The 142423-nt window shown below is 41.3% G+C and overlaps 8 protein-coding genes across 16 annotated transcripts; 2 read left to right on the top strand and 6 right to left on the bottom strand.

The window, feature by feature from the left end:
* Positions 1 to 22208: 22208 nt before the first annotated feature.
* Positions 22209 to 47080, bottom strand: st3gal4 (ST3 beta-galactoside alpha-2,3-sialyltransferase 4). 2 transcript variants are annotated; one of them, XM_076144919.1, is made up of 11 exons: positions 46795 to 47080; positions 38760 to 38831; positions 35421 to 35499; positions 35016 to 35105; positions 33584 to 33681; positions 33084 to 33147; positions 32119 to 32214; positions 30167 to 30356; positions 29498 to 29635; positions 23691 to 23843; positions 22209 to 23312 (listed from the first exon to the last, which is right to left on the bottom strand). In XM_076144919.1, the coding sequence occupies exons 2-11, from the start codon at positions 38779 to 38781 to the stop codon at positions 23223 to 23225; spliced, it is 1020 nt and encodes a 339-aa protein (XP_076001034.1). In that variant the 5' UTR covers positions 38782 to 38831; positions 46795 to 47080; the 3' UTR covers positions 22209 to 23222. The 2 variants fall into 2 exon arrangements, with proteins under 2 accessions (XP_076001034.1, XP_076001042.1); XM_076144927.1 differs by lacking the exons at positions 29498 to 29635; positions 46795 to 47080 and having other exon boundaries at positions 38760 to 39094.
* A 3475-nt stretch (positions 47081 to 50555) lies between these two features.
* On the bottom strand, positions 50556 to 53019 carry tirap (toll-interleukin 1 receptor (TIR) domain containing adaptor protein). Its single transcript, XM_076144907.1, has 3 exons — positions 52826 to 53019; positions 51977 to 52546; positions 50556 to 51785 (listed from the first exon to the last, which is right to left on the bottom strand). The coding sequence occupies exons 1-3, from the start codon at positions 52914 to 52916 to the stop codon at positions 51718 to 51720; spliced, it is 729 nt and encodes a 242-aa protein (XP_076001022.1). The 5' UTR covers positions 52917 to 53019; the 3' UTR covers positions 50556 to 51717.
* Positions 53020 to 54456: 1437 nt separating this feature from the next.
* Positions 54457 to 60024, top strand: srpra (SRP receptor subunit alpha). Its single transcript, XM_076144844.1, has 15 exons — positions 54457 to 54555; positions 54654 to 54791; positions 55091 to 55174; positions 55268 to 55431; positions 55598 to 55758; positions 55917 to 56088; positions 56198 to 56354; positions 56470 to 56633; positions 56736 to 56857; positions 56965 to 57051; positions 57208 to 57380; positions 57587 to 57800; positions 57926 to 58089; positions 58497 to 58595; positions 58691 to 60024. The coding sequence occupies exons 2-15, from the start codon at positions 54669 to 54671 to the stop codon at positions 58817 to 58819; spliced, it is 2013 nt and encodes a 670-aa protein (XP_076000959.1). The 5' UTR covers positions 54457 to 54555; positions 54654 to 54668; the 3' UTR covers positions 58820 to 60024.
* A 346-nt stretch (positions 60025 to 60370) lies between these two features.
* fam118b (family with sequence similarity 118 member B) lies at positions 60371 to 67226 on the bottom strand. 5 transcript variants are annotated; one of them, XM_076144856.1, is made up of 8 exons: positions 66720 to 67226; positions 66093 to 66182; positions 65593 to 65845; positions 62873 to 63100; positions 62179 to 62307; positions 61729 to 62026; positions 61273 to 61329; positions 60371 to 60993 (listed from the first exon to the last, which is right to left on the bottom strand). In XM_076144856.1, the coding sequence occupies exons 2-8, from the start codon at positions 66173 to 66175 to the stop codon at positions 60980 to 60982; spliced, it is 1062 nt and encodes a 353-aa protein (XP_076000971.1). In that variant the 5' UTR covers positions 66176 to 66182; positions 66720 to 67226; the 3' UTR covers positions 60371 to 60979. The 5 variants fall into 5 exon arrangements, with proteins under 5 accessions (XP_076000971.1, XP_076000990.1, XP_076000981.1 ...); XM_076144875.1 differs by having other exon boundaries at positions 66992 to 67226; XM_076144866.1 differs by having other exon boundaries at positions 66998 to 67226.
* A 1479-nt stretch (positions 67227 to 68705) lies between these two features.
* On the bottom strand, positions 68706 to 77111 carry ilvbl (ilvB (bacterial acetolactate synthase)-like). The gene is made up of 14 exons (XM_076144833.1): positions 76674 to 77111; positions 76055 to 76256; positions 74770 to 74897; positions 74349 to 74599; positions 73174 to 73273; positions 72871 to 72968; positions 72521 to 72657; positions 72049 to 72183; positions 71721 to 71835; positions 71465 to 71634; positions 71130 to 71200; positions 70938 to 71009; positions 70288 to 70393; positions 68706 to 69931 (listed from the first exon to the last, which is right to left on the bottom strand). Exons 1-14 carry the CDS (start codon positions 76776 to 76778, stop codon positions 69753 to 69755), a joined length of 1869 nt encoding a protein of 622 aa, XP_076000948.1. The 5' UTR covers positions 76779 to 77111; the 3' UTR covers positions 68706 to 69752.
* Positions 77112 to 77618: 507 nt separating this feature from the next.
* LOC142994129 (beta-galactosidase-1-like protein 2) lies at positions 77619 to 87445 on the bottom strand. Of its 2 annotated transcripts, none has more exons than XM_076144811.1 (20): positions 87355 to 87445; positions 85048 to 85181; positions 84664 to 84836; positions 84445 to 84513; positions 84277 to 84372; positions 84093 to 84201; positions 83877 to 83969; positions 83635 to 83716; positions 83341 to 83405; positions 82328 to 82412; positions 82047 to 82184; positions 81843 to 81923; positions 81608 to 81714; positions 81123 to 81269; positions 80862 to 80933; positions 79565 to 79643; positions 79080 to 79167; positions 78773 to 78884; positions 78290 to 78406; positions 77619 to 78166 (listed from the first exon to the last, which is right to left on the bottom strand). In XM_076144811.1, the coding sequence occupies exons 3-20, from the start codon at positions 84825 to 84827 to the stop codon at positions 78056 to 78058; spliced, it is 1815 nt and encodes a 604-aa protein (XP_076000926.1). In that variant the 5' UTR covers positions 84828 to 84836; positions 85048 to 85181; positions 87355 to 87445; the 3' UTR covers positions 77619 to 78055. The 2 variants fall into 2 exon arrangements, with proteins under 2 accessions (XP_076000926.1, XP_076000934.1); XM_076144819.1 differs by having other exon boundaries at positions 85048 to 85164; positions 87355 to 87441.
* LOC142994115 (beta-galactosidase-1-like protein 2) lies at positions 86050 to 106572 on the top strand. Of its 3 annotated transcripts, XR_012961340.1 has the most exons (20): positions 86050 to 86386; positions 87347 to 87532; positions 87710 to 87778; positions 88180 to 88275; positions 89158 to 89266; positions 89830 to 89922; positions 90115 to 90196; positions 90912 to 90976; positions 91323 to 91407; positions 93252 to 93395; positions 94282 to 94362; positions 96116 to 96222; positions 98408 to 98554; positions 99390 to 99461; positions 99733 to 99811; positions 99942 to 100029; positions 101819 to 101933; positions 103895 to 104011; positions 104360 to 105989; positions 106039 to 106572. XR_012961340.1 is itself a non-coding variant. In XM_076144791.1 (19 exons), exons 1-19 carry the CDS (start codon positions 86283 to 86285, stop codon positions 104444 to 104446), a joined length of 1926 nt encoding a protein of 641 aa, XP_076000906.1. In that variant the 5' UTR covers positions 86050 to 86282; the 3' UTR covers positions 104447 to 106572. The 3 variants fall into 3 exon arrangements, 1 of the variants encoding a protein (XP_076000906.1); XR_012961341.1 differs by having other exon boundaries at positions 101819 to 101941; positions 104360 to 106572; XM_076144791.1 differs by having other exon boundaries at positions 104360 to 106572.
* A 2744-nt stretch (positions 106573 to 109316) lies between these two features.
* Positions 109317 to 119115, bottom strand: b3gat1a (beta-1,3-glucuronyltransferase 1 (glucuronosyltransferase P) a). The gene is made up of 4 exons (XM_076143459.1): positions 118985 to 119115; positions 115335 to 115846; positions 111108 to 111404; positions 109317 to 109403 (listed from the first exon to the last, which is right to left on the bottom strand). Exons 1-4 carry the CDS (start codon positions 119094 to 119096, stop codon positions 109317 to 109319), a joined length of 1008 nt encoding a protein of 335 aa, XP_075999574.1. The 5' UTR covers positions 119097 to 119115.
* Positions 119116 to 142423: the final 23308 nt, after the last annotated feature.

Genomic DNA, 142423 nt, shown 5'->3' with positions numbered 1-142423 from the left:
AATAGTATTGATTCTCAGGGTCACACTTTTATTGCTTACCATTATTAGCATACATTGATGCATTCGCGATTTGTGAAAACGACCATCAAGGCAGATGGTTAAAATGTATGTCACTTCCAGGTAGCTCAATGGATTCATATGTAGTGTGTGCTTCTCAGGTATGGGTCCTTTTTACATTTGAAACCACACCTCAGATCTCTGTCGCGCACTCAATGCCTCCTAATCAAGCAAAAACGCCTTGATAACAATATCATGATGGCTCTCAGAAGATGTTGAATAATGTTCAATGAATAATTCATTCTACTGGTAGGCCATTTAGTAACACTCTGATAACAATCAATTTTGTGCCTCTTGGAATACCTTTCTTTCGGATTGACACTTGTTCAGTCGGTGTATCAAGACAATCTGAACTGCAGAATGTTTTACTGAGGAATGACACATTCTGTCACCCTCCTGAAACTGCTGGACAGTCAGCATTAACCCCTGGCCTTCCTGCCTTTATCAGGCAGTGAACACAATGAACGAGCAAAATCATATCACTGAGTTCAATCATCCTCTAAAACCAAAATGTTTAGGTAAAAAGCTGTAAGGATCTCTATGAACAAATACAGAAAATGGAATAGAGACAAACACCAGAGAGTAGAATTTGTTTTGTAGTCCTGCTTGACTGTATGTACATGTTTGAAATTGAGGGCACCGAGCCATGGTCTTGGTGTATGTGTTTGTGTGTGTGTGTGTGTGTGTGTGTGTGTGTGTGTGTGTGTGTGTGTGTGTGTGTGTGTGTGTGTGTGTCTGTGAGTGTGTCTGTGAGTGTGTGTATGGGTGGGTGGGTGAGTGTGTGTGTATGCCTCTGTGTGTGTGCCAGTCTGTGCATGACTGCCAGAGTCTGTGCATGTATTTGTGTGAGGACTCAGCTGTAAAAAGTCTTTAATTAGGATTGGATGTCTCTTAGTATTCTGGGTATTGTCAGTTGTTACACAAGCAGACCCCCTATGGGACAAGCTCTCCTAAATTAGAAATAGAGAACTGCTTTTCATCAAGATTTATTCAACCATTTCTTTTATTCATCAAAGAGCAAAGGCCTCATATATCCTCCTCTGATATATTGTGCATCTTGTGGCCATTCAACTGGAAATTTTTTAAATTACTCTGCAATCAAAGACAGTGTTTTACAGTTAATTGCCTCAGTCTTGGTGTTCCATCGAGGTGGCATTCAGAATGATGACAAAGAAACAAGGGTATTATATGATTTTGCATTTCACAATGGTAATGCTTTGACAGCCCTGATGGCTCTTGTTAATGTCATTCTTAAGCCACACATATCCCCTCTGGGTGTATGTTATGAGAAAAGGCATTGACAGCCATCTGGAGTTTGACAGGATCATCAGGAAAATGACCTGCAACTTGATGAATTGCGAGACCTTGACAGCACTGTGTGACACTTCATTTGATATTCCAGGCTTTACTTACTATAGAAATTATTACTTGTTTAAGTAAAGCTAATTTGACTTGGATGTTTCAATCCCTGTGGCAAATTAGCACTCTTGATATTAGCAGTGGTGCAAGGGAGGGTAGGTACATCGCTGGGACGTGCTGCAGGAGCGACCTCCCACCCCTCTTCTACAATAGACTGGTTGCGGATGTAGCGACACATCCAAAGTCTTCCTGGTCATCCTGTCACAGATTACTTGGGAGAGCTAGGGTGAGGACTCAAAAGCAGGCTGCACAAGAATAAAGTCTAGGTACAGTACTTTATGAAAATAAACTCAACCAAGGTAAGACAATGGGTAATACATAAATAATACAAGCAGATCTAATCAAGGGGCATAAAAAGTCCATAACTAAAAACAAATAAACAAGCAAACTATAATGTAAGACAGGGAGCACAAAGAAGTAATCCAAGTGATACCTCAAAAATAGGACAAAGTGTAATCCACAAACAAACAAAAACTCTTGGCAGATATCAAAAAGTTATTACAAAAATTACATGTTGATGAACAAATGAGGAATACAAGAACAGGTCAGGAATATAGCAAGGAAACAAGGAAAGGGTATGGAGCAGAACAAGAAACAGGGCACACATAGGGCGAATGCAAGATATAGGGACCACAACAAGACCTCACAACAAGGGGTAACACAAGAGAACAAGCCGAAATGATCATTTTCATTACTTGGTCTTTCTCATAGGCTCTCATAAGCCTCTACAACACTATCTTCCCATGGTACTGTCAATTCAACAACGTATGCCAGCTTGGCTGTGTGGATCATAGGACGATGTCTAGCCTTAGTGTTGTAGTCACGATGTCTGGGTGAAACACAAGTTTTTTTTCAGTTTTCCAATCCCGATCAGCCTGCAGAATCCTTGCATCTGCTCTGGAGGTTGGCCTGCTGATACAAATGGTGTGAAGTGAACATTTCCTGCCAATGTTTGTGGGAGAACATTTGTAGTGGTTCATTTCTGTTCCGAGGTTGATGCCAGCTGTCTCAGAACTTGTCTCTGCCGCCAAGTGTAACTTCCTCAAGTGAGGCTTGTAGTGCATTTTGTTATAATGTTCCTTAGTGATGTAGGTGTTTGACAATGGGAGCAAGTATTCCTCTGCATTTCGTTGCTTGTACCTGTGACATGAATGGAAGTGGGGTCTTCTCCCAACCACTGCTTTATGTTTTGGATGTAGGTCCTTGTCCAGGCAGCTTGGTCTGCAGTTCATGTATGTGTAAAACCCAGAGGTCCCGCCCTTAGCCCAAATCAAGGGTAACTAATGATGCGAGGGAGGCGTGGTTATGTCTCCGACTCAGTGATATTATTGTTATGCGTATTCTCGTTTATCTGACTCCATAAGATAAAAGTACTTATTGCTAGTGATAATTTGGTCTGTAATTGGTTGATTCTGAAAATAGATCACCAATTCTGTACTTAGAATAAAAAGTTTTAAGTTTCTAAATGCTGTTTTTTGCCGGAATTCAGGATTAATATGGCATTGAATATACATTCTTCCTACACAAAGGCTAGATTATTTGTTCAGACAGGGTGTACTTATATTGCTTTAGAATTACCACTGGCCAGGTTACAAGTAATTCTACGGCACGTATTGGAGCGGTTTGGATAATGTAAACTGATTGACGTAATATTCCCATTAACTCAGTGACACGATTGGATATACTTTACATGTGTGTTTAATCGGCTATCTACTTAGCAACTCAGGGGTTTAGCATGGTGTGATTTAAACTTCACCAAACAAGCATGGTTAAGTTAGACCCACAAAATACGTATAAGATTCATTCTTATTCTTCCCCCATGTTAGTCCTGCTCAGTCTGATTATCTCAATGATTAGGTTTGCATTAATTCAGAGATTGCCGTGCATTGGGCTCCCTTGAAATCCAAATTAACCAAAGGACCAAAATATAAGTCCTCTAGAAACTACTAAATAATCGCACAAAGGATAATCAGAAGTGAATCAACATTTAACAATTATTAATTAATTTAACATTTGAACGTTTCAAAGTCTAATAGTTTAACAAATATCACTAGTCACAAAACCTAGAATAACATGAATTCCCAATACAAGAAAGTTTTGATTCCATACCAGAATCAAAACACACCTTTAGTCTACTATACGTAACTGCATGCAGAATGCACGCAATGTACGCGGAATCTACTAGAATTGTCCATTGAATACAAAGTGGGCATGTTGTAAAATTACTATGCGTCTTGTGAAGTTATTGTCCATATTTCCCTGGCCCTGGTCTCCTGCAAGGTGTGACCAGACTCATTTCTCTCCTCCTGAGTGTATCTCAGATGTTTCCTTTGGTGTCCTAATAGCATATGTGTTACACAACAACAATAGCATACAATTTGCATCGATATGGTAAGCAGAAATCTAAGAAAGAAACCCCAGACACCGCGGCACCAGATAGCAGTCGCCCACATCGGGTCTGGCTTCCAAATGGTGGAGTGTTACCAGGCTTTTGTATTGGAAATCACGTAGCTCTCCTCCAACTGTACCCCCAATGGTGAAAAACTATCAGTTTTCTCGATCCTTTCTAAGAAACACAGACTGTCGAAGCCACTATCCTGATTATAAATGTAACATTTGTTTCAGCACTCATTGGGCTTGAGCTTCATCTTCAACCATGTGATTTTTCGATTTAGCTTTTTCTCAGTCTCTTGACAGTTAGCAGGGCGTTAGCATGTGTGCATGTCTGTTTGTTAATAAGCCATAATTTCAGCTGAGCTGTGAAGGGACGGCTGTGTTCGGTTCTCTAATGCATGCTGATAATGAATTCCATTTCTGTGATGCTTGACTGAGTAAATTAACTTTCTCTATCAGGAATAACACAATCTCCTTGTACTGAACCTCTTGGAACCTGGTTTGTATTTGTTCTCTGAGTAATACCTGTTTAAGTGGAGGTGGAGCAGTTTTATGTAAGCTTTTCAAAACAAGACAGAGATTTGCATGCTTAGGTTTTCTGAACTCAGAAGGTTGCACTTTAAAAAAAAAAGGGGGCAGTAGTGTGAGTCGTGAGTTGTCTGATCCGAAACTTCAGACCTATCAGAAAACGGATTAAACTGTGAAAAGCAGGAGAACTTCCTGGACTCCCGAAAAGGCCAGAAAATAAAGGAATCGGCAAGTTGAAAAGTTAATTTGAAAGAAGGTTGAAAAGAATTTTCCAGAGTGCCAAAAAACATGGGAAGAAATGAGAGAGAAATAGGGGATGACAGCTAGTCAAGAAGTTATGATATTATTATTGATGATGTGACTTGACCCATTTGAGTACATCAGAAGATAAATTAAAAGTTGACAATTAAACGATAAGTGCTTTGTGGTTAGCAGTATCAAGTGTTGTCCTTTGAAGGTCAAGGAATACAGCCCCAACAGTGCAGCCCTTGTCCCTTAGTCATTTTACTTCTTCTAAGAGAAAGCATTTGGCAGGCTCTGTAGAGTGATGAGCTCTGAGGCCAAATTACAAGGGAGGGAAGGAGAAGGGGCTGATTTTAAGTGGGCAACTACGTTTTCTGCTCCCTACTTCTCTGCCACTTTGGACACTAATGACAAGCTGCTGATGGGCCTGTAGTTTCACAGAACCTGAGGGTCCCCTGACTTAAAAACTTGTGACATGACCGCTGTTTTCCCACACCTTTGGAAATGCCCCATGCAAGACTGACAAGTTCATTATTTGCCAAATGGGAGGAGCAAGAAAATCATTTGGAGACTTAAGCATACTTGTGTCCTTAACATAAATGTCCTTTACTCCGGAAGTTTTGAGTGATTTTAAAATAGTTTCTATTTTATCCTCAGAGATATAACTTGAGTTTAAGGAGGACAGAGTGCCATCCACTGTAATAGGGCTTTCAGATGTATTGAGCAAGCACTGTGCAATCTCAGCAAAGGAGGATTCACTGAGGCCTTTGGCCAATTCCATTGACTCTTGTGACAGGTTTCCATCATGCTTTAACCGTAAAGACTTTCTCTGCCTATATTCATCAATTCCCATTAACTTCTTCTGTTTCCAGGCAAGTTTTTTTCTTCTTCTAGCTTCACGAATAATACTGAAAAAAATTAGCTTCAGCTTTCCTTAGTGACCCTGTTCGAAGGTGAGATCTATTTGAGTTTGTCATTTGCTTGTTTAGACTTTAGACTCATAAGGTTCCTGTCTTTCATTAGTTTATGAGTTCAGCCAAGATAAAGAGTACTTTTGAAAAATATTCCCCTTAACTCTTTCTGTGAATACTTCAACTATGCTCTTAATTTTATGAATAAATGTGCTGCTGTGTTCTACATTTACCCAAGGCAGTAACACAATCCAATTAGTTTATTGTATTGCAATTTTTCAAGACCGCTTACACAAAGCCGACAGCCCAGTGATGAAACTGAATATCTTTACTGTTCAGGTTTCAGGTTTATAATGAAAATTAGATCATTTGGTGTTATTGATGAAATTGCTAATCTAATTGGCCCATTAACCAATTGTGTTAAATCCAGTTTGTCAGTTATCTGTTGAAGGGCTCTCCTACTTGCCTTGTCTTCCCAGTTTATGTTAAAATTATTCTTCAAAATTACTTGTTTCTTTCCGTAAGATCACACTCTTTTCATAAATTTTCAACTTCACATAAAACCTATTGTTAGATTAAGGGTGGGCGGTACAGAACAAGAGGAAAGATGAAAGAGATACATTTACTGCAAGACATTTCAAGTCACAGTCCTATTGCAGGTTTATTTTATTACACTGGGTATTGTCCTTGATGTGACTAATCCCCCACCTTCTCTACCCTCAGATCTGCTCTTTGTAAAAAAAAAAAATAATAATAATAATAATAATAATCATATCCAGGTACATGTAGAGCAGCAGATGGTGACTTAGGGTGTGGGCATGTCTCTGACAAGCACAACAAATCTAATAACATGTCCCTCAGAGATGTAAAGGTTATTTCACAGCAGTGACCAGAATGATGCCAATTTAATTTTTTCTAAATTGAAAATCCTGTCTTGTGATCTTGTGAACATGGAGTCAATTTGGTCTCCAACACCAGAAGCACTACAGGCTGGTGATGAATGTGAGAAATGTTAACTGTGACACTTTGAGACATTGGATTAGAGTCAGGCTATAAAAATAGCTGAACTTTTTTGACTCAATTTGACCAATGCCGGACATTTTTACACCTTTATGACTATGTTAACACTATACTAGTGTTTTCCCACTTTCACTAACATTGCAAGGTGTCTTTGTTGACATTTTGGTTTATTTCTCAATACCAAGACATCTATGGGATAGCTGGAATATAAACAGGTGTAATTGAGCCTAGATCCATGTATTTGTATGCTAACATGGATCAGGAATGCAATATATGCAGTATGTTTCTGTACTCAATACATACAAATAATTCTTAGATGCCTTTTAATATAGTAATTTAGGACATAGGCAAACACTAATAATACTCATAATCTGTGTAGTCTTTGTATATATTTTTTTTGTAATATTTAGAATTGGGGATGTAAACAAGGATTGCAGACTTTCACGTCTCTTCAAAACTTGAGAATAAAAATAGATATAAAATGCTAACTACTTTGAACTGGGCATGCCTGGCAGTGTGATGGAATCAGAAAGTTAGAAATGTTGTCGAACAATCACCCCACGCCTCACTGATATGACAGGGGGGAAAGGGTTTTTTGACACGATCCAATTCTAGCACCGGCGTGTCGGATGAGGAACAATGCAGCTTTAACAACCCTCACACGATTCCCAAGGAGTTCACTGGCTCAAGGTGTGAATGACACTCAAAGGATAGATGCCAGTTTACTGCCCACCAATGATGTTGAATGGAAGAGGCTTCTTAAATGAGTGGTGATAGATCAGTCCAGTTGCCTCGATTTACTGCTAGGAGATATCCATTAACCTAAATCACTGAGAACATAACAGACATATACAGGAGCGACTGCTGTAGCGCGCTTTATATGCACTCACTACTGTCAGATTGCTGTAGTTCACTATGCACAGCATGACACTGACACTCCTCTCCTGTCTGTCTGTTACACTCTCTCCTGTGTCTCTTACTGTTTGACAGGTATGCATGGGGGTATGGCGAATTTCTTTTTGCTGTGAAAAATTTTCATAAATATCCCCATTTCCCTACGATAACACTCCATGCTTTTTTAAATGGAAAATTGCCTGTTGAATCCTGTCAGCCCAACTTGCAATTGTTAATGTTTAACTGTGTGAAGCCAATTTCATTCTGACTCTCTCCTCCAAACAGATCCCTCTAACAATAACAGCATGGATGAAACCAACACCTTATGGTAATATCAGTATTGACACTAGAGCCCATGAGCTCTAACTTTGTGACTCTTTTGACATGCTCCCTCCCCTAACTATGTCATTTAGCAATTTAAAATGATAGCGCTTCCGCATTTCTTATTCCAATTAATAGCCATAGCTGACAGCAAGACTTTGATTTAGGGCTATCAGAATTTTAAATGTCCCTGCAGTTGAGTTTTCATTAGCTCATGTTTTGATTAGGAATCCTCCAGCACACTACTGAGCTGATCCTAGGACTATTTTTGCCACTGCATTGCACAAGGGAGCCTTTTTAATATCACCAAATTTGCCTCCACTTCATCTTAAACCCCCACAACTAATTGTTAGTGGTTTGCTATCTTGAATTCACTTCAGCCCCTCCCCTTTCTGTGTACGTCCTGTTGTTACTGCCTTGAGCTGTCAATTATAGACAGACAGATTGTGCTGGTTTATTTTGAGACGCGCACAGAAGTGCAGAACAACTGGAATTGTGCGTTGTTGCCTATATCTTCTTCAACATTTATGATTTGCTGCCTCTAAATCAGTAGCCACATTCAATATAAAACATAGCTTGACCAGCCTAAATGAATCCTCTGCTACCTTTGACTGCAAATGCATTGGATGTTTAAATATGCCGACTCAAGATAATCACCTTTACATCTGAAAACGTGTTTGTTTTCTTGTCTGGAATATTTTTGCTGTATCCAAGTGTACAATATCAATTCATTTTTGCCTCCCGACATATCCATTTTTCACGGCCAAGAAACGCTTGGTCAGATTCACACACCAGCTATATCAAAAAAAAGATTGAGCAGAAAGGGTCAGTGGGGTAAAATGCATCACTGACCCTTTCTGCTCAATATATCTATTTTCTTTACGGCTGCAAGGTCACCAGAATGTAGTAAAACAAACAACACCATCACTATGCTACACAACTGAGGACGGACAGGGAACGGAGACAACTGGCAAGTGAAGAGCAAAAGGAGATGGTATGAACTCAACCACACAGAAAAGAGGAAAGCTTATCAGAACATGGTCATTACTGCAGGGGATGCTCCTTTCTTTCTTAATGAGCCAGGCTCTGAAACTGGTACTGTGTTACCGAACTACTAATGACTCCTCACACTCCTTCATGGGAACATACAGAGGTGCTGTGGAGAATACTAAGCTGTTTTTTTTCCTTTGGTTTTGCATTATACATAATATATGGATTCATGTAATGCATCAACATGTCATCAGAGTGTTCTGCAGGAGTTGTTTGCTGTGCTTGGAAGACATCGTTTGCAAATGACTTTGTTCTAAGGTGGAGTAAGCAACTATGTGTATGTCTTACTATTGGAAAAGCACATAAAGGAACATGCATACAATAACACAACATTGCAGTTCAGGCTACCATCTACCATACATTACAGAAATGTAGCGGATACATTTTTGACCTGACTGTATTCAATAAAGATGTTAAATCACGGTTCTGTGAAATATTTATGAGACTGGTTGTTAAATTTTGTAGCAGCTGAACCCATTAACTCTGAACTCTGGCTTTGGCATGAAGAAATGTAATTATAAATGGCCCAAATAGAATTTCATTGATCAACATTTATCTTGCACCTTGGACCACATCTGGTCCTCAAAGAAATTACACAAATAAAAATCTTAGCTGTATCAATACTCAACTGTACAAGAGCCTTTTTCCTTTCTGAAGTTGCAAAAGGTCTGACAGGGGTCCTCATGTGCTTGTGTGTGTGTGTGTGTGTGTGTGTGTGTGTGTGTGTGTGTGTGTGTGTGTGTGTGTGTGTGTGTGTGCACTTGTCTGTGTCCATGCTAATTGGGACAAGAACCAAGGGAGCAAGAATCTCCAGCTGCTCCTCCCTGCCTCTGTACCCTAGGGCAAACTCACTCCTCTGAGACCAACACATACACACAAAGAAAATATAAAAAAAGCGAGATGGTGTCACAGTGGAGCGAGAACAAGAGGTTAAAGCGGTAAAGTTAAGAAGAAAAGGGCTAAATGGGCGGCAAAAATGACATTTGCAGCTCCACATAGACCACTCACCGTGCTGTCACAATCTTATTGAGAAAACAGCCCCGGGATGCTACCATGCTGTATTGGTCTTGAATACCAAAGTGGCTCTGCACGCTTAACACGCTTGCAGTGATACATTTGAGCCATTTTGCATGTTAAGAGAGACGAGTGAAAATACACGTAGATGAATTGTAGCTAAATGTGCAATGGATTTTTTTTGTACACTCTTGATTTGCATAATCCCATGGCTCATCAATATGGGCAAACTTTCAGAACACTGAAAATAATGTTTATTTGAAAGCATTTTAAAAAGAAAGGTAATAATTAATCGTGCTCATGTGGATACCAAATATCTTAACATCTATTAAGATAAATTACCATCAACTCTCATGCGTTGTTGTGGTCATGCACATCTCAGGGGGCTGTGATATTATTAATCACAACAAAAAGTTGAAAACAAGCTGGGTTATCCTGTCACTAAAAATATATAAATATAAATATAAATGCCATTTTCTTTCCCCACCGGCACTCCTTGATGATGCTTGCAGATGGATGGCAACATGTGGTCAGGGAAGGCAAACAATACCAGGAAACCTGAAGCGTTGCTCCCTAAACGAGCCAGCACGTCTGTTGTGTGGCAGAATTTTGGCTTTAAACAAGAAGACCATTTATAAAACCCAGGTATTGTACAAAATGCATTGAGCGGACACAGCAAACATCCCAGTTATGTTCAGACAAAGCTGAAAGTGGAGGTTTTTTGGCATCCATAAGCGATTCCCCGATCAAGCAGCAGCCAACAACAAAGTCTGACACAAGCCAGACAGTTCACATCAGGAAAATCGAACCCAAACTAAAACCTCCGTGTTCACAGATGTTCCAATAACACAACAGGGAAAACTCGGCCCCGACCAGAATTTGTGAGCAGTAGGATCTAAATTAAAGTGAGTTTTAAATTCCTCCATTGTTGTCTGCAGCAGTTTCCTGCACCTCAGTCTTGACATGCAACAACACACAGCATACACAGGCAACAGTCCACATTATTTGTCTATCACTGTGGTTGACAGCATTGTTGTGACACTCCATTTGATTATTGATCATTGATAATGATGCTACATGAAGCACACCGTCATAAACAGCCAGCTACCAGCAGTGTCTGACTCCAAAACTACTTTAGTTAACAACATTGACACCACATTTATACATTACTAAATTATGCAGTTAAGACAAATATGAACCTGATGGACTTTAATGAAATCATCAGTACCAATGAAAAAATATTTTTAACTAAATTATTATGTTATTATACAAATCATCTTGTTCATCTTTGGCTCCGACAGGCATGAAGGCTGAATCTAAAAATGAAAAGTAAGCCTAAATGCAAGTTTCCGAATGTAATTTCAGGTAATCTACATATAACTACTGTGATAAGTTGTGTAAAGTGTGCAGCATGTCTGAATTTATGGTCTATAGATGTCATTATAGCATAAGCCATCATTGTGCAGCCTCAATAGGCACCGTGAATTAACATCATCTGCACACCTTTATCTTATGCTTTCTATGGGAAATCTATCTAACATCTGACACGGCAGAAAGTCTAAAACTACCCATAATAACCAAGAAAAACTATCAAAAATATTCATTACTGTGAGCAGACAAACTCCACATTATCCCTTCCAGTATCAAGAAGGGAATAAGACTTATCTGTCATCTGGATTTAATCTTGTAAATTCTACCCCACCTGAAATACATTTTGTACTTATTGAATATAAAATAAGTCTTGAAATATACTACACAGGGGGGAAAGGGGACTTAACGAATGAGATATGTCCACATTAGCCACACAACACAGTCATTCGGCACATTATTTGCCGCTGTCTACCACCAGGTCTATCTAAACACCGATTTGGAAACAATAAAACTGTGCTTGTTGGTGTCTTTGAATAATTGAATTAGTTTGTGTTGTCTCTAAGTGTTAGCCTTGTGACAGGCTGCTGATCTGTCCAGAAGGAACCCTGCTGCTTGCTAAATCGACGCTGGCATTGACTCCATTACCCCTCACAATCCTTCAGGGGAATGGATGCCTTGTGTTGCCACTGCCTGATTGGTGAAGTTGTTGATTAAAGGAGTGATTTGTCTTCAAAGTAACTTGTTACTGTGAGGTGAGAGTAAAGGGCCATTGTTTTTTGGGAGGGTATCATTTACATTGCAGATTATTTCAATATTATTAAGTTAATGATGCCCTCTGACACTTCTCTAAGCCACCAGGAGGTAAGGCGATGCTGACTTTAAAGTTTATTCAGTTTGGTCCCTTGAAGATGAGAGTAAGGCATACAGTATGCATTAAATCCCCTCCTTGGTCCTCTTAGGGGGATACAATCACCAAGCAGACTCCCATCAAGGTCCTTTTCATTGCCACAAGCATAGCAAATCAAGGTCCTGTCCCCCACCTGCTTACTTTAGCATTTATATCCCCACTGAATGGGATGAAATGCATGTAAGACTGTCAGATGTGGTGTCCTTTTGAATAATCCACACAGAGAAAGAAAGGAGGTATTTGGAGAAAAAATGGATTACCTGTCCAAGCAAGTATGTGTAGCCTCACTTCATCCAGCATATTGATGTTACCTTGTGGACTCTATTCACCCTATTTATGTTTGTTTCCCCATTTACTTCCTCCCTAAACATATAGATAATTGGTCAGTGTACAGAATAATGTTAAGAGAATTGAATACATTTGCACACTTACCCTCATTTTGAAGCTTGTAATGTCCTGAAACTATATCCAGACGCTATGGCCGAGCCGTGGTCCCGGCTAAGATTGGATATGACGTCAGCCATCTTAGACGAACAGCCCACATGTAAAGGGCCAGGGGTCAGGCCTTTCTGTGTCCAGTATATGGAACAAAGGACTGTTCCATCTTAATATGGCTTCGCGCATTGAATTTGTAAAAATGGGAATTATAAAACACATTTTAGCCTCCTGAAGCGTATTTACCACAAAGTGTCGGAAAATTACCACACTGTAACATAACAATAATTAACAATGCCTTCCATCGGCCTATATTGCTCAAATTTGGTACCAATTTAGACAAGAACATTTGGAACACAAATGCATTGTTTCTAGGGTGAAATATGACTCCTGGCGAAAGTTGTGGATATAAAAGTACATTTTCATGTCTGTTAATTAAAAAATGTTTGGGTGTTTACCCTTATTTCCATTTATCATGATCATACAACAATTGTAAGATTTGCTGTGTTTCTGTGATGTGTTTTCAAAGAGTTAGAAGCAAAAAAAAACAATACAAAAAATGCAGGAAAGCTATAACATTACACCTTTAGGGCATTAAGAGTAGAGCTTTGGAGCTTCACAAGCTAGTAGGCCTTGCAGGCATTTCTCTTGCTTTATATGAAACAGGTTTAAAAGGGGTTAAGTTCACAGAAGTGAGCAAATGGGACCAGTGGATGAGCTCCATTGCTTTTAATGACACTATCATTTATCATTGTCATTTAAGGGCTCAGAGAGGACAAAGTCTGTATCACTCCCAACCTAGCCTCAGATGGAAACACACTAAGTCACTTGCACAGCCACGGGTGTGCAAATGCCACCCAAAACCTCAGCTTGCACACACAAATATTGTTGGCACCCACTAATAATATTATGGGCAGTGCCTGATGGTTTCTTATTAATAGAAAATAAAATGTTTTGCCAGATAAATGATGACTCTTCTTGATTTAAAGTAACACGTGACAGTGAAAACGAATCAAATTTAAATAAGGTGCATGCGCATTTAGCTGAGGCAACAAATCATCGGCTAGTAAAGGGTACTCTGTCTGTGCCTGCTAGGATTAGGCTAAACTAAATTAAAATGGTGAAGCAGATCTCTCTCTAAAGTCACATATTGAAGAAAAGGACCAAAATGATGGGCCATGTGCCTCAGACGCCAAACCCAGAGCGCATCCACCGCGGGGCCATCAGCGGACGCTGCTAGTGCTGTTGGGCTTGGCGTTACAAGGCTATTGGCAGTAGATGAAACCCCTTGCGCCAAAACAAAGTTCCTTCGCAGTCACAGGAAAAAGGGTTATTTTGCCATATGTTATGGAGGCTCGAATACAGCATTAAACAGGACACGTGCATTTTGTCAACCCTGTCACCACTTTGCAACCAATGATTAGGTTGAGAGTTGAGATACCCTGTGGCATCTTGGACAGTTTTGTGACAAGCATGAAGCCGGTTTAGCACATATTGCTGCTGTGTCAAAGCCATCCTGCTGTGTGACAATGCTGCCTGCACACACAACACATGAAAAATGGTATCCATATGTTGTGATGTTGCTTTGTTACTCTTCACATTGGCCTATATTGCAGAGTGTGTGCAACACAAGGCTACTTATTTACTGTTGATAATAGTGCCATGGTTTTGTTGAGTTAAATCATGATAAAGTAACACTGGACATAGGTTTGGTCCATAGTAGTTGTTATTGATATAGGTCATGTTACTGGGCTTCACCTCTTACACACTGCGTTTCTGTGAGTATTGTTTCTGGTTACAGTGCAGTGGGAGGCTTGTTAATTGCGACTGTATGACAAAATGAACAATATAGGAAATGCTGTTATTGCGGTAAGATCAAACAAACAGCGTAGAGACGGCGTGACAGTGTGTCAGAATGTGCTGACAAGTGCCTTGTTAAAAGCACTCCTTTACTCCACTCAGAGTACTGGCATATGAATATCATTTAGACAGGAAAAAATAATTTGGAAGCATTATGAAACCATCCTCTCCTGCCTGTACTTTCACATACTTTTATATGGTTATTATTGCAGCAACTGTATTAGCAACCAGAGAGCGAGAGGAAGAGAGTTGACCTCTTGATAATGTGGGTGGGCATTAACACATAGAGAGGTGGTTGACAGGTAGAAAAGGCTTTAGATGACTCAAAAAAAGTCGATTGGATACAAAAAAAATGACAGCACACAATTATGTAAGTGCACATTACATTGCAAAAAACATAAGAGCAAAAGATGCCGAGCAATAAGCAGATTAGTCTAGAGTTTTCTTCATAGAAAAGTCAGAGACTGAGTGGTGGAAAGGAGAAAATTGCCTCAAGGAACAATATAAGCACGCATGCAGACTTTTATTTATCTGTATATAACCATAACAGCGTGATCATGCAGCCTGACACACTCCATCATCACTCCATTCAGAGATCAGGATTTACAGTCAACATGAGGTGAGGAGCGGTGGCGTGCCGAGAACAGAAACATACAGTGTTTCATAAAGAACAAGGAACATGAGGGAGCGTCTGTGTTGTGCCATGCTGGTGTCTCCATCGCAGTTAAATGTCAAATGTGAAAGAAAGCAGTTATTATTAAACAATGATAACCTGAACACGCAAATTTATAAGGATAATAAATACTGTTAATGTTTTCTGGAAACTCCTATAATAAGCAACAACACTGGCGACACACACTGAATAAGGGTTTTATGAATTGTGCAGCAACAGCATGATGCATGTTGCTCAACTCTCCCCGAATGTGAATTATGAATAGTGCACAGTACAAACAACATGTTTTAAGATGCAGAATGTCCTGGGATTTCTTAATAGAGAAACCAATTTACCTTTTACGTGTTTATCATGCATTTACTTCCTCTGTGCATCTCACACATCTCTCGTGTAAGATCTTATTGAATATAATGGAAGTGGAAAGTTGTTGATCATGTAATGTGTGAGACCTGGACAGGCAGTGATTTATTATGTCCTCTACAGCTGTCTGCTTTCATTCAGGGCAAGAGGGCTGCATGCAGTCAGAATAGCCTTATATCCTGACCAAAGAGAATTAGCATAACAACTCAAATGGCTGTTATCTCAACTTAAATGACAGAAATTATGAGAGAAAATCCCACAGTGCCACTAAGTTAAAGCTCTCATCAATTAATCTGTATGTTAGTGTTTAGAGAGGTTCTGTGGAAAGATTAAAATCAAAAAGTAAAGGCTTATCCAATAATACATTCATCTGTTCATTTAGCCATTCTGTTTTGCTTTGCCCTGAAGTTGTTTTAGGCCCACAAAATGCTTCACACCCCTTTGCTTTTGGTTTTAGGCAAATTTAGCACCCATTCCTATTCCAGCGGCGCATGTCATGCCTTAGCCAGCGATGAGGTCACCGAGGTCAGGACCTCTGTAATTATTTCAGAATAAAAAATTAAAATCAGCCATATAACTATAGAAAAAGTCAGGATTTGAAAACATCTCCTTTGGGTGTTTGTTTGGCAGCTGTGTGTATGTGTGTGTGAGTCGTGATTGAGCGCACTGGCCCAGTACTTCCGCTCTCCTCCACTGATGTGAAAATGACAGATATCAAGCAGCTCACGCTACCCAAGCGAGCTGGCAGATGATGTTCTGCATGTGGTCAAGTAAAAGGCAACCTAACATTACGTATCATAACGTTATTGTTAGGACACTTTCATGAACATTATCCTCAACAAAGCATCAACAAAGCCAAAATAATGTGGCAATAAATTTACTGCAAGTTAATTTATTGCCGGTTAGATATGACCTTTGCAATGTTCCCATTGATGCTATAGAAAGTTAATCCACAAATGTTCTATCGTAAAAATGGAGCAGGAGGAAACAAAACATGGCTCTCCCACACTGGCTCAGAGACAGCAGGTCTAATGAACAACTCACAGGACAGAAAGCTAATGCGTGTTTACTGGAAAATCAAACTGGACATGGAGAGAGTTCTCAGGCGGTGGGATGCATCTGGCCACAGGAGGCTCCAGCTAGAAAGGTGACACATGTTTAGAAGATTAGTAAACCAAGATTTCCCTGTTGCCTTTGCACTGACTGATGATCATAACTTGTGTGTGTCTGTATCTGTCTTTTTTTATGTCATTCCAGTGAAGAAGTGGAGTGAAAGGACACACATAGAGAATAACGGGTCAAGATAGATAATGGGTGTATGTATAGTGTGAGTAGTTAATGGGTTGTGGAGTTCATTGTACTACCTTAGTGTGTGACAAAATTTCCTTGTAAAACACGGGGCACTTTGTTGCCCTTTTCTAATTATGCTAAATATGAAATAAACATAACCTGACCTATGTGACACTGTACAATGGAGTAATAGACATGAAAAGCAGACATATTTTCCAACACACTGACAGAGTGGTACCCGTGTGAAACTCCACCCTTTATGTCTCCCTGCCACAACAGAAGTTGCCCTCAAGGTGTAGGGTGAGATTTATGACTTTAAGCTAATTATATATATATATATAAACAACTCAATGATGTGCAAATGGAACAGAAGCAAACCTTACACAAGCAAACACGCACCAAACAAAGACAGGGTCAAGGTGAAATACAACTGTTGCTGCATCCCACAGGTCATTCATCAAAGAGGCTACTGAAGTGAAGGGAATGAATCAATATGTTTATTTATATTAATATTGTATATTATATTTATACTATTCAATATATGTATTTACAGAGTTATGAAACTGGAAAAGCTAAAATCAATAGATCTTAATAAATGATTAACACTATTTATACAATATTGAAATTGTTGTTATATTTTGTGCGGAATGGCAATTTCATACTTCAGTGTTTACAAATATTGTATCCATGTTCTGGCATGGATGCGGACTGAAATCCACCCATTGGTGTATTTCCAAGTCATTCAATTCTTACTATGTGAAGTATTATTGATCCAAAACGTCTTAGTAATGACATTTGTTTAAATACTAATGTAACTCTGGTGATGATACAAACCAAAAAAACTCCATATTCTTATGGAGTTTGGACTATTATGTAAGTTAGCTCACAGTATGCATAAATAAATACAACAATTCAGCTGATGCAAAGTCTCTGTGGGTGTTTGTGAGGATGCAGTGATGGTGTTTTATACTTTACATCAGTTTGTCTGACCTTCATTGTGCAACAGATACATAGAGCTACTTAGCAAAACAAATTAAGACTCAGACTCGTCTCCAACAACATTGAAGCACGTACGAGACGGAGGCGTCCAGAGTTATTGGAGAGATTTATTGGATAGTGCACAAAATTGTGCATGATACACAGTGCACTGAAATGAGATTTCTTCAGTCCAAAGCTTTTTTGTAAGGAGAAATGGATGGAAATCATACAGAGAAATCCGGCGTCACATGGAGGCGCAAGAGTGAGGAAATTGGCTTTGTGACGGTAAAGCAGCAGAGGCAAAACTCACATTTGAGAAAAGCTGCTTTTTTTTCCCACCCTCCCTCTTCTTATTTCCTACTCGTGCTTGTGGTTCCCATGGTAGCCTTGTGTTTTGAGCACCTGACTCACGGCAGCTCTCTTGGCTGTGGGGGAGTTATCAGTGAGCCAAGGCAGATGCCCTCGCTCTAGGTAGCCTACTACAGCACATACCTCTTCTGCCTCTTCCCACACAAACTGTCCACTGGGCTCCATACACACACACATACACACACACACACACACACACACACACACACCACAGAGCCACACTGTATGTCTTCATTTTACAACAACGCTGAGGAGAGAAAGGGGAGGTCTTCATTAGTTGATGGTCTACCTGCCATCATCACGCTGTTCTCTCACTAGAGAGGGCAACCACCAGCAATTGCTTTTTCTTTTCTCCTTTTTGGCTTAAATGCTCGGAAAATCTTCAATTTCCTGGTCCCATTGATATAAACACTCTCCTCACAGTGTGCTTTATATTCATTTCTTACAGTCCATTCATTGTCTTTGCAGGGTTGAAAGGAGCTATAGCCTATCCCAGTGGGCACGGGGCGAGAGACAGGATACATTCTGCACATGTTGCCAGTGCATCACAGTGCTGAAGCAGACAGATAAATAAATTGTGAAGAATGGAGTCTTTCTCCTGCATCTGCAACCAAAAAAGTGTTTTCTAAACTTGTTTAAAATCATTGCTGTCATGCTCTTAGACAAGTCCCTAGAACAGCAATAAACAACAGCCAATGAAAACACGAGAGGAAGCAAAAGTGACAAAAACAGAACTCCTCCACATTCTGACTTTCTGTCCCTTTTTGTTCCTTTTTTCTGAACAGAATATCACAAACACGACTTGAACAGTGAGCAATGTCTACTCTTTGCTTCTTTATTGGCAAAATTACAGCACACGTCTTGCATGTTTTAAGATCGCACGTTCGCGTTTTTGAGAGTTTGCATGCCAGGTTTTGTGCCTCTCAGAGTAATTACGCACTCCTCTGCTCTCACTTCTTAAGTGTGTGCGCCACAATACTGTCAAGACATAAGATTACAGGAAAGGCTGTGTAAGCTGTGCTCAGTTTAGTGATTTGGGGATTTCTGCACTCATGTCTCCAAAGACGGAGGTGGGAGAAGCCAACAGGGGAGAGCATCCAAAACATAAAACTTCTGGCGGGATTTAAATTTTGAACATTGTGTCTGTCGTGACATCACTACCCACTGAGACGCCCTGCTGCGCCCTCATTTGTTTACACTGCAAAATGAAAAAACAAACATGTATGTAATGTGAGAGATAAATCACCTCCTTATGTAAAATCATCTTGGGATTCCTCAGAAAATCGTGACTCCCGAGTTGAGAACCAACACTTTGAAGCACGATGTTAGACTGGCAGGCACAGAGTGGCTGTGTAGAGAGCAGATGGTGTAATGAGATATAATAACAATCACACTGTCAGAGCTTCTGCATGAGATTGTACTTACACAGTGGCATAGTAATCATCATGGACCATGTATTTTTCTATCAAAATGGCTGCGTCGTAAAATCACAGGCGACGCATAAGGGGTCACGGTGTACCAGGGGTCTGCCTCAAAGTTCAAAGCTATGCATTCCAAATGAACCTTAATGTTTAGTGCCACTAGGGTCCACGCAGGTCACCAGAATGTACATATATGGACTTGTAGGGCTCAATAGGAGGGCACAGTGTGTGATCAGTGCCAAGGTTATTAGGTGTATTTGCACAGTGGCTACCCATGCATAAAATATAAACATCCAGTGTACCATAAAATGAACAGGAAAACACTGTACGGTGAGGCGCATGCCGGCTGTGCACGGCGCCACAGAACAATCTGAATACGGAGGTTGAAAGATGTTACTGTACAACACACACACACACATCCTCCAGAAAGTCTGACCTGAATTCCAGTTGTCGTATAAACAGCCCACAAATTCACCATACCCTGCTCAGTTATGTAACTCAGGGCTGTTGTGTAAGGGAAACACAGCTCATCAAGCGTGACGTGATGGAGCGCCTTCTTCATCACTTCCCTACGTTTAGGGGAAAACAAGCCCATGTCTGCCGGCCCTCTCATTTCATGTAATGATGCCTTATCTGCAACCGATAATAAAGTTAAGCTGGATGAAGTATGTGTAATGTGTGAGTGGAATGATACTTGCGTATGCATTTTTTTCTGTGAGCAAGGTGTGAAAGACAAAGGTTTCACAGACAATAACTCCTCAACACATAATGGATGGAAATGAAAGAGTCTGTAATGTTCTTGAAACATGCTTTGTGTGCTGACAGATTAGTTTTCAGTTGCATAGAAATCACTTAGCCCCAACAATCCACCAGTCCAGTGAAATGAAAATAGGCATGTGATTGTGATCTTTGCCTCAGTGGAAAGAATATGAACCCACACAACCATGAGTGAAATGCATTGTGGATAATCATAATCCACAAAGGATATGAGCCCCTACTGTTGAAGATACCCTGACTTCCCCTCTAGTGACACCGTGAGGTCACAAGTGACACTTGCGCAGGACTTTAGATTTATGAGAAGCTCTTGTGAGAAGATTTTCCATTAACCCTTTATACTCTGCCACTGGAGCCTAACCTGCTTCAATCTTGTTATACTGAATATATTCTGGCAGTCAATCAAAAATATTGTTTTGTTGTAGTTACTTTTAAATCCCAAACCTTCATTCTCTTTTGCAATAACTGTCACAGTTTTGCAAAAACTGTGATCAAAAAACCATAAGCTCAGACATACATTACATTACAAGATTTCCATTAAAGCCATTTTTGCAGCCATGGTCTCAACATTTTAGATCCAGAGCCAGGTGACAGCTGAAGAGAAGTCTGCGGAAAGGAGCCCTTCAACTGCCAGCCAACGATGATGTTCAATGGGAAGTTGTTTAGAGGGGAGTCTAACAGTGACATTCCCCTTGTTGTGGGTGCTGTTGCATGCTGTTAAACCGCAGCAGTTCCTTGAGTCTAGCGTGACCTTTGTGCTGCACTACAAGCCGTGCACACAGCTTTACTTCAAGTCTGCCCTCACATCAGGTGCCGCATGTAGTATCATCAGTGTCCTATGATGGCTCTAGTGGGTCTATCAACAATCAATGACTGCATGTCATAGAATGAAATCTTAAGCGTTCAGATGTATAATATTGATGATGCAAGCTTATGGATGATGGTTTCAATTTTGAGAGTGATTTAAAAATGTGATTATACAAATTTGGTCAGGGGCAGCCAATCCATTCAATTTGCCATGGATCACCTCGCTATCATTTTGGTGACCTCTTGGCCTTTCAGTTGGGTCAGACTATGAGCGACGCAACCACAACTACTACACAACATATTTAAAAATACACAGATCAGCCAGATGATTTAGATCATTTACCATTTAACTCAGCTGACATGGATTTTCCTCTTGCTTTCAGATCAAACTTCAATGTTTTTGCCCTGTTACAGCTAACCATAAAAATGTAAAATATTTTTACATTTTTAATAAATTTAACAATTCTGAGTCAGAGCATAATAAACATAAACAGTGCTTGTAGCTAGTGTAGTTAGTAGTGAAGCTATGGCCACGTCTTGTTTTTATAGCACTGTACCTTTGAGAGCACAAATGCCAAGTGTCATCATCATCTGAGCACCGTTGCAGCTTGTGTTATACCAGCATATGACTAAGCCTATGTTAAATGCCAAGGGCACAACCTCATTCATGTCAACACTAATAAGTGAGCCATGTGTACAGAAAGAAACCATCATTAACATGTGTCGCTCCAGGCAAATATATGTAAGCCATTCTCAATTATTAGCACTGTGCAACTTTCTGGTTTTCCAGATGTTCATACATGTGTTCTGTTGCATATGTCCGGGTCTTCTTTTGCTGTAACCATTAACCCAAGCAGCTAACTGGGCTGCTGCATGACTGCACCATGTGCAGTGCAGCACTCAGTATCAATAATGTTCTTGCCGGCTGTGTGAGCCCGCTGCCATCTACTGGTAAACACTCAAAGTCAAATCAACCAAAATGGCTCAATGCAGGTTCGCTGAAATCAATGTATGCACGTTTAAAAATGTCCTATTTCCCAATATAAAAGCCAGTTCAGTACTTCATGTGGGTCTCAACTCATGTTTAGTAAGGAGAAATCATTTTAAATGAATTTGGTTTTCATTTTTAATAGAAATTTCAAACTGTACAAAACACATTCAGTGGTACTGATTCACCAGTACTATTCTAAAATGAAAACAAGGCAAAATTCAATAAATTAAAAAAAATCAAAAGAAATGATTTAATCAAAATCCAGAAATATCCAAAATACATAAGAAAATGTGGTATTTCCAGTCCATTACATCAGGTTACATTTCACTGCAACTAAAATGTAAACTGCATGTCCTAAAAATTCCTCACAGATTCTGAGAACCTTTTTATTGAAAAGTAGTGACACATTAGATCTGAAAAGAAAAGACTGCTGATGCGACGAAACTGAAAATTCTTTTTAGTCATTGAGGATACTGCATAAAAAAATATTCAGGGACAATGCTCTCTGCTCTCTGGACACACACACACACACACACACACACACACACACACACACACACACTCAAGCATACTCAATTTACATTTATGGCTGTAGATCTGGAAATGTTGGTTCGTATAATAAGGAAATTATAACTATTTTACATCATGGCCCAAATAAATAACACCTCTTAAGTCCCATTTGGCCAACAAACCTCACCCTGCTTTTGTTGGTACTGGGTGTCACACAAAGATCACTGTGCATCACTTTGTAGCACTGAGTCGATACATGAATACTCTAATCTCCTCCTAATTAGCCTAGAGAGGGTTAAGAGTCAAAAGGTTCAAAAGGTTCAAAAAACGATTTTGCAAAAAGGTTGATCTGTATTGGAACATGATAGTCACCGCAAATTTAATTTCTGTTAGATCAACAGAATACAAGGTGTCAGAGGTGCTAAATCCTGCTCCGGATCTGGATCAGTGTCATCTCCTGCCTCAATCCAGAGTCCTCTTGGGCCACACAAGGCACATTCAATCTGATTTGGATCTGACAACTCACACCAATTCAAATCAGATTCGGTGTTAGATCAGGATTGGATTCAAAGAAAAGTGGGACATTGAGGAGGCTACCAGCTATGACCTTGTGCGTGTTTGCACGTCATGAATGTGGATGCAGGTAGAAAATGGCTCCTGAATCCTCCAGTTTTTTTAAGGCCTCAGCTTCATGGTTGAGGTCATGGTATGAATTCTGCAACAGAGAAAGACGTGCATCATTAGTGGAAGCTTGACAGATTGTTGCATGGTTAAGTCCAAAAGGCTTCATTGTGTTTAGAGTATGGATCCAATAAGTGAGCTCACTGTCCCTGGGGGGGGGTTTGTATCCCACTATTTGAAGTATTTGGTATCCTAACTCAGAACATCACATGCAGTGTTCACACTAGCAGAAACTTGCGGGTTAATAAGATATCCAACAAATTGAACAAATTGAACATCCGACTGAACTGATCAATCTGTAGCATCAGGTACAAGTTAGATATTCATTCAGATGTTCTGATCTTCAAATGTTATTTTCATTTATTTCACACCGAGTTGTATTCAGGATCACTCTGACCGATGTGCTACCCACCTTCATAGACTTCATAGTGTTGTATCCATAATAATGGATAGGTTGCTTGTGGTTCTTGGAGGTTGGGTATCCAAAACCAGCAATATGGACCACATCACAATAGTTGAGAGCCACAAACACAGCGAGGATGCCCGTGGTGGGATGAATCGGCAACTGAAACAAACAAAAGTCCATGACAGTCCACTTGAAGCATTTTGTCTGCTGGTGCTCCTCCATTCAAATATTTGTTCAAGGCTTTTAGTTTATTGAAGGTTACAGTTGAATGTGTCGCAATCACTGAAACCAGGCAGGAACCATGCAGCCCAAAATGTGTCCACTAGATGGTAATAGAGAGCAACAGAACCTCAATTTGTCATTCATCAGACAAATCACAAGCGCTTTCCTGAGCAAATCTGGTGTGAACCTAAATATATACGTTATCTGGCAAGATCTTCCAGATTCTAAGCTACTATGACAAAGCTCATTGATTTTCACTGGTGAAATTCGGCTATCTGACTCAGAAATAACTAAGCGTGCTGTCATACCCTGGATAATATTCAACAAATCTTAAAGCACCATGTCTTTTTTATCTCCAATCTTGCCTTAAAAATAGATTGAGATCATCTTTCTCTGTTCCAGTGTAGCTTCACTTGCTTGAAACTTGTGATCTGGCTCTTCTTGACAACTGTGCTGAAAATGAAAGGGAATTAGCTTATCCTGCTGTCATCTTTCTAACATGTAAAACTAATGTGGGACAAGGAGTAAACACATGCTTGCAATGTTGCAGGCTCTTAAGGTGCACTGAGATTTCTCTGTGTTTTTTGCTGTTTCCCTTATGACTCTGTTAATGATTATCCATGTTCACAGCAGCAGGGAGAAAGAGAATCATTTCCACATGACCTGGAGATAGAGCAGCGTCTCTCTTTCCATCCCTCTCCAAAATACTGCACATTTATCCAGCAACCTTTCAGTATCTCTGTCCTTTATCCGTTTCCATGCCATCATGACATGTCCTCTGCTTGACAGCTGCTAGAAGGGGAGGTTCTATTGTGCAGTATTCCAGCACTTCACATGCTGATGCTTCAAAGAGCCTCTTTTATTCCTGAATCTATTTGCTGTTATTTGTTACAAAGCCAGAGTCAACTGTCCATAGCTTCAGATGAAACAAAACTGCTTTCAATGTCTTAGACACTGTGCACAGACCTGGCAACTAAGCCCTTAGAAGAATCAAGCTGACAAAAAGAGGAGATTGCACTTTGCTTCTTTCTGTAACAGTGTTATATTTGATTACACTATATACTTGAGCTTGTTATGATCTGTGTGAACAGACAGGAAATCTTCATGTCTCAAATCACCTTAGTGTGTGGGCCTGGCTTCCTCTGCAGGAAATGTATGCATGTGTGATCTGGGTTTCAGTGGTGAGTCTTTCATACAAGTCAGTGGAATCTCAAAATGGATGTGAACTCTGCTGAATAGTAACAGACCATCTCAAGGTTTCACAAACATGCTTGTTCGTCTTTCCTCTCTAGAGCCTTCCACCAAAACAATGTGTTAATGCATTAAGCATGAACTTGTTTTATTATTGTCTTTTTTTTAAATTCACAAACTGATGAGCGCCTCTGGATGGGATGCAGCTGACATTCTGTGTCTATTTGCCTCATGTGGTCTCCAGCACACCAATGAACACCAGAGCTCTGAGGAGGCTTTGCACATACTTTGGATGACAGCCTGTGGAGCCTTAGCGAGAGAGAGGGGAGGGGGGGGCAGACCGGCTGCATATTGTCGCCACTGCAGGCCAGACTTGCAAGAGATCACCAAAAACATCAGTTTGGGGAACAGGGGTGTGTTGGTGTGTGTGAACATGAGAGTATTGTGTGTTTGTTCACGTGTGCTTAGAAAATAGACAGCAAGAGAAAAGAACGAAGACAGAAAAGTTGTGTAAGAGCTTGTGTGTGTGTGTGTGTGTGTGTGTGTGTGTGTGTGTGTGTGTGTGTGTGTGTGTGTGTGTGTGTGTGTGTGTGTGTGTGTGTGTGTGTGCGTGCGCGTGCGTGCGTGCGTGTGTTGGAGGGGGTACTTGTGTATTTGGCGGGCTGACTGGCAGGAGGCATTAGCTACACTCCCACCAGTCTGTCCCTTCTATTGTGTTCTTGGGCTCAGGGGAGGTGCTGGCATGATGGGGTGGTGGACGTCTGCCAAGATTGTGCATGTGGGGTGCAGAGTGAGTCTCTGAGATAACAAGGGAGCCGGGAGACTGGAGAGTAGCTACAATAGGGTTGCATAACTGTAGCAGCCAGAAAGTTACTATTGCTAAAAAAACAAGTGAAACCTAATTTATGTGTAATAATCTTAAATTAAGATATCCTCAAAGAACTTTGGGGTACTATAATGATAATGATGAAATGATGAAATTTACACTAACAAATGTAAAGCTCCAATAATCAACATTTGTTCACACAAAAGACCTCCAAAACAAGCAGACCAAATCACAGTCCTCATATATTATCATCTTACATTATTGTGCCAAATGTTATAAGCAAACAGTTGCTTGCTGCATATTCGGTAGAGACAGATCAACAAGTGCAACCCACAAGGATGTGTTTCGTTTACATAACTGCCTTGTTTTTGACTCCACCAACTACTGAGGAAAGTATTTGGATATTAGTTTGATACTTTTAAACTGAAATAAATTGTGCAGCTTTTTAATGACAGCTGCTTTCTACAGCTGGAAGCAAGACAGTGGAGAGCGTCTGAAACTTGGCCACCAGGAGCAACCCTTCCAAATGACATGCAGTCATTTGAGTCATTGATAGCATCAAAAATATTGATTACTGCAGCTTTAACTTCAAGCAGCATCTCCGGTCATCCCTGCAGCTTCCTCAATCTTCCTCCTGCAGCTGGCCTTTCCATACAGCGCGTGCAGATGGTGCAGAGCTCACGTGAGGCGAGCACGCTGATCGCCCGTGCGGTCCCTGCCTTACTGCCCTGCACCAGCCTCTTGTGTTTGCACTGTCCAAAAGGGGCTAACGCGCCCCTGCTGTCTCATGACACAGGGACACACAGAGACAATCGGCAACAAACATACAAGAAGTCCCGCATGGCTGATGGAACACAATGAGCCAATAAAAACATAATCGTACATGAGTAATAGCCAGAGTTGAATCTGAGGGTGTTTCGTAATCTAACATCTCTTCCGCCAAGAGGGAGAACAGATCCAATTTGTGAAACAAAAACAATCAATGGTACACAACTAAAAATGTCCTGAGTCATGGTTTCCCCAGTGCGCAACCCCCACTCTAAAGTCTGTCTCATGACTTATAGAGTTACAGTCCAACTTCTTTCTTTGTTTCTGCTGTGTTCTGTTGACATAATCTTCTCATTTGTTATCTATGTCTACATTCTTATTGATATATCTATTGATGACATCACAGCATGTACTGAAATTATAAACCGTTGCATCATGAAAACCCAACAAAGACACCAAGTAGACACCAACTGTCATTACGTTCAAAATTCCTGCTGCTGATTCCTATTCTGAAATGTATACAGTGTTTTGGCTCCGTTTCAAGAGCCAATTATTTCGAAGAGATTCACTACGCGGCCTGGAAAACATGAAGGGCTTATCTTGTAATGAGCTGCTGCAATACTGAGCAGAAGCTAATCTTAATCATGTTTCCCAGTAATTGGATCCACAAAACATGTATTGACCCAGCTACGATTCCAGAAAAGAGCTACTTACAGTAAATTGTTTATTACAAGGTTCAAGACTTCTCAATTGAAGAGCCGTGGCTAATCAGCGCGCGGCTTACCCAGCCTGGTTAACATTCATATGCGAGGCAGTAAAGGGCAGAAGGGAGAGAAGAAGGGATATGAGGAAGGGAACCAACAGGCATGGATCTGTTGTCACAAGATTCCCGTGGGAAAATCAGAGCTGAAGTCGTCTGGAAGAGCAGGAGAGAAGAACCACTGCCTTAGACATCCCCGGTGATTTCCGGGGAATTGAGGCTTGTTTAGGTTGTGCTGAATAAGGAGCTATCTATGCTGGAATAGCTATATTAAATGCAACACAAATCAATGGATCCGCTTGTAGATTGCTCAAAAGTACTTCAGATCATAATCAAACTACATTCAACCACTCAGGTCCCAGTTTTGTTTTGATGCTGTTCAGGGTTGCCATAATTTATTAATTATAAGTGACCAATCGATTAAACACCATTAAAGGTCAAAGATGAAGACGAGTCAGTGATATCGCAGAAGGCAAAGGGCGACATGGCTCAGGATGGTAGATCGGTTACTGGTTCGATTCCAGACTCTTCCTAGAGAGCCCTGTCGAAGTGTTATTGAGCAAGACCCTGAACCCTGAACTGCTGCTGGTGTGCAGGTTGGAGTCTTGCGTGGTGTGCTCCTTACATCAGTGTATGAATGGGTGAATGTGAGGTCATTGTAAAGCACTTTGGAGAAACGTGCTATATAAGTACAGCCCCTCTTAGGACGGGAAAAGGCCTAAGCACCCTACCTTGGCACTAATGCTTAGATTCTTCTTCTTTAAGATACATGATACAGAAAAAGGATCCATGCATTACATTCTCTCTCTCTCTCTCTCTCTCTCTCTCTCTCTCTCTCTCTCTCTCTCTCTCTCTCTCTCTCTCTCTCTCTCGCTCTCTCTCTGCATGTCCAAATAACAACCAATGAAAATATGAAGCATCATCACAGATCACATCCTTAAGTGACAACGCACCACTTACTGGCCGACGTCTACAAATGGCAAGTAAACTACTTGCACAAGAAGAGCAACCTGGTGTATGCAGTCCAGTGCAGGGAGGAGTGCACTCAGGGAAACAAACAACCACTAAACAAACACATGGCTCAACACGGGAGGGCCAGCTCCTCAGAACAACACTCAGCAGTTCACTTTCACTTTAAAGACAAGGGTCACTCCTTGAAGGACAACAACATACACATCCAGGATAGGGAAGACAGATGGTTTGAAAGAAGAGCAAAAAAGGGGCTATCTAAGTAAAGACAGAGAAACCAGCCTCTAACCCAACTAACGTAACAGCAGAAATGAGAACCCCTCGACTGCCACCCACACCTGGCGACAGGGGACTCCAATAACTCCAATCACTACAATAACAACAACCAGGGGGACTATCAGCAGTACGACCCTGATAATGACTGATCAGGTTAAATCCTTGACAGACACCAGTCTGTCAACGTCTTCAAGCCTTTACCAGCAAATCCAGTTGCCTAAGAATAACTTTGTTTGGATTACAGCATAAATCACTATCATTATGACAATATGTTCATTATTTGTACCTCACAACACCATGGCTTATATGTTGTTATCGTAAGGTATCATTTTAACTCATCGATCAATATCAATTTGGCCAAACACCATGATATATGTATTATTAGCTGGGTTTGGTCATTTGCAATTTTCTTGTCTCGCTTACTGTAAGCAAAAGACTCCGGTGTACACATATGCAGAATACATACTTCACTGATATCAGTTACTCGATTGATAATTTAAATATTCAGTAGATTCATTGATGATCAAAATCAATGACAGACATGGTGCAGATCCAACATTGATAACTTCACATGGCCAAACAAACCAAACAATGAGGGGAAACCTTAAGGGGCCGGGAACAAATGCTTCAAAAACGGTGTGAAAATCTCAATAGAACAGATGATGATGTTTAGGTAGTCTGTTTTACATTGTTCTGTTTCTTTATTGGTTATATTTAGGTTTAGGTTAATGTGTATCAGATAAAAACTTGGTCCAAAATGTGGTCCACCTGCAGCTCAGTGAATGAATGATAATCTCTCACCTGTTTACTTTTGGGGACGAAAGGGATGTGGAGCAGTCTGTCTGCTGTGTGTTGCAAAAAGTGGGGGTCCAGCACTCTGATTTTACTGACATCACCCAACCAGATTTGGGGAGGGGCCTTCCAAAAGCCTTTGCTCACCTGGGATACACATAGACAGACAGGCAGACCGACAGACAGACACACAAACAGACAGACGGACAAACAGACAGGGGCACGGAAAAACATGAAGAGACTGCCACTTTGGGTCAGCACACAACAGTTCGTTTACACAAACAGACGCATTCAACCTACGACACCCTCAATTCTAGTCTAAATCGAAGCCAAAATTAGAGGTTAATGACCCTGCAACTATTAGCACAAAGAGGCCGGAGATGCCGGGAGCTAGAGAGAGAGAAAGAGAGAGAGCGAGAGAGAGAGAGAGAGAGAGAGAGAGAGAGAGAGAGAGAGGGGGACAGGAGGGGGTGTTTTGGCTATGGAAACCACATTTAACTCTGAAGGATGCTGCTATCACTGAAGTTGAAACTTTTAACTTGTTAACTTAAGTTTGTTCCTGCTGTGGATGGAAAAGCTAAAAGGAGTGTGTGTGTTTGTGTGAGAAAGAAACGGAGAGGAAGAAAGTGGTGCATGTGTGAGTGTGTCTGTGTGTCTATGTATGTGTGTGTACTGTACCCTCTTCTCATTATAGAGGATCTCTTTGATCCATTGTAGATCTTGTTGTTTGAAAGGCACCAGGACCATGAGCGTGTCGGGGTCATTGTGCAGTTCCGGGTTGTGGGAGGCCGACTCGGGGTAGAAGAACCTCATGGTGGTCTTGTTCCCTACGTCCTCCTCATAGCCTCGAACTGGGGAGTCATTCATCCTGAGACCATAAGAAACAGTAAGCCCAAACAACACCTGATTGGTTTTTTTTCACACGTTTTGATTCACACCATTGTACACACACACACATACACGTACACCAGTAATATTGCAAAAATGTACTTGTGCTTGATCCACCTCGAAATATTGCAACATCCATCCTTTTTTAAAACAAACGCAAGCCAACAACAGACTGTTCCAGTAGGAAACTAGAACATTTAAAAGGATAGAAATGTGGATGATCTGTTCAGGTTCAGGCACAGGTAAAATAAACAGAGTACACAGCTGGTGTAAATTATTAGGTCTTCATAAAATACCAGCCAATATGAGACCAGATTCATACATCTTCACCAACTAAAGGCACGCTTTGCAGAAAAATATGTTCTATTGTCCCCACAGCAATTACATTCAGTACAAAATGTACCAAGGTTGCAACTGCAAGGCAAAGTTCTGATTTTTATTTTTTGGAGGGTGACATTATTCATTGATGCAGCTCACTCAATGATTCATAGAAATCTAGCTGTTGGTTCATCAATTTTGTATATCTTACATTTCTAATCTATATCCAGAGTCTAGGCTGAACAAGTTGCCTGTGACCTGTAGCATCCAGGAGGCCTGAGGAGTGTGTTTAACCACACAAACACTCAAGCCCAACCTAACATCCTTCTATCCTTTTCACATGTTGTCATTGTCCTGTCTATTATTTTTTCACATGTTTCCAAACCTGAACTACTGACTGACACTGTATCACTGTTCTTCATAGATGCTAGATAGTAACTTCCCATAGTGTTACTGATTCCTAAAGCAGTAGATCATTGAAGTGACCTGCACAGTAGCAGACCGCTTCATGAAACATAACACACAGCTATGTTTAAAATATATCATCTTGTCAGCATCATATTCAATTGAAGTCTTGTATAGTATTTTGTGTTTAGTCTGCAGGCTGGTGTCAGATGGAGAGAAAAAGCCTCATGCTGTAAATCCATCAGGTATCTTTTGCTTCGAATTCTCAATGTCAATAACCTCAATGTGCCTTGACAGAGAATGATTAGCTTCTGAGAAGAGAGGGAGAGATGTTAGGAGGGGGGAAAGGAAAAAAATGCATTGTGGCCCGGCCAAATTCTGTCTGTTTGAAAGAGGCTTATAAAAACTCTGAATGCATGTGTTCATTCCAAGACTGTAAAATCAGGTTTGCAGAGTGCCTGTGTCCCAGGGTAAACTAAATCCCCTTTCCCTTCTCAAGTGCCTGACTTGACCTAACAGCTTGTACACTCTATGTCAGGGTCAGATTCAGACAGTTGGATACCGTCCCTTATTATTAAATACGCAATTGAATGTTTCAGTTCAGTAAGATTCAAAGTCATAAAACTGGATTGCTTAAGACTTTTACGCAACTTGTGGATTTTGCACATTTGCCCACACTTAAGTTTTCATTTCTGTGTATGTGATGTAATAGTAATGACTGTAATAGTAATGAATGGATGTAAAGGCACAGGAAGGAAGGGAGGATGACTCAACTACAGAGCACAGTAAACGCGAATGATAACCGACACATTAACGAGCTGCTACATATTTAAAAGCCAGACTTCATGCTTCTTCCCCTGGTGTCAAGGCAAAAACAAACAACATCAAATCTGCAAAAGAAATCCAAATGTCCTGTTTTAGAGCTTTGCATTTGAAGAGAAAAAGCAAAAAGGGGTGTATGTGAGAGTTTTAGGATTCAACCCTGGCATGTTTAAGAGGTGATGTCATTTTGTACTTACCGAATGACCACATCATATTTGTTGATGACACTCCCCAAGGAACTGTTCTTAATACCGAAGCCATTTCCTATGACGACACAAGTTCTGCATTCAATGCTGAGGAGACACACACACACACACACACACACACATTAATGTGCATAGTAGCAGTTTTAAGCCCCTCTCTCTCTTTTTATCTATATTAGAAGTGTATGGGCCATGAATTGCTGTAGCAGTGCTTTCATGACTACACTGTGTACTTTGAAACTGATTTTGATTATTATTATATTTCGATCACTCATGTTATGGGCAATCCTATTAACAGATCCAAGGTTTGCTGTCATCTGAAAGGGCTCAACTCAGACATGACATCCTCATCTTACACTCAAAGAGCATCACACTGATGAGTTCTAGCTCTAGCTTCCAAGGTAACCATGCTTAACTTACTTAACAAATTGAGTCTGCAGGTTGTGCCAGACTGCATGGGTTTCTATTTTTTCTTTTTTGTTATCGTTTTCTTTGTGACCACTAAATAAATTAATTCGCTTTCATGCATTTTTTTCTGTAACTGATGGTATGGTTGCTGGGGTTGAGTTGGTTTTTTTCTCCCTCTCTGTTTACAAAAACAATCTCCAAAATGCTCACTGTCATGTCAACGACTTTCTTCAATAAGAAAGACAAAAAGAAAATGTGCCAGTTAGTCAAAAGGCAGATTTTCATAGTAATCCCTATAATTGTAAAAATTAAAATACAATTTACTTTGATCTAAAATGGAGCAAAGAGAACACTTGTTAAAATATGTGCATTAATTATTGTATCCATTCACACAGTGCCCCAACTTCTGATCTTTAGCCTATATTGAGGATAAAAGATAAAAATCAGAGGTTGGATGTGTTCATTCATAATAAAACAAGTTTGGTTTCAGCAATAAAAAGTTGACCTTCTGTGTCATATGTCAAGTTGGCTTAAGAGTGTTTTTTACTTACTTTTCAATGTTGGCTGGCACATCATAACGGGCAATACCAGCTAAAACCTTCAGTAGCAGCAGCTCTGTGAAGGAAAGAAGGAGACAGAATGCAGACAGAGGCTTAAGGTGAAAATGTCACATAAAACATAATACAACTGTAAAAAGTTTCACTCTAATTAACAGCAAGAAACACAGGACATCGGCATGCTCCACAAATTTTTGTCAATAGGCATTATTAGAGCCACAGTCTCTAGTGCTTGTCCTTGGCGAGGGTTTGTGTTCTGCCGTGATCGAAAGCACTATAATTTTCATTTTCATTATAATTTCATTTTCAGGTTTAATGGAACATTTCCACAGCTTTAAAATGGTTAGTAAAGCAGTAATTATGTTAGGATCCAGCACAAATCCAGCCTCGGGTAGGAGAACACTTTCATACAGCAGCTACAGTAAGAACAAGCAGGCTGTGACAGAAGTGCTGAGTAACGCAAACAGAAAGGGGATAATGCAGATCCAACATACCGCTGCCTTTAATGCCATAAGGTAATGCCAGCCTTGACAGACGCTCCCGCCAGAAGAAATCCTCCAGTTTCAGAAAGAGCTGCGTCTGTCTGCTAACGCTGCAAGGGAACATAATGACAACTTAATACTGTGCAACCCATTTAATTGTATCTATGCAGGGTATTACAGGATGGTTTAACGGCTGGGGGTGAGGGGAGGTGTAATGAATGAGGTGTAAGCCACAAGATGAAGAAAAATGTGTTGAATACTGAACTTCTGGCTACCAAACTAGACAAAGGACAATCTGATCTATTTCAGCCAGCCTGTAAGAGTTGGAACATAGAAAACTATTTGACTTTACCAAATGCTCTGTTAGGAAGGTAAACGAAAATGATTATGAGCAAACCAAATCAACTAAATGTTTAGATGATGTCATGTCTACAGATTCCCTTCATTAAATCTACTGTACTCATTCCTAGTGCTTAAGGAGGGAACAAAAACAATAACACTTACAGAGCCTGTGGAGTGAGACAAATGTGGCAGGTTGTACAGGAATGCTTATGAAAACACAGCCGTGTGTGCCCTACAGTCGCCTCTGTGTTGAATTTAAATGACTGCTTTAATGCTTTATGACCTACTGCCGTTGACAGTGAGTCTCTCAGACATTTACTGCCCCCATGTGCCAGCTAGCTCACTGAAGAGATCAGAATGAATCTCTTGGGGGGTTCTAATTACAGAAATGTCACTGTCTATGACATGGCAGGCCTCCTAGTGGCAGTGGTAATTAAGTAAGTGAGTGATCTGACTGATCAACAGACAACATCCCCTGAAAATGCAAATCACTTCCATCTTAAGGGGCCATTAGAGCTGAATATGTGGAAAGGACTATGAAGGTTTTAGAGTTGTTAAAAGGCGACTGGGGAAGGTCTGCTGGGTTGTAGAAATAAACAGTGACCTTTGGGAAGGTTGGGCCGAGCCACAGATGTAGACCATATCACCATTTTGCAACCAAGCACACAAAACCCCAACAGTAAATAGACAGCTGAATAAACTAAGAAGTGCAAGTGAAAAGAAATGTGGGCAGTTGAATAATGATTATTTAACAACGCAGAACCTGAGGAGGACAAACAAGCTATTGTCTGCGTCTTTACCAAAAGCAGCTTTTCAGAGCTGCTGGTGCTCAATATCAAGTCTCCCTCTCAAACATTTCACCAAGACTTTCCACTTGAACCGTCCTGTAATAGTGATTTAGGTGGAAAATCTTTCATTAGAAGTTCTGTTCTTTCTCACACAGAATATGCTGAATTGTCTTTATGACTGGGTAAGAGCAGCTCTCACTTCCAAGGAGGCTGGCACCTTATGTTCAAATAAAAATGTTGGCACGCCGCTCTCCCTAAATTTGCCATCCACTCCCTCATTTTGTTAAAAAAAACACAGACGTGCCATTACTCACTCAAAGTTAAGGCTCTCCCACTTCTTCTGGGTTAGCCAGCCGCCACACGACAGCTTGCTGCTGATGGGAGACTTGCTGGTGCCTCCAAAGCTGAAAGAAAGGCACACTGACAATCACCACAACTGGCACACATACTGCTGCTGACTTCTGAGAAAGGCAGTATGCCAAAGAAATTGGATGCAGAACTCTCAAAAAGTGCAAAGGATGGCATGTGTGAGAGCTACAATTGACCAGTTGTTCGCAGTTTGGACCACTGACTCATTACAATGATGAATGAATTAACATGGGTCGTCAAAATCTCGTGACTCAGCACTGCAGACCTCAGAAGGTTTCTTTTTTACCAGAAGTGGACATCTGTAAGGGAAGAAAGAAAGAAAGAAGGAGAAAGATAGAAAGAATATTTACCTCTGAGTGAAGCCATAGGAATAGTAAAATGTGGCAAAGCAGATGAAGAGGATAACTGGTAGAAGCCTGAGGCACCATGCTGAAAGAGGACAAGAACAATTCCTTCATCAATCATTGTTATATACAAAACATTGACACACTAACGTGACATTTCTGGTGGATGTGCAGTAAGAGAGGAAGAGGAGACTGAATAATGCCTGTTAATGGGTCATTTCAAATTGCCTTATATGCTCTATAAAGATAACAGCAGCAATCACGAGGTAACAATCCACCAATAGTTTTCAATGTGTACCTCAAAGAGCAAAAAAATATTTCTATTCACTTTTTATTTTTGATTTTAGTTATTTTTGGACTCTATATTATGTTATTGTGGTCAACTACGCTATTTAAAATGACAGTAAACTCCATCTTGAAATACCAGTCTCATTATAACTGCATATACTTTGAATTAGTTGAATAAGATTAGTTTGGGCTCGGGCTGAATGGAATTAGGGGAAATTCAGATAGAGCAGGATTCATGAGTGCTATATGCTTGGCTGCTCTCTGATTACCAAGTGAGTTCTGGAAAACCCCTTTTCAGTCGTGCAAAGCCAGAAATTGCTGCCATTACTTCATTAAATTATCATCAGGAATCTCATCTTTTCTATATTTTCCAAACCTTTCTCTGTCATTCCCAGTCATGTGCAGTGGGCAGGGTGGCTAAGCTTTCTGCCCTTTGGATCAGACAATATTACCAAAGTCAAAAAATAAGTGACACAGCCTTTTGAAACACAAAAGGTGGTTTACGCTCATATTGCAGCTTTGTGACTATAACTTTAAAAGGGAAATCCATGAATCTCACACATGAAATTCAGTTTATTGATCTTGGGTATCAATTTACTTTCTTTGGAACTGGTGCCAAAACATGACTTTTAAAACCAAACATCTGCTTTAAGGTTAAGCAAATGACGACATTAAAAGCAAAGAATTGCTTTTTTTATTGTACAAAGACAGAAATTGACTGATTATCAATTCAGCCTGAAGTCACATATCAGCATGACATCATCAAGAAATAAAGCAGTGAAGTCTTCCTAACCGAAATACATCCCCTTGTATTCTATCAATAAATAATCGGGGCCATAAAGTTCAGCAACAATAGTAGGGATATCACAACCTCTCTCTCTCTCTCTCTCTCTCTCTCTCTCTCTCTCTCTCTCTCTCTCTCTCTCTCTCTCTCTCTCTCTCTCTCTCTCTCTCTCCCCCCTCTTTCTGTATAACAATGATCCCCAAACTACCCTACAATGGTATGCAATTGAATGTCATGTAAAATGTTTGCTTCAATAAAAACAAATAGCATGAAAAGGGGTTTGTCTTCCTTTTAAACCAAAAAGGAAGACAAACGACAGAAACAGATCAAAGATTCCTTCTTCCCAAGATTGTACCGTTATATGCAACATCTGGAGTAAACACGACATCTAAAGGCTGAAACGTGTCCAAGGTTCAATGGCTGAAGATACTAGATTACATAAGACTATCTAAAAATGTTTTACAGATGCCTGCTGTACATACAGTTTGGCAGGGACACATATAGAGACTTGTGGAACACTCTCCGTTTCAAACTCTACTCCAGTTATTCTCAAACTGTGGTACCCGCGGGGGCCCGCGTACCACCGGTGGAAAATTGAAATGCGACTTAAAATAAATGTTTGCACACGGCACACTACTACCCCTTACCGATAGTGGCGCTGCGTGCAAATGTCAACTATTAGCTGACTATTACAGGCTAAACTTATCTGGGAAGGTGGTAAGCGGAGATAGGATGAAAAACGTATGAGCGGTCCAAATCCACTTAAGTCGTGGCTCCAGAGGGGAACTAAAAGGACGAAGTCTGCGGATCAGGAGAAGGATATTTTAAACAGCATGAACGACGGTGAACGGAGTGCGAACGTTAGCAGCAACATAAGTAGTGTGAAGTGTCCACAGCACCGGTAGCTGGCTGCAAAAAGCGAAAAACAATACGGAAAAATGCGGGACGGAGGACGAGCCAAAGCCACAGTGTGTGGTATGTGGTGATGATCTCAGCAATGAGTCCATGGAACCATCGCATCTCAAACGGCATCTTACAACAAAACACACAATGCTGAAAGACAAACCAGTGGAGTTTTTTGTACGCAAACGTGATGAACTGAGGCAGTCCAAATGCGCAATTCAGTTCAGTGGTGCACCTGTGGTTAAAGCGCAGGAGGCTTCTTATCGTGCCCTCTGTCCAACCTCCGCATAGCGAAAGCAGGTAAGCCCCACACAATTGTGTCAGCTGTGTCAGCTGTGTCAGCTGTCAGCGGTGAACAGCTGTGTTTACCATTAGCAAAAGAGATGGTACAGATTATGTGTGGCGAGAAGATCGACAGTTAAAGTTGGTGCCACTTTCAAATGACACAGTGTCGCGGAGAATAGGAGCCATGGCAGATGACGTTAGGAAGACACTGATTGAACGCATTAAGAATAGTCGCTATTATTCCATCGAACTGGACGAGACTACTGATGATGCAGGTTTTGCCTATTGACTTGTTTATGTCAGATATGAGCATGATGGTGCAGCCTAGGAGGACTTTCTGTTCTGTCAGGCCTAGAGTTATACAAAGTTGCCAAAATGCTGTGTGTTTGAAGTACAGTTGGTTGTGTTTTTGATTTATGTTCTCGTGTGTTTGTTTGTATGTATGCGTGTTTGTGAATGAAATGCAGTTGTTATTAATGTTCTCACATGCTGTGTGTGTGTGTGTGTGTGTGTGTGTGTGTGTGTGTGTGTGTGTGTGTGTGTGTGTGTGTGTGTGTGTGAGTGTGTGAGAGTGTGTGTGTGAGAGTGTGAGAGTGTGTGTGAGAGAACATGCTGTGGGTGTAAGAGGGACTGCCCCCTGCCCCATATAGGAGAGTTGTTCATATGAGAGTTCTAGTACCAATTTGTGGCCATGTGGCTGTGACTGACAAAGGTCAAATTAAATAATATTCTTAGTATTTTAACATCGGCCATAGTGGTGGTACTTGGAGAGCCAAATATTTTCTGAGGTGGTACCCGATGTAAAAAGTTTGAGAACCACTGCTCTACTCAATACAAGAAAAAGTCCTCATATTCTGCTGATTTTTTTAAAGCAAAAACTGAGTGACCGAGCTGTTACAGATTCCATTTGGACAGTAATCTTCCGTTCATTGCATGTGAAATAATACTATATCGCTGAAGAGAGAAAGTTCCCAGTCAAGTCATTCCACGCACTCCCAAAACAAATGAGAACAAAGGCTTAACCACATCCAATAGAAACATTTCATGCACAGATGTTCCTGACCACCCACAGCAGAAGAGCTTACTTTTAGCTGCCTTCTGGGACATCTTCACATGCTCCTTGGCCCTCTCATGTCTACACAGTGCATGGTGTTATCCTGGTGGGTATACAAGGAGAGACAACAAAGTATTAGCATCTCCCACTCATCATCACAGCCGAGCAAATGATGCGTACATATCGCTTACGATGCCATTTTTAGTATCCATACAATAACAATAATATAAACTTCTTTCTTTCTCTATATCTCCTCCTTCTGTATAAAAAACGATCTCCAAAATGCCCTATAACTGTATGAGCAATGTCATGTAAAATGTTTGCTTCAATAAAAACAAATCGCAAAAATATAAAAAATACTGATTAACGCACATTGTTCTTCAGTGTGGACATGCTGAGTTTACACACCCAGCCGAGTCGGGTGTGCAACACCCTCATCTAATGGTCTATGAGAATGAAGTAGAGAGTGCACAAGACAGTGTTGTTATAGGTTGTAAAGTAACACAACCGATCAGAGTCATGCAGCTTGATGGCTCCTCACAATAAATGCCATAGGAATGAAAGCGGTGAAAGTTTTGAACTCTAATGTCTGATGAACAACTATCATAAGTAGTAAAAAACTACTTTTTTGGCTTGAATTTTGTGCTGAATTCTTCAATGCTTGGAGTGTAATGGTTATAATACAAACACCCAATCCCCTGCCAGTCACAGAAATGTGTCATTTCAGAAATATAAAACTGATGGAAGTGTATGTGTTTCAGCTGGGTTGTTTGTTGGAGCTGTTCTTTTTTTTTTTTGCAATTTGTTTTGTATTGAAGCAGATATTGTACATGACATTGTGCATACAGGTGTAGGATATTTTGGAGATCATTTTTTATTTATATAGAAAGAGGGGAAAGAGGAGAAAGAGAGATAGAGAGAAGGGAGGAAGGTTGTGTTATCCCTACTATTGTTGTTGAACCTTATACATAGAATCTGAGGAAAAATACAAGTGGGCTGGAGTTGCAATGATGTCATAGGGTACATACAGAACTTATAGGATGATGTCAAACAGCAATGTAGGCTAGTACAAATGGCATCATAGGTTGTGACAGAGAGAGAGAGAGATAGGGGAGAAACAAACAGGAAAGGAAAGAACCAGAGAGATGGCGTCCCACCCCAAAACCCCGCAGTCATACAACACCACATTCACACACCCCTGTCTTGGACCGCCTGAAATGCAAAATAAAATGATAAAATAAAATGAAAAGGAACTGATCTGTGTTCTGGTATTCAGTCACTGGTCTGGAAATAGCCTGTAGATCTGCGAAATAGGAGAGGAAAGATTGCCATCTCTGATAGAATTTATCAGTGTGGTTCCTCATTGTGCATTTGAGTTTCTCGAGTCTTAAGAAAGTACATTGTATCCTTAAGCCATTGCGAAATAGAGGGAGGGGTGAGGGGCTGTTATATGTCACTATTCAAGCACACTGATAGGCGAGGAGAGGGAATACAATCCAGATACATCTTTTTTGTGGTCATATGAAACATAGTTGTAAAGCCAATCTAAGAATCAAAGGCAAAGTCATTCAGTCATGTTCAAGAAAGTATTTGTCTCTGTTGTTCACTTGTTCACACTTTTTGAGAGATATATCGTTTGGGGGAAATGGTTACGCCTATAACCACAACTGAAACCACATATGCAGACAGGAGTATGAATTCATTCAAAATGTATGAGGACTGTATGCGCACTGTCATGTCAAATGTTTGCTTCAATCAAAATAAATAGCAAAACTAAAAAACTAGGTCTGTTTTGGATGTAGTGCTGAATAAGCTGAGTGACAAACCCTTTTTTCTGATAGTGTGGCCCCCAGAATGTGATTGAACTGAGTTACCAGATCCACATGTCTGCCAGGGAAGTGAAGGCCAGCACCTCCTCACAGAGATCACAGCAGCACAATGGCTAACTGTGTGTGAGACAGTGTGTGGGGAGGAGTCCACACAGAAAGAAGAGAGAGGGTCAAGCTCTGAGTTGTGTGACCCTGGGAGGCAATGACGGTTGGCATGAAGGATCAACAAATCAAAGGCAAGCCTGGGCCCCGTCTGAGCTCAGATACCAGAACCAGAACCAACTGAGAGTCTTAAAAACGATGTGGCAAACAAGAGTTACTTCGGGGATGAAGAGAGAAATCCATGCAGGCCGCTTAAAGAGCTTAGTAACACACTGCAGTGATTAAAGATGAAATCATGCGGCTCTCATGAAGAAGCAGTAATTCCGGCAAAGGCTCTTCATGAGAAAACATTATTGACTCAACAGATCAACCTCCTTCTTGACCAAACTCACTCAGAAGGAATACAGCATAAACCGAAACCGAACACACCTATAGACACAGATATAGCTCAAACTAAATAAATGTATTACAAGATGATGAACCATGTACAGAGGTCACATATACACTCAAATGCTGTATATAAAAGGAAGACATCAGAGCGAGAAAAGGTGCAATATACAGTACATAGCACATTCAATTATTATTTATACAAAGACACAACGCAAGATGGGTTTTGAGATTGGATTATAAAAATTGCAATAGAAGAGAAATCCTTGTTGAGATGGGTGAAATATTCCAATGGGAATAGAAAAGGCATGATTGTAATTTGATTTTAAAAAGTCAGATGGTGGAGGTGGAAGACCAGCTGTGGAGGTGCGAAATGGAAAACAGTGCCAATCCAATTCCTCCATTAAAAGCAAATAGAGGAATCTTGAAATGAATTCCGTATTGGCTAATCCACCTATTTTGGCCACAGTTGCAGGGGAAGTATGGTCGACTCACACCTACAGAGAAAGACTCAAAAACAGAGAAGTGAGGAATGCGTGTCTAAAATCACTCACTACTGAGTGTGTTTAGCCCCAGCCAAGGCTAAATCAGAGATGACAAAGATGAATGAGTATGAAGAAGTGAGCACCAAGAATGTTAGGTAGGCTGCATATGGAGCCTGGAAGGAATCTGATTACTCTTTTTTTAGCTGGTGAAAATATTTTGCCATCCTCTGCTGGATCTCAGCAGGTGCCTGGACCCTACATTATTGTTGGTGAGCATCATTTTCAGAGGGTTCCTTGCTGACTGCAGTAATCTAAAACAACCAATCAGAGCTGTGGCTCATTTGCATACGATCTACTCCCCACAAAACTGCCCCTTATCAAAAATGACTGAGGGGCTGTGTGGATTATATGGGCTAAACACAACAAATATTAATGTTTTATCCTCTGATTAGTGATCTATTCTAAATTACTAGGTGGTTCTCAATTAATCATGAATCTTGGCCTCGTCAGATTTATTGTTAGAAGCGGGTCGATTGTAAACAAAGTAAAAGATCTTGTAGCTCAGTCATGACAGTAATCTCTCTCTCTCTCTTTCTCTCTCTGTTTAAATGTGTGTATTTTCATTAATCTCAACTACCTTCATGGTAAATACATACATTTGCAGTGTAACCCCCCCTCACTCCCACTGTTCAGCTGATCTGACCCAGAAACATTATTTCAAAAGGTCACATGTGCATCTGGCTCACAATAGAGGATCGACTCTAAAACACATAATCTCAGATTTTAATCCAGTCAGAAGGGCTTCATCTGGTGTCCATTTGTAACATTTGACCGATTTTATGGAGTCCATCTTTCATGCCATAATCCACCCTTTAGTTCTGCAAGAGCCTGCATGAAAAATGGCACCTTCAGGCTGCCGTAAGTGGGAGAAATTGATGGGAAATGCCGATTCTCTGTAATAGTATTCATGGTGAGGGAATCTTAGGTCTATGGACATGGCTTTTCTTCAGTATCCTGGGCCTCTTAGTCAACCACGACGACTGAGTTCAGGCTACTCATTTATTTTCCATAAAATATGCAAGACCTCATAGCCCATAAGGCCTCTTCTCTCTTTCATTCTAAGCACAGACACTGCTGTCTACATTTACATTTTAGTCATTATGTAACTAGAACGTACATATGAAATTTCCATATAACACAAGCAAGGATCTAGTCCAGAGAGAACAACAAGATTAAGTGCCAAGAAGCTAAATTCTAATCAAATGGATCGAACCGCTATAGGTTTGTGTGCACTCACTTGAACTAGATTGAGCTTTGTCTGCACCACTTTTTTACGGAATATTCTGAAAGAAAAGACTTCTTCCATGTGCATCTGATCCCAAACTCACAGTGCATCTTTAATTTGACCACAATTATTCCTGGATGCTCAAAAACCTGTAGTGAAGGTTTGCTGTCAGTGCGATGTCTGAAGCCAGGAGTAGGATGTACGTGCAGCAGGTAGACAATATTCTTAGAACGTGTGAATGGGTGCATTTGCTAACTTCACTTCAGCAAGACATTGTCAAAGCAACAAAGCAACAAAGCAACAGCATTTTCATGTTTTTGCCTACATATTGCTTATTATCATTAGTTGTTGTCATTGTTTCTACCTCTCTATGTATGAAATGCATGTGTCTTCAGTTTGCATCTTGAATAAAAATATCGACTCAGCATTTCACAACAGGAACTCCACTAAGTCTAAGTTAAAATAACTTTTCTTCTTCTTCTTCTTCTTGGGGAATTTGGGGAAGCGTTGCATAATGATAAGACACAAGAGTCCCTGCTCCTAAGACTATGTTGGCATTTGAAGAACAAGATGAAAAGAATTACATTTAGAGAGTTTTTTTAGAGTAAGGCTTTTTTTGACATTGATGTGGTATTACATTCAGTTTAATTTGTAATTTAGGTATAATTATATAATTACAACATGTACGTGTGTGTGTGTGCGCGCGTGTGCGTGTGCATGTGTGTTTACATCCACTTAAGTACACCCATACTCTTTGAAGGCTCAGTTTAACTTTCCTACTCACTACTTTAGACAGTATGGTCTTAATTAGTTGTTTGGAAGAGAAAGTCAGCTCAGTTGAGTTTTGTTAAATTGTTTAATTGTTTAATTGTTTAATTTCTCAGACTTCCCACATCAGCAGGCTGAACCAGCGTAGCATTTGATTGGCATTATGTTTCCTTTGCAACACTGGCACATAGGGAGTAAATCATGCAACAAAGCACCAGATTAAATGTGTCAAATAGCATCACACAACAATGTTCACTCATTCTTAAACGCTTGTTACTGGCAGGCTGTTTCCCCTAGAATATCTTTCCTGGTCCAGTGGTCAGCCTTGGACAGGTGCATGAAAATGTAATACTGAAATGGTCCATTTTATGTTAAATTGGTGGTTTAGCGGTCTGTCACTAACGAAAACTGAACTAAAAATAAATAATTATCATCATTATATCATGATGTCGCTTCCTCGGGGTCAGGGGAGGTTAGGGTGACGAGGGTGAAAGCACCTAAAGGGCACGAAAATAATCAGGTCTAGAAATATAATAATCTAAATAATATGGGAATAGATTACATAGTAAGGTTTGGGTGGTAGAAATAAGTAAGACTTTCCAAATACTACAATGTGTCAATAAGCTTTATGATGTTGTGATGAGGAGTTAGTGTAATAGGGGGAGTGATCTTTTTGATAAAGTAGTATTGAGTGTGTTTTCTGTGATTAATATGCATATGTTAAGATCAATATAACAAGAATACCAACGCATCTTAACATATTAATAAATAAATGGCAAACTACTGAGTCAGCATGATCTGGGCGATACAAAGCTTCTGCATCTTTCATGAAAAAAAGGGAAGAAACTCCACCCTAACACCCAATAACACAATGTTTTACTCCACCCAATGTGGAACAAATTTCATTTATTGTGAGTTGATCATGGGTTAAATATTACCTTGGAAGAAACTGGCAAAGATCAAAAAAATTGCCTATGTCGCAATGTTATGAAATCTTTTTTTCTTTTTTTCTGAATTCTTGAAATTAGTACCAGAATTCTGTAGGTTCTTCCCTGGATCAAGCCAAACACCCCTGATTTAGTTCAAATCTGGTTTGAGTAACCCTGCTAACAAACAAACACAAAAAATCAAAACAGATGTGGGTGAGAACACAACCTCCTTGGAAGCCTTGACTATACAGCCGTTTCCTTAAATGAACCCTTAACAGTCTCCTAATCTGTGTTTTCTTTGTGATTAAAAAAGTAACAATCCTAAAGTGATTCCTGTTTGGTTGAGATGTTGTATATGTATTGTAGAGGACATAAAATGAGGTTGGGAAGTGGAATATGCTTTGTATGTGTTGTGTTCTGTTGGGCTGCAATGCGTAACCAGATTAACAGTAAAATGTGTTTATGTGGCATGGAGAAACCGCAAAAGCACCAGTGATCATCTTGAAAGCACATGGACCTTCGTATTAGAAACCTGAGCACCACTGTATGAGGAAATGACACGTTTAGAGGGCCAGGCTCTGTTCAGCTCGCCAGTGATGTTACTGAAGTCTGAGTTCATCTGATTGATGGATGGCAGACTCTCTACAGCAGAGGGCAAATCATTCTGCCTCTTGGTTTGTGGAAATGTGCTCAACGCCACTAATTCCTTAAATATGCAACATCTGTGGTACAAAAAATCCCTCCCAATGTAGCTGCCTGCTACAATCAGTGGCTGAATCCAAATGACTGAAAGTAGTCATTCACTGCAATCCAATACAGTCCAGCCGCTGATTACAGGCAAAATAACAAATAAGCAGAGAAAGAACATGAATGTATTCAAGAATACCTGTAATTATCCCTGTAAATCATTACGTAAAAAGGCAAATCCAAAGTATATCTAATAGAATTTGCCTCTTGTGAGTGAGCAGATATAAAGATTATGTTGTCTAAAGGAGATAATGATGGATACTTTAATCTACAGGTCTGATGTCCAGCATATGCTGTTGTAATCCAACTGTGACGATCAATATGGCAGAAAGCCAGACACAAGGCGTCTCATCACATAAAAGCACTTTGTAGTGGAAAGTCACCACATTGAATTATGTCCTCATGTAACCTTTCCCATTCTCCTAATCCCTTAAAGCAGAGGTTCCTGTTCTGCTTCATGTTCTGAACCCTTAAATGGACTCCTGTTTGGTTAAGATTCTGATTCAGCAGACCCAATCTGAGGGGATTTTACAGGCCTTATTGGGAGATTTGTTCTCTCTTTTTGGGCTGTCTTCTTGTAAAATGAACATGTGGGTCTCATGAAGACATGCGGCCCTTCCTTTTCAAAACATGTGTACTGGAGTGTGACGATAACAGCCTAAAATGTAAATTCAGAGCACAGATGTATCAAGGAGGAGCACTTCATGGCAGAGTGACTCCTGCAGAGGGACTATCATGGTCTGTCAGCTGCTTTACTACAATGTGCTCAAACACTGAACTCCATTTATAAGGGAACATCTGTTTATAAAAACTCAGCAAATGTATGTAGCTGCAATAATAAGGGGCTGAGAGAAACTGAAAATATTGGTGTTCTAGCTTAGAGAATTTGTCATCTATATAGTAAATTGTCACTATGAACACAAAAGGTTATTAACAGAGACCGGTTGCAAAATAGACTAAATACACTGATCACAAAGAAAATCACAATTATCAGTGAATGGATCCCATAGTTCTCAGACATGTCTATCATGTCCCTCATTTTGGAGACAGGAGACGGACATGTCATGATCTGTCGCCAAAATTTTTAAAACCAGTTCATCTGCTAATATAAGGGAAACATTTAACAACTTAAATAATTTCTTATGGACAAAATATTGCAGCTTTCCTATTGTGTTCTCCATGTGTCATCTATTTTTTGACACCTTAATTAACTTTCTGTCTTGGTCCAGTCTGTAACTGTGACTGTCAACATGATGATGCTTTCTATTAGTTTTCTTAGTTTATCTGTTCAACTGGGAACATCCAAGAATTCCAACAAAAGGGTTAATGAAATCTTTTGAATCTCTCCCTCTATCTGTCAGTGTACTTCATATTAGTCATATTTACACAAATCCACACATCAAGAGTTAGACTCATTCAATTCCACACGTTTGAACAAATCATCCCAAAATCACGGCACAATACATCCTTCAAACGCACACACACTTTGATCTGATCAATGACTGGAAAGGTTTGTACACACACACACACTTACCAGCAGCTCTGCTTCCGTTATCTGAGTCCAAATCCGCAGGTCCTGCTGTAATGTTCTGTACAGGGGGATGTTGCAACCAAGTTCACGTTGCTTTTGATGGCTTTAAGATGATTCACTACACAAAAGGAGAAACAGGCGTGTGTCCGCCCCCACGTACAAACACTGATGTGATGGTGACAGTATCAAAGTTCATCTCCACCGAAACGATCCAGGAATGAGCAGCAGCAGGGTACACGCCGCGGTTTGTGACCCTCGGCGTGCAGACGGAGCTCCACGGGAACACTCGCTCTGTAACAACGCGTTCTCTTCTCTCCGCGGCTACGGCGCATGCGCGAAGGGAGCCGAATGGTGGTCGATGGATCCAAATTCCTGTTTGCAGACATGTAAGCAGATACTGATGTTGCTGGTGTGGAATGACGGAGGTGATCTAACTTTTCCGTGTCGAGTGTGCAGCGGCCGTAAATACGCGTGTCCTGTCCAAGACGGGAAACACATCTGGACATATTTTTCTATTGTATTTATTCTATAAATCCCTCAGTTGGACAGATAACAGTACAAGCTTGAGCGAATTCCTTAACAATCAGTCTCTAATTCCTTCATTATCTTCTTCATCTTAAGGATCTCAGTTTGGGATGTTTCTGAAAATGTGGCATTTAAGATCAGATAAGATAATCCTTTTTTTCGTCCCACAATGGTGAAATATACATTGTTACAGCAGCAAAGTGGATAGCGCAAACAAGAAAAGGCCTTAAAAAATAAGGGCCTGACACAGTACAAAAATACATGGATGAATTGTGCTGATAAGATAAGATCGATATTTACTCTTATACACTTTTATATCTTTCTTTTTATCTACTCTTTTGAGTACACATCTAAACATTTGCATTTATTGCATTACTTCCGTATTTCTAGCTGCACACACAGCTATAAACATCACTCCCCCTATTACACAGTTTTCCACAGCCTCTCTGTAAAACGTGTTGCCCATTGTTGCCCACATGTTTTATCCTCAATCCCTGCAGTTTTGTTTTGTCTACCTCTGTCTGCATCTGTGGGTTGTTATTTCTGGACACAGGGATTTGTCTGTTAGTAACATAACATATTTGTTCCTGAATTACTGTATATCCAAGGACTTCAGGCCCCTGTGTTAATCCAGCTCGATCCAGAACAGGATGTAATAGGATATAATATTATCATTATATTATATTATATATTATATATTATAATATATAATATATATTATTATAATATAATAATATTATTATGCATATATTAATATTTTGAGTGGAGCCTGAAGTATGCATCACTTTTACCAACTCATTCCAGTTCTGCTACTCAGTTACTGACACCAAGGAGGTTATGTTTTCTCTTGCACTGGCTTGTTGGTTTGTTTTTTTGGTTGGTTGGTTGGGTGTTTGAAGACCTACACAAAATATACAAGAAGGGTGCTGCATGGCCCAGGGAAGAGTTCTAGCCAACTTTGAAACACAAAGATGAAGACAGTGTCAGACGGCTTCCAGCCAACGAGTGGAGTGAGACAGAGGTCCCATCAGGTACATGTCAACATGGCCTCCTTTTGGAGTTGGGTGGAAAAAAGTGACGCCCTCCAACAGTGCCTCCAACAGGGGGCTGGTGGTGGAGATATGGTGTGCTTGTCGGTGAAGGAAGAGAAGGTGTGCAAGATAAGGGAAACTCATTTGTGGTTGCGAGCATACTGGATGGTTGATTGACACTTGGTCCGCTAATTGTGCACGCCAAGGAATAGAATGTCACAGCCTTTATCATGTGGCGGTCCACCAACAGTCTTTAAGTGCACAGGAAATCCCTGCTGAGGAGGGGGACGGCAGCTATCGCCGTAACAAAGTCCCAGTTGGAAAGCTGCCCACCGAAACACAGCTCCACGCATTGTATCCCATAAGTGTTGAAGGTGCTGCCATTGGCAGGTTCTGGGGTGGGGGGCCGTGCCCTTCAGTCAGCATGTCCACCCATGATGCAGGTAGGATGCTCCTCTGTGCCCCCATGTCACACAGAAAGCACCACCTGGCTGGGAGATGGCATCCTGGATGAACAGCAGCCTGCCGGTTCAGCCAACGCTCATGACAGCTACTGAGAACTGACCCCAGCATTTCCCGCTGAGACCGCAAAGGGAGCAGCACCTCTTGGCCTTACATCGACACTTTGCCTGGTAGAAGCACAGGCAGGTGGGTTGTTGGCGTTGATTTGCTGCTGCGGTGAAAATGACCGCTGTCTCCCCCTGGCTGCGATGAAGTGGCTTGGGATTGCGTAGAGCGCAGTAGAGCAGCATTGCTGTCCTGCCAGGAAAAAGTTATCAGCCTCCTCAGTCGACACCGACAGTCAGTGATGGTAGTGTTGGCTAGAGCAGCCTGTACCTGAGAAGGCAGCTGCATAAAAAAGCTCAATGTACAGACTGACAGTCTGGCTGGTGCCTTCCAAGTAGAGCGAGCATCTGCTCCATGAGCTCAGATAGCTTGGTATCACTAGGTCTCTGCAGTGAGAGGAGGCAGGCCTGCTCAGAATCAGACATTCCAAATGTCTGAACCATCAATGCACCATACTTCACCATACTTGTTCAAGGATGTTCACTCATCTGCTCTGCTGTTGAACTGCTATTACACATTTAAATAGTCACATCATTAAGCTTGTTTTGATTAAAGTCATTCCATTTTTCTTACTCATTTTACCTTTGAATTGCTTCATTTTATGTTGTGGGCTTTGATGGTTTGCCGACACCTGCACCATGTGAAATTCCTTGTACGTCTGTACTTTGGCGAATAAAGAAGAATTTAACTGAATGAATTGAATATTTTACCATATCCATGGTAATGTCTCTAATCACGAATGGGCCCATTCTTGCGTCTTCCAAAACTCTGGCACCTGAAGCAAACTGTGTGAGTGTGAGCGGTAATGGAGCGCACAAGCACAGATAATGAATACCTAAATGATTACCTATGCTCTATTAAAGGGAGCACATCAACGTTTACTGTGAACATGTGAGTGTAATATAACACCGGGTGTCCAGAAAACCCAACAGTTTATTCATTAACAACAAATTTTTGTGTAAATTGTGTCCTTATGTCCATGTATGGTCCACTACAAACCTCACAATATGTCTGAAGTAGTTGGACCTCCTCTGCTCATTTAATTAAACCAGCTGATGCTTCTGTGCAGGAAGCCAAAATTTTGCTCACCACAGACAGAAAAGTCCAGGTCAGTACCGCACCCACTTTAGACCACCATGCTGACTACAGCTCAGTGCCTGGTGATACTGTTGGTGGTCCAGAGCTCTCATCATCTACTGAACTGCACCACTCTGGTTTCTCTCCTTGCTGGCTTGCTGACACACTGCATGCCTGGTTGAGGGGCTTTCCAACACGGTCCATCTCTTTTGTCCAAATGCTAATATTGCTTTAGTAAAACACCTTGAAAATGTTTCACCCGGAGAGTAAAAATAGCAACATCTGTGACTCTGAAATGAACTGAATGAGTGTTTTGATCATTACAAGTGGAAGTTTATGTTAATTTCGACTAGTGCTTGTGTTGTATGTAGATGTGTCTTCCTCGGAAGTGAGAAAGAGCTACAAATATGTGTCTCCGTGTGTGTGTGTGTGTGTGTGAGTCATCTGTTTCTGCTGTTTGTTCTATTTGCATGCAGGCTTTATAAAGCAAACTGCGCCTTTCAGAGATTAGTCTAAATTTGTATGTTGCAATAGCCCGTGACACAAGAGATTATCAATGGTCTTTATTGGTGGACATTGAGGGGATTGGGGAGCTTTACTGGATATCAGAAATAAAGAATATTAGTGAAAGTCCTTGCTTGGATCACATAGTAATCACAAATCTTGATCCTGATATTCTACATTCAGAGGCCCAAATGTCAGACAATGCACTGCCAAGGACATTTTTAATCATAACTTAGAGAAAAAGTGATACTTAGAACAGTGTTGCAGTCAATTTTCAGCATGTTTACGTTCATTCCTTGCATGTCTCTACCAACTAGCTCAGCAAAATTTGATTCAAATCTAATCCTGTCCCTACCTTCCTTATGTTAATAGTTCAGGCAAGAGCCATCGCTATGTTCCCCTTTTGTTCTTAAAACAACATTCACTGTTACAAAAAAAAAAGTTAAGGAAGTTTAGGTAGATTGTAAATTATCATAGTTCCTCTATTAATGAGGCAGGCATGACTATACCACTGTCAGCCAGTGTGTGTGGTCTATCTCTCTCTCTCTAACTACTTGATTATGGCATCTTTCTGTAAGATGATGAAGGAAAAGTACACCATCTAGTGGCAGACACTACCTAGTTACAGTAAAGTGTTTCTTTTTTTTAAATAAATGTTTGTGATGTTATGGCGATCTGTATTGTAAACTCTGGGGACAGGCTGCAGTTGAACTGATCAGTGGCTGACAGACTGAGGCCATGAACACTTTCCTACAATACATATGTGCTCATTATCACTAACTGACATGTAACTAGGTCAGCACATATTTTACTTCTCTAGAACTGACCAGAAAAAATATACAGTGCAGCTTGGAATACAATAGTTCCTGTTCTATTTATGCATCAATACCCCACAGACACATTCAACATTCAATTAAGATATGTCTCAGTAACTTCAACACAATAACTTGCATTTACTTAATGACATCGGTGTTGCTAGTATGACGGGCTCATAGTTTGGACAGGATGACAGCATTCAACAGTTGCAAATCAGTTGCAATCATGGCTCTGGCAACGGAAAAAAGGGGAAGACAAGGGCGGAAAACAACTAAATAAAGAGGGAGACTTTGTCAAAGCTCTGTGACGCTTTCGTCTGTGTTCTCTGTCACTTGTAGTGAACTTGAGCTATAAGCAGAGTCACAATTTGACATCAGTTTGTTTACTTGTGAGCTGACTCCTTCATTTACTCCCTTGCTGGCGGTGTCGTGTTGCATTCAAGTGCCTTCTCCTTTTCAACTTGGTCTTCCAAATCTGAGGAAGAAAACAATAAATACAGATAGCTTGATCACTGTTTAGTTTTGAAATAATTTTGAATTCGTATGAGTATATGCATAGTATATAAATGAAAGCAGAGTTTGACAAATTTGCTCTAAATCTGTTGAGATCAGGCATGACAGTATGTGTGTGGATAAGGAACAAGGGGGGTCATTTCTGTTACTTACAATTCAGCACACTTTGGCTGACAAGAGTGTAACCATTAGTGTTTTTGTTCAGGTCGATATAGAAGATATACTTCAGCTCCAAAGGATATTCAGAAAAGGCCAGATTTTGAATCACAGGAATATTCCGACTGGACATAGGCTCTGACAGAGCCTGATGCATTATGTACTTGCACCAATTATCCTGTAGAAAGTTAGGCGTGATGAGCAGAGCTCTGCAATGACTGTCCTGAACAGCCTGGCACAATTCTGTGGCAATTGCCGATCCGGGACAGGCATCCCTGTGCGACAGAAAGCACCGAAGACTTTGGGGCGAGGACTCCAAGAAAGAGACCAGACGGACAGCCTCTTCAATATCTGTGTCCTCAGAGCTATGGCACACAAACACGTCATATTTTCTGCTCCATCGCATTGATGAGGTCAGAGCAGACTGTAGGGGGTTTGTGGTGGGTTTCAGTGCTGAAGGAAATGGTGACGGTGATCGCGCAAATGAAGTGGAAGGAGGGTTTCTGTGCTCAGGTTCTCCTTCATGTGGTGATGAGGATACTCTTTTAAAGTGTTTATGGAACCAACCTGAAACAAGAGGAAGATAAACTGAAAATATGGATTGAACACATGGATCATTACTCCAAATATTAAATGCTATGGATCCATGGACATTAGTGCCTATGTCATCATTTCAATCTGTGATGATCTCTGAAACATCAACAGAACAGAAGAACACAACAATGAATCTAACACATGAAACATAAGAAGTATCAGTAATATAGATCTCTTAAATAAATCAAGTTCAATCTTTAATAAGTAAGTCCCTCTGCTAATATATATATATAAGAAACCTTCTCGACTCACCGAGCATGTTGCTGACATCATTGTCATGCTGGTTTTCATGCCTCACCAAATGCCTCCCAGTCAATGCATATGCTCCCTTTTTTCTTTTCATAAAAAAACAGGAGTCGACAAAATCCGTGTTGAAAAAATGTCCTGTAATCCAACAACTGCGACTGAATGTGACAATTGTGAGATGAGAATTCGGTAAAGGGAGGTGCCGGACAAAAAGAGGAAGTTTCACTGTTTGATGAAAGTAAAGCTTCAGTGAGTCAGTTAGTCTTCAAATGCAAAGTTTCTCAAATGTCTTACACATACACTATGCAGTTAGTTAACCCTTTGTCCAAAGCAGTTTCAAATCAATATGCTCAATATGCTCAATACACTCAATATATCTGAGCTGCTGGTGACTTTTCAACACCGATGAGTTTGTACAATTGGTTTAACATCTCATCAGGTTGCGATACAGAACTAATAATGGGGTACAGTTGAGACCCTCAAAAGCTTATCAGTGCGTGCATGAAAATACAATACACTTACTATACTGTACTCTTCATTCATGTTATTTTTTTACTATTTGTTTTTATGGAAACATTTTACGTGACAGTGCGCATACAGTTATAGGACATTGTGGAGATCCTTTTTTTTATACAGTAAGAGGGGGAAAAGGAGAGAGAGATAGAGAGTATAGTAGTAGCATAATCAAGGATGGCTGTTCTGTTCTGTTCTGTTAAGACTCATTACTTGGACCTAATAACGATTATATGAGTATTATTAAACAACTCGACTCTCTAGTTATAAAAAAATCAAAGTCTGATATCTTGACTCGGAATTCACTTTCACCAGCCATATTAAAGCAATCATTTAAACACCCTTCTACCATCCTAAAAAGGATCAAGAGAAGCTTATCCATGCTTTTATTTCCAGTAGGTTAGACTACTGCAATGGTCTGTTGAGTTGATCTTCCCATAAAGTCAATTAAACTGCTGCTGCTGCAAAAATCTTTACGCATCTTGATCTTATATACAGAATAGATTGGAAAGTGCTGCTACTAGTTTATAAATCACTCAATGGTTTACGCCCTAGAGTACATCTCTGATATGCTTATAGAACATAGACTGAGTTGATCTATGGACTCAGGTCAGCTGGTACAGCCCAGAGTCCAAACTAAACACGGTGAAAGCAGCATTTAGTTTTTATGCTGTATGCAACTGGAACAAAATGCCAGAAGATCTTAGATGTGTAGCAATTTTTAAATCCAAGTTAAAAACACTTATCTTTTCATATGCTAATGATTGAGCTCTAAAATGTGCACTTTACTTCAAATGCACATTCTATTTTTATTGCTATTTTATGTATGTTGTCCCTTCAGTTAATTCTATAATAACAACAACGACAATAATAATAATAATAATAATAATAATAATAATAATAATAATAATAATAATAACCACATATTTTCTATGAATTGTAAATTGAATATACAATAAAAATTAATCAATATTTACGACATACTGGGGTGATGAATAGCAATTAGAAAGTGTGTAGAAGACTCTTGTTCAATGGGGGGCGGTAACGCTTTCAGTTGGATGGCAACCGCTTCAAATACAAGACAAAGAAGAAGAAGAGTAGGGAAAAAAAATGTTGAAACCAAACGTAACTTCCGGGTTCAGAATCTGACGTGTCTAAAACAGTTCTACGCTGGTAGTGGATTGTAGTCGTGGGAGATTTATTATCTATTTAAGTATTATCAGGTATGATTATGATCTTTGAAGGGCGTGGATTTACACTACACATGTATTTACCGAACGCTTCTAACGTTCTCCCCCTGGTTTGTGTCGTTTTTGTGTAGATACGTGGTGGCAAGATGCTGGATTTCTTCACCATCTTCAGCAAAGGGGGGATAGTGTTGTGGTGTTTTCAGGGAGCCGGGGTCACTGAATCCTTCACCGGGCCTGTCAACGCCTTGATCCGCTCCGTCATCTTTCAAGTGAGTGTCAACGGCCGGCCACACACAGCCCCATCACACACTCTTTTAGTGTTTATCTGTCATTCTCGCCGTGGGAGCTAAAAGAGCTAATGCTAACGCTAACGCTAGCAACGTGAGGCGATTGCGTAATGTAGTAAAAAAGCAAGTGTTGTGCGGCGTAAACGGCTTTAAGAATCGTAATATTAGGGGATTATAACCTGCGTTGTGATGCTATAAATGCTACAGAGATTTAAGACAGTGACATATTAGTGTAATAGCTCCCTTTGTCATTTAAACGTGTCGTTTTTGTGATATTTCAGGAACGAAGTGGGAACAATTCATTTAATCACGAAGCCCTGAGCCTCAAGTACAAACTGGACAATGAGTTTGAGTTGATTTTTGTGGTAAGTGTTTGATCAAGCAAACCTTGAGGCCACATTGAAGCCATAATTCATCTGTTCTCACCCACATGTTTTGGTTTCCCTGTTTGTTTACAGGTGGGTTTTCAAAAGATCTTGACGCTGACGTATGTGGACAAGTTCATAGATGATGTGCAGCTTCATTTCAGGGATCGTTATAAGAATGAGCTGGAGCAGAAGGGCTCTCTGAAGCATCTCAACAGCAGCTTTCTGTTTGAGGATGACTTCAAGGTGCTTCTCAGGTAAAGACAAGACCGAGACGCTGACTGATCTCTGACTCGATTGTGACCATTTGAAACCAAGAATACAGATTGAGTTACTGTTCCTAGAAATCTGATGAAGAAAGTAACTAACTGTTGAGTTTTCTGATTCTGTCATGCTGACGTTTGCCTGAATGTTTTCCAAAAGAGACGCGGAGGGCAGCAGCAAAGCTCGAGGACCCGCCTCCATGCGGACTTTTAATGAGTCCCTGAAATCCCAAAAAACTGTGAAGTCTATGGTTGAGACGAAGGGTGGAGACAAACCCAAGGAGCAAGGAGGAAAGAAGAATAAGAATACCAAAAAGGAGGGTAAGTAATATCGATCTATAACTGCATCATCTCAAAGGGAAGTTAGTGAATAATTGACATGATTTCAATCAGCCTCCATGCCGCTGATCGACTCAACTGGTTGGAAATTGATGAGAGCAGCGATTGACTTATGGTTGATAATCCGAATCACTTCCCAGCCCCTGCAGCTGAGCCTGTCAAAGTGGATCCAGTGAAGGTGTCGTCATCGGCGTCCTCTGGCCAGAAAACGGTTCAGAACGGTAACCAGGACTTGACCCTCGATGAGATCATGCAGAAGAAGAGAGAGGAGTTCTTTCGCAATCGCATGGGAGGGGGTGTGGTGAAGCCCAGGTGAGGGGGGGGGGAAAGAGATTCACGCTTCTTGAGTGTATTAGAGCCTGTGTGTGTGTGTGTGTGTGTGTGACAATCCTGTGTAACTGTGATCCTGTGCACCTCTTAGCCAAACCAAGTCCCCGAAGCCTCAGAAGCCTAAGGAGAAGCAAATGCGTGTGTGGGAAATGGGCGGCAACAGCACCAACAAGCTGGACTACAGCCAAAAGAATGGAAACGGGTACCATGACGGCGGCGACCAAGGCCAAGATGCCAAAATGGAACCGGTATGCAGAATTCAAATTCTGTCCCATCTACTGATTTTTAAAATCGCTCGGTGGCGACGATTCTACTAAATCTTTACGACGCGGCCAAGGTCTTGATGGCATGGGTGTGTTTCAGGGGATGCAGCTACGCTCCATGAAGGGAGACCTGCTGTCTGTGGACTACAAGTCCAGTGAGGAGGAGGCGTTGGTGGAGGAGGAGGAGGAGGAAGAAGAAGAAGAGGAGGAGGAGGAGGAAGAGGAAGAAGAGAGAGTGGTCGTCACTGAAACAAGCAAGAAACTGTGAGAAACTGTTTTTGTACGGTTGGAATTTGATCTCTGATGTGATCTCTTTTTTTGTGACCCGATGATGCAATATTCCCCATTCTCATCATTTTATCGCAGCTCCAAAAAAGGTGGCAGCTCTGGGGGAATGTTTGGAATGCTGAAGGGCCTGGTTGGCTCCAAGAGTCTGAGCCAGGTCGACATGGAGCCGGTGCTGGAGAAGATGAGGGACCACCTCATCGGTACGACTACCCACATCTGCGCCTCCTTCTCTCTCTTTCTGTTCATCTTCTCTCTCTCTCCTCTTTCTCCCCGTCTCCTACTCATTCTCCCCATTTGTGCCCCGTAGCGAAGAATGTAGCTACCGACATTGCCTCCAAGCTCTGCGACTCCGTAGCCAAAAAACTGGAGGGCAAAGTCATGGGCACCTTCACCAGTAAGTCGCCGTGAACTCTTATCGGGAACGCCCGCACTGCCACCGCTGCTTAGAAGCACAAGGAATTTTCGCAACAGCTCCAACATGTCAGTAAATGATTAAATGCCTGTAACGGACACTTACCAAGGCTTTCCCTCCCGTGGTGTGCTTGTGCAGCTGTGGCCTCGACGGTGAAGGGGGCCCTGCAGGATTCCCTGGTGCAGATCTTGCAGCCCAAGCGGAGGGTGGATATCCTGAGAGACGTCATGGAGGCGCAGAGCCAGCGGAGGCCTTTTGTCGTCACGTTTTGTGGCGTCAACGGGGTCGGCAAATCCACCAACTTGGCCAAGGTGAGATCTGTCCCACCATCGTCCTTGGGTTTCCTGATGCTCAGATTTGCTCACACAGTTCTGATATTCTACCTAACATTAACATTGTACTAATAATACAATTTGCTCATTATTCCGTGCGTATTTTAGAACAGAAATCAAATTGATGTCGATCTATTTTCGTCACGCCTACGGTGTAATTAACGCGACTCAAACTCTGGGCCCAGATCTCCTTCTGGCTGATCGAGAACGGCTTCACTGTGCTGATCGCAGCCTGTGACACGTTTCGTGCCGGCGCAGTGGAGCAGCTGCGGACTCACCAGCGCCGCCTGAATTCCCTGCATCCTCCGGAGCAGCACGGGGGACGGCCGGTGGTCCAGCTCTATGAGAAGGGCTACGGGAAGGATGCAGCAGGAATCGCTATGGAGGCCATCGCCTATGGTAACCACGATTCCCTCTCGTCTTACGGCATCATGAAGCTTTTAATGGGAATGCCGATGCCACTTTAATCAAAGCTGCATTAGTCTGATAATAATCTGCCTTTGGGTTTTTTTCTGTCTCTCCAGCCCGTAATCAGGCCTTTGACGTGGTGTTGGTGGACACGGCCGGGCGTATGCAGGACAACGCCCCCCTCATGACGGCACTGGCCAAGCTAATTGCCGTCAACATGCCCGACCTGGTGCTGTTTGTCGGGGAGGCTCTGGTGGGAAATGAGGCGGTCGACCAACTGGTAGGTTGTTCTTACATAATCTACAGTACATCATCTACAACAGGAACAGGAAACGACTAACTAGAGCATCAATCACTCACGTTTTACCAGTTCACGTGACCAGTTTTGGTTTTTGGGATTCACACACAGAACAGAGGCTCACGTTTTGTTAATAAGTAACAACTATCAATGATCTGAGTTCCGGGTTGGACGGCTGTTGTTCATAGACTGTCCATCGGAGGTCAGTGTTGCTCCACCATGGTCCTATCCGCTTAAGCAGCTGTCTCCTTTCACAGGCTTAAACTTGTCCTCTTGTTTGTGCAGATAACAGGTTTTGGTCCTTTGCTTATCATTCTGACCAGCGACATAGAAAGCTGGCGCTCCACTTTGACATTGACCTCTTATCTTTTGTCTTCACATCTTCTCAGGTGAAGTTTAATCAGGCTCTGGCAGACCACTCCATGACTGACAGACCTCGCCTCATCGACGGAATCGTCCTCACCAAGTTCGACACCATCGACGACAAGGTACCCATAACATCCTCCTCTGCACATTCACCGCCAAAACTGTCCGCCCCCCCTTTTTTTGCTTGAAAGTCAACTGCGCCCTTGTGCCTCCACAGGTCGGCGCCGCCATCTCCATGACCTACATCACAGGCCAGCCCATTGTGTTTGTGGGCACAGGGCAGACCTACAACGACCTGCGCAGCCTCAACGCCCCCGCAGTGGTCAGCGCCTTGATGAAGGCCTGAGTCACTGCATGTCGCCGCTGTCGATTCATCCTCGCAACTAAAGCCAACGAAACCATTTGTCACACTGCTGTGAGATGTTACGGCCCTGCTAACCGAACCCTTTCTCCCCTTCCCCCTTTAACCCCCGCACCTCCACAAGTTTGCATCAGGTGAACTGGAGTCATGCACATGTCCTCATTCACCCAGCACCAGGCAAGAGTAAAGAACAAGTGTGCACTTTGAAAGACAAACATACAAACCGAACCCGGAGGAGCCTCTTTTGGCAACATTCATAAACTTTTTGGTCCGAATTGAAAGATGCTTTGAAAATAACAGTCACTTCCAAAAATGACCTTTTCTGCTGACTTCCAGCCAATCGAACGGACCCGAGTTATAAATGTCATAAATTCACTGGTTTGCCGAGTAAATATTCTACCTGGCATTTTGTCAGTCAGTTTTCCCTTCTCTTCATTTAAATGAGGTCAGGTTGTAAAAGGCTGGCTGGATGTGACATTTCAGCAGCTGCCTGTGCCTGAGGAAAGCTTAGTGACCATAGTGCCTATCTGTCTCCTGTCTTAGTTCACATTTTTTTACTTTGGCGTTGAGAGCGGGCAGTTTAGAAAGCGTACCTAGAAAAAGAGGGATGAGCCCCGATTTAACGGTTAGATTCGGTTACAGGCAAATATCGATACGATCAATTTGTAACATCTCACGCAGGCCAGTAAGTCGTGGAATCAAAAGAACATTCACATCCACTGAAAAATGAGGCAATTGGACATCTCCAGCAGCTGTTAGTAGCTAGATCAGGATGGATTTTTCTCCCATCATCTCCCAGAGTGCTTCCCCCTTCTTTAACACACTTAACACATTTTCTTTACAAAAATGGAGACTTTGATCCCCCTTGGTTTATAGATTTTTGTAAATGTCTTTTTTTAGTTACAGATTATCCACATACTACAGACTGGTCCTGCTCTAACTTCAGTGAGCTCATATGAAAGGATGAAGGACCGTGGTTCCCATTATTTATGTTATCTTCCCCTTTTGATTTACTCCCCATTTCTAAGAGGACAGTAAGTCTTAAATCTCTCCTGGTCCCCCCCCCCTTTATTTGTGGTAGTGCATATTGAGAGAATCAAGAGTTATAATGAAGATTTGTGCTAATTTATGAGAATGTAAACGTTTATAAATAAAGCTGCTATATGCTTATGACAGCTTGTAAAGTGGAACTTGTTCTGTCATATGTTACACAAACACGCAGGGGTCATTGCAAACATGACAAAACAGTATGGGATACCAAAGGCTTTATTTTGAAAATAGCACTTATAAATACTATGTCAGAAAACATGCATGTATTAAAAATACAAAAAAAGGTTTACAAAGAACATTATTATCCTATTGGTCTCAGTCGGAGTGGCAAAATGACAAAAGTTACTGGCAGGGTTACATTCTGCTATGGAAACACAACTCTGCTCAACTCACATTTGCAAACAAAATTCTAAAACGCATTCATGGATTTGCAGAACCGAGTAACCATACACGATTAGAACACTTTTTTTTTTCCAGCCGTCCCTATCCAGTCGTTTGGAAATCTTGTCTCCTGACTCGGCGTTACAGATATCGCATACAAACACAAGACTGCTGGAATTTTCCGTTAAGAGCGTGTGATGTCTCATAGCTACCTACAGTTTTTTCCTTTTCTTTTTCAGCGACGATGTAAATCAAAGTGATGCAAGTTTTTTTTTTGCGTTTCGTGTCCAAAACCATGAGGGGTCCCATCAATGCAGCACATTAGTTAACCTTTTACCAACGGATTCAAGAGTTTTACCACATCAAATTAAAGTGAGAGAATACCATATTAGAACTTTTCAATGACCGCTATATCGTCCCAAAACAAAACAAAAAAGAGGTTTCAACAACATTCAGATCAAATACATGAGGGGTTATACAGTTGTTGTTGTGTGTTGACATTTTATTCACTTTTTCTTTCCCTTTATGAGCAAGAACTAAAAGGAAAACCAAGCTGGACATCTTCAAAATACAGAATAGTTTAAAGTCTCCCGTGGCCTGTAATTATCCAGGATTCCTAAAATGCAATCAGACTGGAGTACTAGTGGAAGTAGAGAGATTTCTTGATAGAGCTGTGAAGGAAACTGATTGATACTGATCCCGATTGTGTGCCTGTCAAGAAAGGTAGTCTGGGGCAGAAACAGAAGGAAGGGATTTGAGTAAACAGATGTGTAAACAAGGAGCGTCAGCTAAATCTTTCACACCGACGACTGCCATGCATGCAATACTGCAAAGTCAGCTTTGTGTCACCCTTTGGATACTGAAAATCAAGAATTGGATTTTCTATATCTACAAGCATGCAGCAAAAAAGAAAGAAAGAAAAAAAAAACAGGTTTAAGACTGGGCTTTAGTGTGTTATTCTGAAAATGTCCACTGCCCGATGCCAAAGAGAAGCATTCAGTCCTAACCTTGGAGAAGGCTTTTAAAGCCACTCTGTGGTTCTTCTCCATTTTGTGAAGGAGATCCTGTAAAAGGATAAAAACAAAAACAACCAGTAAATTTGAGATTCTGTGTATCCTGGAGTGTGTTTGCCTGAACCTAAATTGGGGTTGTGAGTTTTTACTCTACATGGAGATCCAGACTGTTGGAGTTAACTAACAAAATCACATTTAGAATCTGTATTTGAAGTGGCCAAGCACAATAATTGGAATATAAGATGACAAAAATCTCCTGCACTTTGTATAAATTGGCACACAAGAAAGTTATTTTCAAAACCTGACACTCAAGAAAAGCAAGCAGACATTCAGTACTGCAACTTGTCAGAGTCACACCACACAGAACTCACTTCAAATCATGCACAGCACATTCAGTCACACACGCACACACACACACACAAAGAAAACACTGATTAACTTTCTCCTTACCCGAGCCATTGGCAGAAGCATCGCGATTGCAGATCTCGTTAGCGAGCCTCTCAAAGTACTCCGGCAGGTCGGCATACTCATCTCCATAGGAGATGACCTTGATGCCCTTATCCAGCATGTTGTCGCGCAGCTTCTTGAACTCACCCACGTCCTCCCGCCGCACGAGCATGAAGTGTTCGAGGTCCGACTTGTGTTTCACTGCCTCCAGGAACAGAGCCTGGAAGGTCGTGTCGTCCACCGTGCGCCCACAGCCCAGGAACACAAACGATTTGGTCTCGTAAAGCTTCTGGATCTCACGCTGTTGAAACCGTGGTGGTATGACATTATTACACTTCATCTGAGGTAACACTTCAAATTGTAGCAAAGTGCAGGAGAGACATCAGTTAAACCAGTTAACCAATATCAATGTGTTGAGGATTCCTGGTTTACAGCGCCCTGATGAACACTCACCATAACCTCAGTGTTCCGCAGTACATTCTGATAACCAGCAGGGTGCAGCACGATACCACTGGGGTTGGTGTAAACGCCATGGATATGCAGAACACTTAGCCTCCGTTTCTCCTGGGCCCACTCCAATACCTGGATACAACACACACCACACACCACACACAGACACACTCAACGCTGGCGCTTAACAGTCCATTGCACTCAATCCTGTTCTGGCTGGGCAGGGAGTAGAATTGCTTTGAACAGCAGACGGGATATGAGCCCTGATGGAGACGAGGCATAAATACCAGGACTGAGAGGCAGAGTGTCAGGCTACTGAAAACTCAATTCTTAACAAATAACAAAAAAAAGCCTTTAATGTAATTTAGATGTCTTGGCTGGATGTAATTGGCTGGATGTGAAACAAAAGTAAGTTGATGTATGAACCAGCCAAGTCTTGATCCAAAAACAAATATTGCGCCGTCTATAAAACCCAACCGCAGCTGAGTGATGGTTTGAACTTTGAACCTTCATCGGGTCGAGACAAAAACCCTCTTTCTTACCAAAATTGGTAAAGGAGCAGATAGACGTGTCAGCACTCAACACCGTCCCGTGTCTCTTGAAGGTAGAACAACTTCCCCTTAACTTACAGCGTTCGCTTTTCTGACCTTTGTACTCCCATAACTGAGAAACGCATCAATCAACGAAGGCGGTTTACCTTCTTCTCGTCCGTCAGGTCGAGCGACTCCAGCTTGGTGCCTTGATGGGCGGCGTAGATCTCCAACAGGTTGTCGAAGTTTGTGGTGAGGACGAGTGCGCCGCTCTCCATTAGCTGCAGCACTGAGCGCAGTAAATGTTTCCCGGCATGCTCCATCTTGGACTCCAAATCGTCAAACACCTCGTACAGACAGTCCTTGAAGAATGTGGATCGCACGTTACCGGTTCTCTGGAGAAGAAGGGGAAGAAGAAGAGGAAGAAGAGAAGAATGCAGATACTGTCAGAAAAAGATGAAACAAACCTTGATCTGAGTTTGGAAAGCTCTCAGCCTTTCTGTACAAGTGTGAAATGTTTAAATAGAGGAAGAAAAATCATGAAATCTCTCAGTATAAACGCAGCAGTGTGCATAGTTTACCCATTATCACTTCATAATCATCACCTTACCACAGCTGGCTAGAAAGATCTGCCATCAGGAAGTAAAGTCTAATAAAAGGGTCATCTGAAGTTGTACTCGAGGCTTCCCGACCACAAATGCTCTGTCAATCCAAATGTACTGCAAATAGTCTTGTTTACTGAGCTTTAAAAGAAATATTTACATTGAGAATAGTTTGAGTAGTACCGGTAGTTGTATAATAGTGCTTTTGTTACAGTTAACACCCTAATATTAGCAGAAGGCAAACTGTGGGTATGTGAAGGTGGAGGCTGTTGTCTATGTGTTGGTTGCTGAGAGGAACACCTGGGTGTGGTGACAGTCCACCTGTGAGATTATAGGATGTGACTACATGGGCAAAGGGGTGAGAGGGGAAGAGGAAGAGAGAGAGAGACCTAAGAATAGCAGAGGGTGGAGCGGAGCTGTAGTGACCGAGGTGAGCTTAGGGAAATGCTCGGCTGACTTCTCCAGATTAGAGCTCTAATGGGCTAAACGGCAGAAGCACTTTCCACAGGAGGGCCGCGGCTCATTATCCACGTCTATAGAGTCCACGCCACCGCTCCTGGTTACCGAGCCCTTGGACTGTCTCCAGACTTATGTAATAAGTAAGCAGGACTGCAACTCTGTCATAAATTCAGAGTCGCCTTTCGGTAATCAATGAGTGCTTTGATTGATTTGTTTGGATTGGCTGCGGGCGATTGCAGACGACATGTGGCAACAGATTGAACGAGAGACGCTGACGCTGAAACGTTACCGACGACACATTATTGATGTTGACAGTTTGAGTTCAATATTCTTCAATCTCAAATCGACTAAATGATTTCCTCACTATCAAACGACAAACAACAGCTGTGTTCTGTTCCGTCTCGTCTTGGGCTCAGAGCTCAGACTCGGCGTGCCAGGTGCTGAACTGAACTGTGATTCTACACACAAACATCTACCACCTAAACCATCATAATAGTCATGATGACCCCCGGTGACCCCGATTGAATTTGTTGTTCTTAAATTCCTTGTCTGACCCGAGTAAACAAACTAGTCAGCACAGATGTAATTAACCTACTTTTCTTTGCCAAAGTATACAGCGGTTGCATTTCGTACAGCCTACAAATCAAGGTAATCCGTGTTATTAGGCTCGTAATTGAAGCAGCGTTGCCTGAAGCCGAGTCAACTCTCGCAACTCATTGTTACTGGATTTAACGCCGCTAAAGGCCTCACTCTCACACGGTCATAAGCTTCAGGTTTCTTAGGGCTATGGTTGATGGATAATTTGTGCAATTGGTCCTTGGTCTAGACTACACTGTACAAACATTACGGTCTTGTATGAACTTGCATGCTTGACAGCGAGCGGGCGCAGGGTGATGCCTCAATCAGTCCCGAGCAGAGATTCTCTAGGGCTGTAAAGCTGCCGATTCATGTTATTTCCTTCCTTTAAAATATGTGTTTTCCTCGTCTGTGTCTGCACAAGTGCGACTGGCGTAAACCCTGATAGATAAACGCCATAAAAGCAGTGTTTGTTCTTATTGTCACAACATGTCGAGCGCTGAAACAAAGCCTGTTTTATCAATGTCAGAGGTGCAGTGAGACGTGGCTAACGCAGGGGGCAAACGGTATTAAGGCTCACATCTGTGACTCCCTGCTCCACACCGCTCCAATACAAACACAACCCGGTTACATAAAAATGCTTTTACGCGTTTTGTTTTTCTAGCCGTCTCGTAGGATGGAGTAGGTCCGTCGTCTCGTCTGCAATAAAGGGATGTATAAATAAACCTGAATCGACTTGTTATTGACGAATACGCCGCACGTTTAAATGAGAAGGGTCGGGTTTTATGTTCTATTTGCTGTATTTCTGCTTCTGCTTTTTGCAAGCTTATGGTTTTGTTGAGATGATGTAAACAAAGTGATGACTCGCTGGAGTTTGATTTTTTGTCTTAACTCGATGGGCTGATGTTTAATTAAACATCACAGGGGCCAGAGATACAGTATGTCAGTGAAAACATAAATAAAATGCGGTAATGCAGAAAAATAAAGGCTTCATATTGGCTGCGCAATTGATTCCATGTTAATGGACTAGAAAGCTTATCCATGCTCAGCAGAACCAGAGACACCAGTAAGACAATTATCATCAGCTACAAAGGAGTTCAGGCTTAGACGTCTTATCTAAAGTCATGAAAGTTAAAATGGAACGTCTCTGGCTGTGGGAAAGACAGGCAGTGTGTCTGCGTGTGTTTGTGCAGGTGTGGGGAAGTGAGAACTGAACAAAAAGGGAAGGAAAGGGGCTCAAGCAGACTTACCGGGGAGAGTTTCTGAATGAGGTCATGGGCCACATGAACCAAATTCTTATCTTCCTTCATGTGCCTCTGGAAACGCCGACTCTCCTCCTCCTCCAGCAAGTCAAAGTCATTGGCCGCGTCGAGCAAGGCCTGGATCAAGCCTTTCCAGGAGCGGAGCGCGGGCACCTGAGGGGCCACTGCAGAGCTCACCCCTGTGCCGATCACCAGGACCAGCTCAGGGGCCCGCTTGGTCTTCAGGCTGGGCAGCAATTTCCTTTTGGGGGGGCAGGCAGAGATTAAATGATGACGGTTCCATTGACACTGCTTCCAAAATCCTTCAGACAGCATTAAGGTTACATGACCCCAAACTCACTCTTGCATTCATGCTCCAACATGCGACACTGTTCCTCAGGCCAAACATTAGAAACCCGAAAGCAAAGATTGTAATCAACCTTGTGAGCAGTGATGCATGAGTCATGGGCAGAGCGTGCAGGTGGCTCTGAAACAACACCTGACCTCACCTGGGCTTCTTTGCATTGGAGTCTGCATCCTGAGAATCAGTTGCAGGTCGCTTTTCACTTTTCGCTGCTACAACAGAGGCCATTCAGCTCCTGTGACAGAAACATGAGCACCCACACACAGGCAATCAGAAAAGGCTTCACAGAGCAACGTGGCTTAAAACATTCAACGATTCTGATCATTGGAAGCTGCTGCATGCGTGCGTTTATATCCTGTTATTCCTGAACTCTCTGTGTGTGCATGTTAGTATCACTCCCTCCCTCTCCACATCTGCTCAGACTAGTGTCAAAACAATCACCAACGGCAGGATACTTTGTCGTAATCGCTTTGGAACCAGTAAACTATTTATGCATTCTCATTTCCTGGCAACACACGTTTCCTGATGCTGAAACCACAAGTCATCTGAACAAACAATCACTATACTGTACTACTACAAAAGTGCTAGTGAAACTGGATAACGTTTTACGACAATTACGCTGCTTTGTTCTAAGAACTACGAGCCACATAGACAAAGTTGGTTAACCGGTGAACAAAGGTTTGTATGGTTTTGCGACATTTCGTGTCACAAGTAAGAGATAATGATTCAGCATTAGGTCATGCTACCCTGCACCGGGTTACCCTTTACTTACCCTGATACCCGCTGCGTGTGTATTTCTGTTCCAGGTATAGATCTTTTCCGATTTTAAAGTCAATTCTTAAGCTAGCAGCTTGGCGTCAAAGTTAGCTAGCTTTCTGACTAACTTAACGCAAACCGGTGGATAAACTAACGCCAGCGTTAGTAATGCAGCTCAATAACAAGACTGCAGGAAAAAACTAAATTACGGACTGACATAAACAGACGTTTGCGTTAATTTCTCAGTCAGTTCTCGACTTCTTAGGCTATCTAAACGGAATTACAGACCTGTACCTGCTTCTGTCTTACTCGTCATAGCAGAGATAAATGGAAGCTATTCTCTGCCTATATGTCCGTTGTTAGTCAAATCCTCTCAGACAAAAAAAAGTCGACAGCTCTCCTCCGATTAAACACCACACACAAGCTGCGGTCTCTATTCAATAGTAGACATCGTGTTCCTGTGTTGAAGTTTAGAGGAGCTGTTCATGTCCCCGCCTGTGCGCCCGGGCGGGCTTGTGCTGCTTTCAAGTGCCGTACGAAATATCAGTGACCGGTGCCGCGTCACGGAAGGAGACGGTCTAGAGATTTACATGCTTCAGCAATTACATTCAAATTGTTCAGGGAAGTAGACAAAGGCTCCGACAGAAAACATGCTAACTACATGCTTTTGTTCATTGTTCAGAGTAAGTTAGCCCGTGTTTGTACCATTTTCTGCACACTAAATTCATTTTCGGTTGGATATCTGAAACGTGCAATTTACCGCTAGAGCCAGAAAGATATTATTTATATTATTAATATTAGTAGTAATAGTAATGGTGATGGCAGTGTTTATTACTATTGCTGTTATTGTTGTTGATAATAATAACAATATTAATAGTCTATAAAAATTCCTTGTTTTGTTATCCATTTTTCAGTTATTATTAATAAATTAAGAATTCCGGATAAGGAAACGCAGCAGAAGTCAGACGGTTTCCGATTAAAAACGTTAAACAAAGAGTGACGACTATGAATAAATACATATAAGGTAATATAAAGAAAGACTGAAAATTAAAACTCCGAGGGACGTTTGGTGGCAGGCAGCTCAGCTTATATATGACATCCGGATAGTCAATCAAAAACAATAGATGCCACTAGCCGCAATTTCTTCTCCCAGTAATTATTATTAAATTATTCATATACATACATACATAAATAAAAATGAATGACTTATATCATGTTCAGTCACTGAGTGTTACTGGTGCTCCTCACCTATTCGATTTTGTTGCCCTCCATAAACTGCAGCCTGCTAAACCTGCAATGTGTGCATCTGTTAGGTAAAGTGCGGCCCTTTGGAGACAGTGGTATGCCACTTAGTTTCTGTTATGCAGCACCATTCAGAAATCAGTGAACAGCCAAACTGGTCCGAACAGCAGAATGTTCCAGCACAGACCTATTTGACACCATTTCGCAAACTGAAGGACACGTATAAAAAAAATGTTGCTCCGATTCTGCTGGGACGGACCGGGATCCAAATCTGGACTCATACACCACTTGTGGGTTTGGGAATCTTAAACTCTGTGTCAATAATTACACAACACGATTATCATCTGTCCATTATAAGTAAAGCTAGACTCACAACAGTGCTTAAAAGGCCAAACTTATCACTAAGTGATACTAAACGCAGACATTTGGATTTTCTAGTCAGGGAAACACCCAAGAGAACAGTTTTCCAGACGGGATCTATTTACCCCCATAATTACTAAGTGCTAAAAATACACGTCAGCATAGACCGCATATACACGTCACTATACTGCCATCTACTGTTTAAACTGAAAATTGCAGTCTCATAGCTAGCGCAAAGGTTAGATCTGTGTCAGAGGTGTTTGTGCTTCCAATTGTTCACTGATTTACTTCTCACGTGTAGAGTTGATTCAGAAAAGAGCAGATTGAATTATTATTGTTCATTAATCAGCTACATCAGTCACTTTAAACTACGAACAATGAATGGCCTTTTCACTCTGAGGAGCACCGATTCTCTTGATCTGAATTTATTGGAGATTTCATTGAAAAGAACATTTTTCAGTGATCAAATTTTGAACTACTCCTTCAAAATAGCAAACGAAAGCAGGAAAAAGAAAAACAGCTGGAGTGACATGATTCATTGAGTTTCCTGCTGATTAAATAACTTATCATAGTGCAATATACAGTATATTTGTATAGTCGTACATTTTTTTCGGATTCATAGCCCACATTACTGCATACAGGTTAGTCTTAAATAACATTCTAATACATTACTGAGATCAACACATTTAAATGTATACATATCAATGTACAGTCACCTATTCAAGGCAATATCAAAATTTGACATTCTAGATTAATATTGTTCATTAAATGGTCTGTTCCCAGAAGATAAACTGGTGAAGAATGTAACTGCTGGAAAATGTCATGTAGAAGGCTCTGTGTACATTTCATAACAGCAGAAAAGGCATACTGGTAAAGTAAGTGATTTCACTCACCCTTGCATAAAATGCCCTTAGTGATTATAAGTTATTAAAGATCAACATAATGTTCCTGAAGAATTCAAACCCCTTCACCAAACACTTATTTTCCCTTCTAAAATGCAGCAATTATGCTTTAAAATAGCAAACCACGAAAAGCTTTAGTTTGTAGGCTGGCAGATTTTAAGATATATTTAACTTAGCAGAAGCTTTATTGTTGTTGTTGTTGTAATTTCTGAGTCATGGCTCTGTAATGTGCATGTTTGCACAGCTTATTGGTAGGATTTTTTTTTTAAATAGTGTGATATGATAAAAGCAAGTGACATACAACAAATACCACATGGCTGTGTATGTACTCTTATGGGAGACAAATGCGAGTTTATGCAAGTAAAAACTCCTACCAAATTGAAATATGGCTTTGAGTGGACACCGGATTAGCAAAGGAATGAGCTCAAACAGCGTCCAATCCTCCCCCCCTTCATAGAACCTGACAGTAAAATTGTGATAAGGAAGCCAAAGGAAAGTGAAAGAACACAATGCTTAAGTGAGTAAGGGCACAGCCATGTCCTGCTCTATACAGAGATGGAGCCCTCTCTGAAGTTGGTCTTCCCGATGAGGACATTGAGAAGTGTGGCCTTGCCCTCCTGGCTCTCCTTCTGTGCCTGCCTGATCATGTCACTCAGTCTGTCCTCATCCTCACGCCCTATTAGGTAGCCTTTACCTCCGTAACCATCAGCAACTATATGATAGTCTGCAAAAAAAAGAGGACAAAAAATAATTGCTCTATTAGTGCACGACTATACATCAAATATGTTACACACAAATTATGTACAGAGTGTGTAATTGAAACCGTAACAATCATGCATAAAAACATCTAAGAGGCTTCATGAAGCCAATATAATGTTTCTCATTCAGAGATCTGTTGACCCCCAGTGGTTTGTTGTGGTATCGCGGCAGGCAACTGCATATTAATATACTATACTTAGGGTTGGGGCCAAATCAGCACTCTTGACGTATGTAATCCATCCAGTAGTCATAAAAACAGAGGAACAACTGCTCTGGAGCAAACAAGAAATCACAGCAGCTATAAAACATGTACACATGTACCTGTAAATGCAAGTCCGCAGGCCACGTTGCTTCCCAGGATGGGAACCTGCTCTCTGGAGATCTGACTCCAGCAGGCATCGTTACCCACAACAGCTATGACTGGTGTCTGGAGAGCAAAACAGCATCAGCAGAAAAGACCAAGAGAAATATGAATCATGTCGTTGCATGCAGAACTGTTTAGGTATTACAACTGATAATAAGGGTTATGCATAATATATGCATTATAAATACAAACAGCATTTATTTATGAAACATTTGATTTGACCACTTCTTCTGAAACTATACATTAAATACAATAAATCCATGCATATAATTCGAAATATTGAGGTGTTATTTTGTATTAATGTTTCCTGCAGACAAGTGCAGTGTTGATCTACTGCACATTGACATTACATGGTGCAGTCCAATAGAGATCACAATTAAAGCCTCAAAAATGATCAGAGTTGAATCAACATCCTACCGTCACAAAAACGGAACAATACTCTATGTTTCACAAATGAAAGTAGGAATGTTTTATTGTACAGGTTTATCTAGCAAAAAGTGTCTGTGAGATATATGTATTTGAACCTTGTAGTCCGTTGTGTTCCTTATAGTATTTATTGTTCTATGATGGTTTGTGGATAAAACTGAACATTGTGTTGGTATTTTACCTTATGTCTGGTGAAAGTGTCAAACTCTGCGACGCTGTAACCTAAGGAGCCGTCACCATAGATTATCCATACCTGAGGGACCAGTGACAAAGAAAGGAAATGAAAAATTCCATTGAAATAAAGGAGGCGCTGAACTGACACTTGTGTTCATACTGAAGTATGAACGTAGAAGTATATATATCAGTACTGTACCTCCGAATCAGGCCGGCACAGCTTTGCCCCCAAAGCAAAACCTCCTCCAACTCCCAGTGTCCCAAAAGCACCTGCAAGTACAAAAACAATAAAACCATCAGAGTAAGATTGTTATATTGAACATCTAAATCAACTGATGTTTTATTAAAGTAACAGTATAACTTTTAGTTGTGCTCTGTGTGCTGCTGTAGCTCACCATCTGGTAGCCGAAGCAAATAATAACATATTTTATCATCCATCTATTTTATTTGAAGCCGTTTTTACTTTTTAAGCCCCAAAGTGGTCACTACAGTAAACTCTTCATAAAAAGTGTTTATTGGACTACTTGATCTAACCTGGATCCAGCCAGCGAAGAGGTCCTCTTGGCCTCATTATGTAAGCAGCACTGCCCACAAAATCTCCCCCATCAGCGACAATGATGCTGTCCTCTGCCATCAGCTCATCTACACGGTGGAGGACTTTCAGTGGATTTAAGTGACGGTCTGTTTTCTCATCAGCTTTTGCCCTAAGGTGGAAATTAAGGGAACATTATATGCTTTCTTTTTGGTGCACTGATGGTTTCACAAATGTCATCACCGCATCTGTGTTTACCTGTTTGCATTTTCTTTGGTCGTATCTCCTGCCTTCAGGCTCTGAGGCCACTCCTCTGGACACCGATGGCCCTTGAGGCCTTTGGAAAGACGTACTAAGAATGAACCAGCATCACCTGAAATAGCACAACATTTTACATTTTAGACTTAAAACCAGTAGATAGAAAAATAGGCAAATACAAGCCACAATACTAAAACAACAAGCGCGGCAAATATTTCTATGTGCCTCAAAAGGTTATATGTATGTTTTTGTGAGTTCAATGAAGAAATCCCAGCCTGTGAGAGAAAATCCAATGCCGTGTCATCATGATAGCAGGTCATAAACATACCCTGAATAGCTACAGTCGGTTTCCAGAACATATCAGAATTTTTCAGCAGCTGGGTTTTGTCCCTGTTGACAGCGATGATTTTGCTGCGTCGGTTCAGAACTCTGCCGTAGCTCAACCGGAAGTCACACACAGTGCCTGTAAACACAATACACAACACAGACATGGTAAGAGGAGTACTGCATTATCTGATATTCTTTAACAATTGAAATCATTTTAAAGCTATCATCATTTAAACGTTAACCTATTTGTTTCATAGAATTGGTTAAGGCTCCATTAAATCAGGAACAGGGGTTGATGCATGAAATATAATAAAAATAAATGATGTGTGAAATCACTGACTAGATGCTGAAAGGCTTTGTTATTGTTATTACTGTTGGCTCAAGTAGTGATATCAGAATGACTTTTAGCAGTTTTCCTCATTATGGAACAGCAGCCCAACCCCCCAGTGAGATTATAATCCTGTATACTGGACCTGCCAGCAGCACCAAGTCGGCGTCCTTCAGAGCATCTCGTCGGTTCTGTCGGATGTGGATGGGACTGTCTTTACCCAGCATGCCACGGCACATACCGCCGAGGAAACACGGGATGCCCAGGTCCTCTAAAGCCTCTCTATAAGGCAAGCAAATGATGAGAGCCCATTACATCTGAGAGTCTTGGGGAATATGAGTTTGCAAGAGCGTAAGCGACGTGTGAAGGGAGAAACTGTTAAAGGGTGGTGAATGCATCTGAAGCCTATGGAGGACTTTTATGCATTTTGTCACAGTTAGACAGTAGGTGGGAAAAGTAAAACAGGAGGTGGTGATCGTATGTACTGTACTTCACCTGATATCATCCACAGGTGTTGGTGGTAGTGTTGCTTGGCTGCCCATCAGGATCACAGGTTTCTTGGCTCGGCTCACTAGCTCGATGCATTTTTGTACCTTATTTTGTATTAAAGAAAAGGAACAGAGCACTAATTAAACATTTCTGGTTTCGCCAGAATAGTTTGAAACGTTCACTTTGTGTTACATTTTTTAGCCTTTAGCTATGGTGAATCTACAGATATGTTGTGATCGAGCGTTTTAAGAGGTTTACAATTATGTTTTATATGAAGTAGTCATTCTATAAGACAACATGTAGTCTTACCTCATCATCTGTTGCTTGTGGAATGTCAACAGGAAGTGGAGACACATCTCGGGTTTCCCAGGCACCAGCAAATAGATTCAGCAAGTGGTTTTGGAGGTACCTTACATTAAAATAAGATCTTTAAGGAATAGTCCCAATTATCCACATCAGTCATCATATAATTATTATTTGAGGTGTTTTTTAACGTGCACGAGGACAATCAATCAGACTCCTTTGCTTTGTTGTTTTTACTGTCAGTTGTTTTTTTTTACAATGTTATATTCCAGAACTCACCGTCAGGAAGAGCTGTCTTACTGATAAAGTGGCTGCAAATTTTATTGATCTCCTGCGTAACACTCCTGCAGACTTTTTACCCTCCTCTTGTGATTTAAGTATAGATAGTTTCAACAGTAAACTAAGGTCAACCTTTGACACAGTGGCCCCACTAAAAGCGGAAAGGAAGTTGTCGATAAATGAGAAACGAATAAAGAGGAAGCTGAAGCAGTCAAACACAAAATCAAGATCTACCTCTAGTCTGGCTTTTAATTGAGTTATATTTATTTATTTATTTGTCTATATATCTATGTAGTTTAGTCCTTGGTATCTTGGTCTAGTTTCAACACATTTCCTCCCCCATTCAGTATCTTATTTAAGCTTTCATTTACTTTATATTCACTGTTTAGATTCTCATTTTTGTGTTATTCCCTTATTTTCTATTTAGAGTTTTTATTTATTCCTAACCCTGCCTACAGTGTTTCTTCATTTTAAATTATTATGAGATTTAAAAAAGTGTCTCCTCAGTTCGTGTTTCATTGAGTTCCTGTGTTAGGGGTTTTATTAATTGCAAAGTCATATATTGGGTTGTGTGTGGATGGGGGATTGTTTTATTGTTTGAAGTACTTTGTGTTACATTTTGATTGCATTTTGAAGTGCTATACAAATGAAGTTTGATGTATTGATTAATTGATTAATTTAAGAAGAGAGCGACAGGAATTGTGAGGAGACAGACGAGGGAAGACATGTGATTCACACCACGGCTCCACAACATCTTAGTGTAGTATCATAGCAGGAATGTCCTCATCACACTAGCGCGTGTTTATGTTTGCCTCGTGTCAACTGGTGGCTTTTAGCCCAAATCAGCCTTTATTCATTAATAAATATATAGATGCATTTTAAATAACCGTCTGATGACTTACCATGTGACAATTTTTCCCATCAGGCCTTTGGGAGGGTTTTTCACCCCGAACTCTTTGGATACCAAGTGGAAGGGGTAGAGGGTGTCAATGGGGAACTCTATGAAAACGGGTCCTGGTGTTCCAGACTGGGCGATGGCCAGGGCCTTCCTGACTGTGGGGACGATCTCCCTCACAGTCCTGATGGAGGCACAGAACTTGCATAGTGGCTTGAAGAGAGACATCTGGTCAATGTCTTGCAGCGCTCCTCTGCCCTGTACAAAAAACATGATTCATGAAGACGTGAGGCACGTGGTTAAGATACTTCTATATGTGTACTACAGCAAGAACCAGCAACAGCTGCTGCACCAAACCAAATACTACTTTGTTCTTTGATTGGACTTTCACACAGTATTTGTATCCACATTTGAATAGCCTGTCCAACCTGCAGAAGAGTACCAGCAGCTCCTCCCATAAGCAGCAATGGAGACTCGGCCATTTGAGCATTCTTCACTGCTGTCACTGTGTTAGTGAGGCCTGGGCCAGCAGTCACTGCTGCTACACCAACAGTGCCTGGAGACAGAATTGTGATAATGATCATGAACAAAAAAAAAGGTGACTGACGCAATTCAAATACTCATTAGACAAACAACATAAGACAACTTTGTTTAAGTAATGCTCATCCATTTCCTATTATCCTTATGTTACACACATATTTCTCAAGTGTGGTACATCTTTACATGACAACCACTCGACTCGACTTTCCTTATTGATTAATGTATGTATGAAATGAATTAATGTATTCATTCTATTTCTTTTTCCAATCTTGGGAAAATAAGCCCATCACTACCTCACAGAAAACTGACACTCAAAGGGACTCAATTTACAATTAGAAGAATTGGAGAAAAGCAGCTAGTTATTATCTCTGAGAAACTTATAAACAGAAGATTTTGACATTTTGATGAAATAATGACAGATTGTTAAGAATAGTTGTTTTCTGGGGCTCAGTCAGGTACTTGTTTCAATACTGTACAGTAATGATCTCTGTAAATGACCTCTGTGTCATCAGCTTACCTGCATACCTGGACTGCTCCCAAAACTACCTGCAGGAACTGTTGCCCCAGCAGAAAGACTCTCAATGATAGGACTGCACTGTATTGTACTTTATCATTCTCTTTACCTCCCTCTCTCTCTCCCTCGTCCCTGTCTTGCATGCCATTTCCTAAAGCATGAGTTTTTGTGTGTACTGCCTCACGTTTTTTTTTTTGTACCTTTGTATAATCCCTCTGGAAGTTCCTATTGCACAACCAGCCATTCGTGGTTTCTTCGTTTTTCCTTATGATTAAGATTTTCTTTCTTTTTCACCTCATCTTCCTACAGAGCTTTGGCCTGGGTCATGAATGTTCCTGATGTTGTGGGCCATTGTATGTGATATCGGATATACAAACAAAATTGACTTGGCTTGACTTGAATCAATCAGGTACTCGTTTCAATACTGTTCAGTAATGACCTCTGTAAATATATTTATAGATACATTATAACATATACGCACAGATGCATTGTATACACAGTGTATGTATGATGACCTAACTAATGACATGTTATATTAACATGTTAAATTACTCTCTGTATTTTATGTTGAATGAATGTATAACATGCTGTATCCTGTGGAGTTGAGATGCAATGTGAACGCACATTAAGAAGTTTCCATCCCTATGAAGTAACTGCACCTGAGAGTCTTGCCACAGCATCAGCAGCGAAGACGGCTGTGGCCTCGTGTCTGGTGTCCACAATGCGGATGCCCAACTTCTCGCAAGCCACCAGGATAGGGGAGATGTGTCCACCAACAAGGGTGAAAACGTACTTGACCCCATGGGCACGGAGGACCTCTGCCACACTCTCTCCACCATGTCGAGGGCTCTGAGTCTCAGTCTAAAGGCAATCAGAGAACAGATTATTCAGAGATGAGCTGATACCTCACTGTCGTAAACATTGCTGTAATCTAAGAAGGACGGTAAGGGGCCCTGCTGCAGGTCAAATGTCACACTAACAGCCCTGGAAGTTTCACATTGACCACCTATTATCCTGTGGCCTTGCAAAACCACTAACAGCCAGTGTTTAGCGATAGCCTGTAGCCTTTGCGCTAGAAAACCACAAGGCGGATCAAAGTCTACTTGCTCTCTAGTTACATGGAGGGAGCTCTGCTTACCTATGACAGAATACAGGTGGTTACGAGTGACAGAATAAATAACAATTGTATAAGAATGTTTATGGAATGAATACGGATCGAAAGTACGTGCAGAAACGCATACAGGTTAATTTGATCATACTTGACAAAACCAAACCTACCTTGTGTAACAGCTGATAGAGTAAACCAAGTTTATAAGCTGCAAACACGAAAGCAAAGCCCACGGAGCATCCGAGAGCGATGCAAATGGCTCCACACGGCTCCATCTCCGGACATAGAAGAAACGTTGCTCGGGTAAAAACTCAATTTTACTAAAAGTGTAATTTGACACAGAACGGTGGTGTAACTCGCTCTGTTCAACAGTGATTCAGGCTAAGCTAAAGCTGCTACTAAACTTCTGTTATATGTTCATATCAAAAGTCTCTTTTTTACTAGCGAGGCTATTTACTGAACAAAATAACTATCGCAAAGTTACTGTAGAAAGGTTGAAGAGCAGGTTCGACTCTTCCTCAACTTATATGATAACCTGCACCTTCTCAATAGCTGCTCTTTTTCGTGCTGTTTGCACCCGCAGGGTTAGAGACGTTCACTGTGCTGTCAAGTAGCCAACCCCCAGTAACGTTTCCGGTATGTATTTTCACAATAAATCCTTGTTATTGCTTAAAACACTTTCTACCACCAGTGGCACTTGAGGCGCCCCCTGTTGAAATATATGAGATGTGTGTCATTGCCTCAAAGTCTATCAAATGAGTTTCGTCGGAAAAAGATTGTTAGCACGACCCCTGTCCCCTCAAGAGTCAACTCCATGAAGATAGTTGGTTGGTGATGAGTACATCCACAAATTTTCTTCATGAACTCAAATGATTCTCATGATTGCCTAAATTCTAACTGTGTCATGTGAAGACCCTAACCCTTTTAAAAAGTGTATGTTAGCTTCCAATAAACAATCTGTGATTTCATGAAATATTTTTGTATTTTACATAATGACGCTTAATCAACCCTTTACTTTTGTCTGTGTCGAAATGGAGATTTTGCTCTCTAAATATTCAAAGGCATTATGTCGTAAATAAATAATACAAATGATAAACTCTATACTTTGTGTCGCAACGTGTTTGTTTTATTGTGAAGGCAAAATCATTCCAACTTCCTCTTAATACGTCGTTTCTGTTGACTTGATGACCTTTTGTTTGTGGCGTAAGTGTCCTTTGTGAATAGGAAGGCGTCGGCTCCATGGACGACGGATTATCGCTCCAATAAGAAGCTCGGGGGGCGTGTCCCCCTGTCATCGCTTCAAGCGTGCATAGTAATGTGAGCATGTTCACAGAGAAACAACCAAACAATACCAATCAGTGATTTTCGGTTTCAGTAATTTTATGTATGACATCATACAGCAAATGAAAACAGAAGCACGGATAAACTAATACCACCAAGACACCACTGCTCTATAATACTATTTTTAAATGTGATTGTGAGTAAATTAATTGATTAACTTTGTGATTATCATTGTCAGTGTAAAAGATGTCTTTGGTGTATGTGTGTATTTTCACAGAATCGTGCAGAAAGGAAGTTTGTAAACATCAATTGTCCTCCCATGATCTGGATTATCTGCAAACTGTATTTTGCTATCAGCTTGTTGTTCTTCAAAGATAACAATCTGAAAGACAGCATAGAACAATAACAATTTATTAGTTTGTAACAAGTAGTAGAAGGTAAAATAGCAGAGAACAGCCTCAACCAATGCTGAATAGTATGTAGACACTCAGCAAGTGGACCATACCTGATTCTCCCCACTCCTGAGCCAGGGTCCCGGGAGATACAGGTAGAGCTGAGGGCCAATGAACCAGTGGCGCCCCAAGTTCTGCCCGTTCACAAAAACGACTCCTTTACCCCAGCCCTGTGGATAGATGATGCACTGATTTACTGCGATCAATAAGCTGACACTGTGGAAAGTATCTTTTAATAAACTGGGTTAATGCATGAGACATTTGTCTAAGCAGACATTCTGACTCGGAACTGCTGGAAAAGCAGAGCTGTAATGAACAACATTATTGATGGTTGAATTTAATTTAGATATGCCGATAAAGCATGCCACTGGGCTATAAAAATGGTCACTGTATTAAAGATTTTAAGTGCTTTGAAAAGCAATGAATTGTTACATTAATATGTGCAACAATATCTCAAACCTCCCACTCTGTTTAGTTTATCTACACAAAATTGTAGATGCAGTTTGGTGTGAATTAATTGACCGTCCTGTACTCACAGGGAGTCTGATGAAGGTGTCTGAAGGAGAGCCGGCCACATCCAGTCTGGCCTGGAAAAACCCTGGGAGGGAGGGACACACACAGCCAGGCTTCCACTGACCCGACCCTAATCTGAAGTGAGATTGAACACACCCTTGAAACACATGCTGCATTCCTGGTGAGGGAGGATTTGGCAGCTCAAAGTAAAAACACACTACACTGATATACCTGTATTGTAACTTACAGAAGGAAAGTCTATGAAACCATTGCTACTAGTCTGCTTACTGTTAGTTAGATGATGATAGGATGAAAAAGTTTTAATGTTACCTTTTAATGAAGGAAGGCTTCATGTCTACACAGAATATGGTAAAGCCTCTCAGAGGAACATGGTTTAACAGAAGGTCTCCCACAATGCCTGTGAACAATATGAGAGAAACACATGCAGTGCAGATACATCATCACATGGGTCAAACAGTATTCACAGCCCTGTTTTATGCAGGTATTTCATGGGTGGTGCATGTAGTGTCACAATGTTTACACAGTCACATTATCGTCTTTCGTGTTTGAACAAACTTCTGTGTGGCCAATAACTTAATCTGCACTGTTTCAACTGTCACCCTCCAGCTGCCTGAAGCAGAGTTAAATAAATGTTAGAGACGGTTTGGCTCAGCTGTGGGAAACCTTGAAGTTATGGATAAAGTTTATATACACGCAATAAACAGAAAACAGTCTTACATTGTCAAATCACTTATTTGTTGGAAAATAAATAAGTATGGCACATCACATGACACTTATATTAGAAATCAGAATACCTTTACGCTGCTCATCCAGTGCTTTCCCATAATTCACTCTTCCACAGTTTTCCACAAGGAAACTCAACCTTCTTTGTCCCTTTGGTGTTAAACACATAAACATAAATACCTTGAATAAGTTTCCATTATCATAGAATTGAATTGAATACTCTGTGTGATGGTAATCATTCAAATTTGGACCCATATGTGTAACATCTTGCTGCTCAGAATCACGTATGTTTCTAACCTAATCACAATCCTGACAAAAAATCTCCTAACAAATACATTTAGCTTAATTCTAACATAATGCCATGGTAAGAGCTGCTACCAGATGGTGTATTATGGCCAGAGAGGCAAGGGTCACATATTTGTCTCATATACCTCAAATGAGACATATAGCAATATGTCTCATTTGAGGTATATGAGACAAATACAGTTTCATATAGTTACTCACAGTCTATGCAATTATAGCAGAGATGAATGTTATGACCTGCACGCTTCTTGGTAACTCTGATGACATGGGCACATCGCAGTCAGCAGTTTGTAGAATCTTGGACGCAACAATCAATCAATGCCCTCGCACATGGTCAAGACAGACCATGAACCAATCTGCTAGACTCAAGCTGCTCGGCTGATAATTGCAATAGAATCCAAGTGGAAAGACAGCCTTGTAGATCGATACATAAGAGGCTGATGGCGAGCACAGAGGACTGGGCCTAAATAGCAGCCACCAGTGCACAATTTGAGGACAATCTGAAAACGTTTGCAATGTTTAGGTAAGATCTGACAACATTTACATCCCTCTTTGTTGATTATAATTTCTTTTCATTTAAAAAAAAGCATTTTTAGGTCATGTTTGCAAATGATTTACTATTGTCTCTCTTCTCTCACTTAGAACATTGCACTGAAATGTCTTTCCAACTCTTTATTATTTGCAGGTAAAATCTAGACATTTCAATTTAATTAATAATGTTGATCTGTATGGGTGATTTCATTGTCAGAAACCCATCAACATTTCCAGTCAAGCCTCAATTACAAATCCGATTTCAGTGTTGAAGATCCACTCATTCTCCCAATAAAAATGGGACACCTCAGTATGCTATACTGTTTTTTATGAAAGGTCACTCCAAAGACAAAGGATGATACCATCATCACATATGTGCACTAGTTTGTTTGTGACAAACACAAACTTTGAATAAAATCGAGTAGAATCTCTAATATTTTGTTAAAATAGTTGGTGGAGGGAGAGAGGTATGTCAAGTCAAGTCAAGTCAAGTCAAGTATGGGGACATACGTATAACTGAAATAAAGACAGTACCTTTCCATCAGGGAGTGCCAGCTCATGTGTTTTGTAGTCCAAACTGCCAACACATTGTTTGTCCACAAAAACCTATAGGACATTAGTTAAAGTCACAATGACTGGATTATACAGAGTTGGAACACAGAACAACAGCTCTGCCTTTTCAGTGGGTTAAATAACCTTATACCACGTTGAACCTCTGCAACATACAAATTCTGTGAGAAAGAATAATAAACAATGACATAAATATGAACATAGAGAATGTCTGTGAGTCCTCACTAGTGCCCGATCTCTGATGTTGTTCCTGGAGTTGAGGGTTCCTCCACTGGTGATGGTGGTCTCGTACAGTGTGTAACCGTATGACTGACCGTTGTTGTTGTTGACAGGGAGCTTCTCCATATTCACTGGCCTCTCTGATGAATATGGCTGGATGAACAGTCATGTATTCATGTCAGGTCGCAATATGAGACGAAATCTATGGCTGTATAGCTAAATAGCAGGAGTTTTGGGCGATGAAAAGCTTCCATTCCGGCTGAATAAAACACATATCTCAGACAAAATATGTACGCATTCATGACAGCGTGTCACAAGTAGCTTATCAGAGATTGACACCATCATGATGTTTGACCAAAGCTTAGCTGGTAGACATTTGTCCTGAACAAAAGCAGTGTGTTGTAAGATCTCATCTAGACAAGAGAAGGCGCAGAGGCAGACACGGTAAATTGTCCTGTCTGATGTCTGTATCACACAGATGCTGTCTGTACCTTGTCAGTGAACTGCAGGCTGTCCCACAGTGACAGGTGCTGCTGGATGACAACAGGCTGGTATGCTGTCCTCTCCCGCACAGAGGGCATAACAGGAAGAGGCTGCGCTGAAACATGAGCAAATATGAGCTTTATGTGATTTAAATAATTACAGACTCTGTATCTCTTTACATTCCTAATAATCTCTGCAATGGATTCATCACGGCTCGAGCAGGGATGATTTAAAAGCCCTTACAGTGGTATTGGCTGAACAAACTCCTCAAGAGCTGATATTTTGAGGTGAAATCCCCAGCCTCAGATAATGGAGCGTCATAATCTGCAACACAAGAAGTGGCTTCAAAACATATTTCCAAAAGCAAATCATGTAGAATGTGATATGATATGAATATGAATGGAATTTGAAAGTGCATAAAATGTATTGTCACTACTTTCCACCCACCGTAACTAGTAACTTGAGGTTTGTAGGTGCCAAAGTCTGTTGCACCATTCATGAAGCCAAAGCTGGATCCACCATGGAACATGTACAGATTAATAGAGACACCTCGATCCAGGATCTCTGAGATCACATCTAACATGTCTGTCAGGGTGGACAATAGATACTATCAGCAGTACACCATTAGATTTAGGAATAATTAACGCAAACTGCTGTCTACGATTATGAGAAAGTGGGTAAAATTGCAGTATGCAGTAGTGAATGAGTAGTGTGTGCGTGTGTGATACCCTCAGCGTGGAAAACATGGTGATGCTCTCCCCAGACGTCAAACCACCCCGACCAGTACTCCATCACCATTAGAGGTTTCTGGGGCTACAGACAAAATGGACCACATGCCTATATTTAATATATTAGTATCAGTGGCTCATTAAATCACCACAGCAAGGTTTTAAAGTGCACTCCTGTGGCGTGTTTTATAGCAACGGTGCAGAAGTCGATGTATTAGACTTGGAAGATAGATTACAATTGGCAGTTGTTACGCACTTCCCCTTTTCTCTTCTGTGTTCTCCTCTTTTATCTCTCCATGTGCTCTGGGGTAGGAAGGTGATGTGATTGGCCACCATGGCCTATAGAGGACTGAGGTAGGAGTCTCTCTCTCCTTCACCTGTCGACTAAGCAGCGCTCCAGTTGCATGTTGTTCCCTTTTCTTTGGTCTGGTATAGTAGTCTGTGTTTACAGCTTTGTTTATTAGTTTAGTGCTGGTTTGGTTAGTTTAGGGAGAGGATCTCTGGGTCCTGGCCCATGGTGTGGTTGGCCAGACCTCCAGACTCTCATAGCCTCTGTTACATTGTTGGTATTGCTTGTAAATAAAACATCTCAATTCACTCGGATATGGCCTTCTCTTCATATGTTGCTGGTCATGTGGTGAGCCAAACTGCTGAGTGTGGCCTTAACAGGAGTAATCAGCATATGAATATGTATATGTGTAAAATTCTTCTCTTCGATGTGACATTTTCATTATAGCTGAACCTAACTGATGAAGGGCTCAATCCCATATCACCATATACACAATTATCATATGTTAGCGCTTATAGTAATCTCTAAAAAATGTATAAAACTGAATCTTACTGAAGTCTGTAAATTCTCTGAATTCGACAAAATTTTAGTTTATTTAATTTTTTCTGTCTACTCACAACAGGATATCAGCATTTGAATCACCACATTGAACATAAATTAAATATTTACCATGTACCTTGTGACAAGTTTAACTATTAAAGTACCAGATGTTTCCACAACTTACCTGCATGTCAGCTAAGTACTGTATAGCTCCATAGGAAAGCCTCTGAAGGTTGACTGTTTTTAGAACTGAAATGAGCAAGATTTAGGCTTAACAAAAACAAATATCACACAGGACAATTGGCAGAAATAAACAGATTCATGTAGATGATATCCTTGTGGACAATGTTTACATATAATATTTAGAGAATTGCAAAATATATTCTCAGGATTGCAAAAAAAAAAAAATTATCAATAGCATCAGCCACTAATGCAGAGGTGTTTCAGAACTGTATTTCACTGCTGGTGTGTTCATTACCTCCCTCCACTCCTCCACATCTCAAACCCTCCCAGTTGTCTGAAGTCAGCAAGAGCTCATTGATTCCTCTGGACTGGAGACACTGCAGAAAAGAGAAGAACGAGAAAAAGATGATCTGGGTGTGGTGATGATGGTGGGTTATATATATAATATATATCAATAATATCTATATTCCTACGTGTAAACATCAACCACATCACAGGATAAATATTTATTAAGTAAGTAGAAGTATAGAAACTTACATTTTTTATAAATTCCATGTAATTTTCATCTTTGGCGTTTGATCCATACTCATTCTCGACTTGTACTGCAATGATTGGACCTCTTTCTTCAAACTTTAAACAAAGAGACAAGCAAGGGAAACAAGCATACTTCACTGCTAATGAAACATTTTTTTCTTTGATGCTTTCAGGAAATGTCTGACATAGTGCTGAGGCAAAATGCTGAGTTGGACTTACCATCAGAGGTTTGATAACAGAGACAAGCTTGTCAAAGTAGAGGTTGACAGCATTAACAAATCCAGGATAAGTTGTTCTCAGCTGCATGTTTTCATCTTGTAACAACCAACTGAAATGAAAGTGACAATAGTGCCATACTGCTGATATATGGCAATATTTTAAAATATGCGGCACATAGTGTTACCTAGGCAAGCCTCCTAAGTCCCATTCAGCACAGATGTATGGACCAGGGCGCAAGATTACCCAGAGACCGAGCTCTGCTGCCAGACTGACATAGGCCCTGTAAAAAGCAGAGGCACTTCATATATCTAAAACAATTGTAAAAAGCAGTGATAGATGGTGAAAGTCGTACTTGAGGTCCAGCTGATCCTGGAAATTGAATCTTCCTCTCTCAGGCTCATGCAGGTTCCAGGGCACATACCTGAGAGAGAAAACAATTAATAGTTTAGTCAGATTCCCTGGACATGTTACTCTAATGTATTTGATTTGATCTGATCAGGGTTAGATTTGTCCAGTAAAATAAAAAAAACAGAAAGGCAGTCAGCCAGCCATGTCTTGCAGTGGAGCTTACGTTGTGAGAGTATTGAGGCCACAGGCCTTCATCTTCAGTAGACGATCTTCCCAGTAGGCTCTGGGGACACGGAAATAATGGACTGACCCTCCCAGGATGCGGAAGGGCTCTCCCTCCAAAGTGAACTGGGAGGAGTTGGCCCTCAGACCCTCCAGCTGGTTCATTCCTTTCACCTAATGATGATGCATCGAGAGAGAAAAAACAATATTACAGAATCTAATGAAGGAGTATTTCTAAAATATAGAACCCTAAAAAAAAGAGTTACAAATTAACTGATACATGGGTCTCAATAATTAATTATATAAACTGCAGTACATAAACCACTACCACAACTGCACAACAAAATAAAACATTTAATAAAAGTTCCATTAAAGAAAATCTTACCAAGACCTGAGTTGGTAGTTGTACAGAAAATTCCAGGCGCCTCAAAGTGATGTTGTCGACTGTCACTGCAGAGCTTTAGGTTGAGCTTGGCAGGGACGATGTGAAGGGATGACAGTGCTGGGAGGCCACAAACACTGTGGATAAGGGAAACTATTGTTGTTTCGAAACAAGGATATAAAAGGGCTCTGTCTCCCTCTCTCTCTATCACAGAGAGGGATAACATTGAGAACGCAATGCTGGCCTCCCTGCTTAATTTAAAACCAAAGGCTGATTTGGGATTTGTAAGTGCCTACTTGTGGTATTGAATCTAACTACAGCCTAGGGGATAGGATATTGTTTGAGCTGTAAATGGTAGTTAGGGATTAATCATTTGAATATTCTAATAGGTTCACTGCTCCAACCAAAACACAAAATATATGATATTATACAGCCTCTAACTGGAAATGGGTTCGAAAAATATTTTAACAAACACTCCTTTCAGACACACCAATGGATCAGAATTTGACTTTATATTCACATATACATTTTTTCTTATTATCACCAATTCCAGTAAATAAGAAAAAACTTACCAAACAATAGTTTTCTTTGGTGCAGAAGCTTTCAGTTAATATATTTGAGTCTTTCCCCTCTTTCTATATAAAAAATTATCTCCAAAATATCCTACAACTGTATGCGCAATGTCATGTACAATGTTTGCTTCAATAAAAACAAATTGCAAAAAAAATTAGATAATTATGTGCAGTTGTTGACTATTATTTTAGCATTTGAGAAAATAATACATGGGAAAAACAGTAGATTTTGGGTTTGTTTTTAATGTGTTAATGTTTAATTTATTTATTAATTAAAGTGATATGCTATCGCAATTAAAATATTCCAATTACACTTCCAAACACTTCGTTAATAATAAAATAGTACGATCAAAAATAAATCGAAACAGTAAATTTATAATCTATAGTCAATTCACCAAAGTGACCTGTTACCACTTCCGGTTCAGACCGGAAGTCATAATCAAAACATGAATTTTCCGGGATCGGTAGCTTCATCTTATCGTTAAGTTTTCTTTTCAGTTGGTCCACACTATATATTTGCAAAACCTGGATCATGGTGAACACGAAGTAAAAACTGAGCTGTCGTCTGCCGATGAAGTCTGGAAACAACACGGATTATTGTAGCGTGGCAGTGCTGCCTGTGATGTTATTATCAGGTAATTCACTGGCACAAGCGCAACGTCGTTAATGGAAAGTTCATCCATATTCGGAGTTCGTCTTTCCTTAAAACAAAGATATGCACTCCTATTGTGTTTTGCTGTCGGCGGCATTATCTTCTATCAACTCACAAGGTAAGAAACTGATATTTAAGCCTGAAACTGACGCATTTACATAATTATGTGTGTTAATTTGCTTGGTTTACACTGTATTCGCGGAACAAAGTCCAGTTAAATCACTAATAACATGTCTGTGAACTTTCACCACACATCTTGTCGACCTGTGGTCGCTGACCATGATGTGTTTTATTGTAAGGTGTCTTTTCCCCACGTTTTTGACCGAGGAATGATGGTTAGAGTCATGGATTTGGACTTGTCGACCACAGGTGTAACTAATTACATTAACAATGGGTGCGGCGTATCAAAGTCCAGGAACTGTGCTACGCTAGCTCACAGGCAAACCTGACTGGAACTGGCGCAACTGCTGGTGTTATTAGTCACACCTGCTCCTTTTTCCTGCTATGACAAGTCAAAATGTCTATTCAACCCATTTGACCATGTGTTTGCAAATTTTATATAGCGTTTGTAATGTATCACGAGCTGTATACCTGAGAAATCTGACAGTCCTACTTTGAGCAGTGATTATAGTGCATGAAATACGTCACAGATATCACCAGTATCATAGGAACTACTGTTTAGTAATATGATTCATTCATTGTTCTTTTGAACGCCTTACGTATTCAAATGTTCAATTTGCTTTGCTCTCCAACAAAACCAGAGCAGGAGGAAACAGCAGAAGGCATAGTTTCTTATTCTACATCCTCTTTTATTTGCTTATATGTGCAATCGAGGAAACCAACTACAAGAAACACAAAAATAACAATCAGGAAATCCTTTTTTCTGTGCCCATGTGGGATGAATTTCGCATCAGCTGCCCTTTGACTTTAATTCTGTGCAGGTTCGATTGTGGACAACAGTCACTACACATGGGTCTCTGTAGTGTTTGTAGCTGTTGAGCTGGTTCTACCTAGTTTAAAAGACAATGCCTGAATTCTTGAGTTCTGTTGTGACCTCCCCCCCCACCCCCCTCTCCAGGCACCAACCTGAGGTGAGAAGCATGAGTCGGTTGGAGGGTCTGAGGGCCAACTCTTCCCAGTTTACTCTAGAGGGAGAGCCCCTCCGTATCCTGGGAGGTTCCATCCATTACTTCCGTGTCCCCAGGGCCTACTGGGAGGACAGGCTGCTGAAGATGAAGGCGTGTGGCCTCAATACGCTCACAACGTAAGCTCCCACTGCAACATATGCCTGGTTTACTGTGCCTGACATTATTAGAGTGAAAAGTAATATTTTATATTTGCTTCATTGGAGTGGACAATAAAACAAAACTGTCAAAGTTGAATTTACCTAAAACGCATTTTGAAAGAACACATAATAGAATACATTTCTACATTATTTCAGGTATGTGCCGTGGAACCTGCATGAACCTGAGCGAGGGGTGTTCAACTTTGAGGATCAGCTGGATTTAGAGTGAGGAATGGCGTGTGGGGCTTGAGGGAATTCAGTGGATAGCCACTTTTCTCCAGCAGGTGGCACTGTTGCTTTTCAAAAGTCCGCAGCTAACCACAGGGTTGATCTTTTTTTCTCGTACGGAGGAGGTGCACATTTTCCATTTTGTCTCATTGGTTGTGCATATCATTGTCAATGAAATAAGTGAGCATGAGGCCTTTAATCCATTAAATGTATTGGTTACCATTTTACCTGTCAGGTTTAATGCAGAAAGCAAATTCTTTCTCAAAACAGAAAAATACACGATCCTAAAAATGTCATGTAAAAGCTTAAGTGAGATATGTAGAATGCAAAACATCAGCTTGACTCTAAATATATTGAGAATGAATTGACGTTTTCCACATTTTGTGTCCATCTGTCAGAGGCTACCTTGGCATAGCAGCCAAACTGGGTCTTTGGGTGATTCTGCGTCCAGGACCCTACATCTGTGCTGAATGGGACTTAGGTGGATTACCCAGGTACGCACCTGCCTCGCTGAAATGTTACAATATGGCACAATAGGATCAGTATTACATTAATCTAAAGCAATGATATGGATTCTGTTCAGTCAGGTGGTGTGTGAGATAGTGCTGTTTTTGCTGCAGACTAAATTGAAATAAATTAAAAATGATAATGTTTTAGTTAGGTGCATTATTTCAAGTGTGCCGCCTCAATTAGTTTTTCGTCCGTTTCACCGGATACATTATTATTAATTAGTATTAGTATTACCACAACGTAATAAAGGTGATATAAGAGATGACAGGATCTTTCAATACTCTTCACTGATCCTACATACTTTAACCACCCCTGTTACTCAGATGACAATAACTCGAGACTTTTGGGGATGTTATATAGACAACTACATCTGACAGGTATACCCCCTTAAAGGGATGAATTCATTTACTGCAATCAATATATATGCTGACAGATAATGGGGTGGATGTTAGAGGGAAGAGGAATTTGGAGTAGGTATTAAGGACTTATTTGTGTTGGGGACGTGAGTTTGATGTAATAGTCTGACCGGCGTGTTTGTTTGTTTCTTTTTTTTGATATGTTTTTGTTGAAGAAAACATTTGACATGACAATGAGCGTAGAGTTGTGGGACATTTTAGAGATTGTTTTTTGATACCGAAACAGGGGGTATAAAGAGCGACAGGGAAAAGAAGAAACAAAAGAGACACGAGGAGGGAGAGAGGAGCTAAAAAAAGGGGAGAAATCCCGCCCAACGACCATACCCATCCCCACCCCAGCGTGTTTCAACGGGCAGGAGATATGACCACCTCAGCACAGCCTCTGTTGACGGTCTTGCTTTTGTCATTGCATCAGAGTCATGGTTGGTTTATGGTGCGTTTTCTTTTCAGTTGGTTACTACGTGATGGAAACATGAAACTGAGGACAACTTACCCAGGATTCACCGATGCAGTCAACTCCTTCTTCGATCAACTGATTAAGAGAGTTGTCCCCCATCAGGTAGTTTCCATTTTTTGCAAAAGTAATTCTCAGTCAGCAAACCGTATTTAGAATAAATGCTACACTTTTTATTCAGACCTTATACACAGCATACAGGAACATTCTTAATGTACAAATTTCATTGTGTTTTTGACCGACATACTATAAAGTATGCCATATGGTCCACAGAGGCCAACTTACTTATCCTAGTTCATCATGCCAATATACAATTGCAATTACAGACAGCCCCATCTGCCATCCCCACCAAACTAAGCTAGTTAAATATTCATTACTACTTTAGTATTGACCACTGCTTCACTTTCTTAAATTTTGTGACAGACTAGATGGCTGTGAGCATCTGACAAACTAGGAGTTGCAAAAACAAAGTGGGCCATTCACACTTACCGTGTTCACCCTTCCTCCCACTGATATTCTCACTGTCTCAGTGCCATGCATCATCAAACAAGCTGTGATTTCCATCTCACAGTGTTTTCGAAATCCTGCGGCATTTAAGGTGCAAATGGACAGGAGCTGGTACCGTGCCCTAATACATGTCTTTTATTTGTTGGCTCATTAATACACAGTACTCCAAGGGTGGCCCAATTATAGCACTTCAAGTGGAGAATGAGTATGGCTCCTATGCTAAAGATGCTGAATACATGCCTTTCATCAAGGAGGTAAGACACACAATGGCACACTATTTTAGGAACACCTGGTACCTCAAAGGTAAAAGTCAGTAAATGCACTTTTTAGTTGGTTTCTTTCTTATTTAACTCTGTCCATTCTATTTTTAATGTTTCAGCAATTACATATCAGGAAGAATATCCACTGTTTTGTCCAGTTACAACCTTCATCATTCTCCTTCGCAGGCGTTATTGTCGAGGGGCATTTCAGAACTGCTGCTGACCTCAGACAACAATGAAGGCCTGGAGCATGGAGGAGTGAAAGGAGGTATTGTCAGATAGGCTGACAGACGAACAAGCCTACACACTGCATGCACACGCACACACACACACACATTCTGCCCTGTGGTACAGCGGGTAGGTTCATAATTCGTTCACACAGCATCTAGAGGTCTGAGCCAAGAGATGCTCAATGTCAGTCATAAACCAAATTAATTCTGTGTAGTAAAATAAATATTTTTACATAACATTATTTTACATTGCATTATACATAAATTATACTGCATAAAATCTGGTGTGGATAAATGACATATAATTTAATTGGTCTGAAATACATTCAGACATTTGACATTTAATCAAATGTTGGGTATTAATCAAAATGCATACAGTGACCAAAGCGCTGTGGAGGTCATTTTGAATCAGTAGTTTATTGTCAGCATGAATTCAATATAAATTCATTTTTGAAGACAGTGTACATACATAATACACCGTTGTTTTACAGTCGTAATAATCACAAGGATTTTCTTTGTTGTGACAATGGGGGCTTGGATATGGCTTCTCCCTCATTCTCAAAACTAAAGGAAAGGGTTCTGTGGAGTATGATTGTATTGTAAATCATTGCTATTATTGTGATTTTCACATTATATAGAGGAGGTGGAGAAAAGCAAAGCATATTTAGTAAATAACTTTAGTTTCAAGTGCCTTTTACGCTTTCTTAGCATATTCGTCAGCATAACTCTAATCTACCCATTTCCTCCCTGAAGCACTAGGAACCATCAATTTTCAGAAATTGAACCCGAGTGTGGTCAAGGATCTGGACGGTAAACAAGTAAGTGTTGTGAATGGTTGAGTCTTCAGTCATGATTACTCTTACATCCATGCTTGTGTACATTTGTGTTGATATTAAGAGATAATTCTTTTGTTGTTTGATTTTGTCTAAGCAGCAAAAAATGAAGCACTACACTGAATTTGTACTGAATTTGTATTGTATGCTTTAAAGTAAAAATGCAAGAACAGGAGTTGCAACTGAAGCGTTTGAGACCCATAAGAATGTGACATCAATATGATTGATTTTAAGTCTGTGCAATAACTTTAATCTTCAAATACAGTTATGCTTAGCTGATGTGAGAGTTTTCCAAGAACGCTGGGACATGAAATCTTTTTTCTCCCTCTAGCCTCAGAAGCCTAAAATGGTGATGGAGTACTGGTCTGGATGGTTTGATCTCTGGGGCGGCCTTCATCATGTGTTCCAGGCTGAAGGTAAGATAGAGAGACGTTGTTTTAGCCTTCGTTCAAGATTTTTTTTTTTTGTCGAGAGGTGAAGAACACATAAAATGGGTAGACAGTGATTCTTCTGAGAAAAACAGATTCCTGATAGCAAACAGTAAGACAGGCTTTCTACTGAGAGGAACACGTGGTTTCTGCTGATCAGTTCTTCAGTGAAACTCAGCAAGCAAGGTTGATAATACTGATGTTTTTCTTGAAAAGTTAAATACACTGCATTTTGGATGAGAGATTCTGTCCGATTTTTTGTGCTAAAGGCAAGAGATGCTCAGGATGCATCGGGCTCTGAGGGTTTAGCCAAGATACGTTTTGTTGGCTGAGTGTGAGACTTGTCTGCCTCCCAAGCAGTGCAGAGGCCACTCGGTGCGACTGGGACAGCTTAGCATATGGTAATTTGTAACATGTTTTGCAGCTTTGTCAAAGATTTATATACTTTCACGCATGGAAAGGTTGTCAGCCAAATACCTCCAAACCAAAGTCGGTGTCCCATCCACGAAACTGTATCTGGTACACATATTTGATGCTCCTCCAATATGCATGTTGCACATTTTTGCACTGAATTCAAGTGTAGGTGTATTAAGGTGTGATTTTGTAGGAGATGGATTCATTACATTCACCACCCTCTTATCTGCTGCAGCGACACACACACACCCACACCCACACAGTTGTTTGTGTATATCTTTTAACGAAACATACTGTATCCTCAGGATAGCTAATATACTCTAACAAAATATTTTACCAGCATTTTTCCAAAGGCACAGACGTTGAGAGAAGTCTTAATGCAGCACATATGAAGGGGCAATTTGGCTGGTTGGTATCAATTTGGTAACAACTTCATGAGAAATGTTGCATTTCAAACACACAATGCTGAGCCCCCAGTTACCCTTTTTAGTTGTGTCATTCCCAGCAGCTATCCACAGCTTAAAAATTACAAATACTCTAAGAATAAACGAGCCCGCTGCCTTTTTTCCTCATTTATTTCCCCCCCACTGGGAGCGGGACCCGCAGCATTGCAGAAAGTGTCGCAGGTCAAACCCTGATCCATCCAGAGTTGCAGTACAGACCAGTGACTGATTACCAGAACACCGAACACTTCCTTTTAATTTTTCTATTTTATTTTACATCCCAGGCGCGCCAGGACGGGGTTGTGTGACTGCGGGGTTGGGTGGGGTTTCTGGGTGGGATGTCCTCTCTTTGTTTTTTTTTTCTGCTTCTCTCTTCTCTCAAAAGAAAGTGTCGCAGGTATGAAACGAACAGGGGAATATTCAGGCATGATTCATGTCCTCGACAGTTCAGCGCTCTGCAGACTGCACCGCACCCCACCCAACAGTTAGCCACAGCCAGTGCCACCCACAAAGCAGTCATGTCTGGCCCTGTCACTCAACCCCGCTCGATTGCTATTCCCCATAGCTTCTGCCTTTGATTTATATCATTAAAGTTGGTCCAATTTGACTTGTGGATTCCAATATTAATAGTTAATTTCTTGCTTCACTGTGTTTGCTGCAATATACACTACAGGAAGCTCATCTGTGATGGGTATAGGCATTGTTATACAGGTTAGGCTTTCCTTGTCATTAATTATAATAAGTAGTAGCAGGATATGTGGCTGAATTCTGACTGCGTTCTAAACTAAATGGAACAGAGGGCAATACGATTATTAAAATGATGGATGTGTCTTCTTATGGCTGAAGGCATATTATTTTCAATTTCTTTTGTATTTGCTGTACTTGGTCAGTGTAAGTAAGCCCCATTTTAGTTTCAAATGATACAATAATACCTAGTGCATTAAGTGGTATTTGTATACTTTTTCTTTTTGACAGACATGATGCCTGTGGTGACTGAAGTCCTTACACTCGGCATGTCTCTGAACCTCTACATGTTCCACGGAGGGACAAATTTTGGTTTCATGAATGGAGCGTTTGCTGTTGGAATACCAGCACCTAGACCCATGGTAACAAGCTACGGTATGTGCACGCAATCCTTTCATAGACAGGGCACATAGCTTCATACTGACACGCAATTTTGTGACATTAGCACAAGTCATCAAACACTTCGGAGATAAGTGGTCAGCAATGTTTAGTACGCAAATGAACTGGCAAACAGCATGTCATCACCCACATCCACATCCTGCGCCTCAGTGGACTGAAACAACTTACAATGTCAGCCTGCAGATGCAAAGCTGTGACCTCATTGAAACCGATTCAATAAAGGCTTCACCACTTTACTTTGTACATATAGCTACAGTGAAACATTCATCCCTCCAATAGCCTGTGCAGGGTCACCCCGGACATGAGCATGATCATTTAAATGTCAGTAGATGGCGCTATCCCTATTTAGCAGCTGCTGACCTTAGTCTGTTTTGGCATTTCAATACTCGGCGCATGATAATGAATTCACTATCTCACAGAATGCACAGGAAATATAATTACAGATGGTACAATGGGTTTTATATATTTTCCTCTTGGGAACTTAACATTGTAATGACCTCGTCCGCTGAAAAGAAGAATATTCTAAGAAATGCTCCACAGTACAGAAGGCCACCTCTGGCCTTCAACACTTTTCATACCTGTGTTTACTTCCCTGACTGCCTTATACCTTTTTGCCGTGAAATGGCTGCGTTTTCTGTTAAGATAAACCAAAATGTGTTGCGGCCCGCTGATGTCTCAAGATGTTTGATAGTGGTACACAGTGAAAGCATCTGCCACAGTAAGAGGCATTCTTGCCTCCCTCCCTCTCTCTCTCTCTCTCTCTCTCTCTCTCTCTCTCTCTCTCTCTCCATCTCTCTCTCTCTCTCTCTCTCTCTCTCTTCATCTCCCAAGCCTTCTGTTCTGATAGCGCATTATCTTTCAGATTACGATGCTCCATTATCCGAGGCTGGGGATTACACCACCAAGTACCATCTTCTGAGGAATTTATTCAGCCACTACCACAGTGAGTGTTGTAGTCGCCGAGACAGGATATCTCTCCCTCTCTCTCTCTCTCTCCCCCCCCCCCCCCCCCCCTCTCTCTCTCTCTCTCTCTCTCTCTCTCTCTCTCTCTCTCTCTCTCTCTCCTCTCTCTCTCTCTCTTCAGTTAATTCTCTGTGTAGAACCTGCCCCATGCTTGCTAAAGTGGGATAACCGTGCATTAGATTACAAGCCTGCATTAGATATGGTATGTGTGTGTTGGTGCATCGTGTCATTTCTACTTAAATCACAAACCCTCAATTACTGTTCTTTATGTAAATGCCATACTGGTTCTCATATCAAATGCTGTGCTCGTGCTGTTTTCTCTATTAGCTAAACCACAGATCAAGTTCCCAGTGTTGTGTTACCACCAGTAGAAATGCAGCTTTGTGCCAACCTGGGACATGAGACTCCAGTAAATCTGCCAAGTGTGGTGACTGAAGATAGTTTGAATGTCTGCCTGTGCATGATTCGTGCTTATGTTTAGCAGTTTGTTGAACAATAATCAGTGGCCTGGATATGAGAGTCTGAGAAGGCTTTGGATCTACACAGCAACCTCAGCACACATGACCTAATTAGATCAGCTTGATATTTTATTATCTAATTCTCAAATCATGTACATAATGCCATTTGCTCATTCTCCTGCGGCATTCTATCACATAACTTGGCATGAAGTCCACCTGATCAGTAGAATATCAAGCGGAAAGATCTTTGAGGTTTTCTCATCAGTTCAATGCAGCTGATCACTGCATTTAAAACTGTTACACATCTTGACACAAACACACACAGCGCATGATATCTGGACCCCTGCAGCATGCAAACAGCTTATTTTTGATGTTACTAATTTATCTTCATGCATGTCAGCGTCCCAAAACATAATCTTCTATTAAGAGCGATAAAAATAGCCAAATGTCTAATGCAGGCATATTGAAACCTTTCCAGTGTTCTCCCACACAGCCCCACTTAGCCACATTCTCCTCTGTATGCTAATTTCTTATTAAGGGAATTATAAGATTTGTCGGTGGTCTGATCTGGCTGGAGAGATCTTCTCAGATTTAACAGATGCTTCACAACTTGCCTGTAAGCATTGAGAGCCATTTAGAAGAAGAAATGGGTTGCCATTACCCTTGAAGCTGTCCTCAAGTGATCCAGCTGTTACCACTTGGTGATAAGCAAATGCCGTCAAAGTCTGTCCAGAGGGACTGCTGGTGTCTGCGTGCTCTAACGCCTATAAAAGCAGTTAGAGGGCACAGGCAAGCGGCTAATGCTTGTAAAGAGTGTGTTTTGTAACATAGGGCACAAACTGAATGGTGCCGCCATGGTGGCGCAATGGCTTTAGTCAAGGAGCCTTAAAAGCAGCAGACAATTACCAACTGACAGGTTACTTTAACGATTGCTGCTGACCCCTCAAAGAAGAGGAGGACTTCTTCATGTGAAGTGTTTGGAAAAGAAGCTTTACAACCAGTTCCCTCATTCTGTCATGCATTGTGCCAGTGTGTACATGCCACTTTGAATAAGAAAGCACAATCCAGTCTGTCAGTTTAACTGCCCTATAAAGGTGTGTTTTTATTGTGTGCATACTGTGGACGTGTTCTAAATTAACCTTTATTTTATTGCTAACATTATTTTTTTTACAATTCTTAATTGTGAAAACTAACTTTGGCCCCAATTTGGTCCCCAGGGTGAAAGCAAAAGGTTAGCCAAAATGAATATAAAGTGACATTTTCCTTGTGTTTCAGCGGAGCCTCTTCCTCAAATGCCCTCTGTGCGAGAGAGGATCGCGTACCAGCCTGTTGTCATCCAGCAGCACCTGTCACTGTGGGACAGTCTGCATTTTGCTGACAAGGTACGACACAGACACACAAAGAGTGCGAGCATTCACACACATGCACACACACACACAGTAGGAATATCTAGTGTCAAAATAGTTACATTGTTGTTTACAGAAAATATAACAGTCATACATATAAGCCAATCAATCAAAGTCAAAGGGAAACATCGCCGTTCATTACTTTTCTTGTTGGTAGTGGATGTGCCTGATTTGTTGATCCGTGTATGCAATCGCCTGCATTCAGCTGCATGTACGTATTCTCCCTCTCAGGTTCGCATTGCACATGAAACAATTCAACCGCTTAGCTTAGCTGAGGAGGGAGGGTGTATTTCCTGGAGCTACTCATCACATTTGCCTGTTCAAAGTGTTTGTGCCTGATAAAGGTAACAACACAATAGGAATTGTGTGAAAGTGAAATGAGCTGTTCCTTTCAATTAAAGCTTCCATTCTCTCAAGTCTGACTTCTTGAAGGCGGACTAGTCAATCACAAATAAAAACACTAATCACTCCTTTTTACAATGGACATGTATAATGAAATAGAATTAGAAACAGACAGACAGACATTTATTTTATAATACTTCCAAAGGTTTGAAGTTAACACTAAATCCAGTAAATTCATGTTTTTGAGTCTCCTATAGGTTTAACACAGGTACTGATGCTTGGAGTGAGCATTATGTTAAACCCATTTTGAATTAAAGTCCAATCTAAATGTTTAATATCCTGTTGAACTCGGTAGATATACTATATCTTCACTTCTATAATAAAACCCTGATCCCCCCAGAGTTTCAGTACAGACGGTGCTGTGGTAACTTCACAGTAAAGAGTGAGGAGGACCATCGTCTGTCACCAGTCTGATTCCTCGGACCAACTGGGAAAAATCTAGATGAGGAACTGAACTTGTTACACGTTTCATCACAAATCCCATTGAGGTGCCCCAGAGCAAGGCCCTCTTCCTTCACTGCACCAGTGACCTGCTCTGGGCCCAACAGTAATAAACTGCAGTCATACTGTGCTGCTTTATGACTGTGAAGCTGAGTGCAGTAGAAAAGGTGAGGGAGAAGGAAAATCCTCCCATGTCAAATAGGAAATAAAGACTGATGAAGTGAACTGTTGGGCATGTGTTCAAGCTTGAATGTCCACCGGTCTACCTCGGCCATTTAAAGCCATGTTCTTAAAGCCATTTGTATTCTTCACAGATGTAGCTTGTCTGGCAGGTGCTCACAACATTAATTATTCACTCCCCATCGCAAATAATTTGCTTCCCTCTGAGACGACAATTACTTTGCCCCTGACCATCCCTACCCTCTCATTTAAGGAGTGTTTTCTAATCAGTGGCTTCTGATAGAGTGAGGATGACTGCGTTTGATATCGTATCTGTGTGTTTAGAGGTAGGCAGTTAATCGTGTCATAGCAGGGAGTCTTTTATTGTCTCGCAAAGTGTGCATAATGTACCTCCCAGGGTAAGCAAAATAAGTTCTGAATGCCAGAAAAGGAAGCTTCGCTGACTTTAATATCTTGTCAGTTTTGATGAAGCCCTTATGACATTGCAATTGATTTTGATTCTAACTGTTGGAACTTAATGTAACCAATTAAATAACAAATAAGGTTATGCAGTCTTTCAATCGATGATGTGACTTGTCTGTCTCAAGCCCTTCTTGATGTCTAAGGAGTTGGAAGTTTAATCAATGGGGTGGAATATTAGATAGATGTTTCATTGTCCTGAAGGGAAACAGAAGAATACTGTAAACTGTTGAGTCATGATCGGCTCAAAGTCATGGAGAATTAAGTGTTTAATCAGTGAATATATATACAAAAAAACTAATCCGACGACAACATAAAATGGTGAACAACAGAATGACAAGGCAGCAGGAGAGTCTCAGTTGGAAGGAGCACGGCTGGGCCAACTGGAATCTTGTGCCCAGGTGCTCTGAATCAACCACAGAATGTAGGCACAACCCGCTAATTAACTGAAAGCAGCGTTAAATACAGCACCAACAGGCTGACAAGGGGCCGTCACTGATGTTTACTATGCCGCTCTGAAATCAGTCCCCCGTCTTTTCCCTATAACTCATTCTGCTACCATTTCCCTCTTTAGTTAGAAGGGAAGAAGACTTTCAGTCTAATCTTCCAGTCCCGTTATTGCACAACGACTACCTAGATACAGTACGTCATCCATATTCTTACATTCTTATATTTTCAGCCTTGGAAGTCAGAGCGCCCGATAAATATGGAAAATCTCCCTGTCAACAACAAGAATGGCCAGTCATATGGATACACACTGTATGAGACCATCATCACGAGTGGAGGAAGCTTGAACAGCAAGAACAACATCAGAGATCGAGCACTGGTGAGGACAGGAAGACAAACAGACATAACACATTTTCTCAGTGGGAAAGTTTGCACTTTTTATTGTGAAAAATATCTTGTAGTCTCAGTCACACCCCCCATCCATGTTCTTGTGGGATTAAGTTAACAAATAAGTGTTGCAACCAGATCCTGTGCTGTAACACGCTCGATTTCCCAACAATGTACTGAAGACCCAAAAGTAATGTGAATGCAAAGTGCACTATTCTTCACTTTAAGGACATGTGTTCAGATTACTTAATAGAGGAGACATCCTAATGTGTTGTGTGTAATGTGTCACATCCAAGTGAATTCATTTCCATTGGATATTGTAAGGAGACTTACATCCATTTAACGTACAATATTTTGTTTACTGGTCTTGGGGAGAAGCATGTAAAAACTGTTTCATGTAGTGAGAGATGTGCAAATGTAGCTAAAATGATCTCTATGACATCACATCTGACTGCTCTGACATTACCTCCTACTCGTACAAGTCCCATCGCCACTTAAGGCCTTTTAGCAGTTTTGTTGGCTTTAGTTTTCAGACTTGTTACGCTCGATCGATCCATCCTAAATATTAGGAGCAGTGGGCAGCCACTAATAAACCAACTGGGGACCAACTCCAGAATTGTTTGCTCCAAAACATGAAGCAAACACCAATGTTACTTTTTTGTTTTGGCACTAACAGCACCTTGTGTTTCCATAGAGATCGGTTTCCCCAAATATGTTATCACATTTGTGTCATGCTCTCATGGAGAATAAAGTGAACTGGAATTGTTGAAGTCCCCTTTTAAACTATTACTAGATAAGAGCTCTGAAATTAATGTTCTTTTTTGTAGGTTTTTGTGGACAAACATTTTATCGGCATTCTGGATTATGAGACACTGGAGCTTGCTGTTCCTGATGGGAAGGTACCTGTGTGCTTTGTGTGTGTGGTTGTGTGTATGCTCAAAATGGAAGCATATAAAAGCTTCGAGGGATGCTGAGAAGCTTGGCAGTGAAATTATTTCAATCAATCAATAGTACCGTAAAGCTTTATGGTAACTAAATGAAATCCCGTGGCTGTGTATGTCCTTAACTACTTACTCTTATAGGTTTAGATTCTATTTTGTCCCTTGTTTTCTTTGTGAATACTGCTGTATTTGAGCAATTCCTCATGTATTATGCATTTGCCCACTGAAGGGAAAAAGAACTCTAGGTTTACTTGTGGAGAACTGCGGAAGAGTGAATTATGGGGAAACCCTGGATGAACAGCGCAAAGGTACAAACTGTTCCACAAATAGTTCATTCTCTACATGTCACAAATGATCTTGTTCATTACAGACCATGAGAAAAAGGGAACTTATAGTTTTTGGCAACAACAATGAAACAAGCTTTGACTAACATTTCAGGTCTCGTGGGAGATATTGAGTTGAACAAACGGGAGCTCCGAGACTTCATCATTCACAGTGTGGACATGAAAACCGACTTTTTAAACAGGTTTGTGTCCTTCAATTACTTCTTACTTCACCTTCACGAGTGTGTTTCTCTAACAACATATACTGTACTTACCTGCCTCTCATTCAGTCCAGCTCATTTCAGTGGGAACGGAATAACAGCAGGTAGTGTCTCACCAACACTGCCCCACAAAGCTGAAATAATAAACAGTTAAGCATCGGTAGATTAGAGGGCTTGAGTCTTTTTTTTGTTTAGAGAGTTTCTTTCTTTGACATGTTTAGCAACCAATATTAAATTGCGCGGATAAATCTTGTACTTAGTTCCCCTTGCAATACAAGGTTTATACAAAATGTTTGTACAATTAAAATCAATGCAATGCACCAATACAATAATATTACCAGAGCAATTATCACATTATTGGATGAATGCCATGGAGATGCTGGTTTAATAATAAACTGCACTGGTTAGCTTTTTAAAGCTGGTGCATTAGGTCATGGGACACACAAACACACCACTGGGTAACAGACGTAGAATCAAGACTGCTGTGCAATGGAAAAAGTAATGGAGTGAGAATCAAGTGTTTGGCTCTTTATTTTACATCCATGGGAGGCCAATGGATGCCTTCAACTCACAATCTGTGTTGGTAACTGTTACTATAAGGTTTTTGCAGCCTCCCCACAAGTACAAGTTACTTTTACCACTGAGGTTAAAGGTCACCCATTAACTATCTCTTATCAACTATATGATATTGGCTATGGTTTGTTAAAGGGGACATGTCCCACAGATGTCTTGGTGTTCTTACTTTCATTTATGGGTGAATTTGAAACCTTTACAATGCTCCAATGTGTAAAAAACACTTAATGCTCTCCATATACACACTGAGTGAAAACGGGGGGTGTTAAGTACTGCTTCTTTAAGGAGCCTTTGCTGAAATGTCAACCCTGTGCTAATTGCTCCAACCTTAGCTCTCACTACCCATGCACCGGCCAATCACATTCATGGTCGTGTCCAATCAGGTGTTTAAGCCTTTCACTTCAAATGTAAAGAACTAATCAAAAATCAAGCTTTCAGGGCAGTGCAGGACCCATGGGTATCGCTGACAGAATACATTTGTATAGGTGTCAAACTCATTATGCAAATGTGATAATGTTCCACGTATATTCTCCACTATATTACTCTACAGTAATAGGAGAATATGCCCCCAAAGAAAGAGACTAAATGCAAAATGTCCCAGTAACAGTTACTGTGTTAATGTTATTGAAGTGCATATTAAATAGCTCAGCTTTTAAGCAACTGAGGGTCTGAATAATTATGTTACCTTCTGGTGTATTATGATGTGTATACTGAATGCAGACAGCTGAATGATCCACTTGTTATTGTTTTCTCCTCATGCAGTTCAGAATTAGGATTTATGTATTGTAGCTCTGGTTTTGCAAATATCAGTGCCTAAAGCATTGCCATTATTATATATAAATCCATAATTGAAGAAATTATTTTTCTCCTATATCATTTTTCAACCTTTTGAATTTAATTTGAGGAATCTGTCTCCTGCAGCAAAAATACAGATGGAGCTTGAATCTGCAATGCATATTTCTCCTCCATACATTCCCTTGACATTCATTGTGGGCATATAAAGGCATTGACGTGATGTAATGCTGCTTAGCAAACTGCTTTACAAAAGTCAAAACTTGTCATGTTGCATTTTTTAAATGTGCTGGCGCCTACACTGTACATTTATGCTTTTATTTGTTTGTATGTATAAGTGTCTCTGTAATCAATGAGCAAAAATGAAAAGTCCAATGTGTTCCTTTCCTTTTTTTTCCCTTTACAGACTGGAGCATTCAGGCCACTGGGTGTCTATGCGTAAACAGCTCTCCTTCCCAGGGTTTTTCCAGGGTAAAGTCTATGTGAAAGGCTCTCCCAGAGACACCTTCATCAAACTGCCTGTGAGTAGGTCAGTCACTGAGCTGATAATCCAATATTGCAATTACACTAAGTGCAGCCTCAAAGTCTCAAAGAAGGGTCAAAATAACATTTCACAAAAATAGTATTTATCGTAGCGTTGGCAAAAGGATTTCCGTTTTGTGTCCAACCTCCGTTAAAAAGCAATTAAAGTAAATACGGACCACATTTGCTCTGCTCTAAAAGGCAATCTCGTCACTTGGGTTCTGCCTGTGTTGTGATTCAATCTCAATAGGCGAGTCATCAATTCAATCAGTAACTCCCAAATCAAAATAACCTTAATAATGAGAGTGAGGACCCCATGGAGAGGAGGCGGGCCAAATGTTTCCAACGTGGGAGTGGATTTTACCCGAGTGTCTAATAACTGCACTCCTGGCTAGTTGTGTCTCAGATCTGATTACAGTCAGACATCTGTTACGTGGTCTGGCAGATCAGATCGCTTTACAGTCACGGTAGGGAGGCAGTGGCTCAGTGGGTAGTGCTTCCGCTTGGGAACCTGAGGGTCGCTGGTTCGAGCCCCTGCCGAGGTGCCCCTGAGCAAGGCACCGAACCCTCAATTGCTCCCCCCTCTGCGGAGGGTGGTAATGTAATGTCGCCTTGGATAAAAGCGTCCGCCAAATGATCATAATGTAATGTAATGGTGCCTTTGGCGAGGTTTATCTGGATCACCTATCAGGATATGGATTGCATGTTAATGCAAGGTATGAGTGGGGCCTTAGAAATGCCAAGTCTGGAATTTCAAAGAAATCTACATTATTTGTACATCTTGTTATGGAATTTCAGAAATGTATAGACTTTATATAGACTGTAGAATATAGACTTTTGTAATATATGCCTCCTGTATTCAACATTAAGGTTAACCTGACCCCTCTTGCTGTATTTTCATACTAACCTAACAGACAGTGGGTCATTTGTCGCGTTATTATTTATCTATTACCCCAGTAAGTACAGCATGAATGTCGTCCTCAGATTGCCATGAGGACAACAGTTGCCACGTTTCTTATCATAGAATGTGACAGTGTCAGTATGCCACAATGATTGTGATTGGCTGTTTGAATCCATGTATAGATGAATATTTACAGACCAGCTGACAAGAATTACTGACTACCTCTGAAGTTAGCCAGTTGGTATTTGTTTTTTTGGCCACCATTTTTTGACAAATCCCAAGAACACAGACGTCAGATGTGAAACATTTTTGTCTCTTCAAAATTCTTCAATTCTTCAAAATAATTCAACAAAACAGGAGTAAGATTGTACAGGTGTACAGGGAATTCATGGTATTTTCCTTTCAACTCTAGCAGTAATTATGACATAGTAATCATCATTTCCTCCCATTTGGTTCTGGTCGGAGTTGAATTCTGTTACCTGCACTTAATTAGTCTGATCTGACACATACAGTAGGTGTTGATTTGTGGCTGTCCATTTCTACCCGAGCTGGACTGACACGTCCCCTCACCTCTCTGCTTTGTGGCTTTGATATGAACCTGAAAAGAAATGTGAGCTGGGTTACTGCTCGAATACAAATATAATTTCATTTTTATTCGAGCATTAATTTATAACAGTTTGCCTGCACTACAATTAGTAACCATATCGTATCCCGTTTCATTGTCTTATTAGATACTGTGGTAGATGTCTATTGGTTTAAACACACCTATGCCTTAGTGGAAGGAGCGTGAAATAGCTTGTTTTGTTTAATGAATGTGTTTCCAGCTCTCCTTGTTATTGTATTTATCTGTTGGGTCTTGTATATCACTTTTATTCTTTCTTAAGTTGTATTGTTTAACTGAATAGTCTTCAACACCTGTGCAGTTAGCTGCAAGGCAAACCGATCCAGCAGTCCCATAAGTCTTACATCAAAATGTCCTGAGCCTGTGTTTGACTCACCTGTGCGTTGATGTTCTCCAGGATCACCTTGTTAAAGTGACCTGTCTGCTCTGGTTCTCAGGGCTGGACCAAAGGTGTGGTGTTTGTCAACGGCAAGAATCTAGGACGCTACAGGTCAAGCGGCCCTCAGCAAACCCTGTACGTGCCAGCCCCCTGGCTTTACAGGGGCAGCAACCAGGTACTCACGTCGTCTCCACACTCAGCAGACACTTCTATCAATGCACTCATTTGTGCAACGCGGATGACCTCAAAGCCCTGAATCCAACGCCGTTAATGACAGTGCCGCTCTGCCAACAGAGCTACACAGCAACGCTTGTTGAGATGTTTTTTGTTCCTTTTAGTCATTCGCTTCTGTGTACAGTCACAGTGCACAGCTACTGAAGCTCAACCTCCTGTAGCTTTGACATTATTGAGCTCAGCAGCACTTTCCCAAAAAGCCCGTGTGAAGGTGTTGACATTAGTTGCCAGCTGCTCTCGCTCTTCCTTCCCGACCTCTGCAAAGCCTTTTCTTTTGTTTTTATTTCAGCTCGTCGTGTTTGAAGAGCAGGAAACGGATGGTAAGATCCTGTTTGCCATCAACCCTGATTATGGCATGGCTGTCGATGTCCAGTGAGGACCAAAGGAGAGACGGAAGGGGAGGAGAAGTTGGCGACCAACACCATCACTAACACCCTGGGGCAGTTTGGAGGTCCCATTGATTCCTCAGCTATGTGTTTGAACTGAGACACTTGGAGGACATTGGGAACATACATGCTGGGTTGGTGTCCTAATTCTTCATTTTCACAACTGGATTTAATTCTAATATAATGAAGTGTCATTAACCTGCTTTCACAGTCAGTAAAACTGGAGACCAAAGGACTGTGACGGAGAATTATCTTGATCGTAAAGTGTTATAAAAGCTCTTCCTAGCACAGATTTAATTTATGGATTACTAATTTATGGCTGTGAATGGCAGTGACTGTGAATAAAGACCAGTTTGACCTCTGTGTCTGTAGCCAAAGCCCAGAATTATGTGGACGGCTTTGTTTATCCCACACAGCCAGAGCTTATTTGATGTGACAGCATTTGCTTTCCAAATTTATCTTCTTTATGAATTGCTGCGAGCTCCTGCAGAGAAGTCAAAACCACAGCCTGAGTGTAGAAAGCATTTGTGAAAACTCCACTGCTCTGTGATGTGTTAAGCAGACAGGATGGCATCAGGATGCCTTCACAGATTGGCACACCACAGCGAAACAAACAAGTTTAATTCAAGTAAATGCAACTGTATAGTAAAGAGAGAAGGAATTCCTGGAAATATCGAGTAATATTTTCACATATATGACTTAACATTGTGTGACATAATCATAAATTTCTAATCATGAATGAGTAGTATAGTGGGGATGTGCAGTGGGAGACTGTGATTGCCGGGCCCTTGAGCAATGCACTGGTGTTCTTCATGAATGCCCGTAGGCCAAATTTATCAGGTCTCAGGTTATGATGGTAACATGTTGTTTACCTTGTGTGCTAATTTTTTATTCAACTACCAGCTCTTATTGACCTATACTGTGTGTGAATGTAAATGTGAAAATTAATTATTCAGGAGACGTATTGTATTTTTAAATGTGCGTGGGTGTCAAAACAGGCTAAAATCCTATTGTTCATGACTAGAGCTTTTACTAATTGGGTCACATCTCTGGTACAGAGTGAAGATGTCCAGCATAAAGACGAGACGCCAACGCCCACATGAGGTTGTTCTCAGTTATTTATTTCTCTTGATTCAACTAACGTCTTTCTCTGAGACAGAAACTGCTGTGGCAAAGAAACCAAACAAACCTTAAGAGTCACATGCATAAGTGTGAATCACATGAGGCTGGAAGATGACAGTGGAGATGAGGACAGGGAGGACCAGTGGGGTGTATTGTGCCTTAGAGAAGCCCTCAGAGGTTAGGTTAGCAATAATACATGACAAAGTGTGCTGATGCGTAGAAAATAACAGACAAGTCAGAGGCAAAGGACACTGTGACACAAATAAGAGTTGCGTTTCCTCCGCTGAGTCCTTTATTTTCTACACCAGAGTGCCCCAGCGTTTTATGATGCTTATACCATGGCCACTTAGCAAATAAAAGCCACGTTGGCATGTTTTAGTTTGTTTCTAGTCAGTGTAACTGTGTCCTCCGGTTTACTTTGTTTTGAGTTTGTTTCTAGTCAGTGTAACTGTGTCCTCAGGTTTACTTTGGATTGATGCGCTGCCCGATACACTGATTGATACTGGTTAAGCTGTCCAGGGTGTTTACAAACTTGTTTCCTGTAGCCATGGTATAATGCCTATTACCTGACATGAAATACTGAATACCTCTACCACCATAGTTGTTGCACAGGCAGGTTGGTTCTACTTTGACTGATTCTATTGCTTGATACTATATGTGTTGTAAAATATTGAAAGTAGACGTGTACTGCCAAGGTGAAGCCCTCGGAAAAGGTCACGCCTCCGCCGGCTTCAGGAAACATCGCAACATGACACGGCAGAATCCCATTGAACCAGCCCAAGCTCATTCTGATTGGTACTACATTCCACCCAACGTGAAGTCAGTTGAGCCGGAGCTCAACAATACAAACTTTCATATAAAGCAAGCAAGCATTACGTTTTACTTCACACAGAAAGGAAACCATCATGCTCACTGTTGGGACACTTGGTAGCTTAAAGAATGTCTGTCAAAACTGTTTTACACACTGGATTAAAACATCTGTTAATGGACTTCAGCACCTCGTCATTCAATTATTGTCTTTGTTTTTTTTCAAATTTTCAGTGGTCAAAACATTCAGGTGGAGCCATTTATTGACATTATCGGCAGTTAATGACAGAGCAGCACAGGTGATTAGAACAGAAAAAACGATCTGAAGTGCAACTGTAACACTGACGACCTACAGTATATCATAACAATCCCCAAGTACCGTGTGTGTGTGCACATGCTGATTTAGAGAGCAGCCAGGGAAAAAAAACGATTGAAGATCAAACACTGCTGTGATTTAATTGCACGTTCACGTCTGAAATAAATACATAAATAAATATATTAAGCTCGATTTTTAATAAATAATGGGAGGCATTTGACAAGTTGCAGGATTGAACACATTGAGAGATAGATTCTTGCTCTCTGTGCAGTGTTATATCATGCAGTCAATGAAAACAGCCATTTTGATGAGAGATGACAGTATAGTCATTGTTTGCGTCCTATTATATATAAATGTCTCATTGCGCGGTTTCTCTGGTGGTTGAACCTGAAAGGCTGTACATCTTTCTAGGGTTTCAATATGCAGCTGTGGGTTGTGTGTGTGTGTATTTGTGTTTTGGGGGTACACAGACATAATCTGGTACAACAGTACAGAGGCTCAGTGTTTGAATTATCTCCAGCTACCTCTGCTGGGCAATGTTAGATAAGAACCACTACTGTGTATTGCATTAGACCAATGATGTATCAAGTAGAGGCGAGGTTATATTAAGACGAATAGAATAACTAGAATAAAGTCGTTACACTGTGCGGCCATATGGCGGCGCTGCTACTGATCGAGGATTTCCAACATGATGACGTCACAATCCCGATTCCTCAAACCGTCCATGTAGAAAAGATCGATAACAACAGAAGAAGAAACACTCCACAATACTGCTGTACTGACATACAATATTTACCAAACTGCTAGCGAAAATAATATAGACTATTTATTTTTGTTGTGCTTTTCGTTAGCTTAATCTCTCTCAGGTGTCCATTAAATGGAAGCCATAGGTTTTTAAATGAATAAAATATTTTCATCCATGCATAAATTAATACATTATTCATAACTTACACCTGCCGTTCAGAGATGAGTTCTAATAAAGGGCACGGCAGATTCAGCAGTGTGTTGAAATGTACGTTTCTGGGGAATTTCTGTCCTTCTCATGTTGCGCCTAGTGAAGCATATTGAGGAAAGCTTCATGAATATTATATTTATATATGTGGATGTGATATTGAAAAGTCTGGAACTACAATTTCTGGGGGCTTTATCATATCATATAACGTGAATTCAACCGTGTTATGATCTTCCAGATATGCACCCTGTCAGTGGCTCATGTACATAAACGAGCGTGCATAGATGAAGGGGTCAATTAATTAGTTCTCTAAAACGACACAAAGTTGCACGACTGCCATGTAAAAAAAGTGTCACCTCATATGAAGGCGTGCGGCGGAATCATACCATTGTTTACCACATTAAACTAGTGAGTGTGCTATTATTCTTCCCATGTGTTAGACTGAGTGAACCTGTGCCATGTCACGTGTCATTATGAGGGCGGAGGGAGGGAGCAAGAAGGAAAGACTTAAAAAAAAACCCAACATATAAATACAGCAATTACAACGATTTCTCCTCTGATTGTTCTCCTGTTCATTTATTTACACAGGTGTGTCTGAATTTGTGTGTGTGTGTGTTATTTCTTTAAGTGCTAAGTAGAAAGTTAGGAATTTGTACATCGTTCCAGCTCCCTTCAAAGTGTCCGGGGTGACTTCAATGCATGAGGCGTAATGACACTTATGTAATAAAATGGTATAACGATGATGTAACCCAAGAAAAACCGCAGGTTAAAGGTCAGTAGTACCGAACTAGCAAGTCAAAATGCCTGGAAAACACCTAAAACGTTTAAATTAAATTAAAGCGTCGAAACGTTTTTTTCGTCGTTGTACAAAAGGACTTTGCTTCCCATCGTGGTTTGCGGAGAGAGTTTGAATCCCCTCCAGGCGTCCTTGTGGCCCAGCTGGTGATGCAGGCCTGTGTCCTTCGCTTCCCATTGTCAGTGCTGAAAATTGAAACGTGGGGCTGGATTCTGTGTCCTCTCAGCTCCGCCGTGTGCAGATCCAGACTCCATTATTATTATTTCCTGCCTTTCATCTCTCTTTCTCTCCATCTCCGCTCCTTTTCGTTGTGCTGTCTCCTTTGCTGAGTTGTTTTTCAGTGGGCCGTCTGTGCACAGAACTGACAAATACTGCCACTTTGACTGCTCTGTGCTTTAATATGATACATTTGTTATGTTTCGATCCGTGTTTTAGAAATTCTAAGTTTCAGGCGAGAGGATTTAATCCCCCTCTGCTTCCTTTTTTCAGGTGATTAAGACTCTTTTTCCACTTATCAAGAGACTCCGACGTTTCTTTCTTTCGCCCTCCTTTGGGTCCAAGGCCAACTTGCCACCTGGAATAGAAAGGATTAAGATAGGCTTAAAATGAGGATAATTAAAACAGTTTTACTGGTAAAATTCAGCTGCCATAACTGCAACTCAACACAAAGCAAATTACAAAGAAAATGTACAAAATATTAGGAAAGAATAGGAACAGCTGCTCTTTGTATCAGCTCAGGTCATGTTTCTGAATGAGGGTTAAACCTTGAGATAATATGGATTATGATTTCTTTTTAAAGTTTACGTAGAAAGAATTTGTGATCTATAAATCCATATTATTATTTACCGTGGTACCGGAGTAAATGGGTCAAATCTCCATGTTGGGGTCTGTGAATCCTTTCTTCCCCTCATTTACAAGGATGGCCTTCTCTGTTCTCGTGTGCCAAACAAGTATCTGGTGAAAAGAAAAATAATGGAAACACACACAGAAACATGTTTATTAGAAGCGTGTTGGCTCCCTTAATGCATCCACTCAGTCACTCTACCTCATGTTCTTGAAAACACGCACTTCCACAGGCTCTGTGCATCTTCATTCAAAGAGCTGCCTGAACACGGACCCTGCATTAGAGATGAAGAGAGTGTGTGTGTGTGTGTGTGTGTCCTCTGTAGAGTCATGGCTACTTTTCGACCGAGCGTGGGCTCAAAATGAGTTTTACCATTGTTTGTCTTTGCAGTAACGCTTAGAGTTCTTGTGGGCTTTGTAACACACAGGGTGCGCTGGAGTCTTTGGACTGGGATGATTTCGCCCCAGAGACCAGATAAACATCGAGAAATAAGGCCCGGCGAAGGGGAACGGGGAGAAAAACATGAAAAGTGTCGAGCTCATTCTCCCTCCTCTCCCCTGCGTTGGAATGCTCCTTCCTTTCATCTCACCGTGGCAGCGGCCATGAATTATGCATGGAGCATGTTTGAGATGTGCCAGGAGCCCACAGCCACTTTACTCAGGTGTGTGTGTGTGTGTGTGTGTGTGTGTGTAGGGGGGGTGTTAATAGTCATGCTCGTGTCTGAAGTGCTAGATTATAAGGAAGGGAAATGCCCGTGCACAGCTTTCCTCTTTGCCCCCAACACTCTGCCTCCACCCTTCTGTGTGTGTCTACGCTCATCTGTAATCAGAGTGACGTCCCCCCCCCCACACACACACCCCAAACCCCCCCAACGCCCAATTCGGCTCTCTCCACTGTTCCCTGAATCCTCTCTTTTCATTTACCCTTCTGAATGGTTGGAGAGACCCAGGAGAAAAAGCTCTCTCTCTCTCTCTCTCTCTCTCTCTCTCTCTGTGTTTGTGTGTGTACGTTTTTTTTTTTGCAGTGTTGGTATTGGCAAGCTAAACCCCCTCTGGCTGACTCCTCTTTGCCCAGCGAGCGGCTTGGAGCGGTGACCCAGTCCAAAGGCCTGGACCATGCAGATGCACAAGCCTCTCACCTCTCTCCAACATGTGTGTGTATGCAAGAGTGTATGCACGCACATGCAGTGGAGTGAAGTGGAGTTGGGCAGTTCAAGAGATGCAACCGCTGACATCCAGCACTCACTAATTACAGAAGCAACATCCCCAACATGCCATTTCTGCCAGAACGTGTTGATTGGTGAAGAAAAAAACAAATTTGCTGTTAACTTATGTAAGTTATGTTCAATTGCACAAAAATGTTATATAATAAGATAATAATCACTAAGTTCTCCTCTAGTGAATCACTGTTTTATGTCTTTTTTGGGGGTAATTTATCAATTTAAGACTTCCTAATCAGGGTGTGTTACAGTAAATGGGTTGGAATCAATTCAGTGAGTGTGTGAGTAAGTGTGTGAGCTCTCTCTGTTGGTTCTGTAGTGAGTCTGACTTTCAGCACTGTGGATAAATTGAACGCTTCTGTCTTTATCTGAATTACAGTGTCTGGGCCAGATAAAACTGAGGAAAGGCCGTACAAATGATTTGGTTGTTTCCAAGGTTACGTCTGATATCAGTATGCTGAGGTTGAATCTTTAATCCAATTTTGAAAAATGAATGACCCAAACATCACTACATGCCATACTGCTCATTTCAAGCTGTTTCAAAGGAGAAATTGTACAGAGCTCAATTGGAGAAACACCCACAAAAGTATAATACCTTAGTGCAATTGGCTGCTTTAGGCTCCAGGTCGTTGAGTGTTACAAGTTCCCGGAGCAAACTGCTCTCCTGGTAGCCTGCCTTCACCCCGCGAAGCTTAAAATACGCCTGTGGCTTGAAGAGGATGAGCCGCAAATTGATGGCGAAGCCGGCCATGTCGATAGCGAAGGGTCGATGAGGGTCGAACACCGCCTTCCAGCCGTAGACCTTTCCAGCTGCGTTGACCTTGGGCGACTCGTACCGCAATCCGCCCACAAAGGCCACGGGCCACACGGAAACCTTCCGTGTCGATCTCATCTAGAGGCAGGAGAGGCGGAAATAGAGGGAGTTAGTCATCTGAGAAAGTGTACATGACAGTGAGACAGTGTTTTTGACAATCAGCTGTCAGCGTTGCAGCAGCCCGAACAGGCTGTTTAGAGCTGCTGCTGCTGCTGCTGCTGCTGCTGCTGTAACTCATCCTGAATGATGGCGAGTATTGACCCGAGAGCCGCTTCCTCCCTGTGCATCCGACAAACTGTTAGGAAAATCACCCGCGCGGTTCAAGAGGCGCTCTACAATAAGATAATGAGACACAACCATCTTTAAGAGAGAGTAAATACGGACGGTGCCAAGAGAGTTTCAAAGAGCTGAGCCATTATGGTAAGTGGATCAAGCCTCTGGTTGGCTGAGGGGATTCTTGAAAGGCAGAACTCCGCCATCCGCCATCCACCTCAGCCTCTTTTGTCCTTTAATCTCGCAGCATCAAACGATCCGGCCTCCCCTTTCCCTTTGTCTGGCTCTATGCAGCTCTTTCTTCCCCCATTTTCACAAAAGCTGCGGCGGTAATAAAGAAAAAGGAAGTTTTATAATGAGGGGAGAAGGTTGAGAGACACAGCAGAGGCATTTAATCAAACACAATTCTGTTTGAACATCGAAGCACATGTGACTGTGACAGAGCCTGGGATGTGCTCCTGTGCTTGTCTGTGTGCAGGAAGACAGAAGATCTCTTAGTGGAAATTGTTCTCCAGGTTGCCGGGATAGATTGTTGTCTGACCTGATGGACGGCTGTGCGGTCAACACGGGGGATCAGACTGGCAGTTAGAACAGCATGGCGGGGGCGAAGGAAGGGACGGCCAATGGGAATAGAAGGATGTTTTTTTTAGGGGAACTGCGTGTGCCGGCCAAACAGATTAGATTTGGCAGGATATTCTTATCTTAATGAGCTCTGGCTCGAACGGCGCTCGTGCGAATGCGTCGGCGCCGGTTATAATTTTGTACACAAAGGGACGATCGGTCCAACTCCATAGCCGCTCTTCATCGCCGAAGTCCAGTCTTTTCTCGTCTCCTGTAATGATCGCAGGCAGAGACGTCGCCCACCTGAAGAAAATTGATGCATGTGTGTGAGTATGTGTTTGAATCTGAGCTGCGTTTTGCTCTCATACAGTTTGCAGAGCTTATCCCCCGCACACTGCTTGGTTCAAATTGCACCATCTGCCTCAAGGTCACTTCGCCTGTTAGCGAGGCTGTTCTTGCCAGGCCACAAGCGAAAACCGCTTACGCACACCTGTCTCACCACACAGAGCGTCCACCTGCACGTCTCCGCTCAGGAATATCGACTTCAATCAAAGTGTTTGTGTTCTTCCCGTCGCCACTGGTGGGAATATCGGCCGGTGTAAAACAGCACAAATCCCTTTTCAACAGGCAGCCCAGCACATGAAAAGGCAACAACATTCTGCCAAAACACGACGGGTTTTGTTCGGAGTTCTCTGCCTGCATGCTTATGCGCATTTAAGACGTTTCCTGCTCCACTCAGGGTGAATACAGAGACAAAGTGCCTGTGTTCATGAGGAAAGGCGAAACAAAGACAAGGAACTGCCAAATTCTACCACATGATGGAAAGCAGGAATTCAGGTACGTTAACCAGTGCAAAGCTGCAGTGGAAATTAAACCAAAGTTAATTGTAATACCTGATCATTGGTGGATTATAGTCTTTCTAAAACAACAAAAAAAGTTCCTTAGTTCTTAGGATCCTGAATCAAATGCCATAGAAGCAATCAAAAACATATTACAGCCTATACTATGCAAAACAACAACTGATTGATACAGTGATTTGCATTGCAAATGTTAGTTTCCTGTCGATCTAAATTTCAAATGTGGCGTCAGAGTGCAAGTTGGCTGGGATTTTGATTATCCTGTTATTGCCATCATCATATCATACGCATCGTAAATGTGTCCTCCTTCCCTGTATTTGTGTTTCTACGCCACATCGCTGGTGTTCGCGTCTCAGACTCCCCACCTACGGAGGTGAAATCACCACCGCACAGTTCAAAAATAATGTCGCATCCATCATTTGTGGTTTGCTGTCAAATCATCCGGCATCCGCGAAGAAATGCTCGCGTCTTGTCAAGGCGACATAAACATTTCTTATGAAGCCTTAATAATTCATGTAGTTCTTTACAGGAATGTACTTTAACTGGGGGAAATGCATTTTTCATGAAGTCATTTTGAAGTTGTGGGAGTTACGGCACAGTAAGCACAAAAATCACGACAGCACAGTGTTTCCTGTATGGGTGGGTGGGTGTGTGTGTGTGTGCGCGTGTGTGTGTGTGTGTGTGCGCGCGCGTGCATGTACGTGTGTGTTGTTGCTACTTAAAAGTAATTGCCGGAACGTGTGACATTGTGTCTGTGCTCTAGGTACCAACAGGCAGCAGAGACGGAAGTTTGCAGGAATTTTTCTCCTCAGCGCCGTGTGAAGTGATCAGTCGGGACTCGGGAGTGTGTGTGGTCTCTGTCAGCAGAGGTACAGTACAATGGGCTTGATACAGTGTGTGTCAGTGTGTGTCAGCTGTGTTACTACTTGCAATGTTGGACGTCAGCTTGAATTATTTTCCTGTTTTAGAGAGATCGGCTTATAATATCTAACCGACTTATCAATGAAGCATTTAGAAAATAAATATGCAATGCAATTAAAATATTATTGTTACGATTATTTTTTACTACTTTTGATGTTTGAATTTATCTGCAATAGGTGAGTACTTTGCTGCTAAATACCAGTTGTAAGTAGTAATTGACCTCGAATTCCTGCATTTTAATAAAAACGACATTAACACACCGATACTAATGTGTTTAAATATGGAAAATTATGAACTTGTTATATATTTAAATATGGCCTCTAGATTGATACACACATCATGAGGGATCTCATCTATACATGACACAGTGCAGCGCACCGCTTGACGTGGACACACTTTCAAGCAGGTGACACCCATTGAACCCATTTACTGTGGCGCAAACACACTCAACTTTACACTCAACCCTCGTTTTCTATCGTTCTCTCCCTCTTTCTCCGCCTCCGTCAACCCCCCTCACCCCCCCCGGCCCTTTCCGGCAGTTACTCTTAACCCATAAATAGGCCTGTTGGAGGTGATGGAGGGCTTCTGAGGGAGACGGAGCACTCTGGCTGATTCCCGGGGAAGGGTAATGACAGGCCTCGTCAATACCCGGCGCTCCATTTACTACGACGCCCCCCCCCCCCCATCCCCCCCCCCCCCCCCCCACCCCCCCCCCCCCCACCCCCCCCCCCACCCCGCCCCCCCCCCCCCCCCTGCTGCTAACAAGACTGGAGGCTAATACTCCGAGGACCCAGACCGTGTCCGCTCAGGTAATTCATCTGATGTCAAGATGGATGGCCTGAAATGTACTGATTACCAAACTTCTCCTCTCCAGTAGCTCAAAATCCCTGTCTGTGCTTGTTAGGAGCTGGGAAAGCGCTTCAAGTAATTGGGAATATATTGCTGAGTTCCCCTTTATATAATATATTACATACTCGCTCAGTACATGGCAGAACATCGCGGTAGTGTCAGTTCAGTTCCAGAATGGATATACAACCACTTTTTTTCTTGGTCCTTCAATTCCCAGTGGCACCAACGCAGCTCAGCCAGTTTGTGCTCGGTGTAATAATTTAGCGATGGAGTCTCAGGTGTCTTCTAAAATCCAACTTTGGCATTTTGTAAGGTGTGACATTTTTGTACTTTCATGCAGCTGCCATTAGATGATACTACAGTTTTGCAGATGGCACGTGTCATTGCCAAACACATGGCTGTCTTGACCTCTTCTCTGGCCTGTATGTCGCCCTTTAGTTCTAGATTTATCCCCCACGGACAATACATTCTCCCTGCCGTGTTCATTAACAACATGGTGGAATAATGCATAAAATAACCTTTACTGCCTCAGTTTATCACCACCAACCTCCTCAAACAGCTCCAGGCTGTACACGTTGTCATCGTCAGCAAAGTAGACAATTCCCGCTTGGCTGCTGTTGGCGTTGACGGTCTCCCTCAGCCACCGCAGGGCCAGGTTCCTCTGCATGGTTCCCCTCGGGAATCTGGGATCCCGCTGGTCGCCCCGCAGCTTATAGTTCCTGGGCGTCTCTATGTTGAGGTGGGTGTAGTTCAGACCCGTTTCCCGGAGGAGCCGCGTGACCAGAGGGGTTCTCCTCTGCGAGTCCTCCACCAGGATCCAGTGCAGGTTGGGAACGTGGAGGAATGTGTTGGTCAGCCGCGTCAGCTCCGCCTTCTGCACCGGTCGACTGTACGTGGGGGTGATGATGTGAATGGTGGGCAGCACGTCGGACCAGGGCGGTGGCCGCGTGTACACATACTCTGTCCTCACCACCTCTACAATGTCCTTATCTGAGGCACAATATTCCTTGGAGTCCTGCGCCTGGCCGCCGGCCTCCCTCTTGCCCTCCACGCCATCATCTGCAGATTAGGGGATAAGAACACATGTAAGGCATTAGTGCAACCTTGGGCTGCCCTTTGTATATTTGCCTCAGGTGACTTAAACCTACCTGAGAGCCGATGGTGGTGGACTGCAAGCTTCTCTGGAATGATAAAGATCTTAGATTTTACTAGGTGGTAACAGGCTGCAAAAAGTGAAAGCAGGCACCGTGAGAGGATAACACAGCTGATGGACAGAAAAAGACAGCTCAGGGCGTGGGGGGGTGTGGAGGGAGTGAAAGGTGCCTTTTTGATATTCTTCCCCCAAAATGCCTCTGGGATTTGCTTTATGAAGACAGAAAAGTGTGAGGCCGGAGAGAAGTACACACAACCTCTCTGTGTGTGGACTGCCACTTTTGTTCAGCGCCACTTTAGAGATACCGGACAGTGTTTGTTGTTACTGTGTGACACTCAGTAGGATCAGTACTAAAGGAAACATAGATTCACTTGAGGTAAAGTAATGACGTCATAATAGTTGGTTTTGGGAGAATTTGCCCTTTACTCTACTACTATTATGGCCAGTGGTGAAAGAATAAGTGTTGTCTTTCACAAATAATAATTATGATATTTGAGTGAAAGACTTAATGCTAATGTTGGAAAATGCTACTTTTAACAAAGTCATTTTCCATGGCGATATCTGTACTTTTACTCACATCTGACAAAGTTCTTTATTCAGCAATGGAAATTAGGTGAACTAGCAGTCATGTGGGGCATTTGAAAGTCTAAGCAGATTACTTGTCAAAGATGCCAAAATCTGCTCACCTACTGTTTAATGAATGTTGTGTAGCAGCGTCTTTATTCTTTCCCTGTGCTGTCAGAAGGTGGAAGGTATTTTGGAGGCACGAACAAGATTAAACCAACCAAAGCATCCAATGCTGATGTAAGACTCACAGGTAAACAGCAGTGAAGCCGTCAGCTGTGACACAGCGAACACGCTTCAGTGGTAAAGGCTATGATATGGTGCACGCGATATAATTATCCAATCATTAAGGTTGTTCATTCTTCCTCATTGTGCCACTGGTAATAGCAATCTTTGTCACTGTTCTGCCTGAGCGCCATTCGCACCTCATAACATAAAGAGGATTTTTCTGCAGCTCAAAGATTAACACAATCTGCTGATGGCCAGATGTTCGGCGCGGCCTGCCAGCGAGCGGCATGCCAAAAAAAACCTCCAGCTCCTCTTTTAAGAGCAAACAAAGCCTGTGGCAGAGCCGGGTCAGATAGCACAAGTAAAGATTGGATTGTTTACACTCGGTGTCTCTGTTGTGTCAAATAAGATGTAAATGTATGTCAGAAAACGTGAGAGGAAAATCATTATCATCATCATCGCACTAGCTCAGGCAGGGTAACTGAGCTTGGATCAAACCTTGTTGTGCGTCATTGGGTTTGTGGACCTGTACATTCCACCTCCGCGGCATTATGGGAAGTGTGCAGACGCTGGATTGATTTGCTCTTATGCCCATCTGGGTTATGTCTGAAAATGTGCTTCACAATATGGGACTTTTCACAATGCTTTGTGTTCTCTGGGTGTGTATTAATGACGTAGCGTATTTAGATAATTTTGGAATATATCGCCATTAACTTGAATCGGTGTGTTTGTGGTATCTAGTTGTCGTTCAAGGCAGACAAAGTTGTTCCAAGTAGTCTCCTCAGTTCTGAGTCTGTCGGCCATTAAAGCTGGATTTATACTTTAGTTAGAGAACGCGTTAAAAGTCTTTGCAGACCAATGCAATAAACAGTGTGATGTGTAAACAAAGGTGGTGGAGGGTGTGGATACACGCCGCCCTCATAAATCTCAACAAGTCGTTGTGCAATTAAGCGTGTCGAGAGCGAGTGTTGAGGAAAATAAGGGGAAGAAAATCCCTGTGTGGCAAAAAACACTTCAGAAACAGCAGCTGTGAAGTGGAGACAAAAACATGTCAGGTCAGAGTTCAACCTGAACAATGATGCTCTTTAACCAAGAGAAGCGTTACCGAAGTTGCACCGCTTTTAAAGATCATGAACATAAAGAGCAAATAATCTGCAGAAGCATTTTATTGGTATTGTATAAAGTATATATAGTAAAAGTTCTCATAGAACCTTTTGACCCAAAAATATGCAGCAGGCAATATTTGTAGAGCTTCTGAGTTGGTCTTACACAATGTCTGCACTTATTCCTATGGGGCGGTAGGTGCAACACAGAGAATTTCCAAATTAGTTCTGTGCTGCGGAATGTCTTTTCATGATGAAACCTAAGCTGCATGCATTTTGTCCACAAAATGATCTGCAAATGAGAGTTTTGCAATGCAATGTGTTGCATTAGCATTGTCATGAACAACACACTGTAGGTAAAGAAGTCCGGCTCTATATTGTTCCTGGTCTTGTTTCTTTTCACAGCTGTTTTACAATAGCAATGCTTTGTTTAGGTTCACACTACTAAACACGATTTCCAATTCCAGATCTCTATGGTTTCCATCCATCGTTGTTTACTGAATGTGACCTGCGCCAACAACCTTTGCTTTATGTGCAGTCCTAGACGCACAACACAGCCTTGAGCCAGAACTGATCCTCCGAGTCACCTCAGGCCGAGTCATGTAACATGACCAGAGGTGCAGACTGTTCCACAACTGAAGACGGGCCAGAGATGTATCACAGTGTTGTGAAAAGGTGATAAGTCAGGCTCAAGGTTTCTGCTGTTTGATGTTGACGGCTTCTACAACTCCTTTTGGAACAATCTGTCATCTTTGTTCTTTAGAAGGACCACTTGACTCAGAACTGGAGAAACTACTCGGATCACAAACTACAACATCAAGATATAAAAGTGAGTGACAGACATCCAGCTATAGTATTTGTGCTTTAACTTCACTCTGTGAAAGCATTAAATGTGAATGCTGTAAAAGATTCATATGCAGTTAAAACACATGATTTTGATAAAAGTTGACAACTAATGAACTGTGATGTCCTGAACATCAACAATCCGTACCGATGAGGCATCAGATGACTGGATTAAGTGTTATTGCGATGTGATGAAGCTGATGGTCATGGTAAGTAAGTGGCTGTAAATGAACAGTGTGTGTAGTGTTTTTTTTTAGAGAGCCCTCTTCATGTTGGATAACAGGAAGGATGGAGTGCACTGCGTACCCTTGTGGATGGCGAGGAATGGAGCGATCGCGCTTTGGTGCCAAACAGTGATGAGCAGAGTCCAAGGTAACACAATCAACACGACAGCAAGAATATCTCTTCTCTTCGGCATCTCCAGGATTGGTTTTTTGGCTCGGCATTACCTGTTCAAGAAGGAGACAAAAAGATAAATGATCAGAATCTGCTTTGCATAAATTATGAGGATTGTCAGAGTAATTAATGACTTATGTCTCTGAATCAGGTCAAGCCTCCAACCCACAATATACTAGGTTACTAAAATGGACTTTAACACAGCTGTTCCTTACACTTCTGTGCTAAAAACCTTGCAACAATTTTGGCAGTGCTCCCATCCATGTCATGTTGATCAATTTGTGCATTTGTATTTGCAGATGAAAAACATTTAGACAGATATCTCATGCAGATTCATTAAAAATGCAGAAGCAGTCATTTAGATGCAAACAGTATGTTGGTGAATCTCAATTACTTGGAAATGGGAAGTGCATGCACGGGACCTTAATTATCATGAATTAACTGCCTTGGAAATGTCATATTAAGCTCTGAAGAAGACCCATATTCATAAGGAGCAAAATGGCAATGAGGAAAGTGAATAAGAAGAATACCATTGATAGAGAAATTGAGTAATAGCTCCACTCAGTGACGTTAAAGGAAAATAGCTCTCTGATCTACAGCAGGGCTGGTGGCATTGCAAAGATATTTACGAGATGATGGAGAAAGTGAATGCATTTACATCTGGGCTGCAAACTCTACAAGGACTTTAAAGGTCTGATTTAAAACACGTCTTGTCTATTTGATACACATCCTGCATATTTATATTATGCTTATGATCAGCATGACAGGGCTCATTGTGGTCAGTGCCCATGAATTGTTGTACATCTCATGACTTTCCCCCCTTATTTCTGCTTATGGGTGTGGCCACAACTAGACTTATTTTCATAATCAGTTTATCTATGGATCACCTTTTGGTTGATCTGTCATTCTTACAAATGTCAAAGATGATGAGAAATTCTCAGGTCAGTGCTCACAGTAATGATTTGCCAACAACCATAAGCATAATAAGCAAGTCAACTGAGCTCACACTGGCAGCCAGCATCACATGTAACATGATTGATTTAGAAGGCAACGTCTGAGGGTGAAAACAAAACTGAAACTTCACACATAAAGGGCACCTCTAAGATCACACAAAATATTTTGTGCTTTCATGTAAATATCAGTAAACATATATATAAGTTATTACAGCCGTTTATAGCAGCCTTGTCCCGAGTTGATCTCTGTGGTGTAAATTAACAAATTTAACTGATCTCGGCAAGAATTTAAGCAAAAACAATACATTGTAATCTTCTCAATGGCAGGATTTGTCGCAGGTGTTGGAGTGCATTAAACTGCCCAGCTGTTCGTGTCCTCTCTGTGTGTTTCATCCCCACATAGTAGCTCATTTACATTGAATATAAGGAGCAGAGACCTCCGGCATTCTTCAAGGTTTTGCCTCTCCTCCACCTGCTCAATAAGCTTTTGGCATTGTGCCAAGCTCTAACAGGAAAAATGTACTTATTAACGGATCAGCTCAATTAAACAAAGGTGAAAGGCAGACACAATGTGAGCACAGGTGTGTGGTACATTCATTTCTGCTTCTCACATGAGGGAGCAAGTCATCATGTTTCCCACAGGAATCCTTTTACTTCTGCTGGGAACAGTGGCCATAACTGAGCTTTAACATAATACATGCCTATTATGTTTGTGAATAAATACATTCATGCACATGCTCTCAGGTAAGTGGGGCTTTCTGTTTATGTTTGGAGCCCCTGACCGAAACATACACGTATAAGTGCTTTCTGCTGATAAAGAAATTAACTCTTCAAGAGTTGTAAAGCTGTATCAGTGGGGAGGCGATACGAGGTAAAATCTAATGTGGAAAATATGACGTGCGTGGTAATCCAGGTTTGTATAGAAGCACAATTGAGAAAAGAAATTGACATTTCCCTCATCTCGAGCCCTTCAGTGAATACTATAGGAATTGAAATGATAATTTTGTGTGGGAATTTAAGTCACAATTTTGAATGGAGAGCACGGAAATAATGGCAAACACAATCTCCTAACACCAGATGAATCAATCCCGACTGCGTTACTGCAGATAAAGGTTTGCATAAGTAAATGTTACAAATTGAAGCATAAATGAAAAACAAGCTTTTTCTTTTTTTCTTTCTTTAAATTGCACAAGGTAAATGTTGATAATCCCTTTACAGCCTCGGAATATGCTAAATCCAGTCTACTGTGTCGGAAATTCAAGCAGTCAATTCTAAAGGGAAAACGGCTGCTTTCCAGCAACTCACCTCAGCACAAGACAAGACGACACAAAGCTGCCAAGACTGAACAACACTGCATCAGATATCAATGTTACATTATAAACTTGAGTGAAATTGACTTCTTGGCCATAATCAAGTCGATATCTCTCTTATTTGTCATTGCCAGTGGGCAGCTACCGTGGGACCAACATCTCTACAGCTCAGTGCCTTGGTCAAGGGTAATGACAGGATCATTAACCTAATGTTACACCCATTTGAAACTGAAGCACCCAGGGGAAACAGTGACAGCCCATATAGGGATTCAAACCAAGAACCTTTTAAAAAACAAAGCCGACAGACGAAATTGCTTTTTATTAGATAAGAGATTGCAGTTTTTAGAATGTGTCTTGATCTAGAGCAGCCGTTCTCAAACTGTGGTACGCGTACCACCAGTGGTAGGGGATCCTGCTGCCATTAGAATGTATTTTTATACATCTCTTGGAGCAAAGGTGCTATCAGGCATATCTACAATGAAAATAGACTCCTGATGCTCACCCACAGTTATAACTGGATCATGGTGATGAGCAGCAGGGAAGGCCACACTGCAGACTGCACAAGCAACGCATCGGTGACATCATCTGTGACACGTCAGGCAACCATTTCCCTCTGCCTTGCCTACTCACGCAGATGGACGACGCCAAGTCAAGACCTGGAAGAAGAGAAAGAAAATGTGGTTTAGGGATGAAAGATATTTAGCGCGTCGTCCACCCCTTGGGGTTTCACAGCATGCACCTTCCTGCGCCCTCCGTGCCTCTCACTCACACCAGCTTGGGACATTCAAGGACAGTAAGCCAGGTTTAAACATAGCAGGTTGGATGGGGTCTATGAGTCAAATGCTTTACAAAGATTCTTGGCTTGACTCTGACATGAGCAGCGTGTCTATGTGACTTCTATTGGTTATTTAACATCAAAGGGCTGGAAGCTGGAAGGCAGCTCAGGAGAGCCCCGATCGTGTAGTGCAAAGCAATCAGGAGGTTTCACAACTTCCCACCAGCCTATGAAATGGTTAATATGATTTACATTTAACTTAAGCTGATTAACTCCTGCCTGATCCACATTTCTCTATTTGTTTCTTTCCAATTTGCACCTAATGTGAAACTGGAAGGGGTAGTTACAGCTCTATTGCTTGCCAACAGTCTGGGGTTGTGCGTGTAGGGGGGGGGTTATAAAAATAAACTGGCATCATGTCTTATTCAAATACATGTGAGGAAATGCTGCTTACATGGAGGCTTCTGCTGTCCTCAACCAATAACCTGTGCACGCCGCATCAGCTCAAACACTCGATCACTCAAGACAAGATTGCTTGAGGTTTTTTCATAGAAAATGGAATGCAAATATGTACTCGTTTGTATATGCTTTAAAATGAACAGCTGGAGTCCCGCGGTCATTTTCCTGAGGCATACAGTTGTATAAAATAGGCAAATTGCCTGTACCAAGCAATATGTAGACAGCGATTGTGCTTGACGTGCAGAAGAAAATGAAGACAATGTTTTGTCAGATTGCCCTGACACGTCTTCAGTCTTAAATTGAGGGGTCGGTCATAAGATTGAGTTTGCATCAACTGGATGGGAAAAAGAGGAAAATACGACTACCAGAGAAGATTTCCATGGGTTAGTACTGCAGCACACCATCTGCAGTAAACAGTAAACCGCACTTTAATGGTATTCTTTTACAAGCAAGGTCACAATGTCAGTGTTGTGATATCTTAACAACACACTGCCCTGTTCTACACATTATGACGGAGCCAAACAGAACAATTCTGAGTGAGTTTTCACTCAGTGTGCACAGTAGTGCAGCTGGAAAGGCCGTAAATGTGGGTGCATGTGTTTTAGACATTAGAACATTGTAAACGCTTTAGAACAGAACTGTTGAAGATAGGAACGCTGAAATATGTACACGTCCCCTTTAATGTAAAGAATGTATCACATGCAGTATATGGAACTGAGGAAGAGGTCATTTTACACATTTAAAGACCTCACAAGACAGCGCTGCAGATTATATTTATCATTGTTCCTCGACTGCACTCTAGGATCTGTTTCGTTTTTTAGATCATGTCACCGTGTGACATGACATGATCCTCCTCTGTCTCTGTCAGCGGGCTCGAAAATACAAACGATTTCAGACCGGTAATACTGAGCGGCAATGTGTAAAGAGGGACTGCACCCTACAAAGCACCCGCGTGGCCTGTGTGTATCTATGGCAGCTAAACTGTGTCATGTGGCAAGAATACTAATTGTCAATCCTGCCGCAGCCAATAGCAGACAATGAACCCTGACAGCATTTCACATCAGCATGAGTTAACCAGCTGTGAAGGGAACACCTGCCACTGATTAATAAAGAATCACAACAACAATGGCACGTGTGAGAATTGCTGTGCTGGTTGTTGAACTAATGGATTACCACAAAAAGGTGAGCAGAGGTGTGAAATATGTTTGTGTAAAGAGTAGGCAGAAGTTTGTTCATGATTTGTTTGTTGTTATGTTATGGCCAGGAAAGATGTAGGATTTATTCTGTATAGAGGAGGTTATTTTCCTTTTATTGGGAGTTGGCTTTAAAAATATTAGAGCACGGTTTATATTTCATAAGAATTGTATTCATAAAGTACAAACTCAAAACGAGGCACATTGCTTTGAAACCTCATATGTAGAGATAGAGTTAATTAGTAATTTAAAGCCCTCCAACGATTTTAAAAAAGCACGGAAACAACAGATACAGAAAAAATAATAAAAGCATAACGAATATATATATATATATATATATATATATATATACAGGGCCTCCAAGCTACTGTATGAGGATGAAAGGCATAAACACAGTGTCTCATTACACTTTCCTCTGCATCCAGATTCATTTATTATGAATATTATATCTGTCTTCAGTTGCACAACAACGTTACTGCAGATTCACAAAGAAACAGCTGGAGCACAAATGCCTGCAAGTGAGGTCAAGTATGAAGAAAACACAAAGGCTGAAATATGCAGAAGCCACCGACCCAAATGCATTGTGGCTAAAAAGTAAGAAGCTACAGTGAAGAATGACTTTTATTAGAATTTAAAAGTTTTATAATAATAAAAAAAAGTTTTAACTTTGCTACTATTTTGTAAATTGACAATACAAATTATTACTCTGACATTTCATTTGCTACAGAGCACAAAGTTAATGACTTGGGACTTGACTGGCAAGAACTCAGACGGAACAATTTCATTCCACCTCTACTTTAGATTATTTTTTTGATTGTCTCTACTTTTAAAACTAATTCTACACGTATAATTCTGGTATAATACACTGCTAATAAAGCAGCCATCTGTAAGACGGTGGGGTGGATGACATCGCAGAGAACATTTCAATGATTCCCTCCTTTCTAGCAGCTACATCCCAGTCCTGCCTTCACAACTCCAACATGTGACATGATTGACAATTAAGGTAGTGATTCCCCTTGTGGTAAATTGTGGTATTGTCTAATCAATTCAGATTCCATCAGTAGGAGGTTCTATGCAGAGCATAGAGCAACCATTAACGAATTCCTATCAGGATGTAAAGTGGATTTCTTTCTTTCTTTACAAAAAAGTTTTTTAAAAATTTAGCTTTAACATACTGTATCTTTGCAAAGGACCTTTTGAACTGTTACAAAGCTGTGATGCCAGTCAATGTGATTGCTGCCTAAAGATTTTAACTATTAGTAAAGCTTTCTCAAAGTGTTTCCTCAGGTGAATTTAAGATCAGAAAAGATGAATCATCAGCTCTGCATACGCTCTGCACTTGTAAAGGATCGTGTCACCATGCTTGCTTTAAATGTAGAAATTGTTTACAAAGCATCCAAATTAAGTAAGACCCATCAGATGGCAGATTTAGTTCATTTCTTGCTGGATCCCTGACAGTGAGCTATATAGTCCACCCACACAGTACATCCTCTCTCCTTCACTTTTATAAAGCCCCTATATATAGTAAATTCTCTGTTACAAAGAGTCTTCAGAAAGCCTCAGGAAGAAGTGCGGACAAGGTTCCAACTTTGTAATCGAGTCTGTCTCAGATTTCTCATCTCCCTCAGTCTTTTCCTTGCTAGTTTGGCTCGCGGCATCGTCTTGATGTTTTCTCCACTTGGCAGGGCCAGGAGGAGTTCCGCGACGCTAAGTCCTGTCCGTCCTATCTTTCACTCTTGTTTATGAAATGGTTCCTCTCTGGCCAACCTGATGAGGCTCACAATTCTTTTCAGGGATATCTGGGGGAACCAAACAGAGACGCTTTAGCAATAGATCCTCATTGATGCTACTGTCACACCCCAAAATACAGCCTTGCCTAGAGGTCTCATTAAATGAGAATTTGAAATTTCTGGGCATTGATTCAGAAAGGCTTAATTGCTTTTGAAGGAAGCCAGAAGCAGGTGATCTATCTCGGCCTTCAGCAGCATTTGGCTCAATATTGCCTTATGTATATATGGTTTGGATTTCAGGGAAGATAATTAAACTAGCATTTGTTGCAAATGATTACAGAAAATCTTTGAACCTCCATGTCCATGACTTCTGTTCCCAGTGTGTGTGAGTGTGTGCTGGAACAGGTATACTACTTCTATTATTTCCAAAACCCTTTACGACAATGACCTCAGTTCCCCGCCAGTCTGCCAGAAGTGAAGAAGCCTTTCGGATGAGAGGTGAAATGTCTAAGATACCTTGTACATACTGCATATCAACTAGCCCATACTTTTCAGATTGCTGCTCTGTCAAGACTAGAAAACCCTAAAACATGATTTTGCCTCATGTTGTGCTGATACGTCCTTGTGCTTCCATATAAAGTCAATCAAATCTAATCTCTCAAACTAATCCCAAAAGTAAGTGTTGCACATCTACATTTCTTGGGATGGCAAAAGAGTTAATTTTAGACTGATATCGTTTGACATTTCTGTATCTTCTTGGTTTGCCATGTTTGTGCTGCTCGTGCTGCCATTAACACTCTGACTTTGGGTTCAATCAAAGGTCATCCTCAATATAGTTTTGTGTTACTTGTCTCACAATCCAATTCACACCTGCTGAACACTGAGGCTCTTGAAAATCCGATCTTCTTCTCATGAAACAACTGGCCGCATTGAGCCAAGTTAATAATAGCCACGCAGGGAAAGCATCTACTGTAAGGATACTGTGATGGCTGTGAGAGGAACGACAGCTATGTTGTTTATGATAGTGTCATATTCTCAATAGCGTCCCAACAACATCAACGTTAACTCATACAAGGTAGATTAACTTCCTGAGGAGCTTGCAGGCGGTAGTGGCCCAAACTTTCTCACTAACTAGACGTTCTGCCATTTTGAATATTTTCCTAAAACAGTGTTTTTGAATCTCCTCCTACAATTTTAGCTCTGTTGTTGCAGGATCGAATGTCAGATCCAAGTCTGATCGATGTTTTATCATCTTATCTTTTTTGACATTCCTGATTCCTGACAGTAACTTCTGAAGCTGCCACCATGAAATTGGAAAACATGTGGTGTGGGTGTAGCATCTCCTGCAGTGCATTTCTTTTTCTAAATAGAATTCTAACTTAATAGCTGAATGGTTTACAACAACACTACATAATTGGGAATGTGTATCTAAAATGTGATTAATATGTTCAAGTCATAAAATATTTGTGTCTGAGTTTACCCTCATTGCTAATACATGAGACCAATGAGTGCAATCACTTAAAAGGCTGTTTAATACTGAATAGTGAACCAGGGACCGCTGCAGGGAGTGCTGCACTCACCATTTACATGAGAATGTATTTTCAGGAAAACCAGAATAACCCATCAACTGTGAGCACTGGTCCAGATTGATGTCCGCTATCCATTCAGGATGTTAAAAGATGATAAAAGCGATTCATGATAAAACATGATTAATGACTGAATGAATTAAAATGATAAAAGATTTAAGGACACCAACCTATCAATGCAGGTTCTTCTAAGGTGATAAGCACAGGGGATGGCCCAGCACCGTCTGCCCCTTCACTATCCTCACTTACTATTCTGCTCACCTACAGCACACTTCCAAAGACAGACCTGAGCGTATTCATTAGCTCGCAGCAGGGAGATCAGACAGCAGGCGCTCCAGCAGGACTGCAGTCACTGCCACTGAAAGCTGGACCTGCCATCTTGGTCAGCAAAGCTCAACTCTGATCAGAAATTAGTCAAGGGAAATGTCATCCTGTGGGAAACGCCAGAGAGCTGATAGTAACACCTTTTCTTTCTCTGTCTCTGTGAGATTAGTAGAAGATAGAAGGTAGTAGAAGCCAAAAAGATTTACAGATATCAGCAGACTGATGCAATATTAAATGGATGCATTGAGAACAGAGCTGGATGGTAAACTTACTGTACCCATTTAACTCAATGATCCAGCAATAAATACGATTGGGCCAATGCTTCCCATTAACATTGAACAGCTGTACTTAAATGATAAGTGTAAACTGATAAAGGCTATTTTTCAATATGGGCATTGACAGTCACCAAACATGGCTTTTCCTTCCATTTTCACCTGCTTCTTTTGGTTGGTTTGTATTGTTTTATAGATACGATGAAGGAAGGGCGGGACATGGACAGAGAAGCAATAGATTAAGTCAAATCAAATTTTGACGATGATCCAGAACAGATGTAGGTATTTGGTTTGAATTTTAACTTAATATGACCATAGGTGCAACAATTGTAATACATATGATTAGAGACATGCAACAACAACTAATGTATGTATCTTTAGGGCCAGAATACCAGAACAAGGCTTCTCTAGGCTTGTTTAGTGGAAGTATATCATCAGGGAACTTCATCAATTTCAGGGGAAAGAAAATAAATATTACATTCGTGTGATTGCGGTTATTCTCACTGCTGCTGTCATGGCTGTACTGTCCATTTAAAAATGTCATGGGATCCATTTTTATCCTATGAACCATAAGATTAACATGATAGAGCATCAATCATGAAGAAAAGCTTTTGTTAAAAATGACAGCAAATCAATACTTAACAACCTTTGGAGAGTCTCCACGGATGATTCATGACGGTGAGCTTCAACAATTGCTATCAATAAAGGGAAAGCGCGCCATTTATCTCATTAAAATTGGTTTTGGTGTTCAGGGCATTGATTTCATCCGTATGTGACATGGTTCCTCTGTGAGAAGGCTTATTATGCCGCAGCATAAGGTCAAAGGTTGTCAGAGGGAGCTACCAGATTCATTAGCTAATTAAAGGCTGCTTCCTGAGTGGGAGTTTAGTTCTAACACTCTGCTTCTCTCTCTCTTTCTCTCCCTCCCTCAGACTTCAACATAGGAGCTACTGTAACTCTGCTGAGCACTGAGTTCCTTTAATGAGGGTTATGCTGTGGATTTCTCCAATGAAAGGTTCCCCAGCGCCAAAGTCCCCCCAATTATATGCCCTTGTGGAGGGAAAATATATATAATTATGAATCTGATCATTGCTAATTAAACCTGGGGGAAGTTAGCCAATGCAGTGACTGTGCAGTGGAGATTTTTGTTTGGGTTTGCAAATTACTGCTGTAAAAAGACAAATGAAGGATTTCACAGGAGACCCTTTCTTAATAAGGTTCTGGTGGGCAGTGTGTTAGAAACGCTGAGCCTCTAAAGGAGACACTTACACTGCGGTTGAATTTATTTTCATTGATGAGGAAAATGTAAATTCTTCCCGATCTGAGTCAGCAACAAAGGAGGAAGACTGAGAAATGAGATTTTTGCTGAAACAAGGAGGGGAAACGACAATATGAAAAACAACATATGGGGACACCAGAAGCCTGAAGGTTGGAAAAGCTGGCGTGTGACTGGCAGGGAAAACCGAATGGAGCTTTTCTATATTTGCAGTGGGCGGTTTCAAGGTGTCAGCATGCGTCACTGTGAGTCAGAGCTGCAGGACAACATGCACTCTCAGCAAAAAAAAACCTAACCCTTTTCCTGGATAAGTAGAGGTTTTAGAAATATGACGAAAGGCAGAGGAACATGACACATAACAATTATGGACTCAACACAGCTGCCACTTTGCTGGTGTCCGTCTCTGGTGTTTACTTTATAACATAATTAGTCAGAGAGTTGGTAAATGTGATTTCCCTCTATGACATGCTGTCATTAGCTCTGAACCTGCCAGTAAAAACACTGTCCTCAGGAGAGACCTCATTTGCGGTGAGGACTCATTTAATAGCTTTTGGTAATGAGCAGATACATGGTTATTTCCCACTTTTATTTTCTGTGTGTGTGTGAGACCCTGCAGCTTTGGAACATGTTGCACAGTACATTTTACAGACCCAATGATCTTCTAAAATCTCAGTGCCTTAGATGTCATACATAATGATGAACAGGATTAATCCACTGTCCCTTCTACCACAATGCTCCTAAAACAGCACAAGATAAAAGATCTGCACCTTACTGTATCTATGCAAATGATTTTACATTGTAGTGAGTCAAATACTATATTAAGACAAATAAGAAAAATAAGACATTTCCAATCAATTGACTATCAAATGCAATTCACCGTTGTAAAATACTACAAGGAAATACTACATTTCCTTGCAGTATAAGAAAATGAGGGAGTGTACAGTATTTCACTGAAAGTATGTTTTTTTTGTATGAGTTTATAATGTATTGTGTTTTATGTAATATAAATTAATGTTTGATCAGCACGGCTAGAACTTTAAACTGTACCATGGGAATTTATAATCCAAGGACAGCATGACACAAACACAAATAATCCATTATCCCAAATGCAAATCGAGTTAATTTGAACACTTCTTTCCTGCAGATAATATTGCACAAATTCCTCTGTAACAGCACTGACATTTCAGAGATCCCTGTAAATGTCAAATCAGTGATGATGCTGAATGCAGGTCTAAGTGTCTAAGCAGCAAGTCAGCATAGTTTCCATCTGCATGTAAAACAAGGCACCTTTGACATTTCAACCTGAGCCTTTATAATCTGCTCTTTGCTGGTTTCTCCTGTTATTACTTATCACTTGCTATTATTATTTGTCCTTCTGCTGTGCCTGTATGCAGTTATGCACAGTCACATTCAAAGAACACCGCAGGCCACAGAAAGATGACACCCACAGAACAGTGTTGACACAGCAACTGTGCATCTGCTGATGCTTCATTACAGGGGTGTCACTGACCGTACTGAGCAGTGACTTTGCTGAGACAGAGCACACGTTGGTGACTGACAGCATGTCTGCACTAGTAACCCTGTCATCGAGCGCACAGTGTGAAAAAAAAAGCCTGGTGAATGCTGTGCAAGCGTTCCATGCAGACATGGTGTGAAGATAATGACGAACACAATAATGACAGTCAGGATCCTAATAAAAGAAATTGGACTCCTGCATCACCACTGAAGTCTGAACGATAATGGAGTTTACCAAACATGAAATATATATATTTTTGCTGTTCTTGATGGATTTGAGAGAGTGAAGTGTAGAAAATGATGTTCCATTTTCAGATTCCCTCCATGTTCTATATCCTCCACTCCTCCCAGTTCCCTACCTAGAATATCAATATCAATATTGGTGCCTGAAATACAAAAAAATGGATCAATCCATACATGCAGACATTTGCTAAGATTGCTTTATTTTTTTACCGAACCAACCACAATATGTATGATATTACATTTGATGTCATCTAAAATGATTTTTTAGGTACTGTTAGAATTTAAATACACCAAATGTTTTCCACAATGATGTTTTTAGTTTATAGGATTAGAAGCAGGGCTGCACTTTATAATACAGCGCAAGAGATCCATAAACTAAATATTCTGTATTACTACTGTCGGGCCACTGCTCAAATATTGTATCAACCATTATGATTTTCCATTGCATTGAATGTCCCTTACTGTATTTTGGATGCATAAGAGGTGAGTCATTTTTGCAGTGCCAGGGCATCAAGATAGCATAGTAAGAAACACAGAGAGAGAGAGAGAGAGAGAGAGAGAGAGAGAGAGAGAGAGAGAGAGAGAGAGAGAGCATGTCATCTCGTCTTCCTAATGTTGATCAATAGCCAGTAGGCTGAATCAAGTCTTATACTTTATCTGTCACTGGACTGAACCATTGAACCTGATGAGGGGGTGGGTGAAAAATTGGCTGAAGCGATTCGGTCCACTATCTATAATGAGCCCCCTCGGGGGTGCCATATTACATGTGGAAATGGCTCCAATTAGGCTATCCAGCTGTAAATTCCACAGGGAAGGAGACAATAACAAAGTTAGAGTGGTGGTGCTTTGGCTGGGACCAGGTCACAATCAGGCGTTATCAGCGCTGTATTCAATCACTCCATTCTTATGCTGCTTAAAGTCTGATTGCACAAATCAAAGGTGCCCCAGTGAAACACAGAATCATACCATTTATGCTCTGAATTAAGGCATGATGAATCTTTAATATTATTACTAATGCAAACTGATAATAATTGTCACATTTTTTATCAGTCACCCGCTTCCATTATATGAATGCCTCTCCATTTGCCTGGGTTGTGATTTTCATCATTCTAGCCGTAGGTGATTGCTTGCTTTTCCACAAAACAATGCTGTCTGCGGTGCTGAAATATGGTTATAAATATCAGCCTTGCCGGTCATAAAATGAAACAGGCAACTTTTTATGACTGTATGAGGAAGACGTTGCATCATGAGTCTGATGAATGATTCTACTGAAGTGTGAAACAGCCCTCTGGCCCTTTAACCTTTTGTGTGGTGCACAGATTTCTACTCGGTTGGATGAAATATAAGCACTAGGACAAAGTAAAGGTCATTAGCACAACACAATCATTTGCTTCTCTCTAATCATTTAATAATGAATATATGAACACCTGTCACATACTGTCAATTTTCGAGGAGGAAAACTTCTCAGTTGTGATGAATCATTGTTGGAGCAAAGCCAGTATCCAGGCGACTGTGTTTCAACAAAGGCCATCATGCCCTTTCTACAAAATTGTAGACAAGACCTTTAATCTGACTTTGATGAGTAGGACGTGTTTTCCTTGCCTTCCTCAAGCCCAATTTGTCTTGTACATTCTCAGATGCCAGTAGGCAGAGAAATGACCCTTTGTCTTTTCAATGCTGCTGCATTACGGAATAACCTTTGGTGGAGCTTCGGAGAGGATTTTCACAGGCTCACTATTGATTAGACCTTCTTTGTCCAATTCAGAGTGACACAGATTGATTTTTATACAGCTGCGGAAGAACTGAGGGCTCAACAAAGCACATTGACATACGGCACATCCCTGCACTGAGATGGTAATCCTATAGACTGTGTATTTGTGACTCATTTTTTGTTGTGTTATGGTTTCTAAGTCTTGCACATTCAAATGTCCTTCTTATTGAAATATAAAAAAATGTCTCTTCATCCGTTTGTTTGTTAGAGTCTTACATTGCCTGAGCGTTGCACACCTGATCTCAGAGTGCTGTAGGAATTTTGACAAAAGAAATTATTCCAAGAATTTTCAAAATTGCTCTGATTGCCCTGATTATTACAATTTCAGTTCAAAACTAGGTCTGATTGAGGCACCGTTCCTAGCGGATGATATGTTCACTGTTGCCTACAATACAAATCACACATTACTATAATTTACCAAAGCAGAGCGAGCCCATAATTCACTGTCATCTAGTGGGGCTCACTAGACATTTTGCCGCACCAGACGCTGTTTGAAGTGAGCTGTATAATAGATGGCTGAGAGGCTCTCTCCATCAACAAAAGCCAGTCTCACACTCAACCGGTAACTGCATCTGATTTTTCGTGTGACATGTCAAATTTGTGCTTAAGTGTTCACCAGAATCAGTTTCTCAAAAATGTTTCCAGCATGAGCGAAACAACAAAGCTGTAAATAACACCCAATGCTGCTTTGAAAATTGTGCCTCATTTTATCTGTATAATTCAAATGGTTGCTTACAAGGAGTTGCAGAGATTCATGTCATCATCTCAACCAATCGACCCATAGCTCGCCGATTGATCTCGCTTCCAGCCTCCAGGTTCACTCACATATCAGAGAATGATTCCCGCACTAGCATCTTACAACCAAAATGAGCCGACGTTTGAACAGGACTTACATTTCATCCAATCTTCATCAAAGTTCTTCATCAAAAGTGCGCAAAGTTGTAAACACATGGACATAAACACCCAAAAGCCACAGTCTACATACAACGACCATATGTTGAGCAACAAAACAATGCAATAACACCACCTCAGGAAATTTTTGCGGCAATATGGCTGCAGGGCATGTCCTGATTTGCTTCCCAACGGACGTGGTGCAAATTTAGAAAGGGTTTGTGCTTTGTTAAATTCTGCCGTCTTGTTATCTGACGGTAGCTGGGCTGGCCTAAGGCTGTCTAATGACACACACATACACACCATGCACACACTGATGTGACCTGATGGGTTACAGGGCTATTTAAGCACTTTAAAAGCCTCCAGGAGCTCTCTTAATGTGTGTGTGTGTGTGTGTTTCATCACACACCTCCAGACAAATCTTTCACTATTCCCCTGGACCTGGCTGAGTCTTAGTGGAGTCTAAGTTATCTCATCTTGCAGGAGCTCACAGTGTGCAGGTACCATGCAGGGTTACAGGCAAGCGGCTCCTGGATAAATCCTAAAACGCCTGGAAGACTGAACCATGTATTCAGGTCATGTCGGTTTGGCCTGGTTTCTGTGGAAAGTAGCTGTTTTAATGCTGAACAATGTAACATCTTCTCTAGTTTTTATTGTGACCTTTTTGTATGCTATAATTGCTTATTTTCCGCCAAGCGATGAAATTGTGTCTGCATGCACAAAGACAGCCACGTGCCTGACAATTCCTATGTGTTTCTGCTCCAAATCCAGGTTGCTTGGCACTGAATAATTCAGTGTTCAAGAGGGAAACATTAAGGGACATTTCTTGTGTTAACAATGAAATTGCAAACAGTTGCATCATGGCACTTTTTGCTCTTTCTAGCCTTACAAGAAAGTGTTACCCACGTGTGACAAACATCACATTTCTGTAGTGTTACAAGCTGTTGTTGCAGACAGTAATTTCAACAACTCATTCAAGATCTTGGAATAACTGGTCTACAGAGAAAATCAAATAAACACACTGTTAGATTAGATATTTAACTCGATGTTTCTATCACGATTAACAATATGTCAAAAACATTGCATGTGACTGCGTGAATGTTTCTTGTCCGATATATTACTGTACAACTGTTTTAAAAAAAGCACCCTATCCAAGTATGTGTGTTAGTCCAATCCATGCCCCTTTTGAAAGTCTTTACTTTATTATTATGAAGAAATGTACAAAACTTTCACAAAGCTGTCAATCTCACAATGTTTGTCACTTGTCTTGGTTTTGCCCCTGGATATGGATTTGCACTTAAGTTTAATGAGTTTGTCTCTGGGCCATGCCCCATCTTCCAAGTCTAGTCAAAATCCGTTCATTAAGTTTCTCAGTAATCCTGCAAACAAACAAATAAGCCAAACAACAAACATGACTGCAAACATAACCTCTTTGGCAATTATAATTAGTGGGTGATTTATTCACAAAATATTCCACGTTTGCATTTGTCTTAAAATTTCTACAAACACCTTGTAGGTTATAAGAATAATTAAAGAGCAAAAAAAAAAAAAAGTCTACAAGCACATCAATGGCAGCCCCAGTTTTGGGTCAGCATTTGTACGTTTCCTTTATTTGAAAATTGCCAAAGGCACCAACGTAATTGTTGCGTAGGTGCATATATTGATGCATTTAAGCGCTGCCCTAAAAACCATCAAATGTGTGTTATTAGCTTTGAAGTGCTCATTCCGCTCCGTGTAAGCCATCACATGCTGTATGATGATGTGCTTCACTCTTGGAATTTCATCATTAATCTGAAAATGATTCAGCAGCAAAATAAGTGCAAAAAACAGCATGTGCAGAATTTCAACAACCCATGCTTGTGCCATGACTGAACAAAGGGCAGAAGAAAGGCTGCGACAAGCTCTCAGCAGGTTTTTCTACTTGAGGGAGGCCCCCCAAACATGAACAACGTCTTTCCCTCTATTAATGAGTAATGAGCTCAGCCTGCATCACCCTGCTGAAATCTACGCGAGACATTTATGGATGCTGGGTTTGAAAACATAAGGAGAAAATATAAGGTGCATTGCCGCTTAATAATTGATGCTCCAAAATCTTTGGTCCCTGGCGTGCATCATCTGGGGCACAGGAAAGAAACAAATGCTCCAACATAATGGAAATGCTCTTACTGATAATAACAATGCCTTGGAAGTGGGATGTAGAAGATGATCTGTTCTGAATCTTCTCTGCAGCCTTAAAGTAGGATTTATATTACTGTAATCTGTTCTAAACCTGCACTGTGTTGGGCTGTTTACACACTGGTACACCTCTGAATAGCTGTGGTAGAAACACACACTGCGCTATTGCTCCATGTGCACTCTCATGTACATCTATAAACACTAAATTTCATCTCATCTACTGTATCAGTAGTTAGTGCTGTATGGTGCTAGCCCTGCCTCCCCTCAAGACCACCGCTAACCACCTCATAAAGTATGCAGATGACCCTGGCATGGTCAGGCCCGCAATTGGTGGAAGTGAGTCAGCATACAGAGAAGAGGTGGGCGAGTTGGTGCAGTGGTGAAATTGCCACAATCTGATGCTTCACGTCGCAAGACGAAGGAAACGATTGTGGACTACAGAAGGACCTGGAGGTGCTACACTCTGCACATCAGTGGCTCTGCTGTCAGTGCAGAGAGGAACATAAAATTTCCGGGTGTGCACTTCAAGCGAGTATCTCTCCTGGGACGAGTGTGTCACCTCCCTGATCAAGAAGGCCCGGCAGTGAACTCACTCCCTGCGGTGTTGGAGACGTGCGAGACTGCCACCTCCCATCCTCTCCACCTCCTAGTGAGAGTGTCCTCGCTAGCTACTGCTGGTCCCTTCAGCGGGTCATAAAAAGAGAAGGGAGGACAGCCTCGATGCTTTCTCTGCTGGACATCTGGACATCTGGCCACTGGCGCTAAGAGAGTCAGCATCTTTGCCCCCTGCCGTCTGGTAGGAGTTTCTAGTGCCCCAAAGCCAGAACAGTAAGGCTGAATTTCAACAGAACACACAGGGCAAGACTGGGCCCCCTTAATGAAAAATGGACTGCACTCAGACCTCATACTCGCAATGGACTACATGCAATTTATGTTAAACTTCTCACAACTGTATGATACTGTTGCTATTATTTTCTATTAAGATCACACCATCTGTTTATGGTCATTACATTTGTCAATTGCACAGTAATCCCATACATCTCATATGTCTAATATATATAATTCAGCTGTTTTTGTTTTCAGACAAAATGGGTGCTTGCCTTGTGGGAAATGTCCTAAAATATTTAAATTCAAGGACAATACACTTAAATATATAATTTGTAGTGATTTCACAATAGAAAGAAACTGGAAATTGAGTTACTAGAAAACTATTTTACATAAGAAACAAAAGGCTGAATAAATATATCTGTAATGTTTGTTTGTTTACAGATTCATCTCTCCTGATTCTTGGCGCATTTTGATTTTTATTCTCATCTTTTCAGCCAGACATGGACAATTTTCTCCCGTCCTCCTCTGTGTTTCTGTCTTTCTCTTTCTCCGCCTTATCTTCCATTTCTCTCCCAAAGACAATTTCTGTCTCTCCTTTTTATTAACTTCCTCCTCCTCAGCAACCTCATCTCAACTGCATCTTTCTCTCTCTCTGGGGCTGGATGGGTCTCAGTGGCCCTGTGCAGATCTGGAAAGGACATCCTCTCAGTTTAATTCAAGTCAACCCCCGTCTCCTGGTGCTCTGAGACACAGCACGTGTGACAGCTCTACAGAGACAGCCAGAGGGGATAGACGGGTCTCATCTGCATATACTGTATCTCTGTGTGTCGGTGCCTGAGCGAGGGAGTGTGTTTCATCCTGGCGTCTTATAGCATCACCTCCCTGTACACTGAACGAGTTCATCTCACCCTGGCAGCAATCATGCCAGTGTATAAATCCATGATGAGAGGCTGCCAAGTTGATAAATCAGGGCTAATTCAACTCACACCAATTGGGTTGGGATGCGATCTAAGCTATTACATTCTATTTGATATTGATGATCTGAGTTTGGTGAGGAGATTACAAATAGACACATCTATGTAACCTAAAGGAGATTATGATTACTTCTTATGGAATCATGTACTTTCCAAAAGATAAACTCAGCAACATCTTATAACACAACACAACACACATTGCAGCCTCAGAAGGGCTGTTGGCCCGAGTCAGCACATCTCTGACCAACCCACTCAGCAACAACAATAATGGCACAATTCTGCAGAATGCAAAACGCTTTTTTCAAAACATTACATGCATGTTAGGGTTGAAGACTTCGAGTGAATGAACTCAGACCGCAGCATATTGACAATGAAATCAGAATAAGATGACGCACGCTGCACACTTAGATTGTGTCATTGTAAAACCATTTTCCAGATCGATTCTTTAATTATTGGTGTAACAATTACGCACAAAGTATTTCCTGACCTAGCGTGCATCTATTTGAAAGCCAATTAAGCCCTGAGTCATGTGAATTTAGGAAATTACAGAATCCTTTTATTTCCATCCACGTGTACATCTTAGGTGAATTGATGCTTCAATCATAGCACAGACAAAATACAGACGCTTATGTTATCTAAAAGTTTTAATTAAATTGCAACGTTGGCCCAGGACCAAAGAACAACTAATTGTTTTTTGGTGAGAACGTGGAACTGGCAGCGGCAACGTGTGATTTATATACATAATAGAACCTTAATACAATTATATTCATATATAGATAATGGGCAATCAAGGAAAACAATAATCAAATATAATAATTGAGAAGAGATGTTCACAATCCTACAAACTTTTGAGTAATTTGGTATGTTTGCTCTCTACTGTGTATTCTAGTTCTCATTGGTTACAGTGAAAATTACTATGACTATTTTTGCTGACAAAGCCGAAAAGTCCGTAGAAAAAACAAATATTGAGTAACTTAGTCGCAGGTCACAGTGGGAGTTAAGCGGACATTCAAGAGGACACAAATGAGTGATATGATAAGAAAAAAGCTCAGAAAATAATACATGTGAAGGAGTTGACAGAAAACACCACAAATAAATTATTAAGAGGCTAATGCCTGTTGAGATAAAACATTATGTATAGCACTTGAAGCATTAGCACGAGCAAGCGAGCATTGCTAAGTAGCATGAAGGGTTATGCTAGCCACCTAGCCAACACTGTCAACTCTTATAGGCATCAGAGTATTTAAATACAGTGTTGGAATATAACAAATAATGTCAAACACATATAAGTAAATGCAGTACCTGAGGTTAATACAGTTACAAGTAACCAAATGGCTGGCTCCAGGAAAGTCTGGAGATGGAGTAATACATACGAGCATTTACAGCTTCTCTCTCCAGGAGGGCTAGATAACACATATCTGCCAATAGGTGAAGAGGTCACTGTATCACTTCATCGAAGCTTCAAACATCTGTGGTCAGGAAGAAGGAAGAGAGGGGGTTCGCATGGACGGGCAGTCAGGGTGAGCTGCTTCAGATCAAAGGGCTAATTACACTATACTGTTGTTCTTTAATTTACACAAAGAGTATTCTACTTTCCCCCACAGACAACTGTTCATCCCTCAGATTTGAATCTTAGCGCTGCCCCTCTTGAAGCTGGCTGACCAATAGATAACAGTTAAACTACATTGTCATCAATGAATTAGAATATTATGTAAACGCCCTGTATATGCGGGATAAATAGGGAAGCATATATTTGATTGTCCTTCTTTGATGCATGCGAGAGTTGGAACCAGCGCTGTCCGAAAGCTCTTCTGAAGATTCCAGTTCATCTTTGCCTCATCTTTTCCTCTTGATTCACCACAAACGAACACGCAGAAGAATATCAGAACGATTCTTCAATTACAGCAAACACAAAAAGCTAAAAGTGCTGCTAGAGTAATATGATGAATTTAAATGAAACATGCTACATTTGAGTGAGGACATTGATATGAAAACTCTTACATGAAGCAACACACATTCAAGAGCTTTAGCCACTCTATGTTATCTCCTTTCAAAAAAGTACAATTTCTTATTTTTTGAGAGGGTTTTATTTCAACTGCGGGTTAGAAGGTGCAATATTTGCTGCATTGCTCAGCCCTTCTATTGACCGGTGGGAGGATCTGGGTGCGCTGTGCTAAAGGTTTATGTACTGTAAGTCCTATAGATTTTTGTGCTAACTTGTCTTTTTCAACATTGTTTGTTTGCAGGGGGAATAAGGAAATATGAGGATATAAAGATTGGATCCATCTGGCCCGAGGTGTGCCAGCCAAGCATCCTGATATTTTCTTTAGTACTCAGGAGACAGCAGAGCCTACAAGCACTTTGACGTCCAGCACCCCCCGCACCCTCCTTTATCCTCTTCCCGTCACTTTCTCTCCGTCTCTTCCCTCGCTATCTCATTATCTGCTGCTTCCACACCTTAAGATGATTTCCCCCGCTCTTGTCATCGCCAGCATCGCATCTTCAGCCCTCACACCTCCCTGTCTCCACGTCTCCTTGCTCCCCCATGCTCCCGCACACTCTGCCTACATATATATCAACCGCTAATAATATCAGAGGCCAGGGGGATCGTAGGCACTAGAGGTAAGTGGATCTGTCAGATCATTTCGCCTCTGTCCTCTACCTAATTCCTCAACTGCATTCCTCGTGAAAATGGAACACTCCTGTGGACAGGACGCTCGACAGAGGACGAGACAGAAAGGAGGAGACAGCAGCGAGTGAGCGGGACAGAGAGAATTAAAAATAGTGGGGGTAGCATAACCTGCATCCTTCCTCTCAGCATGTCCTTTGATATGCACATGATGGTGTCGCTGAGTTTCAAATTTAGCTGCTTTGTAAAAGGAATAGAAGAGGCAGTTGTGCGCTTGTTCATCTGGGTAATAAACATTGTGAAGGTCAGTTGTTTGCACAGGGGTGAAGGAAAAACACACCCTCACATATTTGGGGATTCTGGTTAGAAACTGCTGCAGCCAATTTAGGTTTTGCTGTGCTGGAATAACATCAAATGCATGGGAATGGTGGCAGCTCCCTGGTCAGCTATATGGACACGTGTTTCCTCATAACAGTAGGAACAATAGGATACTCACAAGCAATGCTCTGCCCGTCTGCAGCAAGTAACGGCCCCTCCCGTGTCCGCCTCTCTCCCTGGCGTCGGCGTTGTCGGATGCTGTCACAATCCCGGCCCCTTAGCCTCCCGTCGGCATTAATTTGGAACGTTTGGAGAGCGGAGACGTGTGTAGGTGGTCAAACGGAGCGCGGCTCAGTCGCTCTGTCACTGGTGACATCCAAACCCCCGAACAGTTTCACGTCCTGAGGGCTGGCCCCTGGAGAAACAAGAGCACGAGAGATGTGAGTAAGAATGGGCCTCCTCTTCCCAATACAATGAAGGGCATTGAATGGCCTATGAGAGGGATGGCAATCTCTCAGCTGGGAGGAAATGCTGCCATAGTGTGACAGCCACTGGGTCATGCTCAGTACCTCCGTGACGAAATTTCTGTAACATGCGTACGGCTGTCCAGAGAGATTATCAGTGTGTGAGCGTCTGTTCCTCTGAGGACCCTGATGAGGTAGAGTTATGCGCTCCTACACAGACAGGAAATTAAAGCCTTGGTCATTTGTTTTTGCTTTCATTGGGTGTGCCTTTCAAAACTACACCCATGCATATGACTCCTTCTATAGCTAACTGTTTTGCCGAGGAAAATTCTGCATTTAATGAACCAGATGTATGCAATTGTTTTTCTGCATGATGAATTTATTTGTCCATTCTTTAGCAGTAGATGACAGCTTCAAAAGAAAAACATCCATATGGGGTAAATTCTGTACAGACGGAGCAGGTCTATAAAAAACAACCTGACAACTTATTCCGAAGATCTGTTATTAATAGCCGCCTTCTTCTTATGCGTGGCCTCTGGGGAGCATCATTTCAAAATGTCCGTTTGGAAGAAAACAAGACAAGCACACCAGCTGCACATCTCACTCACTCCGCCACAATTCCTCTGCACGACTCCCCCAGCTACCACTCTCTATTATTGATGAGACTTCCTCCTGTCGTCCTCATCTGCCGCGTTTGCCTGTGGGTAGCCGTTGTGGTCACGGAGGGGCTCCAGCTGATGCCACGCGAGAAAAATGAGAAGGGGGTCAGCCACATTATCAGCCTATTGACAAGATGCAATGCAGAGGGCATACAGTGTCACGGGTGGGTTATTGTTCTAATCTAAAGTCAATAGAGTTGTCATAAGGGAAAGGAGTAATTATCTCATAACCACCGGGAAAGCACCTTCTGTAGATCCAGCTGATAAAACAAAAACTGGACCTGAGCTTGACCACTGAAATGCTCCATGGTGCCAATTTACACCAACAGAAGCTGAGAATTTTAAAGAATTTAAATATGCTCTTTGTTCATTATTATTGTGTTACGGTACAGTAAAATAAAAGTATTTCTGCCAGAACAACCAGCTAATTTAACCGTGTAAATCCAAGATATGTGTACCAAAATGTATATTAAAGGGAGGAAAGAGGAGGAAAATATGATTTATATAATAAAATGATTGCACGTGATCTGAATACTCAACTCAACTCAACTCACATGCGTATGCAAAATTATTTAAACAACCAGATTTTGAGTGAAAGCAAACACTTAAAAGTACAGCTAGGTCATTTTAAAGCCACAATGAAAAAAAGCTCCAACCCCCATTATCGTCAGCATGGATGGTGCAGTGACTTAAGGAGGCAGAGGGTCTCAGGCTGTGTTAATGCTCATCAGGGGCTGAGAGCCTTAAGATGAAGCTACACTCTGAACCTAAATGTGTCTTGTGCAGTGCGTATCTATGGTTACTGCGCAGAACACAAATTAGCTTTCGACAGGTGTGATATGGTGAGAGCAAAGGATAGTGCACATTTCCAGCACCGTGTTGATGTGATTTATGAATGCGGAGGGGCATTACACTAAGTTACCATGGCAATGGGTTACAAAGGCCATACCAAATCAAGCTGGTGCTGTACGTTTATAATTCTAATGGGCAAGGCCTGGCACAGC

Source organism: Genypterus blacodes, unplaced genomic scaffold (genome assembly GCF_046128005.1).
Source record: "Genypterus blacodes isolate CSIRO-AG114 ecotype Tasmania unplaced genomic scaffold, CSIRO-AGI_Gbla_v1 ptg000003l_1, whole genome shotgun sequence".
Lineage (NCBI taxonomy): Eukaryota > Metazoa > Chordata > Actinopteri > Ophidiiformes > Ophidiidae > Genypterus > Genypterus blacodes.
This window is presented reverse-complemented; position numbering and strand designations above follow the sequence as displayed.

What these genes read in the sequence shown, in the direction of transcription:
- st3gal4 (XM_076144919.1), bottom strand. Translation starts at nt 38,781, where the DNA reads ATGTCCCAGAAGGCAGCTAAAA. An exon ending in GTCCCAGAAGGCAGCTAAAA is followed by an intron (nt 35,500 to 38,759) that starts GTAAGCTCTTCT and finishes GTCCTCTTTCAG; the next exon opens with CATGGTGCCTCAGGCTTCTA. An exon ending in GTGCCAGCCAACATTGAAAA is followed by an intron (nt 32,215 to 33,083) that starts GTAAGTAAAAAA and finishes GTGTCTCCTCAG; the next exon opens with CATTGAATGCAGAACTTGTG.
- tirap (XM_076144907.1), bottom strand. Translation starts at nt 52,916, where the DNA reads ATGAAAAGAAAAAAGGGAGCATATGCATTGACTGGGAGGCATTTGGTG. An exon ending in TGATGTCAGCAACATGCTCG is followed by an intron (nt 52,547 to 52,825) that starts GTGAGTCGAGAA and finishes CTCTTGTTTCAG; the next exon opens with GTTGGTTCCATAAACACTTT. An exon ending in CAGCCAAAGTGTGCTGAATT is followed by an intron (nt 51,786 to 51,976) that starts GTAAGTAACAGA and finishes TTTCTTCCTCAG; the next exon opens with ATTTGGAAGACCAAGTTGAA.
- srpra (XM_076144844.1), top strand. Translation starts at nt 54,669, where the DNA reads ATGCTGGATTTCTTCACCATCTTCAGCAAAGGGGGGATAGTGTTGTGG. An exon ending in ACTGAAACAAGCAAGAAACT is followed by an intron (nt 56,634 to 56,735) that starts GTGAGAAACTGT and finishes ATTTTATCGCAG; the next exon opens with CTCCAAAAAAGGTGGCAGCT. An exon ending in TATGGAGGCCATCGCCTATG is followed by an intron (nt 57,801 to 57,925) that starts GTAACCACGATT and finishes CTGTCTCTCCAG; the next exon opens with CCCGTAATCAGGCCTTTGAC.
- fam118b (XM_076144856.1), bottom strand. Translation starts at nt 66,175, where the DNA reads ATGGCCTCTGTTGTAGCAGCGAAAAGTGAAAAGCGACCTGCAACTGAT. An exon ending in TCATTCAGAAACTCTCCCCG is followed by an intron (nt 63,101 to 65,592) that starts GTAAGTCTGCTT and finishes CTTCTTCTCCAG; the next exon opens with AGAACCGGTAACGTGCGATC. An exon ending in TGCTTCTGCCAATGGCTCGG is followed by an intron (nt 61,330 to 61,728) that starts GTAAGGAGAAAG and finishes ATCCTTTTACAG; the next exon opens with GATCTCCTTCACAAAATGGA.
- ilvbl (XM_076144833.1), bottom strand. Translation starts at nt 76,778, where the DNA reads ATGGAGCCGTGTGGAGCCATTTGCATCGCTCTCGGATGCTCCGTGGGC. An exon ending in TGCTGTGGCAAGACTCTCAG is followed by an intron (nt 74,898 to 76,054) that starts GTGCAGTTACTT and finishes TTCTGTCTCCAG; the next exon opens with GCACTGTTGGTGTAGCAGCA. An exon ending in CTGCGGACTTGCATTTACAG is followed by an intron (nt 69,932 to 70,287) that starts GTACATGTGTAC and finishes TTTTTTTTGCAG; the next exon opens with ACTATCATATAGTTGCTGAT.
- LOC142994129 (XM_076144811.1), bottom strand. Translation starts at nt 84,827, where the DNA reads ATGAACCAGCTGGAGGGTCTGAGGGCCAACTCCTCCCAGTTCACTTTG. An exon ending in AGTACTTAGCTGACATGCAG is followed by an intron (nt 82,413 to 83,340) that starts GTAAGTTGTGGA and finishes TTTTGTCTGTAG; the next exon opens with CCCCAGAAACCTCTAATGGT. An exon ending in ACACCTTCATCAGACTCCCT is followed by an intron (nt 78,407 to 78,772) that starts GTGAGTACAGGA and finishes ATCTATCCACAG; the next exon opens with GGCTGGGGTAAAGGAGTCGT.
- LOC142994115 (XM_076144791.1), top strand. Translation starts at nt 86,283, where the DNA reads ATGGAAAGTTCATCCATATTCGGAGTTCGTCTTTCCTTAAAACAAAGA. An exon ending in GACTTAGGTGGATTACCCAG is followed by an intron (nt 88,276 to 89,157) that starts GTACGCACCTGC and finishes TTTTCTTTTCAG; the next exon opens with TTGGTTACTACGTGATGGAA. An exon ending in ACCCATGGTAACAAGCTACG is followed by an intron (nt 93,396 to 94,281) that starts GTATGTGCACGC and finishes ATTATCTTTCAG; the next exon opens with ATTACGATGCTCCATTATCC.
- b3gat1a (XM_076143459.1), bottom strand. Translation starts at nt 119,096, where the DNA reads ATGCCGAAGAGAAGAGATATTCTTGCTGTCGTGTTGATTGTGTTACCT. An exon ending in ATTCCTCGCCATCCACAAGG is followed by an intron (nt 115,847 to 118,984) that starts GTACGCAGTGCA and finishes CCTAATCTGCAG; the next exon opens with ATGATGGCGTGGAGGGCAAG. An exon ending in AAGCAGCCAATTGCACTAAG is followed by an intron (nt 109,404 to 111,107) that starts GTATTATACTTT and finishes TCTTTTCACCAG; the next exon opens with ATACTTGTTTGGCACACGAG.